The sequence below is a fragment of the Heterocephalus glaber genome, unplaced genomic scaffold (genome assembly GCF_053883595.1).
Source record: "Heterocephalus glaber isolate CG9 unplaced genomic scaffold, H.glaber_assembly_v1.0 deba00000122, whole genome shotgun sequence".
NCBI lineage: Eukaryota > Metazoa > Chordata > Mammalia > Rodentia > Bathyergidae > Heterocephalus > Heterocephalus glaber.
Genome location: NW_028258138.1, coordinates 62,467,345 through 62,611,523, shown reverse-complemented (window position 1 = coordinate 62,611,523; position 144,179 = coordinate 62,467,345). Strand labels below are relative to the sequence as shown.

The following is a 144,179-nucleotide window of genomic DNA, read 5'->3' as shown; positions in this document are numbered from 1 at the left end:
TCGATATAGTTCTGGAAACATTAGCCACAGCAATTAGACAAGAGAAAGAAATAAAAGGATTAAGATAGGAAAGAAAGAGTTAACTTATTATTATTTGCAGATGACATTCTACTCTATATAGAAAACACCAAGAACTCCACCAAAAGTCTTCTAGACTTAATAAACAAATTCAGTAGAGTAGCTGGATACAAGGTCAACACTCAAAAATCAATAGCCTTCCAGTACACGAAACAGACTCATTGAGTGATGAACTGGAGAAACAACTCCTTTCATAGTGGCCTCCAAAAACATGAAACACCTAGGAATCAATCTAATAAAAGAAGCAAAAGACTTCTATTCTGAAAACTACAGCACTCTGAAAAAGAGATCAAAGAAGATATCAGAAAATGGAAAGACATCACTTGTTCTTGGGAAGAAAAAACCAATATAATGAAAATGGCCATACTTCCAAAACTGCTAAATAGATTCTATGCGATACCAATTGAAATTCCAACAATATATTTCACAGAAGTCGAGAACATTGTCCAAAAATTCATTTGGAGCTAGAAGAGACCCAGAATAGCAAAAGCAATTCTAGGCAGCAAAGACAAGGCAGGGATTATCACAATTCCCAACTTGAAACTATACTACAAAGATACTGTGATAAAAAGAGCATGGTACAGGTAAAGAAATAAACTCGAGGATCAATGGAATAGATTAGAAGACAGGGAAACAACTCAGGACATAATAAGCCACTTCACCTTTGACAAAGGAGCCAAACACCCTCTCTGGAGGAAGGATAACCTCTTTAAAAAATGGTGCTGGAAAAACTGGGTTTCAACTTGCCAAAGATTAAAACTAGACCCATATCTTTCTCCATGCAGTAAACTAAAATTGAAATGGATCAAAGATCTGAATATCAAAATAGAAACACTAAACTTGCTGGAAGATATGTTAGGTAGAACTCTTGATGATACTGGCATAGGAGAAGATGATGAACAAAACCTCAGTTGCACGTGACCTAACACAAAGAATGAACAACTGGGATCTCATCTTAATAAAAAGCTTCTGCACAGCAAGAGAAACCACCAACAGAGTGAAGAGAAAACTCATAATATGGGAAAAAATCTTTTACCAGCTCAGACAAAGGTCTACTATCTAGAATATATAAAGAACATTTAAAAAATTAGACCTCCCAAATTAAAAGACCCAATCCAAAATGGGCATCTGAAATGAACAGACATTTCTCAGACAAAGAAGTAGAAACAGCAAATAAACATAGGAAAAAATGTTCAACATCACTGGTTATTTGAGACATGCAAATGAAAACAATGGTGAGATTTTTACCTCAGCCCAGAAAGAATGGCTGTTATCAAGAAATCAACCAGTAACAAGTGCTGGCGGGGTTGTGGGGAGAAAGGAAACCTTCTCCATTGTTGGTGGGAGTGTAGACTGGTGCAACCACTGTGGAAATCAGTGTGGAGATTCCTCAGAGATCTAGGATTAGAGGTCCCATTTAACCCAACTGTTCCTCTGCTAGGTATCTTCCAAAGGAATTAAAAGCATCATACCACAGTAATATATGCGCACCCTTGTTTATAGTGGCACTGTTTGTAATAGCCAAATCTTGAAAACAGCCCAAATGCACATCAACTGGTGACTGGATAAATATGTAATTTTTCTATAAAATGAAGTACTAATATAAAGAATGATAAACTACACATATTTATAGCTAAATGGTTGCACATTGAGGCCATACTCTTACGTGAAAAAATTGGACATGTGTAAATACGGAATAGTTTCTCTGATGTGAGAAACTGAAAGTGTAAATGAGGACCAAAATGCATAATAGATAATGTAAAATAGGAAGAAAAGAACCAAAGGCAAGGGGAATAAAAGGAGTGCTGGTGGAAAGGAAAGAGGGGAAAGAAAAATCTATGAGAAAAGGAGAAAAAAAAGGGAAATAACATTTTTTAAAAATAGGGAGGGGTGGAGGGGTGGAAGTGAGGGAAGAAGAATGGGGAAAAAAACAAGAACCAATATATATCATGTACAGGTTCAAACTCCAATGTTGACTGTGATCATAATGTATACCTAAAATGTACCAATAAACTTAATTGGAAAAAAAAAGAAAACTATGGTGAAAGTTTAGGTTAAAAAAAAATTCAAAAACCTATTTCTGGAAAATATGTTGCCAAAGAATGATGAGATAACTGTCTTCATAGTGAAGGGGATTGATTAGTGGCAATGTGTCTTTTACTATAATAATTGTTTAAAATTTTAAACATATTTTTCAATCACACCTCCTATATTACATGACAAAAGAACTCAAGCACATTTAAGTAATGATAACAATTAGATACTAAATATTAAATTTTCACTTTTGCATGCCTGCATTAACCAATCACAAAACTTCAAGCCCACTGATTTAACCAGCAAACACAATGTGAAAACAGATTTTTCTGTGAAAGAACACTCAGAAAAATAAAAGCTTTTCCTTTTGACATTAGGTATGAAGAGTACTATTAAATCAGAAAAAAAAATCTTTGTCCAAATTTCACATAAAGAGAAAGCAAAAGATTTGAACAAGTCAATGATATATTAAATTTTTCATTTGAATTTTAATGGATATTAAAACAAATCATAAAGCAGGAATGTCTTCATTTCAAAAAACTGAGGTGATAATAATACCTACCTTGTCAGGTTATTATAAAAATAAAGTCCTGGCTTGATGAGATTGCTCAGTAGATCTGTTTCCTGTCTTCAAAGAGAATCATCAAAATGTAACTATGAATATTCTTCTGGATCAATGAGAATAAAACAAATTGAGATATGCATTTAATTAGTATTTATTTATATCAAAACAGTTCTTTCTTTTAGAGGAAAACAGTAACTACAGTAAAAGTAGAGAAATCTTTCAAAAGTGACTCTCCCTTGTAAGAGTGGCCTCGTCTCCCCTCACGTTACATGGACCTTGGAATTGGCAATATCACCTAACATCCTAAGCACTATTCTGTAACTCTGGTGTCTCTAATGTACAGAGAAAAATACATAAATTGAGTTAAAATAACTCTTAAAAATTTACTTATTACGGAATCATAATGATTAAAAACAGAAATAGCAGCAACAAAAGAAAAAGTCACTCGTAGGAGACTGAAAGTGTGAAAGAAAACACAAGCTTTCTGTAATTGTGAGATTTGGGTTTCCATTCCACCTATACACAGGACCACTGTTCACCTTGGAGGCTACATTTCCTTCACTGTAAAACTGAAAAGGTACCTGCTGTGAGACTCAAGTAGTCCATACTGTACAATCAGCCATTGCCAGGCTCATTCATTTATTTGACAGATATTTAATGAGTTTTCACATAATATATGGCAATGTGCTAGACACTGGAAACAAAACAATGAAAACATAGACATAATTCCTGCTTTCACAGAACTTAAAAACATGGCAGAAAAGGCAGATGTTAATAATGACACAATAATAGTTTAATAAATAAGCAAAAGTCAGTTCTTTTTCTCTTCTCCTTATTTGTAATGAAGAGAACATCTGTTGTTTCTACTTCCATTTATGAATAGTAAGCGAAATAATGAATGTGAATGCACTTAATAAATCCAAAGTTCTCTACAAATAATTATTGTTACATTTGTAACAAAAAAAATCATCAGCACATTCTGTTTGCAAGGCCCTAGGGAAAGTAGAAAAATTGACTAAGACAAGGCCTGCCTGCTACTATTGCAAGAAGGTAGGCCAACTGAGCACTGTGAGAAAACACTAATGGGAGCTTTGGGAGGAGGATGGGAAACATGACTGGCTATTTGGAAGAAACAAACATTGTCTCAGTTGGGAGGGTTCAGGGAAAACTTTAAGGAGAAGATGTATTTGAACTGGGTCCAAACAATCAGGGCCATTTGTGTTTCAGATCAGGGAACAGAATAAGCAAAAGCAAAGCAGTGGGAGAACAAGGAGCAATAAAGAACAGTACAGTATGTGGTAAATTTTTGTTGGAGTGAAGAAAACATTAATCACAATTGTTGGCAATGAGTCTAGACAAGTAGTTTGGGATCACACTGTGGAGGACCTTGTATGCTGAGCTGCAGTGTGAGCTGTGTTCCTGATAGCTGTAAGCCTTTATAGCAAATTTAGCAATACAATAACACAACTGAAACTGTGAGTCAGGAAGAGTGATCTACGACTGTGTGTAGGATGCATCACTAATGACTAATTTTGCTAAAGAGTTTTGGAAGAGAGAGAATTTTTAGCTTTGCACTTTTACCTTCTTGAAATCCAGGGTAGAGAAACTGTGACAGTTTGTCTAAAGAACTCAAAGTCTTCTTCTGTTTGGTAACACTGAGATATGTAGGAAATAAAATCCTTCTTATGGTGAAAATCAGGCATTCTTGATAACTACATTTGCCTCAGGACAGGTCACATTATTTATAATCTCATATCATGGAAATAGGGAAGAAAGATGCCAGTAGATAAAAAACTAAAAGGTACATACTGGACCTCTGTCTACTTCACACCCACTCAGGGCTGTGCCTTTCACATTCAGTAATGGCTGATCAGAGCAGCTTCATGAAATATCCCTGCTCCTAGAACTCCCTTGGGCTGTGTTTATAGAACAATCTGACCCTGATTCTCTTCCCACCCATGAGTCTCTTCGAGCCAAAACAGTTGTGAGAGATGAGTGGCAGCTGGTCAGCCAATGAACAAGCAGCTGACAGGTGACAGCCTTCATCTCTGACTCAACAGACACAGTGGAGAAAGCCAAGTTGCCCTGCCCAGCTGTGTTCAGTACTTCTTGATTAAAAGAGAATAACAGATGTTCATTTGCTACAAAACCAACTGCAAACCCAAAACATCATTTTACTTCACAAATACATGACAGTGAATATTTAGAGAATAAGAACACTTTTTGCCAGCCCTCACAGGGCATCTGGATGACAAACACAGAGAGAAAGGGCTACATATTTCCAATCTCCATGACATTTCCATGAGGCAATCCAGGGAGTATGAGACACTGTGTTGGTATGTGCCACAGGGCCACTCTCAGAACTGGATCTGTGTTTGTTGATAACCAGGGGTAAATATGGGAATGGCTATCCCCAAGGAAAGGAGAACTGATTAAGTACGAGCAAGCGAGGTAGCTGAAGACTTTGTCCTGTTGTCTCATATAAAAATTACCACATTAAATAAAAACATCTGGCATAAATTTGCCAACACAGAGGAAAATTTTACTAAGCCATCCAGATAAGCTTTAGAAAAAAAATTAAAGTACAAGATTTAAAATTCTCATCCAAATAAGCAACCAGCTCCTTAGGGATAAATGGATTTTGTAATAATGAGAGACAGCCAGAGGTTAAGCCCCCTCTCCCAGTGGTGAGCAAGTAAGCAACGAAACTCCATACAGGTACCTCAGGGCTTGTTCATCAAAAGTTTCACCTTGCTGTCAGTGTGTTTATAGCCAATGTCTGAGGTCATGAATCCTATAAAAGGCAAGGAAGTTGCAGGAACGGCTTTGAAGGACTGTTTGGTATCTGCAGGTCTGGTCTTTGGACTCCAATCTGTATCTGTGGTTCTTTTCAAAACTGCCTCCAAAGTCTATTGAGCTCAATTATGAGAAGACCTAAATGTCCAACCACCTCAGTTCCAGGATCTCCAGACCACTCAGCTCTAACAGGTCACCAACAGATACGGTCCATGGCCTGGGGGCTGGGGATCCCCACTCTAGATGACAATTGTGATAACAGGTATTTCATGTAGATTTTTTTTCTCAGAAGGAAGCCAGGGCAATTACTGCATCAATTCATTCATAGTAAATAAAGTAACTATAGAATCCCAGAATCCTCAAGGTTAACCATTCACCTTGGTTAGCCACTCACCTAACGCTTAAATTCTCTGCTAGGCAACCCATAGTTTATCACCTGGAGCAGGGAGCTTTCTGCATTTCCAGGCAACTCTCCCATCTGTGAACAGTTCTGTGGTTTGTAACATTTTAATTATAGAAAGATGAAATTGTCTCTAGAATTTGCTCATGGATTGAAAGGATAATGGAAAACACAGTGAGAAAAGAAGTGGAAGGAAAAAAATCAAATGTTATTTTTTCAGTGAAGTATATTAAATTTGAATAGTAGGGTGAACATTTAACTGACTATATTAGCTCTTTCAGGTACCAGATTGTCAAGTTCTGAATATAGATATTCAAATAGCTTCAAATATCTCTCCAACTACTTGCTTTGTGTCAATAAATGATGGATAGTATTCATTTATACCCAATAAAAATTTTAAAAATTACCTCTGGAATTAATTGTTATTTATTTGTTTATATATGGTTATATTGAGACAAGGTCTGGCTATGTTCTCCAAGTTGACCTTGAACTTGAGATCCTCCTGCTTCAGCCTCCTGAGTATCTGGGATTATAGGCATGCATCACTATACTTGGCAAAGCTCTGGATCTCAAAGATTATTTTATGCTATATTTCCATTGTAATCACTTTCACAGAAATGTTGATAATTCAGATACGCCACATAGTTCACTATGAATAGGTGGTCACGTGTCATATCTTAATGGACATCTATTTTGAGACATAATCAATTAAAAGTAAAGATCTCTTCAAAATAAAATAAGCTATTTTGTCCCTAAAATAAAAATTTAAACCACAATCATTTTTTCTGCCTAAAAAAATGCTTTACTTATACCCAGGTTAATTTAGGCATAAAAACAAATTCTTTCCATCTTATTCAAAGTTTGGACACAAACTTTTTTTTTTCATAACTAGGTTGTTAAAACCCTTAATTGATGGAGTTGCTGCTCCTCAATTTCCAAACCATGCTATCGGGCTGCTCTTTAACTGAAAGCAGAAGCCCTGCGGCTACACTTTCCCTTCAAATATGAGAATGGTTCTTGCTCTATTTGCCCTGGAAGGTGTGTCTAGTATATTCTAGCAACGCATGATTCCAGTGACTTTGGTGCAGCCCTCTCTAAAACCATTTTCTCCTGAGCACTATGTGCTCCTCTCAGGCCCCTTGATGGCATTTGTGCAGCACACATATCACATGGTTAGAGCTAAAAACTTCTTTGTAGGAGGAGATGTCAGGATACCAAGCTGCACCCAGGAACTACATTACAGGCATCTCATTACACCCACCAGCTTGATCGGGCTTTACCTCATTGTTATTTTCTATCTACTTTGGGGCCAGGGGAGCCATGAGCCTCTTTGAAGCTCTTTGTTCACTAGAGGAAGCAAGATCTTGTTTACCTGAATTCATACTGGGTTCTAATCAAAAAGTCCCCACACACCTTCTCTGGCATCCTGGCCTGCTTCTCAGAGCCTGAACAGACTGCACTGGTCACACCCAGTCAGTTTTCTCCAGCTGATCTCTTCAGGCAGGTGGCATGTAGGATGAATATATGTCCTGGTTTTCCTGGAAACACTGTGGTTTATACTTGGTGTTCCATCCCTGTTTCGCTCTCCAATGCATCCTGGCTGGGATAACAATTAAGTTAGCCCTAATTGATGTCTTCCTTGCAACCCAGCAATTGTGTCACCTCTAGTACTTTTTTTAAAACTCGTCTTTTTCATTCTTACTTACTTTTTTTAATGTGTGACCTTCTCAGTACATAAATCAAGGACTTTATGTTATCAATTGCTACATAACAAATTATCTCCAGACTTAAAACAACAGACATTTGTTATCTCACAAGAACAGTTTCTGCAGTTCAGGAATTTGGAGCAGCTTAAGGAGTGGTTCTGGTTTTGGGGGTGTCACTCCAGAGGTTATGTTCAGATGTTGATCAGGACTGCAGTTCCCCTGAAGCCCGGAATGGAAGCTGGAGAATGTGCTTTGAAAGTGGCCCTTTCACCAGGAAAACCAGTCAGTCCTGGCCATTAACAGGATGTGTCAATTCCGCACATGAGGAGCTCTCCACAGGGCTACTCAAGCTTTCCCACAGGATGGCATTTGGCTTCTCTCAGAGCTACTTATCAAAGAAAAAGAAAAGCTGCAGCTGCAATGTCTCTCACGAAAGAGCCACATAAATTGATTATATCATTTCACAATATCTAATTGGCCACATAGTATGTCAGTGGAGAGGGCTACAGAGTAAAAGCGTGTCTCATTATATATGCTGAAAAGGAAAACTCTTCCTTGTGAGTATGAGAAATTATGAACCCTAAGTGTGAACCTTACAGGTACTTACAATTTATATGTGTATATGTATGTGCAATATATATATGTATATGTATATACTGTATTTTGAATATGGGGCTACATAAATATAAATATATTTTAATATTGCTAATATTTAGGTGAGTATAAAGAAATACAAAGACCTTGTTTTCATTTCCCGACTAAAGTAGAAAACAATTCTGATATGCTGCTTTGACTAAAAAGCCTATGTATTTTCATGTATTTGTTATATTACTAATTCTTTTTTTTTTGGTACCAGGGATCGAATTTGGGACCTTCTGCTTGCAAGGCAGGTGATGACACCCCTGAGCTAAATCCCTGGCCCTGCTAATTCTTTCATTCAATAGATTATAGTAGATAGTTTACTGTCTGTTAATCACTGTGCTATATCCTAATGATTCAGTCTTTACTTTCAAATTTGAAGTCTGTAGGGGAACAGACTGAAAATGGTGCACTTTGAAAATTGGAACCTATGGGTTTTTATAGAAGTGCAGAGAAAGATACCAATTCTAGTCTTTTGTGGGGAAGGATACTAAAATTCTTCCAAGTATTATGAAATGACATTTGAATACTTTCCTGAAGAGTGACTAAGAATTAGGCAACCAGACCCATAGTGAGGAAGTGAGGCCTTCCAGACAGAAGGAATGTTGTAACCATTGATGTCAAGATGTGAGAAAGGAAAATATCATGTCCTAGGAATGGTGAGAAAGCTGGTTTGCAAAGTAGGCATGCAAGGCATGGGGAAGCCAGCACAGTGCATGTGGAATAATCCATAAATGTCTGCATGAGCCTCAGTAAGAAGCTAAAATTTAACTTGAGGGCAGTGAGGAAACTGTTGAGGAATTTGCCACAAGAATGAAACGATGAGGTTTTAGGAAAATTATAGCATGACCATTTGGAAGGTAGATCGGAGAGGATGAGTCTGGTGGCTCAAAGAACAATTGGAAGACTATTATATCCATAGAAGTGAGAGCCAGCTGGAGATCAAAGTGTATACTCTGCTCTAGCTCTGATTTCATCAAAAATTGGTACAGCCATACTTAATAGGAGAGTCAAATTTTTAGTCTACTCTCTTTGTGTTTAGTCCTTAGCACCTTTGTTTGACACCCAAATCCCCTTCTATGTTGTTCTGCTGGCTTTTTGCCACAGGATGGAAGTGTATGGCTGCTCATGTGAGATACTTCTCTACCAAGAGCTGAGTTTTAGCTTTGTGGTAGGCATATTTCACATATTAAAAATAGTAGAATAGTCATTAGTTGGGGCTACAGAAAGGGGGAGACCACAAGTTATTGTTTAGGGGGTACAGAGTTTCAGTTTGGGTTAATGAGAAAGTTCTCAGATGGACAGTGGTAGCAGCTGCACGACAATGCAAATACACAGTGCCACTGAACTGTATGCTTAACAAAGGTTAAAACGGTGAATTGTATGTTATATATTTTTACCAAAATAGCAATAAAATCATGAGAACTGTGAGAACAAATCAACCCAGAAGCTTATCCTATTTGGGAACATTTTGGTTTGGTGAGCTGACAAATTCTTTATTGTTTACTCCAGTTAGATGTAAGTTTTCTGTTATTTGAATCATGGAGTATTCCAATAAAGTCATCTTTAGAAAAAATGTAGCTATTTTTATGTAAAAAATAATCACTCACATTTTTATATATTAAGAAACTTGGGTCCTGAGACACGCGGAGGACGCCGAATCACCCCACTGCAGACAGGCAGGTCTGTGCACACCCTACCAAGGTCCCCAGTCGTGCAGAATACGCCGAATCAGCCCACTGCAGACAGGCAGGTCTGTGCATGGCCTACCGAGGTCCCAAGTTGTGAAGAAGACACTGAATCACACCACTGCAGACAGGCAGCCACCAGGTTCCACACTACAAAGATGCAAAGGACACCAGACCACCAGACCAAGGTACTGAGTCCCACTGCTCCTGGCCCAGAGGTATGGGCTTCTGAGCCACCGTCGCACTGCTCCTGGTCCAGAGGAAAGGGCTTCCCAGTCACCATCCCTCCCGCTGCTCCCAGCCCACAGGAAAGGGCTTTTGGGCCACCTTCTGTCCCGCTGCTCCTGGCCCAGAGGAAGGGGCTTCCAGGCCACCATCCCTCCCACTGCTCCTGGCCCAGAGGGAGGGGCTTCTGAGCCACCATCCCACTGCTCCTGGTCCAGAGGAAGGGGCTTCCCGGCCACCATCCCTCCCGCTGCTCCCAGCCCAAAGGAAAGGGCTTTTGGGTCACCATCCCTACCACTGCTCACAGCCCCTGTCCCACCCCACCCAGCTCAGAGGAGGTAATCCGTGCAGGTGCTAACAGCCCCCCGCCCCAGTTGAAATGAGAAAACACATAAATAAGTCTCAAAACCAGACTTCCAGATCACCTACAGCAACCTCAAAGGGAAATGAGATGGAACACTCTGGTACTCAACCACCTGGACCCACTGAACTGGCAACAAAAGGGGATCTGGAAAAAATGAAATCAGAAAAAATTTCTCAGATAACAGGAGAAATTGTGCTCCTAGTGCAAGACATGATTAATAAATCTAGAGAGGAGCTCAGGAACATGATGGAATCCCAACATAAGAAACAAATGGAATCCATAAAACAGATGCAAATAGATTTTCAGGACATGAAAAACTCCACTGAAAGTCTACACAGCAGAATGAGCCAATATGAGGACAGAATTTCGACATAGAAGATAAGATTGCAATTAGTGACCAGGAAAAGAAAAATTGCTTCAAAATTATAAGGGAACATGAGAAATCAATCCAGCAGCTGCTAGATGATGCAAAGAAGAATAACATAAGACTGATTGGGCTCAATGAAGAATCAGGAGAGAGTGGAGATGACATAAAAAAATCTCTTCACAGAAATAATGGCAGAAAACTTCCCAAGCAGGGGAAAAGAGCTTGGCATACAGATAAGTGAGGCATATAGGACTCCAAATAGCCTTGATCAAAAAAAATCTACACATAGGCATATAATTGTTAAGATTCCAGAAACACAACAGAAGAACAAAGTTCTCCAAGCAGTCAGAGAAAAGAAACAAATCACATACAAAGGAAAGCCCATCAGAATCACAGCAGACTTCTCAACACAAACCATCAAGGCAAGAAGAGCTTGGAGTGACATATTCCAAGCCCTAAAAGAAAACAGCCTCCAACCCACATTGATGTACCCTGCAAAACTATCTTTTAAAATGGATGGAGAAATAAGATACTTTCATGACAAAGAGCCTTAGGAACTTCGTGAAAACCAAACCAGCACTCCAAAGAATTTTACACAATATCCTAGGAATAGACATTTAGGATCACATCCCCAGGAAGCAAAGCACAATGAACCCATCTGGCATGACAAGAAATTAAATGTAAAGGGGGAGAATCCAACAAAAAGAAAAAGTCATGATAATGACAAGTCAACACATTTCAGTTATAACCATCAATGTTAATGGTCTCAATTCACCAATCAAAAGAAATAGACTGGCAGAATGGGTCGAGAAGCAAAATCCAACAATATGCTGCATACAAGAAACACACTTAATTCAAAAGGAAACTCATACACTGAAAGTTAAAGGGTGGAAAACAATATTCCATGTGACAGGAACCTGAAAAAAAGCAGGAGTAGCTATCCTCTTTGCAGATCAAGTAGATTTCAAACCAACACTGATTAAGAGAGATGAAGAAGGACACTACATCCTTGTAAAGGGAACAATCCAAAAGGAAGAGATGACAATCATAAATATCTATGCACCAAACACTAGTGCACCCAACTATATAAAACAAATACTAACGGACATGAAAAGTCATACATGCACTAATACAATTGTAGTGGGGGACCTCAACACCCCACTGTCACAAATAGATAGATCAGCTAGACTAAAAATAAGTAATGAAATACTAGAACTCAATCGAACTCTTGAACAAATGAACTTAACAGATGTTTACAGAGTCTTCCACCCCACAATATCAGAATACACATTCTTCTCAGCTGCACATGGGTCATCTCCAAAATAGACCACATACTCACACATAGAACATGTTTAAGTAAGTGCAAAGGAATTGAAGTTAGCCCCTGTATATTATCAGACCATGAAATTGGAGATCCATAGCAAAAGAAACTCAAAAAATTTCATAAACATGTGGAAATTGAATAACACACTTCTGAATAACCAATGGGTCACAGAGGAAATTAAAGAAGTAATCAGACAGTTCCTTCAATTAAATGACAATGACAATACAACATATCGGAATCTATGGGACACAATGAAAGCTGTCTTATGAGGGAAATTCATAGCAGTGAATAGGCATATTAGGGAAACAGAATGAGCCCAATTAAACAACTTGATGCTGAACCTCAAGCTTCTAGAAAAAGAAGAGCAGGACAAACCCAAAGCTCATACAAGGAAGGAAATTATAAAGATCAGGGGAGAAATCAATGCAATGGAGACTAAGGGAACGATACAAAAAATCAATGAAGTCAAGAGTTGATTCTTCAAAAGAATCAACAAAATTGAAAAACCTTTAGCCAACCTTGTCAGAAAAAGGAAAGAAAAGGCCCAAATCCATGCAATTAGGAATGAAAAGGGTAAAATTACAACAGACCCAGCAGAAATCCAGAGGATCTTCAATACCTACTTCCAGAACCTATACGCCAATAAGATGGACAACACAGAAGAAATGGACAGATTCCTAGATACATATGAATTACCAAAGTTGAATGAAGAAGACCTAAAAATTCTGAACAACCCAATATCAAGCAATGAAATTGAAAATGTAATTAAAAACTTATCAACTAAGAAAAGCCCGGGCCCTGATGGCTTCACTGCTGAATTCTACAAGACATTTAGAGAGGAACTGCTGCCACTACTGTTTTAACTCTTCAATGAAATTGAAAGGGAAGCAATACTCCCAAATTCCTTCCTGGAAGCAAGCATCACCTTGATCCCCAAAGCAGAGAAAGACCCAACTGAAAAAGAGAACTATAGGCCAATCTCACTCATGAACATAGATGCAAAAATCCTTAATAAGATACTGGCAAACAGAATGCAGAAGATCATCAAGAAGATCATACACCCTGATCAAGTGGGATTCATCCCAGGGATGCAGGGATGCTTCAATATACGCAAATCAATCAATGTAATACACTATATCAATAGAGGCAAGGGCAAAAACCATATGATTATCTCCATAGACGCAGAAAAAGCATTTGACAAAATACAACATTCAGTTATGATAAAAACCCTACAAAAACTTGGAATAGATGGTCTCTACCTCAAACTGATAGAAGCCATCTATGAAAAACCAACAGCCAATGTCATACTAAATGGTCAAAAACTGAAATCCTTCACACCAAAATCAGGAACAAGACAAGGATGTCCACTATCACCACTCTTGTTCAATATAGTTCTAGAAACATTAGCCACAGCAATTAGAGAAGAGAAAGAAATAAAAGAAATAAAGATAGGAAATGAAGAAGTCAAATTGTCATTATTTGCAGATGACATGATACTCTATATAGAAGACCCCAAGAACTCCACCAAAAGTCTTCTAGACTTAATAACCAAATTCAGTCAAGTAGCTGGTTACAAGGTCAACACACAAAAATCAATAGCTTTCCTCTACACCAATGACAGACTCACTGAGAGAGAAATAAGGCAAATAATTCCTTTCACAATAGCATCCATAAAACTGAAATACCTAGGAATCAATCTAATGAAAGAAATCAAAGACCTCTTCTCTGAAAACTATGACACTCTGAAAAGAGAGATTGAAGATGATATCAGAAAATGGGAAGACATCCCCTGCTCCTGGGTAGGAAGGATTAATAGAGTGAAAATGGCCATACCTCCAAAACTGCTATATAGATTTAATGCAATTCCAATTGAGATCCCAGAAGCATACTTCACAGACCTTGAGAAAACAATCCAAAAATTCATTTGGAACAAGAAGAGACCCAGAATAGCAAAAGCAATTCTAGGTAACAGAGACATGGCAAGGGGTATCACAATCCCCAACCTGCAACTATACCACAAAGCTACCGTGATAAAAACAGCATGGTACTGGCAAAGAAACAGACTTGAGGACCAGTGGAACAGATTAGAAGATGCAGAAACAACACCAGACACAGTCAGCCATCTCATCTTTGATAAAGGAGCCAAACACCCTCACTGGAGGAAAGATAGCCTCTTTTATAAATGGTGCTGGAAAAATTGGGCTTCAACTTGCCAAAGATTAAAACTAGACCTATATCTCTCACTGCACACTAAACTAAAATCAAAATGGATTAAAGATCTAAATATTAAAATAGAAACTCTGAACCAGTTGGAACAGAGTTTAGGTAGAACCCTTGAAGACATCGGTGTAGCAAAAGCTTTTATGAACAAAACCTCAGTTGCCCATGAACTAGCACAAACAATCAACAAGTGGGATGTCTTCTTATTAAAAGGATTCTGCACAGCAAGAGAAACCACCAGCAGTGTGAAGAGACATCCCACAATGTGGGAAAAAATCTTCACCTGCTCTTCCTCAGACAAAGGTCTACTATCTCGAATCTATAAAGAACTTAAAAAGATCAGACCTCCCAAATTTAAAGACCCAATCCAAAAATGGGCATCTGAAATGAACAGACATTTCTCAGTCAAAGAAGTAGAAATAGCAACTAAATACATGAAAAAGTGTTCAACATCACTGGTCATTCGAGAGATGCAAATGAAAACAACACTGAGATTCTACTTCACTCCAGAAAGAATGGCTGCTATCATGAAATCAACCAATAACCAATGCTGGTGGGGCTGTGGGGAAAGAGGAACCCTGCTCCACTGCTGGTGGGAGTGTAGACTGGTGCAACCACTGTGTAAATCAGTATGGAGATACCTCAAAGAACTAGGACTGGGAGTCCCATTTGACCCCGTTATTCCACTGCTGGGGATCTTCCCCAAAGAATTAAAAGAATCATACCACAGTGATATATATGCACCCATGTTCACAGCAGCATAGTTTGTAATAGCTAAAATTTGGAAACAGCCCAAATGCCCATCAACTGGAGACTGGATAAAGAAAATGTGGGTTTTTTAGAAAATGGAGTGCTACTCAGCCATAAAAAATGAGAAGAAATTAGAGACATTTATAGCTAAGTGGATGCACATTGAGGTGATACTCTTAAGTGAAATAAATAGGACACACATGTATAAATACTGAATAGTTTCTCTGGTGTGAGAAACTGAAAGTGTAAATAAGGACTAAAACGTATAATAGGTAATGTGAAATAGGAAGAAAAGGGGCAAAGGGAAAGGAAGTGGGAGGGGTGGGGAAAGGAAAGAAGGGAATGGAATTAATATGAGAAAATGGAAAAATAGGAACAAAATCTTTGTAAATAGGGAGGAATGGAGGGTTAAAGGAGGGCTGGGCAAGGGTGAAAAATAAGAACCAAGAGTGATTACGTCAAGGTGCAAATTTCCAATGATGAATGCCATTATATTTTATACCTAAAATGTATCAATGATTAGAATGAATAATTGAAAATGCAAAATAAGAAGAAAAGGTCCAAAGGGGTAGGGGTAGTGGGAGGGGCAGAGGAAAGGAAAGAAGGGAAAGGAAAAATGCTGAGAAATGGAAAAAATGGAAATAAAGTCTTTGTATATAGTGAAGGGTGGAGGGGGTGAAGGGAGAGCTAGGAATGGGGAAAAAATAAGAACCAAGATGCATCATGTAAAGGTACAAGTTCCCAAAGAGAAATGTAAACGTGCTGTATACCTAAAATGTACCATTAAAAGAATTTAAGAAAAAAATTAAAAAAAAGAAACTTGAAGTGCAAGAAGGTTGACAGTTTATGTTTGCTTCAGCAGCACATGTACTAAAATTGGAACAATTAAGAAGGTTGACAGTTTGTCCAAATCACATTGGTGAGCAGCAAACCTGAGATTCCAATCTAAGGTCTGTTTGGGTGAAAATTTTGTGCTGCCTTGTCATAGGCAAAAGCACTCTCATCTAATAAATAAACTGGATCTCCAAATATGGGCACTGTTCTCTAATCAAGAATTATATTTTCTAGTTGAAGCTGTTTCTCTTGACAGTTATTTACTAACATTTACTTGTGCTGACTCTGAGTTTTCTCAATAATGACGGCCTTTTGCCAAAGTTTACTATCATAAGTTGTTTATAAAGAAATGACATGCTGTTATTTTTCATACTTTACTTTTTTTCCCTAAAATTCCTTTATTGCTACATTTTAGGTATACAATACATTTACATTTATCATTGGGTGTTTGTACCTGTACATGATGCATCTTGGTTCTTACTTTTTCCCCATTACCTGTGAGCCCTTCAGCCCCCCTCCACCCTTCCCTATTTACATAGACTTCATTCCATTTTTTTCTTTTCTCATAATTTTTCCTTTCCCTTCTTTCCTTTCACCTTCCCCTCCCACCACCCCTACCTCTTTGGACCTTTTCTTCCTATTTCAAATTATCAATTATTTGTTTTAATCATTTTAATCCTTATTTACACTTTCAGTTTCTCACACTAGAGAAACTATTTGATATTTATACATGTGTGTCCTATTTATTTCACTTAAGAGTATGGCCTCAATATGCATCCATTTAGCTATAAATGTCTCTAGTTTCTCATTCTTTATGGCTGAGTAGTACTCCATTTTATAAAAAAAAACCACATCTTCTTTATCCAGTTTCCAGTTGATGGAGATTATACTTAACTTTTAAATAAAAATAATATTTGCAGCTTTGGAATATCACCTGCTTTATTCAAAATGAATTCTGCCTTAAACTTTCTTTTAAAAAACCATATTGTATTTATTTTTATTCTGAATTTTTGCAATAGACTTTGCTCGAAAGTATTTAAGTTATAGTTTAATGTAGCTTTTAAACAGAACTTTATATGATGATAAATGAATGTGACTATTTTTCAAATTAATATCATTAACTAACTTCAAAACAGTTGTCTTTGGAGACTCAATAGTAATGTGCAAATTATTCATTTATTGACTCATATATTTAGTTTCATTTACTAAAATATTCTATGTCGGAGATTCAACAAAGTTTTGAAAATTTTCTTTTACATAATGCTCCAATGCCAGTTAATAAGCCATGTGGTAAATTTATTACTTTATAGTCATCTATTATTTTTAACCCAGCCAGAATTAAACTATTTGATCATCTACCTCAATCAATAGAGTTGACTTCTGGAGACTTTAGACTATGAATAAAATTCAACTCCAGTTTCAAAGGTTGAATAATTGACAAACAGGAAGATATGATGAAAAGATTCTCCTTTTCATGCAAGATGTAACTATTAACAAGACAGCCTCTGATGATATCTGATAGCCCATTTCAGATGTCAGCTTTCTTCCTCAAATTGCTATCACCTTTCCTTGAATTACAATTGCTTTTCTTCATAGTGCTTATAACTACCTGGCATCTATGCATCTCTCTTACTAGTAGAATGTGATTCCCTCCAGAGTAGATGCTTGAGGCGTTTTGTCTTCTGTGTGTTCCCAACCCTAGAATAATGTCCAGCACATAAGAAGTGACCCATAAATAGTTTTTTAATGAATGAGTAAAAGAAGATTTATGGTATTTTCCCTATAGTGTTTTGTGTCAATTTTATAACTTCATCACTTGATGCAAATGCAAGGTTTAATTTTGATGTCTAGCAGTGTCATGTCTTCTATTTTTACTATTATTGTCTTTATATAGAGAGCTAAAGAGACCCTCTGACTCGACTGCAGTGTAGTTTTTTTTTTTATTCTGTTCTTTCTTCTATTAGAGTGATAATTCATAGTTGGGTTTCTTTATGGGCTTTTGCCATTTCTCCTTTTTTTTTTAAAGAGACAAATTGTTTATTTGGTACCAAGGAGCAAAAAAACATTCTTAATCCCTCTTCTCTCTTCTGGTAGCTGAACTGATCTGTGGTGGTCAAATGGAGGACTGCACACAAGAATTCCTCCAAGACTTGACCTTTTTGCAGAAATGCAGATGCCTGAGGTATATGAGTTGGAATTACTTTCTAGACAGAAGTGCCAACCACTGTGATTTCCATTGTGTCAGTGCTTGCTTTGGTCTCTTTCTTGTCTTCTGGCTTCATGGCAGGAAACAGGAGTACTTTCTTGACGTTCTTGGAGTCTGTGAGGAACATGATGATGTGGTCAATGCCCATGTCCCAGCCGGCCATGGGAGGCGGCCCATACTCCAGGGCAGTGCAGAATTTTTCATCTATGAACATGCCCTCATTGTCACTGGCAGCCTTGGCCTTGGCCTGTTCTTCAAACAGCTGCCTCTGCCACATGGACTCATTCACCTCAGTGTAGGCATTGCATACCTCCTTCTTCATGACAAAGAGCTCAAAGCACTCAGTCAGACCCCCTTTAGAGCAGTGCCATTTAGCTAACCAGCTCATAATCTGTGGGTGATCGCAGACAAATGTAGGATTGATGGATGTGTCTTCCAGGAACTCCCCAAAAAGCTTATCAAGGAGCCTGGCAGTGATCTGAGGTGGAGGGCATTCAACAGCTTTTGCTACACAGATATCATCAAGAATTTTTCAAGCTTCTTCAATTTTGAAGAGGTTGGTTTCAGGCAGCTTCAGCCCCAGGGCTTTCTCTAGCTCTTCTAGCATGTTGATTCTCCAGAAGGGTCTCATAGGGTTGGCCCTCTGGACCATCTGGGTGATAGGTGACCTTGTAACTGCCTATAATGTTCTTCACCATTCCTGAAACCAACTTCTCTGTGATTTCCATAAGATCATGATAGTCTACATAGGCCATGTAGAATGCACAGGTGGTGAACTCAGGATTGTGAGTCAAATCATGCACTCCACTGCCTCTTGACCTGAGTACCAGAGTGTCTACATGAATTTCAAACACATTTGTTTTCCTCTGCCCTAAACTCAGTTCCATCTTTTAAATAAACATGGGTAACAAACTGCAGAAAACAAAGCCTCAGATAAGGAGAGACTACCATATTTGTTTTTGTTTTTACTTTCTGCCACCACTACTATGTATGCTCTCTGGGGCCAGGAGATGTTCACTGATGCATCCCTAGTGACTAAAATGGTGGCTGGCATTGAGGAAATCTTGGTGAATGAATGACTTGTTATCTTGTTTGCTTCACACATTTTGATGTAAGATGATATTCTGAATTCCTGTGATCAAAACATAAACTGTCTGGTCAATATAGCGAAGCAACTGAAGAAACAGAGTGAGCCTGTCTAGAAAGACAGGTACAGGAGGCAGAGCCAAAGAAGGAACTGGAAAAATGAGGATGAATGGTTAGTCAGGCAGTCCAACACATCTTGCCAGACAGAATATCTGGGACTCTCATGAACTCTACAGACAACAGAACATGCCAAGCAAGATCACCAAGGTGACACAGAGTTACTGCCATAGGGATTCTGTGTACAGCCTGCTCGAGGAATCAAAGAGGCTTCTCCAACAGAAGCGGACTCTACAATTGGCTGCAGCCATTGTTGGGATTGAATTTTTACATGAAGAAAAAGCTGGCAGTGGTGCACAGTGAGGAAAATATCTGCTGATCTTCTATGAGCTGTGAGTATTCATGACTTCTATGGAAGGATTACTGGATTTTCTATCATTCCTAGAATAAAGTCTGCACTTTGGAATAAGAAAAAAGCAGAAAGGAATCAAATAGTCTCCATCTTCTTGACTACACAAAAGAGCACGGAGAAAGGTACAGCCAGAGTGCTCCCTTCAAACGGGACTGATGTAAATCTTCGTATGTATTAATGTGCCAATGGTTCAGGCTCTGAAACTACCCTCCCTAGCCTCAGCATAAATCCCCAAGCAGCAAATTCATATGCTCACAAGGTTATGCCTCTCTTAAAGAACAGCAACCAATAAAAATCGAAACTTTAAACCACTAATCTTAGAGATTTAAAATGAGCCATTAGGTCATTCACAATAGTTCTTCATTTCTATGAGGGCAATATCCTTTAATTTTCTCTGGTTATAAGTTCAATGTTTTTTTAATTAAACAACCTTCCACCTGGGAATAAGTGCCCTCTAGTTTTCTCCAAAAAACCTTATAGTAATTATGTGAATTTAAAAAAAAACGCCCATAACTGTTCTTCTCAATAGTTTTGGCCATTCTATTGGTAACTTTTATTTTTTGAAAAGTACACATATTTTTCCACTTTGGAGTAATTAAACATGTGACTTTGTTGACATTTCAGGTCCAGTATCAAGTATTTCTTTGGAGGGGGAAATTTTTTCTCATAACTCCCTGAGCAGCCACAACATCCCGGGTTAGTAGCACAGGGGGTCTACCTGTCACTTTGTTGTTTTTTTTAGTTGGTCCTACTCAGTGAACACTGAGGAGGGAGAGAGTTTATTTGTATTATTCTCAAGGACTGAATGTGGCTAAGACTGAACATTGGATTAATGTCTGCAAATGGAGGAAAAGCACAGAGCAATGACCTTAGAGTGAACACTCTTTGTGTCTGCCACAAATGTGATAAAATGGTCTTGCTAAGGAGCAGAGTATCACAGAGCAAGAGGCGGTTTCTCTCCACCAGAAGACTGAAGAGCTTAGTGGTTTATCTTCTTCTTCCCACTCCTCTTCCTACTCTTCTTCTTCTTCCTCTTTCTCCTCCTCCCCCTCTTCCTCCTCCTCTTCCTCTTCTTCTTCTTCTTTTCTCAATTCCTCTTAAGCAATGATTTTTTTTTCAGGCAATACAGCAATATTTAGAATTCAGTAACATCCACTGAAGTGTTACTTTGTGCCACACAACCAAGTGCATGTGACAGAAACCCTGCTCTCTCTGGTGTGGCTCTCGCAGCATGTTTCCCTGTACCTGGTTCCCAGGTCCCCGAAGCCTTAGGTCAGTGTGGGTCTGACCAGTTAGTGCATTGCTTTCTGGGAGTCTCCCTACATTCACTCCAACTCTGATCTAATAAGGACCCCCACCCCCCACCCCCCGCCCAGCCTTGTTTCTCTATGCATTCTTTCTTTCTCTCCCTGGAAATTACTGCGCATCCGATGTCAAGTAGTTTCCTGTCCGTGAATTCTGGAATTACCATTTCTAAAATGTATTTTAAAATTTAATTTTTTTTTACCTTTATCTGAATCAACTCTGTCTCCAAATCTTGCCCCAGGTCAGTCTTAACTGATTGTTTCTTTCTTGGGTTACCAAAAATGTAAAAATCTAAATGGAAGATTTTTTAAAAACACAGAACTCTTAAATCATGAATTAGAAATTGAGAATCTTTGCAAGCCATAAATCATTACAGGCTTCTCCAGAAAGACGTTGTGAATTTGCTCCATGATTGTTCTTGTTAAGCTTGTGCTTCCCAGAATTCTGGGCGAGGCTTTTCTGAGTACTCACGTAAGGATTTAGGCACTGAGGGGGAAAAATTCTTAATAAGCGAGAGAAACCTTGCTTTGCCATTGTGTCTGGGCGTGGGGAAAGGAGGCAGAACGGGGGATGAGTGAGCTCTGGAGGGCGGCTGAGAACTCTTTTAGGTCCTCTCCTGCATGTGTTTAGCGCGCCACCTAGTGACTGAAGCTCATCTAGTGACAGAAGGGAAGAAAGCCTGAGCTCCAAGGAAGACAGACTGCACTGTCTCAGGGTTGGAGTGGTTTCTCTTCTAGGTCAACTTCAGATTGCTAAATAGCTATGATTCAGCTTTAGCAGTGCACAGGTTACGAATGTTATGCACATTGTTAAGATGTTTGTGGAAATATGAGATATTCAGGAGAAAGGATGAAAGAGTTGGAGACTTGAGAAAGACAAAAGTACAGCTACACAATTACTCAGAAAATAGGACTCTAAAAGTACGTTGGTTGAACAAATAATGAGACTCTTCTATGAACATGTGAAACAAAAAAAAGAATTAAAGGAACAAAAACGCAAGAATGAGGGTAGAAAAATGAAAGGAAGCAGGGTAACATTTTGTTTTGTAGACAGTGCTGAACCTAGGCTCACACTTCAGAGCTACTATTTACCTTTTGCGTGACAATAGGCTATTTATTTAAACTCACCCAGCCTTAGTTTGTTCATCTATTTAGTGAGGATCATTCCACCATCTCCTTGGGATGCTTTAGGGGTTAAATATAAGAATATACAGAAGTGCAAAACCCAGAGCTTCAGATGAAAGTGCTCACTAAATGGTAGTTGTTGGTAGGGAGAAGAGAAAAGGAAAAGGAAAAAGGAAAGGAGGGAAAAATAAAGGAAGAGTCCCAGTGAGAGATAATGTAGAACACATTAAGAGATAACGGAAGTGGAAATTACATCTAGAATGTCCAGCTGAGCACAGGACATTGGTTCTATTTAATGGGTAAATCTTGTTCCTGTATTCCCAAGGTTCTGAGCAATTAGTGCAAGAGAGCTTTCCTTCTCACTACCCCCTTGGACTTCTCAACCTTCCTACAGGACTTCCTCCATTCCACACTCAGAGCTGAAGTGAAAGAAAGGCAAATGTAACTTGGGGAGATGGGGAGGAAGAAGGGAAGCAACTTAAGTGAGGTCTGTCTTATGAGAGAAGCCATTAGCCTGGCCAAGCTTGTAAGGAGGCTTTGGAGAACCCTGGCTGCCCCTGTCAGTGCCGGTCAATCCTGACTTGGGGAGGCTGGGAGAAAGGTCTGTATAATATGATGCATCTTCCCTCCCACACTACAAGCTGAATCCTAATGGCAGGCCCAGGAAAGAGAAGCCCAAATTGCCTCAGTCTCTCCTTTAGAGCCTGAAATGACTATTTCTAAGGATTGTCCAAAGCCACCAAAAGCTACTGGAATACACACACACACACACACACACACACACACACACACGGGCCCACGCCCTCTAAAGAAGCCTTTTGTCTACCATCAGTGGCAATCAGAATGCTCATTCACTGATATACTGTAATAGCAACCACAATCTCCAGGGAAGGCAGCCTGCATTTCTAACCTTTTACCAGCTTCCTCCATGCCAAGGAGAAACTAGGATCAAGAGCACAGTAATATGATCCCCAATTAACATAATATAAAAACAATCTAGTCATGTTTTCCATGGGCTTTTCCAACCTCAAATAAGCATAAAGCAGGGAGAAAAAGATAAAAAAATATATGTGTGGAACTATAAATAGACATATACTGTCTGGTATGCACAGCCAAGCACCTGACCCAAATGAGTGTCTGCCTTGAAAAAATAACCAAGCAGACAGAAGCAGAAATCTGAGAATTTCCTCCTCCCAAAGTGCACCGTGAGAAGAGACAGGCAGAGAAAATACCCTGATGCCTTGGCATGGAAGGGGTTAAGTCCTCAGTCATCCTATTCTAAAGTGATTTAAGATTATGCGTAGAGTTTCAAAACTTTCCCCCAGCTTGGAGTAGAGCCCTCCCTTCTCACCAAGCCTACCCTGGATGTGCTAAAATGGGAAAGAGGTGTGTTTTGCTGATTTGTTAAATTCTTAGTGAAATTTCCTTGATTTCTAGTGGCTGATGTTGTTTGAGTTTGGTTTGGAGCAAAACTGAGGTAGTCCTGACATTTCTGGGACTGCATCCAAACAAGAGGAAGAAGAAAAAGAAGGAGGAGGAAAAGAGAAGGAAAAGAAGGTGGGGAGAAATAAAGGGAGGAGAGAAGTGTAGGGAAAAGGGAAAATCCTTTTTCAACATCACATTCCTGTGTTTTCCCTGAGTCTGGAAAACATATTAATCCCAGTGCTTTTACTCCCGGAAACAAAGGGACTCAGCCAAACTGTGGGAGAAAGGGTGATAAGGAGCCTGGAACTCTGAAGAGGGAAAGAGTGAGATTCAGAAATCTCTAGGACTCCACTTTAAGGAAAGTTCTGTGTCACCACAAGGGACGGGCACACACAGACACAGGCGACCAAGGAGAAACTGCAGACAAATGGAGACACAAAGACTGACAAGGACAGCACCTTTCACCTCTTCCCACTCGTCCAGAAAGTAAAAAACACAGCCAGAAAGAAGAGGAGTCAGCCCTGCTCTCAGACCAGGACAGGCTGCGATCTGTGTTGCTACTTTGCAAACTGGAGCTGCAGCCCACCCCCTTTGTATTGCTCACCCTCAGCCAGGAGACAGAGGGTTGGGAAGAAAAGTATTTCATCTAGGAAACTGCTCTGGGGACCAAACTTCAGATTTCTCTTGGAATCCTCTGCATTCTGTCTCAATGAGCCACCATGTAAGTGTGTGATCCTTTCTGTCTTTGGTGTGTTTGTTTCCTTGTTGTTTATTTGAAGAAATGAAATGTGAATGTTCTTATAATTCATATGCTCAATTTGTATTTTCACGGGAGCATCCAGGAAGCTAGTGAAACAGTGTGAGCACCCTGCCTGGATTTCCTGCTTAGTGTTACCCTCTTTGCTAAGAACTGACAAATTACAGGGGCTTAAAAGAAACAGGATCTCATCCTATTTTCCATTTTCTGACCTCCCTCCTTTTTCTTCTCTAACCATCCCTTCCCCCTTCCCTTGGCTAAGATAGAGAAAAAGATAATGACCAGGTCTGTTTGCAGTTAAATGACTTTCTTTCTTTTTCCTCCTCTCCTCTTTCTCTTATGACCTCTCAGAACCCCAAAGCAAATTACACAATGACGTGGAGAATGGGACCTGGTTTCGCCATGCTGTTGGCAGTGTGGCTGGTGTGTGGATCAGAACCCCACCCCCCTGTCACCAATAGAGCCAGCCACAGAGGGCAGAAAGTCCGTTTGGTCTCCCCAGCAAGCAGCCGGCCAGCTCGGTTTCTGAGGCACACAGGGAGGGCTCATGGAATTGACAAAGCTACTCTGGAAGAACTAAACCCTCGGCCTCTCCAAAGAAGGAGGGGTGTGCCAGTGTTGAGACTAGGTCTCCCCACTGCGCTGCCAGCCCCCTTGGGCATCAACAGGGCTCCCGTGAGACCTGAGCTGAGATCCACAGCCGGAAGCTCCCTGCGTGACATGGTCCGAGATGAGGGGTCCTCTGCTCGGTCAAGAGTGTTGCGATTCCCCTCTGGGTCCAGCTCTCCCAACATCCTTGCCAGCTTTGCAGGGAAGAATAGGGTGTGGGTCATCTCGGCTCCTCATGCCTCAGAAGGCTACTACCGCCTCATGATGAGCCTCCTGAAGGATGATGTGTACTGTGAGCTGGCAGAAAGGCACATCCAGCAGATTGTGCTGTTCCACCAGGCAGGCGAGGAAGGGGGCAAGGTGCGAAGGATCACCAGTGAGGGGCAGATCCTGGAGCAGCCCCTAGACCCCAGCCTCATCCCAAAGCTGATGAGCTTCCTGAAGCTGGAGAAGGGCAAGTTTGGCATGGTGCTGCTGAAGAAGACCATGCAGGTTGAGGAGCGCTACCCTTACCCAGTCAGGCTGGAGGCCATGTACGAGGTGATCGATCAAGGCCCCATCCGCAGGATAGAGAAGATCAGGCAGAAGGGCTTTGTCCAAAAGTGTAAGGCTGCTGGTATAGAGGGCCAGGTGGTGGAGGAGGGGAACAATGGTGGCGGAGGAACAGGAAGGCCAAGCCTGGGCAGTGAGAAAATGAAAGAGAACTCAAGGAGAGCACAAGTGCCCCCAACCAGAGAGACTAGGGTAAAGGTGATGAGAAAACTGGCCACCACCACAGTGGCTCCTCCCTCACCTCCCCCAACCCCAAGGGCTACCACCCTTCCTCCTGCTCCAGCCACAACAACCACTCGGGGCACTGCCAGGGTGGCAACAGTAGCTGCAAGACCTACAACCACCACAGCCTTTCCAGCCACCCAGAGGCCCTGGACCCCCTGGATACCCCCCTCTCCAGCCTCCCACAGGCCCCCTGCAACAACAGCTGAGGTGACCACCGCCAGGGGGCCCTCAGTTTCAGAGAGTCTTTATCCTCCACACAGAAAGGACCAGCAGAAGGAGAGGTCACAGACCACCAGGAGGCCCAGCAAGTCCACCAGCTTTGACAGCTTCACAGCTGGCCCTCCTACCACCATCTCCGAGACCAGCACAAGGGCTGCTGGCCCAGGCCGTTTCCGGGACAACCGCACAGACAGGCGGGAACATGGTCATCAAGACCCAAATGTGGTGCCAGGTCCTCACAAGCCAGCAAAGGGGAAACTTCCCAAAAAGAAGACCCAGGACAAAATTCTAAGCAATGAGTATGAGGATAAATATGACCTTAGCCGGCCTACTGCCTCTCAGCTGGAGGAGGAGCTGCAGGTGGGGAACATTCCCTCCCAAAATGCAAAGGAATCTAAAAATCAGGAGAAGCTTGAGAAACCTGAGAAGGAGAAGAAAAAAAAGACAAAAAATGAGAAACCAGGCAAGTTACTCAAGAGTGAAAAGCAATTAAAGAAGGCTGAGAAAAAAAGCAAGCAGGAGAAAGAGAAGAGTAAGAAGAAAAAAGCAGGTAAAACGGAGCAGGATGGATATCAGAAACCCATCGGGAAACAGCTCCCTCAGAGTCCCAAGAAGTCTGTGACTGACCTACTGGGGTCCTTTGAAGGCAAACGAAGGCTCCTCGTAAGTATTCTTTTTTGACATTGTTCTATGGGCAGAGGCAGGCCATAGTTGTGTTTGTCTTGTGAGTTTTGTAGATGCCAGACCGTGGCTGAGCCAGAAGCTTAGAAAGTTTGGCAAGAAAGGATAGCTCAGGAGCTCCCTTTGGTTTCAGTGCTCTGGAAACCTCTATCTAACTCATGGCTGTACAGTACCAAGTCTATGGCTGAGGGTCCCTAGTGTGAAACCAAAGAAACATCTGTAGTCAGCTTCTTCCAGGTCTGACAGGACCCGTTTGCATCCTTACTTCTCTCTTCCAAAGTTTGTGTTGAGACCTAGTTTCCTTTTACCAAGTTCAAATAATAAAAGAAGAATGGAGTGCACAATTTAAGATAAACACCTGTCTCTGCTAGAACTTAGAAACTAGAAGCATGAGTATGGGGAACATGGCAGAGTTTCTTTTCTCTTCTAATTAGATGTTTATCAATATCGGGAGCCTCAAAAGGGAAAGTAAGGCAGGTTGAGTGAGAGTGGGTTTGACTGAAAGTAAAGAAGATCCTTGTGGGTGTGACTTTTGTGAACACTTTTAAAAGCAGTTGGCAGAAATCTTCTCCACATAAAGACTGCCTCCTCCATCACTGCCTGCCTGCCAGTAAGAGCCTGTGGGATAGGATGCAGGGAACTGGGTCAATGCTTCAACATCTAGTAGTCTAGAAATATATCTGGACTTAGAGTTCAGATGTTAGTTTCTCTTGAGGCTCTATAAATTGAATGTGCGTGTGCGCACACATATGTGTGGGAAGGACACAAGTATTCCCTACTTTACCTGTTGTCCTGAGTGCCACTAATGTTGAGCAAGTCACAGATTCATCTTAGAATCCTCTTTTTTGACCATGGCTGTCACTGTCTTTAGAATGATGGCACAATCTAGTTAAATGTAAGGCGGGCTTTGGGCAGGAATAAGCCCATCTTAAATTTCAGAACAATTCTTAGCAGTGACACAAAAATGACTTCTTTTCTTCTTCCTGTCTCCTGTCTCACTCTTTTAGGGGTCCTCCCCTGGCTTCTTAAAGCCATCATTTTACTTAAGGGTGTCAAGGAGGAAAGGGATATATTACAATTAACTCAGAGTAAAAAGTTAATAAATTAATGCTGAGTGATATAAGTCAGGAATGATTTTTGTCACACATCGAGATGAGGGAGGCGTCTCATACCACTGAGACAGCACCCATCCTCCTGAATACACAAGCTAGCCCTATGCCCTGCATTCACTCTGCAAAAGGGAGAGGAGCTCTTCTCTAAAGTCATTCATTTCTGAGAGGGCCTTTTAGTTTTTCCAATCTGGCCTAAATTTGGATTAACAATCTGGGCAGAGGGACTCTGGTAACCATTTATCTTTGGTGGTTTCAGAAATGTACATTTGAAATGTCAGTTGGAACAAAGGTCTTCATAGTGTTTATCCCGGGAGGAGCGTGTCCCAAATTCCCTTACCTGTTTCCATCAATAGTGAAACTATAGATTAGAACAATCTCTGGTTAAGTGTGTGTGTGTATGTGTGTGTGTGTGTGTGTGTGTGTGTGCATTATGTGCTTTTTGTATGTTTTTGGAATTTTTAATCAAAACCTTAAAGTACTTATACAGACTTAGGTTATTAGATAACAGGCTAAGTAGTTTAACAGTTGTTTGGATATTCCCAGGCTCCATAAGCTTAAATGCGAACATTACAGTTAGAATCACAAGAATCACTTATGAATCAGAGTAGAACTCTATCTGGTAATTGAGTGTTTGTTAGGGGACCTGTGGAGACAAATAGCTCTCTTTGGGCCATGGGAAAGCATTAATGGTGTGTTCCATTGCTTTCCCCCTGGGTACCTGGAACTTTGTCCAGCCCACTGAAGCACATCACCCAACTCTATCCATTTAGCTGATAAGGCGGGCAAAGTGTCCCCATGGTCAGTTTTTAAGCAGGGGAAAAATAATCATGGATAATATGTCAGGATTGTAATTATGCACCCATCTAGCAAATACTTCCATTACCTCTAGTTTATGAGTTAAAAGAAAGGAGTTTTTATACTGAAGCTTTGATCTTAGTCATGCTTTTGATTGTTCTCTCTTTCTCTCCTCTCCCTTAATTAGGGATCTGAAAGCCCAGCTGGGTCTTTTCTGCTTTTAACACTCTCCCTGGTCATAAATTCTGAGCAAATGAAACTCAAAGGACAGCTTCTGCTTATGTCATGTGAGGCAAAACAGAAAGCAGCTGGAATTGCTCCTGGCAGTTTTGACTTTGAAACTAGCAAGAGAATCAGGTTTGTTATTAGAAAGAAAATACTAACAGGAGGCATTTTAGTCTTTCGATCCTCCATGTGCCCAGTTGGTGATCATATCAGAAATGTGTTTTCTGAAGAGCTAATGATATATGAAGTAAGAGTAGATTAGAAAAGACCAGATAAAATAACATGATACAAAAACAAAAGATGGAAAGAAAAGAGTTTCACCAGACAGGGAGGCAGCAACCAGTATTACAGGGTGAAAGACATTATTGCTGTCATTAATCCTTTTTCCACTGATTTTTTTCCATCAAACTCTGCTGATGCTATCCATGAAACTCAGTGATTCAACTAATATGTATTAAGGCTTAGCACTGTCAAGTTACTCAGGTATGGCTGAGAACATATATGTCCAACTGGCTTCAACTAATCTAGCATGCTCAAAGTGAGAGCAGGTTCACATTTCAAGAAATAGTGCAGGCCTCTCAGCTCATCTCCCCAGTTTTTCAGTAGCCTCATGCCTCAACTGTAATTTATTGTAAACCCCTGTGGCTTTACATTTATTTACATTATTCTTCAGATGTGAAAACATCACAAAACTGCTACATTAGCTGATTACTTATGTAAACAAGCCTTGGCAATAGTGGCATAGGTTGAGGTTGCGCAAATGGCATCCCGGAAGACTTCAAAAGCATTTTAGGTGGAGCCAGCAGTCCTATTTCTAGGCCAGAGTTCAATTCGTCAGCCCCACTCCCTCTCAGCTTGTCTACAGAGTAGGCCATACCTCGCAAGAGGTTTTGCTGAGAACTTGTGGTTAAATTCTCACAACAATCCCATTAGAAATGATTTCTTAAGCCTACTTTGTAGACGAGAAAACAAAAGTTTAGAGAAGTTGGGAAGGTATGTAGGGTATATAGCTAACATGGGACAAAGCCAGAATTAGAATTCAAAGCTCAAGTTCAAGTTGAAGCCAGGCTCCTATTTTCTTCCTGGGGATGTGAGCTTCCCATGGCATAGGCCATAAATTGAGGGGAAAACTAAATAATTGTCCTATTAGCTAATAAATATGTACATTTTAAATTCATTTTGAACTGTCAGTTACCCAAATAAGTGGTACAATATAAAAATCAACATTTTGTGCTAAGCACAAATGTAAAGTTTCTACTTTTAATACCTAGCTAATTAATTGTCTGCACCTGATCTCTCTGGTTTTCCAGCAGTCAAGAATAATAGATTGAATCCCAGTTGACGTAATCTTTCAGATTGCTTGTTGTCAGTTTAGGATTAGTGACACCAAGAATGCAGGCAAGCTATCACTAAAATATTGGGCTACATGATATATAGTTGACAAGCCATCATTTGGTACTCTGAGATCTGCCTACTTGTCAGGTAACAAGGGACCTCAGTATGCTAAATCATGTAAGTTCAAGTGCAAGTTTAAGTTTTCTTTGGCAAGTGAATCTCCCGTGGGTTAATATTTTCAGTCTTCAGAGACCTGAATATTGGAGACAGCAACCTACTTATTTGGTTTAAATTTAGAAAAGGATTTAAAAGCTCTGCTTTACAAGGCAGATTACTAGCTTGAAAGTTATTTTTCAGAATCCTATAAAAATCTAGTTTTTTGAGCCTAACATGCTATTTAAAGTAATCCAAGCCTTGAAATATCTTCTCCTTAGTATCTTCCCACTCCTATTTGCTCCTTTTACTTATACAAACAGGTTTTCTCCTCTTCCTGGGACTCATTGAGCCAACACACAAGTTGAAACCACAACACGATTTTAAATTCATGATGCGTGTCTTGATTTATTGCCACAAAACTGGAAAGAGTACAAGTGACAGACAATAATGTTTACTGAGGCATTCTAGGATGCTCTTTTTTAGAAAGAAGAGAGTAGAAATGGTCTCCATTGTAAGTGTTGCTTAAAATGCTGCCAAACTGGAAAATGGATGTGATGGAAATGTCAATACATAGGGAAAGAGTCTCTGAAAAGTGTCAGATGATCAGCCTGCTCTCTTTCCCATGCACCAAATGGAGGAGCAGATTGAAACATAAGGGAAAAAATCTTTCCAACTGATTTGTGGGCTGCATCTATTCATCTATAACTAGGGACCCCTGTGTTTCTAACTCTCTCCCCTCTTTTCTGGTGGGAATGATCTCTGTAGCCCAAGGAATGTGAGCCAGCACTGAGGCAGTCCCACCATCTGCAGGACAGTTGCAGGGTCTGAGCCTTCAGTGCCTTGAGTAACTTGACATCAACATAAAAGATAATTCTGCATAAAGGAAATACATATGTTCCAAGTGAGCTGTGAAGACAACCAGTACAGTTACTAAGAGGAGGAAGTGGCTGAAGTAAGGTAGTGGAAGAGGGCCTCTGAAGTGGGAGGGATGACATGAATGCACATAGAAGAAAAAGGAATATACAGGAACTTTCTAGAGCAACAGATAAGCCAGGCATGGTGGCTCCTACCCATAATCCCAGCATTCCGGAGGCTGAGGCAGGATCACCATGAGTTCAAGGCCAGCCTGGGCTATATAGTGAGTTCAAGTCCAGCCTGAACTACATAGCAAGACTTTGTCTCAAAAACAAAAACAAAAATAGAGCAACAGATATGTATGCGCCCAGGTGTACACAGCCTATCTCTCAACCTTCACAACTTTATGAGATTAGCACCGAAGCTGTTTCTTTGTAAAGATGACAAAGCTGAGGTTCATAAGATTAAGTGAACTTGTTAAGGGTACAGCTTATGAGAGGGTTGAACTAGGACAAAAGTACTAGTCCTCTAGCTTTGGCTGTAGTCACCCTTTTTCTGTGCCATTGTGCCCAAGGTTCCTTTCATTTTATAATTTAGACTGATCTGGCTTTTGGTGGTGAAGAGGTCATTTAAGGGAGGAATAGGAGGAACCTTAAAGGCAAGAGAGAGAGGCTGGAGCCAGATCCTGGAGGGTCAGAAGCCAGGAAATGAGTCATGTGAAATGAATGGCTCCTCACTGGTGGGTTAAGGCATCCTTGGTCAAAGGCTCAAGGAGAATATAACACTCAGAGATTTTTATTTATTTGAGATTGCCACTGGATATTCGCAGCCTAACATTACTGTGAGCAGAGCTGTGTGGGAGAAAGAGCTTCTCTATGATTATATATTGTCTGAAATTTCTAATTGTGTACACCCACACAGAGGAGACTAGAAGAGGCTTTGAGAACTCTTAAAATCCATCCATGCAATAGTCTGTGGATTATAAGGGTCCATAGCAAAGTATGAGAGGAATGAAATGAAGTCTCTGTATGGATTTGAAGTTACAGAGGCAGGTAATTATCAGTCACCTAGGCCAGCTGTGTGTAGACACCACTCTAATTATATTCTGGGTACAGGCTTATCCCAAATTAAGGTTAAGGAATCCAAAATCATTAACAGTAAATCTCTTTCTGTTACCTTTCCTTTCACAATTTTATGTTTTCACTTAAACATTCATTTTGTGTGTTTCAAAAATGTTTCTGAGCAAAAAATCAGAAAAAAACTAACATATGTCAAATTAAAATAAAACTCCAAGATTCAAGCTATTATCCCAAATCCTGCATACCTAATTAAAACAAACTAACAAACTAAATATATCACCATCATATCTTTTTAGTGATGCCTTTATAAAGTGTGAGTCAATGAATAAATTTGGAGAATTTTATTACTTTTTTCCTTGGGAAATTACACTTCTCAAACATTTCCTAGCCACCCAGTCCAACTGAACAAACATATAAGCATAAATAGAAAATGAACTGGAGTATGTCTGTTTAAAATATGAGTAAATAATGATCTGGGAAAGAAAAAAATTTAAAAGCTTTATTTCTGACAAGCTTTTTAAATGTTTCACTCAAAAAGGCTTCTGAACACCTTTTAATTTTCATGAGAGAGAGTGTTTTGTCATGCACAGTGAATTTGTAGCAGGGAAAGGCTGCAAATGTCAATAAACACATCTGACAGAGGAAAAGCAACAACAAGGTCAAGGTAGAACCAAATTTCTCCACCATTTTTGATAAACTATTTAGAACAGGTTAACACCATGTTGATTTCCCCTGTGAAAAATGCCGTGTAAATAGCCACAAACTTCAGAAACAGTTTGTAATCCTGGGTGGGTAAATAGAAAAGTGGATGACAGATGTTTGAATATGGTCAAATGCAAGAAATCATTTACAAAAATATTTTTATAGAGGCTGTCTCCTAGCTCAGTGTTGTGTCAACTGTGAATAAACGGGGTTCATTGCAGACACCAGCCTGGTGAGTTATTTGGGGTCAAGGAGATCAACAAGGACCTGATTACCATCAGAATAAAATTTTACATCCTTGCACTTCCAGAATGAACAGGTTGATGCCAGCCTGTTTGTGGAGTGTGGCAAACAGTTCCAATGTCTGATTAGCCAATTTGAATAATAAAGATCAAAATGAGAGAAGGCAGAAACGTACTAAACTATGGTCACATGTCAGATCATCATGATACTCCAAATAGCCTTGCAAAATAAGCATTCCTCTACAGAGTTCACAAATAAGAAAACTAAGACCCGAGGGGTAATGAAGGTCAATTATCGAAGTGAGTAGAAACATCTAAGATGTCTGGATTCATTTAAAACAAAAGAGGCCTGTACAAATGGCCCTTCTTGGCCTTAATTATGCTAATTGTCTAAGAATCTGTAGTTTAGGTTTCAGTCACTACCTGCCCTCCCTTCCAAATAATGTCTTTGGATTTTGCCCAGTGAATCTAATACTGTGAAGTAATATTTACTTGTTCTCGCTCACCTCCAGCTGATCACTACTCCCAAGGTTGAGAACAGCATGTATGTGCAGCAGCGTGATGAGTATCTGGAGAGTTTCTGCAAGATGGCCACCCGAAAAATGTCCGTGATCACTATCTTCGGCCCTGTCAGTAACAGCTCCATGAAAATCGACCACTTCCAGCTAGGTTCTCTTAAGAATTTTAATTGTATTTTGTTTTTCTCATATATAAGGTGGGACAAATGTTATAGGAGGGGCTTTTGAGGGACCAAAAGGAAAATTCTGATATCTGGAGGTCTCTTTGTTCGTGACAATACAGGTCAGCTGGCCTACTTACTTACATCACCATTCTAGGCAGGTTCTGGCTTATGTTCTCAGCACTTTAAAGTGAAAAATATGCAAGCACTTTATTCTTGTCTGAAAGTCAGTGAGGTAGAGGAAAATGAGAAAGGTAACTCAGTGTGGGGAGAATCCAGCCCCTTTCTTCCATCCTGCTGCCTGATCTGCCTGCAGCCTTCAAGCTGCAGGTGACTCATCACGATGGGAACCTGCCAGACCCCTGGAAGTGCTTGACTTTGGCAAGCCTGAGAAAGGAAGTAACCAGAGTTGAGCGAGGCTGTTAAGCTAAATGAAAAGTCACCAAAACTATGGACTGAACTGCTGCCGAGTCTTTTTGGAAAGCAGAAGAATTTGGCTGAGTTTAGAATTTTCACAATTTTTATATTAATGGTGCATGTGAGATTCATGAGGCACACAGCTCAGCATGGGAGGCTCAGATCTAACTCATTGCTGTTCTCACGGCAATGTGGAAGACTTCTGTGATTAGTTAAGCCTCACAGTTAGAAGGCCAAAATCTGACCAGTCCCATTTCTTTTATCATTATTATATCTCTGAAAATTTATTGTTTTGAAACTTTTTTTGAAGTCATTCTCAACTGCTTTCTTTAGCTATAATGAAAATCCTTCAGAGTAATCCTTCATATTTCATCACTTATATATCTTGCATTTTATTCATAAAATGTTTTATGTGAAAACATCTGCAATAATATAAACATATTTTTCCTGAACCGGATATGGTGGGGCATGCTTGTAATCCCAGAACTCAGGAGGGTAAGGCAGGAAGATCACTGCAAGTTCAAGACCAGCCTGAACTACATAGTGAGGGCCTGTCTCATAAAACAAAACAAAGCTCTCTCTCTCTCTCTCTCTCTCTCTCTCCCCTCCTTATCTCTTCCCCTCTCTCCTTCTCTCTCTCTCCATATATATATTATATATATATATACACATCCTATTAATATTTAAATTCAATACATATGATATTATCTCAGATTTTTTTCTGATATACAATCTTGGGAAAAATAAACATAACACCCATAATTATATCATGGTAATGTCAACTTGATTTGAATGTATTTAGCTTTCTTTATTATACTATTTCTTTATTTTTTTATTGTAGTAAAAACACTTAACATGAGATCATCTTCCTATTTTTTAATTTCAAAACATAGTGTTGTTAACCATGGGCACGGTGTTATACAGCAGATCTCTAGAATTTATGCAGATATTAGTTTTCAGTTATATATTCTCTATTTTTTAACTTACTTTCCCATGAAATGACTATGAAGGAAAACTAAATAGCTTGTTTTCCCATGCCCCATCATAAATCATTGTGGATTAGTGACTGACTTGTGCATGTTTGAGAAGAAAAAGAAATAAATATTTTCTTTAATCAAAACCACAACAAAAATCATAGAAACAAAAGATACAAAAGAAGTAGGCAAACAGATTCAAACCCAGATTCAAAACCATATTTGTTGTGTGACCTTGGCAAGTTACCTCTTAAGTCTTATCTTAGAAGAGAAAAACATCTATTTCACAGGCTATGGCTATGGTGAGGATAAGTAAGAAATGTCTACAAAAACCCATCTAATTGTAGGCACTGTTATTGTGGAGTGATTATCACCACCATTAGATCTGGCAGGCATCTGGAGGATTAGTGAGCAGTTAAAATTGTGACCAATGCACTTGCAATTGCAAAATAATTATGGCTGTTTATGCTAATTTCAAAATGATGACACATGAAGCCTCACAAATGCTCTTCCAGGTCAGACTGCATCACTGCTTTTCATAATAAAAAGTGAAGCCCAAGAGACTAATACTGTAAAGCCACGTATTTAGTGGTTAACAGGGATTCAACCATTTGTTTCCTGGTGTTCCAAATAGCAGCATAAGCCAGTGGGCTTAATTTTATTCCAGCTGTCTAGAGAGGAAGTTGGTATTCAAACCTGAAGAGAGATTGGTGCTGGCTGGTGATGAAAGTCTCCCTCGGCCAGGTGTTCCCAGTGTCAAATGTGCTACCCACCAACTCTTCCACAAAGTGTTTCCATTCCTTACTTCACAGAAGTTTGGAAACGTCATTATACCTTCCACCTCAACCTCTATATGGTTCTATTGTAAGCAACTCTTGCTGCTTTGGCAAATTTTTAGCATAGCACTGCTGTTTTCTAGACATCTGGATTGAATATGAATTGTAGGGTGGTTGAGTTTTTCTTTTCTGCATTACTGGAACTCAGGTATTGTGATTTGGGTGTTTGCCTCATTGAATGGTAGCCGGGAACTGATGCAGAGTGGGCTTGGACTTTACTGTGTTCCTTGTCTAATTCCTGGAAGGCCTTTCTCTCCTCATGTTGTGTCCCAGATTACCCTTCTGGGAAGGGCTGTAGCACTCACAGCCAGGACTGGGAGTCAGCCATGGGAAAATAATAATTGGCATGAACTGTGTTCTCAGTGAACCAAACCCAAACCTTGTCTGATTTTCAGCTGGAAATCTATCTGATGGCCTTACTTTTCCTCAAAAATAAATCAAGCACTCCCTACTTTTCCAGTTTTTTTTAATGGATCTTAAGAATAGATGCCTATATCCAACAGCAATGTGAGCAATACTCATCAGGTGGTCCATCTCACTATAAGTATTTGGGTCATCAATGATGAACCTACAAATACCAGGAAACATACCTTGACATTTCAGGAATCAGTCTAGATAAAGTTATTCATGCTTAAGCAAATTCCAGCACACATCTTGTTTTCTCAGAATGGAGCATATTACATGCAGGAGTTTAAAATGGCATAATATATATTCACTATTGTTAATAAAATTTAAAATATCAGCCTAGGATAAGATTATTGGCATGTGTGTTGAGTGGATAGATCATAAAGTTGCCAGATAGGAATAAGATGCTGGCTAACAGCACTTTGTTGAAGAATTAAAGTGAAGAAGACATAAGCAAGCTTTTTTTCTCATAAAATATAGAAATGAGAAATAGTTTGACACTGGTATTTGATCAAATTTTAAGGGCTGTAACACACAAGTTATTTTATAGGGTAAAAGAAATTCTTTGATAATTTCTTTGACGGAAGCAAAGTTTGAGAGTAATTGAAAACAAAAGAGGGAGAAAAGTTGACGGAGATGGAGTTGATGGAAGTAGAACAGAATAATAAGAAGGGACAAAGTATTGATTTCTTATATGTAAGGAATTCATAGGTGAATTAAAAATAAATGTAAATATAAATGGTAGCGTCCATTCCAGACTAAAACATTATGTCTTTGATGCTTTTGAAGAAAATTATTCTATGTAGAGAAGCTTTACAATCAGCAGGATCCATGCAATCCAAAAATGTTGCTTTCCCTCTGAGGCAGTACTGAAAATTTGACCCTTTTCCCCCAGCTCTTTTCTTCAGTTGTGACAGTGCCTGGAAGTTGCCTTCTCCAGCTCCTGCCTCTTTGAGCTGGCAGGAGAGGTTGTGTGAGTGCTCAGATCTCTGGGAAGTGGCGCAGTGTCCACCCTTGTGTTTATTCAGCCTTTGACTATCAGTCATTCTGTGCCCTAGAGGTCAGAGAGCCTGTCTCCTACTTTTTCAGTCGCCCTGTCCCACCGCCCTTGCTGCCTGTGACAGCAAGCATATCAGTGTCAAGATCAACTTTGACAGTCAAAGAGCAAAATGTGCCAAAGTCAAATGTACAAATCAAGTATTTGAAGAATGTGATAAAGGGATAAGTTCTTCTGATTGTTGTCATCAAAGAAGATACTGTAAAAAATTTTGAACAGTGGGTTAATAGAGAAGCCTTGAAAACTGAGTAGCTTTTTTGAGGGCAGGTGACAACATACCACCCTATTTTTTTTTTTAATTTAACATTCTAAAGAGATGATACCTGTTCTGGATTCTAAAGTCAAAGATGTATGCAGGTATTTTATCCTGTGAGACAGTAACTCTCTGTCTTTAGGGTGCATAATAATCATCTAGGAAACTCATGAAATGCAGATTCCTAGGCCTTCTACCAGTGCTTCCCATTCAATTGGTCAGGATGCAAGGACTGTAATTTTAACCAGTATTCCAGATGATTATGATGAAGGTAGACTGTGAATTGTATTTTGATAAGGAGTTTCTGAAACAATGGGAAAGGCTGGAGTGTTCTAGGCATTGACAGAATGGCTTGAACCTAGAAGATAGGTTATAAGGAAAGGAGAAAAACAACATAGGGTTACAGAGACGTAGCAGCTGTGGATGGAGTCACTGAACTAAATGCCTGGCACACAGTTGACTAATATCTTATAACTGGAGCTAAATTTTTCTTCAGTGTCATTGCTGTCTGAGATCAGGTATGGAAAAACAAATACATGGAGAAATTTACTACCACTTGAATTTGGGCACTGATATTTGAGTTTGGGTTCTTAAAGGTCGAGGATCTAGTCAACATCTTATTTCAGGGGTAGTCCTTGCCAGTACAGGACAGAGTTTACTCTCTTATCCTTATCTTCTATTTCCTCAGTAAAGTTAGATGCAAATATAATAAAATGTTTGGATCTGTGAATCATTTTAGCTGGGTTAGGACCATGTGCACAATTTATAGGATGTTTCCTAAAGAATTTTTGCTTCTAATTCCTGTAACAGTTGCTAAGGACTAGAATTGGATAAATTTAAGAAGCTACCTACTCCATGTTGCCTTCCCAGACTGGAGAGAACCACTTGTTTATGCAGCACTGAGTTATACAGAATGCAGAGCATACCAGAAACCTGTGACCAAAGAAGGCAGCTGAAGACAGGAGCTGGCCTCACATGTACCATCCACAGAATTTGGCCTGTAGTGGATTCTCTCCTTTTGTGGAGTTGTCCCATCCTAGTTGGGTCCAGTATAAGACAGAGCTTTCATTGTTGTTGTTGTTGTTAGATTTTCCCATTCAGTGCAAACATAGATATTTAAGTAGTGCGGGAATGCAGATTATTTTTTTTTCTAATGTTTGATTGAAATATTTCAGAAAACATTTTTGTTGAAAAAAGAAGCTAGACTGTGAAATCAGCTTCTTGACATAAACTAGCAAAACAAAGTTGGTGTGAAACTTGGTTCTGGACCTTCTCTATCCTCTAGTTTGAGGCATTTTTATACAGGAGAAAGAATACTGGGCAGGAATGAATTATGCTGAGTGCTAACTTTCACTATATTATTAATTACCAATATGCCTTGAGCAAGTCACTGCTCTTCTCAGAGTCTGTGATGAAAGGCTCTCTCAGAAACAGATCCTGTATCTCTGAGTTTTGCATGTAGGAGGTTAGTGGGGTATAGTCTTACTATCCATGAGAGGAAAGGGATTCAAGATTAGATAGAGGTTGACTTTGAAGTTCAACATACTTGGTCCTTTAGGGCTGTCCACTTTGAGGCAAGGGAGACAAGTTTTATATCTCCCCCTTTCCTCCACTGCACTAACCATCAAATAGAATTGTGTCCTGGTAGGGCTGTGACTTGGGGAAAGGCAGTTTTCTTTTCTTTTTTTTTAAGAGTAGGAGATATTATTGAGAGAAAGATAGTTTCTGTCTAAGAGAGACAGAAGGGGGACCAGAAAGTGGGTTGCCTCCCACCCCACTTCTCAAGGTTTTTTATTGAGCAAAGACACAAGGTGAGGTGGTACCAGTTTTGTTTTAAGAAGAGCAAACTTCAGAAAGGGATCCAGATACTAATATTCACAGAAAACTCATTTCTGAAGGTAGGAGGGTCTGAATAGTATAGTACAGTAACCTAGTTGGACAGAATAAGTAAATATGGATGCTCTTCAATTTATGATGGGATAACATTCTGGTGAACCCATTGCAAATTTGAAATATTCTGATTAAAGATGGACTTAATAAACCTACCTCACCCATAAACTAAGCTACAGTGCATCAATTGTTTATCCTTGGGATTACATGACTGATTGAGAGCTGTGGATTACTGCTGCTGCCTCACATCATGAATGAGTATTGGGGAAAGACCAAAAATTCAGAATTTAAAGTGTAGTTTCTACTGAGTGTGTATCACATTCTCACTATCATGAAGTTGAAAAATTGTTGAGTCTAACCATTATAAGTTGGGGATGGTCTTTGATAAAGCTATCTTGTCCTTGGAAATGTTAATGTTCTTTCCAAATGTACAAGTTGCTATATAACGCTGGTACTTTGATTTTCATTTCCTATTACTCAGTGACACCTTCAGGAATCATGCTGAATTATACAGGTATCTTTCTGGGGTTTGATGATTGAGAAAACACATAATGGTTTAAAAATTCCGTAAATTCAGTCGCATTTTGTTTAAAATCATAAGAATTTTTAAAAATTGTATTATGAATAGCATGACTCTTTCTGTAGCCAAAAGGAACCTGTAACTATATTTGAACATAGACATTGTTTTCTCTATAGCCATGATGTGTTCACTGAATTCCAGGATTAATTATACACTAAAAGAGAGGCACAGATACAGATTTCAGACTCATTTATGTTTAGAGGAAGTAAAACTTAATAGCAGTATCTGGGTCTAGGGAGTCATGGTGAAGACCCATTCCTTAACAGCACTGGCTGCCTTCTTCTTAGTTCAGCAGCCTTCCCTTTCACTTTTTCCTATCTCATTCACTGTGACAAGGTGGGCAGAGACGGAGCCTTTCATCATCACCGGAAGAGTGACATTCAAAAGTAGTTTATTCGTTTGCTTCAATATTTTAATTCCCTCTGGAACTTTTATTTATACACAGTGTGAGTTGAACATATAACACTAATCCAGGCTGGTCTGATTAAGGGCAAATAGAGGCCCAGAGCCCCCACTCATTTACTTCCATGCTGATACTTTCTCACATTTTATTTGCCTTAAGATAATGAGAAACCTATGCACGTGGTAGATGATGAAGACTTGATAGACCAGTATCTCATCAGTGAGCTACGGAAAGAGTACGGAATGACCTACAATGACTTTTTCATGGTGCTGACAGACATTGATCTGAGAGTCAAGGTACAGGTTCTTGTGATGGATGATGCAATGCAATCCCTTAGAATAGCAACTATGAATTTTGTTTTTGTCAATGAGTCCATTAGATGTACGAGTGAGCACAAGTTACGTTATGAATGGGAAGAGTTTTGAAATGGCCCAAAAAGTTCAAATTGTCTTATGGATTTGCATTTAGAACTGTTCTCTCCAGAAAAAAAAAATGGCTTGGACTGACCTGCAATGGCCCAGCTATTTTAGTCAGATTAAATTCTTCTCTAAAAGCAATGTTGTGCATTCATCAGACAATTGTTGAATAGCCATGGTGTTCCAAGCCCTGGGGATAAAAGGTGAAAATGGTTTCTGTCTTCAAGAAACCCGTATTTAACAGAGGTTTTTTTGTTTTTGTTTGTTTGTTTGTGTTTTTTTTGGAAGGATCTGGAAGTTTACCTTCTGAGCCAAAATGGACAAGACTGTAGTATTTCACATCTATTTTCTTCCTGTGCTTAACGACATAGTTTCTGAACCATGAAAATCTATGATACATAGACATATGAATAACAAAAACGGCTAACTTCATCAAGCATTTTCCCCAACACTTTGAGATCCTTGTCTCACACTTCCAAGATAAACAATAGCATTATTTTTGTTTCACAAGTCCAGAATGGATAAGTAACTTGCCCAAGATTACCCAGTTAATGCTGGACTTCATAACCATTTAGGCTGGCTCCAGAGTCTGCTATAATTTCAGTATATTAACATTACACATGCTTACATAAGAATCTTTAGGGGGAAAAAAAGGCTTTCTGGGTCGTCAGACTACCTGACTTAAATTGTGGATGGATTTTTCGGGATCTGGGGAGAGATTGCTTTATTAATTCTTTCCACACATGTGTTACCCTATCGCTAATGTGACACATTGGACTACCTGATCTCTAACATGAATTTCCACTGGGCATACCACTCCAAGCCACATCCAGACTGTTTTCTAACATATGCTGATTATGTTCATCAAGCCCCCAACTCTGTCTCAGGTTGCTTTTGTAAGCCCAGGCAACTATGACTCAGGAAACTGTCATTATCTATAAGTTAGAGCCCAATTTGTTTCTGAAAATATGTAAGCAAACATGATATTAAGTGCTGCCCACTCAATGAAATAATCTTTGCATCTAGAGAACAGGCCTTGGTGTAAAATTACTATAACATGCCATTTCATTTGGTTTCCTGTGTGGAATATGACATTTTTCTCCTTTTGATGGTGAATAGGAATCAGCTTAGTGTTGGAAGTAGGGAAGTGAACCTAGGATCCGTATGATGAGGAAAGTATGGACTTTTCCAATAAAAAAAAATGCAGTTAAGAATTCTTTGTTAACAGCATTAGTTGTTTCATGGATTCTGAACCTGAAAACATCGGCAGAGAGTACTATTTCAGGAGAGCATTTGTAAGTCAGTGAGCCCACCAGACTGTGTTTTAAAATACTTCCCCAGATGTCCCCTGAATTCTCCGAACAGAGAGAAGAAATGTACTTACATAACATATGTTTCTATGCTTTCTTAAACAGCAATACTATGAGGTGCCAATTGCAATGAAGTCTGTGTTTGATCTGATTGATACATTCCAGTCCAGAATCAAAGATATGGAGAGGCAGAAAAAGGAGGGCATTGTATGCAAAGAAGACAAGAAGCAGTCGCTGGAGAACTTCCTATCCAGGTACATCACCTTTCCAGTCTTGAAAGAGGCAAGCCCAAGTTTGTCAGAGTGAGCTAATGAAAATGCCAAAGAGACAGAGAACCAGAGAAGGAACCTGCCTGGAGAAAAGCTTGTCAGTTTCTGGGCACTCTGGCCACAGGCTTGTCTTGTTCTGTCGGAAGTGACTGCTTGCAAGGCTGAGTTCAGCTTCAGGAGTAAATGTGGACTTGGTGGTTTTGGATAGATCTTTTTGCTCCTTTCTGCTCCTTTTTTGGTACAGATGATAGAATTTTGAACTTCTTGAGGACTGATTCATTCAGTCGGTGAATTTAGAATGTTCTGGATACAACAATTTTGTTTCAAATATTTATTTATTAGACTCCTAGTTCCAAACAGGATTTGGCATACTGTGCTTGATTTTCTGCTTCCCTGAAACTGTGCAGAAAACAACAAAAGCCCCACTGTGTCTTCAGAAGGAGAAACCCTCTTAACTCAGCTCCCTAATTCTCTGGGGAGTTTCGTTTATTGAAAGCCATTTCACAGCAACATAAGTCCAGTGGGGGGAGGAGTGAACCCAAACAACATTGCATAAAAAAAATATCCAATTTTCTCCCTTCTACTTTTCTTCTCTGATGTTAAAAAAAAAAATTCTACAGGGGCTTTGGGGCCTTAGGAAGTGCAAAATTGTAAAGAAACCCACAAAATAAACACCACCCCAACTGTACTTATTGCATGGCTGAGGTGCACCAGAATTGGAGCATTTGCCTGGAGGCTCCAAGTTAAATGTGTATCGCTTAGGCTGAATCTTTACTCATGTCTGTGAAAGCACATTCTCTACATGTGAGTCAGTGTATCAAGAACTGCATAGTTAGTAAGTGGATAATCTGAATCCTTCCAGATTCAGAAGGCTTGAGTCTCTTAGGACATAACATTATGGTGTCTAATGAACAGAGAACTTACTATCCTTTGAGTTTGGGGTCTACAACTTACTAGCTGTGTTGGCTCTACACTTCTCAATTAACTTGCCTTAAATGTCTCTCAGCCATAAGATGAAGAGAATGGCAGGAGGTGTCTCTTCTTCCAGCCCAGTCATGCTGCAATCTCTTTCTGTGTGCTCATCTCTGTGCTGAGCATTTCCCCTTCATTCACTTAGTGTAATCCTCTGCACAACCCTGTAATCTGAATACTTAACTATAGGGGTGTTGCAGGAGACAACTGAGGCTAACGGGAATTAAGCAGCTTTCTCTCATCACTAGGCTAGTGTTGGTTCCAGAAGACAATGGCCTAACTGACTTCCAAGTCCACCATCTTATCTTATGCTCCTTTTGAAAATAAAATATGAATTATTTTTAGTTCTGGACCCAGAGGCCTAGAGTTTGAAGTAAAAAAAGACACTTCAAAAATTACAGGATTTCAGAACCAAAAGGAAACTGAAACTCTGTCTTCATCCAGAGTCTCCATGCACTGCAAGTATCCAAAGCAGAAATAGAAGATGGTCTTAAGGACTTAAATCCAACTAGGCCTTCAGGCCACTCAGCCAAGAAAAGGGTCTGGATTCCACCAAGAAAATGACTCTAACTATTCCCATGGACACTAAAACACCGACTTATTTTTGTTGTTATTTTGTTTGTTTTATGCAGTACTTAGGACTGAACACAAGGCCTTCACACTCAGCTACATTCCCCAGCCCTTTTCTATTTTGGGACAGAGTCTCACTAAGTTGCTAAATTCCCCAGGCTGTGCTCAAACTTGCAGTCCTCTTGCCTCAGCTTCCCAGGATGCTGGGATTAGAGGTGTGCACCACCACAATTAGCTTTAGAACACCAACTTCTGATCCAAGGGCATTCCTCTGGATGAAAATGACACAGAAGACTGATAAGAGTTTTTCATTTCCCTTGAGATATATGTTAATTATTTTTTAAGGTAGAAAAAATTCTTTAGAAGTTTGTTTTTGATTCTAACAGTTAGTGTTAAATATATTCAAGTCATAAATTTAAGACTTCTCTCTTCAACTTTTAAATAAGGTTTATGGATTTTACTTTTCTATTTATAACTTAGCATATATTAGCTACCACTTTTAAGAGAGCTTTGAAGAATTTTTTGATCTTGCTTACAAACTGTTGAGCAAATCATTTCACATAATCATTATATGTTTAATATACTTTTTTCAGTTATTTGAAACAATCAAAACCTGAGTACTTAAATGATCTCTAAGTTTAATAAACTAATATTATAAATAGATTTAATGTAAAGTTCTCTCAGGTGTTTCAAAAAACTGCATGCACTTAATAATACTGCAATTTAAACCATATTTTTAAGCCAATTACTCAGCTACACATTCTGATTTGGAATTTGAAAGTTGTTATTTTATTAGGCCAAATTCAAGTATCATAAAAATATAAATTGTTCTTTTCATTTATTAAGTTTATTGGGATATTTTAGATATACATAATGATCACATTCATCATAGGGAATTTGTACCTGTACATAATATATCTTGATTCTTTTTTTCCCCATTCCCTTACCCTCCTTTCAACCCCTCTTCCCTAGTTTACATAAGTTTTGTTTCCATTTTTGCCCCTTCTTTTCTCCTTTAATTTCTTTTCCTTTTCTTTTATTTATTTATTTATTTATATTCCCCATTAACTCTATTGGTACATTGTAGGTATAAAATACAGTTACATTCATCATTGGGATCTTGTACTATTACATGAATCTCTTGGTTCTTATTCTTTTTCCCCTTCCCTTGCCCTCCCTTCACCCCTCCACCCTTCCCTATTTGCAAAGACTTTGTTTCCATTTCTTTCCTCTTCTCATATTTTTCCTTTCCCTTTTTTTCCCTTCCCCTACCCCTCCCAATTCCCCTGCTGTTTTAGACCTCTTCTTCCTGTTACACAATATCAGTTATACATTTTTTAAATTACAATATTAAAATCTAGGAGACATTACCACAGATTTTACCGCATTTAAAAGGATATGGAAAGCATATTACAAAAATATTTTTTGAAATAAATTTGACAACCTCCAAGAAGTACCTTGAAAGACAAACTAATGAAACTAACTCTGGAGGAAATATAAAATTTGAATAGCACCTATTAAAGAAAGTATATTCCTAGCTTGAAAACCTATCTATATGACAACAGCAGGCTCATAAACATTTTAACTGATAAATTATATCAAACAATTAAAGCAGAAAAAAGAAGGAACACTTCTCCCCTCATTTTAGGAACTCAACATTGTGCTAATCCTAAAACTGGATTAAGGGCTGGGGATTTAGCTCAGTGGTTCCGGCGCCTGCCTCGAAAGCGCAAGGTCCCGAGTTTGATCCCCGGTCCCCCCCCCCCAAAAAAATACAATACTAAAACTGGATAAAGATAATAGAAGAAAAAAGTATGACCACAGATAGAAATTTTTTTAACAAAACAAACTCTTAGAACTCAGATCTGGCAGGATGTAGAAAGTGATTTTGTTATAGGGATGGCAGTGTTGGTTCAGCTTTGGAAGATCCACCCCCAAAAGTCATCATTTTAACAGAGGAAAGGAAAAAGTCATATGATCCTGTCACTAGTTGGAGAAAGAGTATTGGACTAAATTCTACAGCTGTTCATGGTAAAAGCTATCAGGAGAATAGAAGTAGAACAGAACCTTCTCAACAGATTAAAGACGTGTACTCCATACTTCCAGGGAGAACGCCTTATATGAATGGAGAAGATACAATACTCTCTCCTTAGGGTGAGGAACAAGGGCAGATATGCTTACTTTTTATCTGTCCGTTAAACTTTGAAACCTAGGCCCCACCAAAATAGTCTGGCAATAAAATGACACAACTAGGATAGGATTGGCACGGCAGAAGCAAAATCTTTATATGTAGATGAAATGATCATCTACAGAGAAAATACTAAGAAATCTCTGGGAGCCCCTAGAACTTGTACTTGAATTTAGCAGGATTAGAAAACACAAGGTATATATATATAAAAATTCAGGTCTGTGTATACTTGCTAGAAATGAAGAATTGGATATTGAAATTTAAAAGTTATGTAGGAGTACAAAGGACCTAGAAAAGTTAAAAACAAAAAAAAACCAGTGTTGGAAGATGTTTAGTACCTAATTTTAAGACTTCTTCTAAAGCTACAGTAATCAAGGCAGTGTTGGTGTAAGGAAAGACATATAGATCATTTGAATAAAACAGAGAATTTAGAAATAGAACCACACATATATGATCCACTGAGTTTTGAAAGATTATTTAACATTAGCATTTTATAGACTATAAAGTCAATTCAAGAGCCGAGGAGGAGATAGTGTTTTCAGCAAACAGCACTAGAACACCTGCTATCTGTATATAAAAAATTAACCTCAACTCTTTATTTCCATACATGAAAATAACTTGAAGGGATCTATGAACCTAAATAAGAAAGCCTAAAAGTATAAAACTTTAAGAAGAAATTATAAGGGAAAATATTTATGAATTCAGTGTAGGCAAGAACTACCTAGGATACAAAAAACATGATGTACAAAAGAAAAAAAAATGATAAATGAGATTCCATCAAAATTTAGAACTTTAAATGACATCATTGAAATGAAAAGTAGTCCTTAAACAGACCGTATTTACAATGCATATAACCTATGACCAGAATATATAAAGAACTCTTACAGCTCAATAAGAGACAACCCAATTAAAATGTAGACATAAGAAGATGATAAATAGCCAGTATAGCACAAGGAATGGTGTGCAATTCTAGAATCAGAAAAATACTAATCAGTACAATAATAAGATTGAATTATACACTCATTAGGGAGATGAAGTCAAAAGTTTTAAAAGCCTTGTCATGACTTTGTCTTTTTGTTGGATTCTCCCCCTTTGCGTTTAATTTGTCACACCCAATGGATTCATTCTGCTGGGTTTCCTGGGGTTGTGATCCTCATTATCTTTTCCTAGGGTATTGTCTAAAGTTTTTTGAAGTGCCAGTTTGGTATTCATGAAGTTCCTGCGGTGCTCTTTATCATAAAAGTATCTTATTTCTCCATCAGTTTTGAAAGATAGTTTTGCAGGGTCCATCAGTCTGGGTTGGAGGCTGTTTTCCTTTAGGGCTTGAAATACATCACTCCAAGCTCTTCTTGCCTTGAGGGTTTGCATTGAGAAGTCTGCTGTGATTCTGATGGGCTTTACTTTGTATGTGATTTGTTTCTTTTCTCTCACTGCTTGTAGAATTTTGTTCTTCTGTTGGATTTCTGGAATCCTAACTATTATATGCCTATGTGTAGATTTCTTTTGATTAAGCCTAGCTGGAGTCCTCTATGCCTCACTTATCTGTATGTCAAGTTCTTTTCCCCTCCTTGGGAAGTTTTCTGCCATCACTTCTGTGAACAGTTTTTTTATGTCATCTGCACTCTCTCCTCTTTCTTCATTGACTCCAATCAGTCTTATGTTATTCTTCTTTGCATTGTCTAGCAGCTGCTGGATTGATTTCTCATGTTCCCTTACAATTTTAAAGCAATTTTTCTTTTCCTGGTTACTAATTGCAATCTTATCTTCTATATCCGAAATTCTTTCCTCACATTGGTTCATTCTGCTATGCAGACTTGCGATGGAGTTTTTAATCTCTTGGAAATCTGTTTGTATCTGTTTTATGGGTTCCATTTGTTTCCTATGTTGGGATTCCATCATGTTCCTCAGATCCTCTATTTTTTTATCTGTGTCCTCTCTAGATTTATTAATCATGTCTTGCACCATGAGCAAAATCTTTGCTGTTATCTGAGTAATTATTTCTGATTTCATTTTTCCCAGATCCTCTTTTGTTGCCAGTTCAGAGAGTCCAGGTGCTTGAGTATCAGAGTGTTCCATCTCGTTTCCCTTTGGGGTTGCTGTAGGTGATCTGGAAATCTGTTTTTGAGGCTTGTTTATGTGTCTTCTCATTTCCACGGGGTGGGGGGGGTGTGCTTCTGACACCCACACAGCTCACCTTCTCTGCCCTAGGAGCTTTGGATGGCAGTGGGGGAGCTTCCTTCTGGGTGCTGGAAGAGGCTCAGCTTCTCTGCCCTAGGAGCCTGGGATTGCAGTGGGGGAGCTCCCTTCCAGGTGCTGGGACCGGCTGAGCTTCTCTCTCTTTTCCTTTGCTTACTTCCCCCTCCCCTGCCCTAGTTCTCTTTCCCATTTGAACAGGTTCTTCCTATTTCAAAATATCTATTGTATATTTTGGTCCTTATTTACACTTTTGGTTTCTCATAGCAGAGGAACAATATAATATTTACACATGTATATCTGATATATTTCACTTAAGAGTATGGTCTCAAGATGCATCCATTTACCTAGAAATGTCTCAAGATTATCCTTCTTAATCGCTGAGCAGTACTCCATTGTATATAAAATCCACATCTTCTTTATCCATTCACCAGTTAATGGGAATTTGGGGTGTTTCCAAGATTTAGCTGTTACAAACTGTACTGCTATAAACATCTATTACTGTGGTATGATGCTTCTAATTCCTTCAGGTAGATACTAAGAAAGGGAACAGCTAGGTCAAATGGAACTTCTAGTTTTCATTTTGTTGAGGAATTTTCATAGTAGTTGCACCAGTCTATGCTCCCACCAACAGTGGAGAAATATTCTTTTTTTCTTACAGCCCTGCCAGCATTTGGTATTGGTTGATTTCTCGATAATAGCCATGCTTTCTGGAGTGAGATGGAATCTCAGGATTGTTTTAATTTGCATCTCTTGAATGACCAGTAATGTTGAACATTTTTTTCATATATTTATTTGCTATTTGTACTTTTTCATCTGAGAAGTGTCCATTAATTTCTGATGCCCATTTTTGGACTGGGTCTTTAAATTTGGAAGTTCTGAATTTTTGAGTTCTTTATACATTCTACATAGTAGTTCTTTGTCTGAGAAATAGCAGGAAAAACCTTTTTCCCACACTGTGGGTTGCCTCTTCACTTTGCTAATGGTTTCTCTTGCTGTACAAAAGCTTTTTAATAAAATGAGATCCCCATTGTTGATTCTTTTTGATATTTCCTGTGTAGTTAGGGTTTTGTTCATAAAGTCTGCCTACACCAATGTCTTCAAGAGTTCTACCTATTTTATTTTCCAGTAGATTTAGTGTTCTGTTTTAATATTAGGTCTTTGGTCCATTTTGATTTTAGTTTAATGCATAGTGAAAGATATGGGTCTAGAAGGGCTGGGGATTTAGCTCAGTGGTTCTGCTGCCTGCTTCACAAGCACAAGGTCCTGAATTCGATCCCTGATACAAAAAAAAGAGAGAGAGAGAGATAGGTCTAGTTTTAATTCTCAGCATGTGGAAACCCAGTTTTTCTACCACCATTTATTCCAGTGAAGGTGTTTGGCACCTTTGTCAAAGATAAGGTGGCTGAGTATGTCTGGAGTTGTTTCTGCATCTCCTAATCTGTTCCATTGATCCTCAGATCTGGTGTTTGTTTGTTTTTTTTGCCAATACCATGCTGTTTTTATTACAGTAGCTTTGTAGTATAATTTCAAGTCAGGGATTGTGATACCCCTGCCTTGCCTTTGTTGTCCAGAATTTCTTTAGCTATTCTAGTCTCTTCTGGTTCTAAATGAATTTTAGGATTGTTTTCTCTAATTTTTTGAGATATGGTATTGGAATTTTGATCAGGACTGCATTAAATCTGTATAAAAATTTTGGAGGTATGGCCATTTTCACTATATTGTTTCTTCTTACTCAAGAATAAGGGATAAATTGTTCTTATATAAAGAAAACTACAGTTCTTTTAAAAAATATATAGTGATATTATGGCTACATTTTCTTCTTTTTAATTTATTTTTTATTAGTACATGTTTGCAATACATGCAGTTTACAATCATCTTAGGGAATGGGTACATGTATTGTTACAGATTGTTTCTTTTTTTAATCCCCTTCTCCTTCCTCCCTTCTTTAATTCCCCATTTCTCATTTTCATTCTTGTTGATATTAATCTTAGCTCATGTTCACGGCACAGAATTTTTATATTCATTGAGGTTATTAGGTTCCTGTACATGGCACACCTTTATTTATGTATTTTCCTTTTTACTTCCTCCCCCAAACTCCTTGCCTTAGCATCTCTCCCCATTTGCAACACAACATTTTCTTCTTAATTCTAATATTCTAAGAAAAAAAACCTTTCTAAACCATCCCAGTAAATTCAGGTCACTCACCCTCTAAAGCAGACAGCATTCAATTCATGGATGCTACTTAAAACCAGAGATCTGGGCCAGCTGTGAGACCTACAGCTGCAGACGTCCTGTGGGCTTCTCACCATCCCCAGGGAGGGTGTCTTTTTTAAACATTTTTATTTTTATTAGTACATGTTTGTAGTACATCATGCTTACATTCATTGTGAAGAGTTGATACATGTACATAGCATATATTAATTCTTTTTACCCCCCTTTCCTCTCCCCCTTCACCCCCTCATCCCCCTCCCTCCATCTCTTGGTCTTCTTCTCATTTGCAAAAGATTTATCTCCATGTTTCCTATTGTCTATCTGCTACAAAGAATGATAAATTGAGACCATTATGTTAATCAAAGTAGATCAGACACATAGCTTAAATAGTGTATGGTTTCTCTTACAGAAGAAACTCAAAGGGTAAAATTAAAGAGCAAAATAAAAGAATATCTTTTTATAATCACTATGTCATAGATTTCAAAATTTGAAGGGAAAAGCTGACATCTCAATTTTGTTTCCTCACAAATGCTGCATCCAGTTTGATTATTGGTTTGAATCTGGCATTCTTTTGATTCTTAAGAAATGTACAAATATTTTGCATATGAAGTCTGTTGAACTAGATAGGGTTGTGAGGTATTTAAATGCATTTTTAAAAATCTAATGTAAAAGCCTTATGGGCTCTGATATTTTTCTTTCAGGAACATATGTCTGTTTTGGATATTCCAAGTGTTTTATAATTTAGTGGTCTACAATGATTATAATTTAGATGTCCATGGCTGTGCCTGGCTTGTGGTCACAACTCATGAAATCATTCTGCTTATAATTATCATTGATCTGAAAAATTAAAATTTAATAATTTATTACTTAAAGGTGTGAGCAAGACAGCCCTGAGTTTGAATCCTGTTTTTCCACTCATTGACTCTATGACATAGGGCTAAGTACTTTTCTCCAGAAATCAGTTTTCTCACTTGAAAAATGGTATATAAGTGTATTTCTTTTTGCAATTATTGTGAAGGGTAAATTTAATACTAAAGGTAATGATAGCTCAGGACATAGGACAAAATAAGTAATCGATAAGAGCTGGCTATTGAAGAAGAGGTGAGATTCATTTGTTAAACACTTCAGAATTGAAACTCAGGCAAAGAGACGTGGAAAATAAAAACAGTTCTATGACTAAACCAGTATCCAAAAAGGAATTTTCCCTCAAATTTGCTGAGTTATTGCTGGGTCTGCAGAGCCTGGTTTCCGCTGAACAGACCCCCAAATTGCTGGCCTTTAGCAATTTGGTTCAGGCTATAATTACCTTTCCCTGAAACAGAAGCACCAAAGAGTACAAAAATGTATGCTAATTTAGTAATGCCAGTTAAGGAAGAAAACACATGCATAACGTGATATTTTTATTTACTGAGAAGCTAAAGTGACACAAAAACTATTTGTCCAAAGAAAGGGTCTGGGTCAAGTTCATGTCTTTGGTTTCATGTGTTAGAAATTATTTTCTTTATTATTGCAAGCTAAGTCCTTGTATCTTAGTGTGAAGGTCTGTGGGAAGATGAATCAGTGCCTAGGGCAAATGACCTTCTCTCAGTTATGTCTATGACCAGGAGTCTCAGATCCCATCCTCCCCAATCAGGACTCAGTGGTGCACACAGGTAAACAAGCCACAGAATAGCTCGTCCAGGACACCCTACAGTTCTGTGCGACAGGCAGGCTGGCCTGGTTGGGATCCTGGCTGGGACCTGTGCTGGTCTGGCACACATTCTAAGGAAGCAGAGAGTACAGGAGAACATGTTTGTGACAAGACTGCCATCATGCTCCCTTTCCCAGGGAACTCTGGACAGTCTTAGATGCTCCTTTCCCCTCCTCAGGGCCAAACATATTCATCTCCTTATCCTCAGTGGGGATTTTAGTTTTTCTTTCCCTTTGAAGAAAAACAAGCAGAGGAAGTGAAGGTAATGTCACAGCAAGCAATTCTTGGCAAGCCTTACAACAGACATCCCTTCAGAGGTTGTATTTCATCATACTATCATTTTATCTCATTCACCCAAACCACTATTCTCCAAGAGGCCGTTTCCTTTGGGTTGGAGACTCTCATGTTCACTCTGAAGCTACAAGGAGCACAGGAGAAGCCATGAATAAAATTAGCTGACTGCTGTCATGTGGATAACTCACATGGATGGGTTCTAGAGCTGAATCCTTATAACATCCCTTCAAAGTGGACATGCTGCTTTCTCTTCTGGAGATAAGGACTGAAACTGGTTAATTGAGTGACATACTCAAGGAGGCCCCAAAATGAGTAGTGACAAAACTTGAATTCAGGTTTCTCAGCAACAAAAGGTATAAGAGCAGAAACCAAGTCTATTATATTTTCTAAAATTCTATGGCTCAAGCTTAGCAAATTTCCACTTCATAGGCAAGCTCTGTGTTGCCTCTTATTAGAATTTTAGAACTTACATTTATCTCTGGAATATACAACTGGTTACTGAGGGAGGAACACAGTATTTTATTTTTCCCAAAACCCTCTGTGACCCTTTAAACCACTTTCCCACTTTCCTGTCAGTCATCTACTTAAAATTCGGTCGTGTTTTTTCCCCCTCTATTTCTTGTCTGTATATTCATTTCTTAATCCCTCTCCAAACCATGGAAGAAACTATTTTAGGACTTGAGTTTTCTTCTAAGCTTATTTCTGATGCTACAGTATAGTGTACAATTTTGGCTAGTCTTCATTTCATCTGAGAGCATTGCCTCTCCTTAAGTGACCTTATCAGACATGATGACCACAGACTCATACCTGATACATCATGCAAACACCAAAATAGGCTGTGGAAGTAACAATAGAAAAAGTACAAAAGTGTGGAAATGCTGCTTCATGGCTTTGAGGAGCTATGGGACAGTCCCACAGGTCAATACATTTTTATTCTTGGCATTGGAAAGATGGTAGCTAAAGTGACTCTGCTTTCTGACACTGAACCCTATTGTTTGGAGCAGTAGTAGTGACCTTCTGCTTCTTTTCCAGGTTCCGATGGAGGAGGAGGTTGTTGGTGATCTCTGCTCCTAATGATGAAGACTGGGCCTATTCACAACAGCTCTCTGCCCTTAGTGGTCAGGCATGCAATTTTGGTGAGTGGGAACTCGCCTCACTTCTGCTTTCCCATACCACTTTCTTCCTGGGAAATTCTAAAATGAAACACAGAAGCTTAGGTCAAACAACTATTCCCTGGTCCAGACTGCAGATTCCCAGACACATCTTTTATAATGAATATAAAGTTGCTTTCAGACTAGTTTTAGTTAATTACAGATGCTTTCTTTTATCTTATACCCTATAATGTTCTGCACTGAAGTGTTTGAAAACATGTACAGCTTTACTTTCAATGATCTGCGTTATTTGTCTTCTGGTTGGTTTAAAAAAAATAACTTGTCTCAAGATGATAAAACTTAGGTATTATCATTTACTTAGGTCATACTTAGGCATTTACATGGGAACCATCAAAGGATGCTTCTCCATAGATTAAATGCTTTATAATATAGAAATGGCTTTGGAAAATAATGTATGGATTGAAAGACTGTACCATATTATACCTTCTCTTAAAATGGATTTTGATCTATTCTGGATGCCAAAAAGACTGGGTACAAGATCTGTGTGAATAAGAATTTGTTTTTTTGTTTTGTTTTTTTTAAATTTTTTTTTTTTTAGAAATTTGTTTTTAACATGCTCCTTCTGGCTTGAACCACGAGTGGTACATGCACGACTGTCCCATGGGGTGGCAGCAGGAATGTAACACATTCAAATCAGAGCTTCCTGGCAGCAAGACATATAAATTATGGCCCTGTAGTGAATGTGTTTTAAGCCAAACTGGTCAAAGAGGAAAAGGTTTATTATTATTTTTGTAGTGAATTGCTCAGTATTTTGAAAACTAACATATGTGTTAGTTATTAAACATTATTCTACTGGGCTGGAAGAGCTAGTATCATTTTGAACATGTATGCAGTAAAAATTCACAGTACGTGGGGCTTACCATATCCAATGGTGAACCAAGAAGATGATGAACCAAGAAGTCACTACTGAAATCTCCAATGAGCTACGTATTTGCAGAGGGAGAATTTTGAGTCCTTAGTGGCATGGAGGGATGGGGAAGTAGCTAAGGGCCACAGACTTTAAAAGTCATTGTTATAAAATAGATGAATCAGCATTACTTTGGTAATTCAGCTAGGGAGAAGAATCATCTATTAGTTATAAAACTGTACCTGATTTAAAAAAATAAAAAGGTGTGATTTGATAAGTATGATCAATACCTAGTTCCTTGGTATGAATCAGTACCTATAAATTATAAATACATCTTAATTTTAAGATTTGCAGTAAATGAAAAGAAGACAGAAAACAAGCTTGAGATGGTAATGAATTACATGAATTTTTACTTCTTTAAAATTAATGATTTAAAACTTTATAGCAACATATAGATTTGATTTTACCAATATTCTTAGACACATTTTAAATTATTTTTTGCCATTAATGGTTCAGAGTAAGAGAGAAGTTCTTAGAGCAGTTATTACCTATCACAATAAGGATATAATCATGGTTTGTAAATTTTCTAAAGAAACGTTTGCAGCAGCTATTACGTGGTTTTTTATTTTTAATCTCAGCATACAAAGTCTGTATCACAACAGTGTAAGCAAACCCTTTTGTAATACACAGAAAATGTGAACAAGTCATCTTTGCCAGGAACAAATTCATGATCTTTTCATTTGAAAATATGACTCACCAATATTTAGAACAGAATACTTCACTTCTCTGGGAAAAATGTAAAAAAAAATTCTAGGAAATAGCATTTTGCCTTGAGTTTTGCTTCTTTTTAAAAGAGCCATCCCATGGCAGCTTTAAATCCCCCTCAGACAACAAATACTATCAGAAATATTTTTATTTCCAGGTTATTATTCTGACTGGGCTGGGGTCTTGTCTAAAACCATGAAATTTTTGTTATAATTTTAAATTTATTTTTTAAAGCTAGACATTTAAAATTACAATTACTAGCACTCATTAGGTGAACAAAATGTGTTTCTTTGTGACATTTTTATAAATGTATAAACCATGATATCTTTTAAAAAAAACCTTTAATAAAGATAACAATAATAGTAGATGCTGATTTTGACAGTACCTTTCCATAACTCAAAATAAAAGGAATGTATTTCTTGAAATTAGGTGATTTTGATAATTACTAACCTTTAATCAGTCCCTTAAGAAATGGGCATCTGATCATCTAATACATAAGCTGTTCTTTCCTTACTAAATTTTTCAGACCACTCACGAGTAGGTTGTAGATAAAGATTTGGTTTATGAGACTGATAATCTAAGTACACTGTATTACTTGTTTTTTTGGGAACAGCTTTCTCAATCTGGGTTCCTTCATGCCATTCATTAAAAGAGGTGATAGAAATTAAACCTGGGTGGGTCTGAAGTGTAGCACCCAGACCGACTTCGTAATACTTTCCATTGATTTGGTTCCGCATGTTTTGAGTGTTCCAAGGCTGGATGCTGGTGTCTATGTATCCCGGACCCACACTTGGGATAAACATTAAGTTGTACTTATCATGAAAGAGTTTTAGATTAGCCCAGTTCTGATGTGAGAAGCCATAAGTAAAGCCATTTGTGGCAAAATACATGTAAATACCATCAAAACCACTTTGAAGAATATCATTTTTATGTTTTTCTTCTACTAGAAGTGCAATAAATAATCCATCAGAAGGGGAATTTCGAACACTGTGAGACCCTGAGGTGGTTAACAGATTGGCCCATTTTTCAGGCTTTGTGATATAGGAATTGTATACATAAAACACAGGAAGAGATTTCCCAGTTCTTGTCTTGTACCTGTAAAAGCTGGATGATTTCCTATCTGTCTATAGTGTATTTGACATTTTGATACATGTTTTGATCATCTCAATTGCTATAGGGTTCTATGTGAAAAGAGACCTTTAGATTATATTTATGGGCCTTATCCAAAATAGTTGGTACGAAGTTATCGGTAGCTTCTCCATTCTCATCGTCTGAATCAGGTAGGTACCAAGATAGTGCAAGTACAACAAAAGAAGCCGAATGCATTTGTCTCATGTGAGTTTCTGTGACAGAAGGATCCTGAGAGCTGTAACTTCCCAACTCGCGATAAAAGCTGGAGCCAATGTTATCTAGGGGGTTGTGTCTTCCTTGTGGATAATTCTTGGCTATTCTAGGGCCCCAGTGTTCTAAGACTGGATGGTTCCAATGCATATATTTGCCATCAAATTCTGGATTTCCATACCAACTGTAATAAAATACACGCAAGAAGCAATTCAGAGGAGGCAGTTCTTCAAGGCTAACTTCAGAGGCTTTGGAAGGTTTCATAGTGATTTCAACACTTTTTAAATTCTTGGTATTTGTTTCACTCTTGATTCTGTCACTCTTTTGTAAGTCAAATTTTTTCCCCAAATGAACAGTGTGTTGATGAAGTTCTGGAAGAAGGTCAAGTTCAAAAGGAGCTCCAAGAGTAGCTGCATTTGGTCTCAGCATTTTAAAACTCATCATCACAGAGAAAATAAATAGAACAAAAAGTGACAATATGATGCAAGTCCTTCTCCGAAATTTTGCCATGATGACATCCTTTAAATTCCCAAAGAGTGTATGTTTTGCAGGCTTGGGGAGTTGGACATCAGCAGGGACTCGGCTGGCCAAGTGGCAGTGACCTGGAATACAGAGAAAGCCAAGAGGTGCTCTCTGAGCCCAAACAGCCCCGCTTGTCAAACACTCACTTCAGCCTTTTCGGGAGCCTTGAGGAGAGGGGCCGGTGGGGCGGGGTTGAAATCTTAATATGATGACAGCCTCTTTGTCTCCCTATTTCTTTTTCCTGAATCTTTCATCTAAATACTTCATCTTTAAAAGAATTCCAACAAGCTACTAAGTCATGACCTTCCCTCTTTTCCTGAAACTTTTGCTGAGGATGTGAAAGCAAGCTTTGCTTGCCTGTGTTTTCCCTTTGGATCCTCTAAATAAATGATAAGAAACTGCTGGTTAAGCCAACAGATTATTGTGCAAGAAACAGAAATAGTTCTTTAGCTGCCACCACAGCAATGTTTTCTGAGTTAAAGCTGTTAAAACTTCAGGCTTGACATTTTCAGAACTCCAATTAGCTTCTCAGCTATTTTATTGTTCCAGTGGTGACTTCTCCTTCGTCTTTATCTTTGTTTTCATCTTTGTCTTTTTTTGTCAGTTAATAGTGAGAATGACAGTTTAAGAACAAATTTATCTATATCAATCTATCCCCCCAATCCCATTTTTGTTAGTCTTAAAATCTGCAGTTGGTCTTTTTCAAGGTGTTAAAAGTGTTTTATCTTTTTATGGAAAAATTTAAAGATAGATTATTCTACTTAGGTTATGTTTTCACATATTTTTTAATTTAAGAGATTTTCAATTATTACTTGAAAGTAAAAGATGTCTTAGAGTCCTCTCTTCTCTGGCTTTTTTTCCCTCAGGTCTGCGTCACATAACTATCCTAAAGCTTCTGGGCGTCGGAGAAGAAGTTGGGGGAGTTTTAGAACTGTTCCCGATTAATGGTAATATGTTATTATTTTAAAACAGTAGAATTAGCGTTAATTTCAGTTGAAATTACATTAAGCAATGAGTATACCTCAAAGGTGAAGAAAGGTCACTGACTGCTTTTGTCACCATGTATGTGTCCCAGCATGTGTATAGGGTGGGGTGAAAGGACTGAAAGTTTTTAATACAAAATCATTCAAAGTAACAGTAAAATATCTGTTTTCTCTACTAAAATAAGGCATTTTTTGTCTGTAGAGGGATTTCTGGTTTACAAAGCATTTTCTCCTATCTCATTTAGCTCTCACAGTAGTTTTACCAGGCACATAGGTCATATTGCAATGATTCTCTTTCAACAAATAAGGAAATACAGTAAAAGGATAAGCAAAGCTGCAATTAAGTAACTGATTGAAGCTTTCAGAAACCAAATCCAAGTCTTCTTTCCAAAACTGAGGTCTTTAAATAAGATGATGTGTATAAAGTACCTGGCACAGTGCAAGGCAGAGAAGACTTCCTCAGAAAATATCAGCTCCTTTTCTCTTCTTCTTTTCACTTGTCACAATAGTTTCAATACATTCATCCAGATCTTAACATAATTGGTATTTTTTCACGTTTGACAATGAAATAAGCTTTTTGTTTGGAAGACAAGTGTCAAAAGGGAAACTATAATTGCAAAGAAGTAACGAAGCTAGTTGGAAATAAAGTTAGGAATATAAACAATTATCCTTGTTACTGGCAAATTTTAAAGGAGTAGATCTTTCCAGGGCTAAATTAAAGGACTGGTTTTATATTTTGTAACATTCCTATAAGAAATTTCATGTGACTCTAAGTTTTACACTAACAGTGTTGTAGAAGAGCAGGGATATTTAATTTCTAGTGGAAAACCAAACCAAAAATCAACAACAAATCCCCAGTGAACTTCTTTAATTGGATTTTGAGGTAAATAGAAGTTTCACAGGGCCATTACTATCCTCACAGTGGTTTCTTTTGACTTTTTATGAATTCTGCCTCTTTAACCCACTAACAATTATTTCAATTCTATTCTAGGGAGCTCTGTTGTAGAGAGAGAAGACATACCAGCCCATTTGGCGAAAGATATACGTAACTATTTTCAAGTGAGCCCAGAGTACTTCTCCATGCTTCTGGTTGGGAAAGATGGAAATGTCAAGTCCTGGTATCCTTCTCCAATGTGGTCCATGGTGATTGTGTATGATTTGATTGATTCGATGCAACTTCGGAGACAGGAAATGGCCATTCAGCAGTCACTGGGAATGCGCTGCCCGGAAGATGAGTATGCAGGCTACGGTTACCATAATTACCACCAAGGATACCAGGATGGTTACCAGGATGACTACCGTCATCATGAGAGTTACCACCATGGGTACCCTTACTGAACAGAAATATGAAACCTTAGCCCTAGCCAGTTTTTCCTGCAGCTGCTAAAGCCACAAGTCGCCAGCTACACAGGGGAGTTCTTCCACACTTTCTACATTTCCTGCCTTTTTTTTTCAGAGTTCTTTCAAGATTAAATAAATAGCAAATTTTTGCCTATTCATGAGTTGTTATTGAAACTTTAAATCATAAAGACATTTGTTTCTTTAACTGGAAACAATCTGGTGCTAAACAATGGTACTGAAAATGAAAGTTATTTCCCTTTTCTTATACGAGGGACATTATTTTTCATGTAAAATTCTATAAGTATTTATAGATCTTTTTCATATTTTTGTATTAATTGGTAAGTGAAAACAATGATTGCTAATGAAAATTTAAGATCACAGCATGTGTTCAGGAAACATCTCAACAGACTATAGATAATTTAGCACTTTTTGAAATGTCAACCTAAAAATATTTTAGATCTGCTTTGTAGGAGTTTCTTTCATGAAGCTTGATACCAAATGCCAGAAAAAGTACCAAACATTCTTTTGTTGTAATAGCCACTTCCTGCTCTGCTTCTGTTATTTTCAGTGCCTTTTCAGAGATAGATTAGGGGGCTGGGAAATCTTCACCAGACCCCGGGACTGTAGCCAGATGTGATCTTCAAGAATTCTGGCAGGCTGCTATTGAATTCTGGGTATGACTTTCTAGACCCTTCACACTTGACAACTGTATTTAACTTACTAAGGGGCCCATTACTGTATTGGTATCTTATTTTAAAAAAATACAACAAATGATATTATATTCAGGGTTTTTTTTATTTTCAAAGGCAAATGTTACCCAGTTAGAGCTGATAAAAGTGCAGCTGGATTACAAGATGGTTAATTCTTGTCTTTGAGAAAGAACATTTGTGTTCATATGTAGCTTACCAAAGTAAACTCTCTTCCTCCCTTTCTCCCTCCTTTCCTTGCTTCTTTTCTACTTTTTTCCAGTAACTATTTACTAAGTAATATTATTCAGTAGTGTTTATGAGCGTGTCCTCAGACAGGAATTTAGCATCCCGAAGACACTATCCTCTATCAATAACGGGGATACTTATTTTTTGGCACTGCTCTAATAACTAATTCTCCAAATCATCTTGGCATTGGTTGACTAATAAGCTCATATATTAATAGATGCACTCAAGCCATATGTGAATATTTGCTCTTAGTATATCTGTGCCTATTGCATGCACAAATCTATCTTTACATCATCTAAACTTTGTTATAAATGATAATAAAACTGGAATTTGTAACTCAATGAATGTGAGAAATCACTTATCCTACTTCTTATTCCCCATAAAGACCATTCATTCTTGTTTTATAGGCAATTGAGGCATGGAAAGTTCAAGTGACTTTAGAACACAATTCTTTAATGTATAAATTATGCTCTCCCCTTACTCCACTCCCATGGTGGAGAGGCATCCTCTTACCTCTTGGATAAGTCTGTACCAGCTGCTTGAGATGCATAGGGGAAGAGAGCTGGGTGGGTATGTATTGTTCTTAATATTTTTCCAAGGTGAACCATAACTAAAAATGTCAATAAAAATGGATTTTCTTACCATTCCTTCTGAAATTGTGCACAAACTAAGGGGCCTAAGTAATGTCAATTTTGGAGAGAAAGAGGAAAGGGAGATAAGGGAAGGAGAAGAGGAAAGGGGAGAGAGAGCTCTTGAAGGGGCCTAGACAAGATATATCTTTCCAGGTCACAACCCCAGTGTCCCACTTCTTCTAACTAGGCCCCACCTTTTACAGTTTCCACCACCTCACAATGTCATCAAAGGATTAATTAACTCACAGATAAGGCCAGAGCCTTCATGATCCAATCACCTTGCCAAAGCCCCACTCTGAACGCTGCTACATTGAGGACCAAGCCTTGAACCTATGAGCCTTTCAGGGGATATTCCAGATCGAAACTACAGCAGAACAATTTATCATTCCCCTCACAGCCAAGACTGGAGCTTCTACAGGCACCCAGGTTGCAAGGACTGTGAACATCTTGAATATTGGAGCCCCTCTAATGAGGCATACACTTATTTTTCAACACTGTTTCCCGATTTCTGATATCCTAAAACTTACAAACTGGGCAGCCCCTGAGCAGACTGCAGAGGCCTTAAATATTAGTACTTTCTTCTATAAAGCAAAAGAAAGATACCCTATTCCCCAATCCATGGACCACTGGAGCAGCATGAAGAATTTGGCTGATTTTTTATTTATTTATTTATTTATTTTCTTAAATTCTTTTATTGGTACATTTTAGGTATACAATACATTTTGATTTATCTTTGGGTGCTTGTACCTGTACATGATGTATCTTGGTTCTTATTTTTTCCCCATTACCTGTGCGCCCTTCACCCCTACAGCTGATTTTAAATAGCTAAAACTGACTCTGGATAAAAATGTTCTTTGGTTTTTCTTTTATAAGCTTCCTTTCCTCTCTTCTGGCTCCTCCCCTTTCCTCCCAGGTCCCTTTCCCACTATCCATTCTGACTCTCAGATGGCTACCGTTGATTAGATGCATGAGATGTATGTATTAAATGATATACTTTATATGTAATTTTACATATAATCTAAAACATATTTAGGTTTTATGTAATTTTATGTAAAATTTTACTTATAAATCCAAAGTAGTATATGTGAAATGTAAATACATAATATAGAATATATAAGTATAAAATATTAAAAATTTTAATAGCCAGTTTTTCAGTTATAAGGGAAGTGTATGTGTTGCTTTCAAGACACTTCATTTTAACCTGAATTTTCACCAAAGCAGAGGGCTTAATCCAAAACAAGGGAACAGAGTAAAACTCAAGTGCTATCCCTTTCCTCATATACAGTAGATGGTATTATCCCTATCTTTATGGAACTGGCCCTTAAAGCAGGACTTTCAATCAATATAGAGGGAAAGCACACAGGCACTCAGTTCCCTCATTGTACATTTCTGCGTCTCTGCTTCCCTTCCATCTTCTTGAAGCAACTTCTAGCCCTTTAGCATAAGCTCAAAGATGACCTTCAGTGTCCAGGCAAAGAGAGATTGGTAAGGGAGATTCTACTTACATTATTTTGTGGTAAATTTACAGGCCTGATTGGAAAGTTAAAGCTCTAAGATGAGTATACAGGAAGTTTAAGAACCTACACAAAAGGCATTCAAGTATTCAGGCTTAAAATATAGCTTACCTACAGAGGAAAAAAATGTATATACACACACAAATTCATATATACATTTATACTATAGGGTATACACACATATCATTCATATATGTTTGTCTTTATGTCTGTCTCTCTACATATATATAGATTTTTCTTTTTTCAGCAAGGATATCAGCCAAATACTCTGTCAGAAAAGTAAAATCTATTTTAAGACAGTTTCCTGTTGAGATGAATTAGCATTAAAAAGTTATCAATGGCCGGCCTAGAGGAAAGGGCTTTTGGGCCGCCTTCTGTCCCGCCACTCCCGGCCCACAGGAAGGGGCTTCCAGCCCACTATCCATCCCACCTCTCCCGGCCCAGAGGTAGGAGCTTCTGTGCCGCTGTCCCACTGCTCGCAGCCCAGAGGAAGGGGCTTCTGGGCCACCATTCCTACCGCCACTCCGGGTTCCTGTCCCACCTCTCCCAGCTCAGAGGAGGTGAGCCACATGGGTGCCAATAGCACTCCCCCTACCCCCCCAGTCGAAATGAGAAAACACATAAATAAGTCTCAAAACCAGACTTCCAGATCACCTACAGCAACCCTAAAGGGAAATGAGATGGAACACTCTGATACTCAACCACCTGGACCCACTGAACTGGCAACAAAAGGGGATCTGGAAAAAATGAAATCAGAAATAATTTCTCAGATAACAGGAGAAATTGTGCTCCTAGTGCAAGACATGATTAATAAATCTAGAGAGGAGCTGAGGAACATGATGGAATCCCCACATAGGAAACAAATGGAATCCATAAAACAGATGCAAATAGATTTCCAGGAGATGAAAAACTCCATTGAAAGTTTACACAGCAGAATGAGTCAATGTGAGGACAGAATTTCAGATATAGAAGATAAGATTGCAATTAATGACCAGGAAAAGAAAAATTGCTTCAAAATTATAAGGGAACACAAGAAATCAACCCAGCAGCTGCTAGATGATGCAAAGAAGAATAACATAAGACTGATTGGAGTCAATGAAGAAACAGGAGGGAGTGCAGATGACATAAAAAAACTCTTCACAGAAGCAATGGCAGAAAACTTCCCAAGCAGGGGAAAAGAATTTAACATACAGATAAGTGAGGCATATAGGACTCCAATGAGCCTTGATCAAAAAAATCTACACATAGGCATATAATTGTTGAAATTCCAGAAACTCAACAGAAGAACAAAGTTCTACAAGCAGTCAGAGAAAAGAAACAAATCACATACAAAAGAAAGCCCATCAGAATCACAGCAGATTTCTCAACACAAACCATCAAGGCAAGAAGAGCTTGGAGTGACATATTCCAAGCCCTAAAGGAAAGCAACCTCCAACCCAGATTGATGCACCCTGTAAAACTATCTTTCAAAATTGATGGAGAAATAAGATACTTTCATGACAAAGAGCACCTTAGGAACTTCATGAATACCAAACCAGCACTCCAAAAAATTTTACACAATATCCTAGGAACAGACATTGAGGATCACAAGCCCAGGAAGCAAAGCAGAATGAACCTATCTGGCATGAAAAGAAATTAAATGTAAAGGGGGAGAACCCAACAAAAAGAAAAAGTCATGGAAATGACAAGTCAATACGTTTCAGTTAACACCATCAACATTGATGGTCTCAATTCACCAATCAAAAGAAATAGACTGGCAGAATGGGTCAAGAAGCAAAATCCAACAATATGCTGCATACAAGAAACACACTTAATTCAAAATGAAACTCATAGACTGAGAGTTAAAGGGTGGAAAACAATACTCCATGTGACAGGAACCCGAAAAAAAGAAGGAGTAGCTATCCTCTTTGCAGATCAAGTGGATTTCAATACAACACTGATTAAGAGAGACAAAGAAGGACACTACATCCTTGTAAAGGGAACAATCCAAGAGGAAGAGATGACAATCACTAATATATATGCACCAAACACTAGTGCCCACAACTATATACAACAAATAATAATGGACATGAAAAATTCATATATGCTCTAATACAATTGTAGTGGGGGACCTCAACACCCCACTGTCACAAATAGATAGATCAACTAGACTAAAAATAAGTAATGAAATACTAGAACTCAATCGAACTCTTGAACAAATGAACTTAACAGATGTTTACAGAGTCTTCCACCCCACAAAATCAGAAGACACATTCTTCTCAGCTGTGCATGGGTCATTCTCAAAAATAGACCACATACTCACACATAGAACATGTTTAAGTAAGTGCAAAGGAATTGAAGTTAGCCCCTGTATATTATCAGACCATAGTGCGATGAAATTGGAGATCCATAGCAAAAGAAACTCAAAAAATTTCATAAACATGTGGAAATTGAACAACACACTTCTGAATAACCAATGGGTCACAGAGGAAATTAAAGAAGAAATCAGACAGTTCCTTCAATTAAATGACAATGACAATACAACATATCGGAATCTATGGGACACAATGAAAGCAGTCTTATGAGGGAAATTCATAGCAGTGAATATGCATATTAGGAAAACAGAATGAGCCCAATTAAACAATCTGATGCTGAACCTCAAGCTTCTAGAAAAAGAAGAGCAGCATAACCCCAAAGCTCATACAAGGGAGGAAATTATAAAGATCAGAGGAGAAATCAATGCAATGGAGACTAAGAAAATGATACAAAAGATCAATGAAGCCAAGAGTCAGTTCTTCGAAAGAATCAACAAAATTGACAAACCCTTAGCAAACCTTATCAGAAAAAGGAAAGAAAAGGCCCAAATCCATGCAATTAGGAATGAAAAGGGTGAAATTACAACAGACCCAGCACAAATCCACAGGATCATCAACACCTACTTCCAGAACCTATATGCCAATAAGATGGACAACACAGAAGAAATGGACAGATTCCTAGATACATATGAATTACCAAAGTTGAATGAAAAAGACCTAAAAATTCTGAACAACCCAATATCAACCAATGAAATTGAAAATGTAATTAAAAACTTATCAACTAAGAAAAGCCCGGGCCCTGATGGCTTCACTGCTCAATTCTACAAGACATTTAGAGAGGAACTACTGCCACTACTGTTTAAACTCTTCAATGAAATTGAAAGGGAAGCAATACTCCCAAATTCATTCCTGGAAGCAAGCCTCACCTTGATCCCCAAAGCAGAGAAAGACCCAACCAAAAAGGAGAACTATAGGCCAATCTCACTAATGAACATAGATGCAAAAACCCTTAATAAGATACTGGCAAATAGAATGCAGAAGATCATCAAGAAGATCATACACCCTGATCAAGTGGGATTCATCCCAGGGATGCAGGGATGGTTCAATATATGAAAATCAATCAATGTAATACACTATATCAATAGAGCCAAGGACAAAAACCATATGATTATCTCCATAGACACAGAAAAAGCATTTGACAAAATCCAACATGCATTTATGATAAAACCCTACAAAAAATTGGAATAGATGGTCTCTACCTCAAATTGATAAAAGCCATCTATGAAAAACCAACAGCCAATATCATACTAAATGGTCAAAAACGGAAATCCTACACACCAAAATCAGGAACAAGACAAGGATGTCCACTATCACCACTCTTGTTCAATATAGTTCTGGAAACATTAGCCACGGCAATTAAACAAGAGAAAGAAATAAAAGGAATGAAGATAGGAAATGAAGAAGTCAAATTGTCATTATTTGCAGATGACATGATACTCTATATAGAAGACCCCAAGAACTCCACCAAAAGTCTTCCAGACTTAATAACTAAATTCAGTCAAGTAGCTGGTTACAAGGTCAACACACAAAAATCAATAGCTTTCCTGTACATGAATGACAGACTCACTGAGAGAGAAATAGGGCAAATAATTCCTTTCACAATAGCATCCAAAAATACCTAGGAATCCACCTAATGAAAGAAATCAAAGACCTCTTCTCGCCGGGGATTTAGCTCAGTGGTTCCGGCGCCTGCCTCACAAGTGCAAGGTCCCGAGTTCGATCCCTGGCACCAAGAAAAAAAAAAAAAAAAAAAAAAAAAGACCTCTTCTCTGAAAACTATAGCACTCTGAAAAGAGAAATTAAAGATGATATCAAAAAATGGACAGACATCCCCTGCTCCTGGGTAGGAAGGATTAATATAGTGAAAATGGCCATACTTCCAAAAATGCTATATAGATTCAGTGCAATTCCAATTGAGATCCCAGCAGCATACTTCACGGATCTCAAGAAAACAATCCACAAATTCATTTGGAAGAAGAGACCCAGAATGGCAAAAACAATTCTAGGTAACAGAGCCATGGCAGGGGGTATCACAATCCCCAACCTGAAACTATACTACTAATCTACTGTGATAAAAACAGCAAGGTACTGGCAAAGCAACAGACCTGAGGACCAGTGGAACAGATTAGAAGATGCAGAAACAATGCTAGGCACACTCAGCCACTTCATCTTCGATAAAGGAGCCAAACACCCTCACTGGAGGAAAAATAGCCTCTTGAATAAATGGTGCTGGAAAAATTGGGTTTCAACTTGCCAAAGATTAAAACTAAACCTGTTTCTCTCACCATGCACTAAACTAAAATCAAAATGGATTAAAGTTCGAAATATTAAAATAGAAACGCTGAACTAGTTAGAACAGAGGTTAGGTAGAACTCTTGAAGACATCGGTGTAAGAAAAGATTTTATGAACAAAACCTCAGTTGCCCGTGAACTAGCACAAACAATCAACAAGTGGGTCTCTTCTTATTAAAAAGCTTCTGCCCAGCAAGAGAAACCACCAGCAGTGTGAAGAGACAACCCACAATGTGGAAAAAAATCTTCACCCGCTCTTCCTCAGACAGAGGTCTACTATCTCGAATCTATAAAGAACTTAAAACAATCAGACCTCCCAAATTTAAAGACCCAATCCAAAAATGGGCATCTGAAATGAACAGACATTTCTCAGACAAAGAAGTAGAAATAGCAAATAAATACATGAAAAAGTGTTCAACATCACTGGTCATTCAAGAGATGCAAATGAAAACAATGCTGTGATTCCACTTCACTCCAGAAAGAATGGCTGCTATCACGAAATCAACCAACAACAAATGCTGGCAGGGCTGTGGGGGAAAGAGGAACCGTGCTCCACTGCTGGTGGGAGTGTAGACTGGTGCAAGCACTGTGGAAATCAGTATGGAGATACCTCAAAGAACTAGGACTGGAAGTCCCATTTGACCCCGCTATTCCACTGCTGGGGATCTTCCCGAAAGAATTAAAAGAATCATACCACAGTGATATATGTGCACCCATGTTCATAGCAGCACAGTTTGTGATAGCTAAAACTTGGAAACAGCCCAAATGCCCATCAACTGAAGACTGATAAAGACTGGATAAAGAAAATATGGTTTTTTAATAAAATGAAGTACTACTCAGCCATAAAAAATGAGAAATTAGAGACATTTATAGTTAAGCGGATGCACATTGAGGGAATACTCTTAAGTGAAATAAATAGGACACACATGTATAAATACCGAATAGTTTCTCTGGTGTGAGAAACTGAAAGTGTAAATAAGGACTAAAATGTATAATAGGTGATGTGAAATAGGAAGAAAAGGGGCAAAGGGGAAGGAAGTGGGAGGGCTAGGGGAAAGGATAGAAGGGAATGGGATTCATATGAGAAAATGGAAAAATAGGAACAAAATCTTTGTAAATAGGGAGGAATGGAGGAGTTGAAGGGAGGGCTGGGCAAGGGTGAAAAATAAGAACCAAGAGAGACTATGTAAAGGTGCAAATTTCCAATGATGAATGTCATCATATTGTGTACCTAAAATGTACCAATGATTAGAATGAATAATCGATAATGCAAAATAGGAAGAAAAGGTCCAAAGGGGTAGGGGTAGTGGGAGCGGCAGGGGAAAGGAGAGAAGGGAACGGAAAAATGCTGAGAAATGGAAAAAATGGAAATAAAGTCTTTGTAAATAGTGAAGGGTGGAGGGGGTGAAGGGAGGGCTAGGAATGGGGAAAAAATAAGAACCAAGATGCATCATGTAAAGGTACAAGTTCGCAATGAGAAATGTAATTGTGTTGTATACCTACAATGTACCAATAAAAGAATTTAATACAAAAAAAAGTTATCAATGAAGAGGTCATGTGTATTAGGTAAGGTTCACTGGAGGGACAGATTCAATGTGAAATATATATACATATATGCAGTTATACAAAGGAATTACTAGGTAGACTTTCAAGACTGTAAGCAGAAAAGTGCCAATGGCCTTTTGCCAGATCAGTGGTGGAAGAATGCAAAATGATCTTCTGTGAGTTGGAGGGCAGGAGGAGCCAGTCAAACCAAGGTCAAAGGTCACAGTGCAAGCTTGTTTCTGCTTTGGAAGGCTGAAGAGTTTGCACTGGAAGCCTAAAGGAACTACAGAGGAAGGTCCAAAGGCAATGGAGAAAACCAGTGCTCTTCCAGGAAAAAAAAGGGATGACTTCCTCCTTCTTTCTCTTTTTATTCCATTCAGGCTATAAGCCTACTGATTGGTGTCACACATCTAGGGTGGGTCTTTCCTCCTCAGTTTGCGGCCTACATATCAATCATTCACAGACACAGCTTTACTAATCTGCTAAGGAACGCTTACTCAAGCTGACATATCACAATTAATAACAACATCATGTCATGAAAAAATTATAATAATTGGGATTACAAATTAAAAGGCAAATAAACTATTCTTTAAATAAAATTAAAAAAAATTTAAATCCAAGTTTCACCAAATTTATGAAAACATCAATCCTAAGAGGCACTATTTTATGCTCTAAGTACACTGCCAATTAAACATAATGCCTTTTTATCACTTAAAAACATAATGCCTTTTTATCACTTTTTATCACTTATCTAGTGTTTCTACATGTTTATCATATATTGCTCTTTAAAAGGAAAATTGTAAGTTAAACAAATTAAGCTATTCCTAAAACTTCTTCTCATTTCAAGCCCAAATATTTTGAATCATTTTTAGTATTAGCAGTAGATGTGTCAGATCTCCCCACATAGTTCTTTGTCTTTGACAGAAATGATGATGCATGGTGTCTTAGGAGAGATTCTCTGCTTTTTCCAGGATTTTGTTCCAAACTACTGACACCCATCCAGTAAAATCTAAAGCTAGCTTGTTCTTGATTGTACCAGGAGGCATCAATGGAAACATTTTGACAACAGCCAGGCCATTCTCTCCTTAAATGGTCCTTAAATGATCTGCTGATCAAAATATCAAGAAGTGTCACCATGGAATCATGCCAGACATGATGTCTGCATGTGCAGGCAAAGACATCTGTACCATTACTGCCACTAGGCTGCAGCTATTTTAATGTACCAACATTTAAAACTTCAAATTTCAGAGATGACAAGGTAAAAACACATGAACTTTCAAATAGATTAAATATACTATAACAGATCTGGGTAAAAAATACCACTCGTAAGAAAAAGTGGCAGTTAGGAGGAAACACACTGTCCTTTCACCTTCACTGAAAGGAATCAATGATTATTTTTTAATTCCTTAAAGTTGATAAATTTATAATGTTCTAAAATTTCTTCTTAAAATGTAAAAAGTCACTATGAATAAAAGAGTAGAAATGTAATAAATTTCAAATATTTTAAGAATCTTTCAGACTGGTTCAAAATATTAAGCCAATACCAACTTTCTCAAAAGAAGTTTATTGTATGCTAAAGAACAAGGCAAATGACAATAATTCAATCAAGGCAGCATGCAAATATGTACTAACATGAAAATGTTATCAACATTAACCTTACTACAATTATAAGTTATATGATTAGTATATTTCATATATTTTAAAACATACAAATAATATTATCAGTAATATGTACACATAGAATTAAAAAGCATTAAATAAGAAAAATGGTGACTTTTCAATTAAGGGCATATGTAAATCAGTTAAGCTGTAAATGGCATGTACCTTTCTCCACAAAAAACACAAAAATGAATGATATACAATAAAAATTGCCAGGTGTGATGGTGGATACCTGTAATCTCAGTTATTTGGGAGGCTGAGGCAGGAGGATTGTCAAGTTCCAGGCCATCCTGGGCAACTCAGTGAGCCTGTCTCAAAGTAGAAAGGGCTGTGGATGTAGCTCAGTAATAAACCGCTGCTGAGTTTAAATTCCTACCACAATAAATAAATAAACAAATAAATAATTGTCAAAAATACAAAGGGAGACACTCTGTAGTTCATATTGTACTAAGAGTGTACCTTTGTTTAAATGCTCTTGAAACATGCATGAAAGGTCATAAAGCAAATATTCAAAAATTTTACTAGAAAATATAGATCTCATTTTCCAACCAAATGTGTGAAAACCATAAATTAACAAAATATGAGTAAAAACTTTGATCACACTACCTTTGATTCAGAATAGAATTAGAAAACAATGATAATGATAACACTATATTTGAAAGTCTCTGTGAATTGATTGAAGGTGTATGTACTCCAAGAGATGTTTATTCAGCTATTAACATATTCAGTAATAAACCAAAGAGGAAATAAATGTTTTTCAACTAGGTAAGATGGAAAAAGAACAAAAATCAAACCTAAGAAAAACTGAACATACAATATATCTTAATAAAGTAAAAATTAACTAGAAGATTTTGGTGAAACTGTGGAATAGGGAGCACCAAGAATCTGTCTCCTCACCTAGACAACAGTTGCAGGGGCAGAATCTCTGTCTCTTGCAACTATTTTTGAACTCTGGAGTGCAGTGAAGGCTTACAATTTCCAGAGTAAGGTCTGAACTGTAAACTGCTGTTTATTTTGGTCAACTTCTGCTCTTAGCACAGTAGCAAATACCTACCCTAGACCTCTCATACCTGTGGCAGGTACCTGTGCTCATATTCTTGGGGCATACTGCATAGACCTGGACCCAGGGTGAGCAAAAAGACCCAGTTCTTTAAATACCGAGGAACTGTGCTCTGATCACCAATGGTTGCTTCTGATCACAAAACAGGTGGTAGCCAATGTTGTTGTATTTTATTCCTTTGTTGCAAAGTCCTCCCTTTGTGATGGTTAATTTTAGGACTAATGAATACCTAGAGAACTGGTAAAGCACTGTTTCTGGGTTGTCTGAAAGGGTTTTTTAAAGGAGACTGTCATGTAAATGGGTGAACTAAGTGAGAGCATCTACCCTAGGCATGTTCACACATGGGCCACAGTCCAACGAACTGCAGGGGGTACACAGAATAAAATAGGCAAAAGAAAGGAGATTTCCTCTCTCTGTTCTGAGGCCTATCCTTTTGTCTGTGTCAACTCCAGGCTCTCTGGCCTTTGTACTCCAGGACTCACACCATTAGATTCTAGGTTCTAGCTTCTTAAGCTTTTGGTCTCAGAGTTATACTCTCGGCTTCCATGGCTCTGAAGCCTTTGGACTTGTATTGAGAAATGCCACGAGCATCCTACAAACTTAACCCAGGATACTCAGAGTGTGATGACTCTAGTAAATATACCTCTATGGTAACTATAAAGAAAATAACTAAAGAATATACACAAAAGGGAATGAAAAGGAAAATTAAACATTTTATTATAAAAATCAACTCAATATAAAGGATGACAGTAATGCAAGAAATGGGATAATAAAGCTATAAGGTATATAAAAAACAGCAAAAAGGACAAAAAGGAGTCTCTCCTATCAGAAATTAATTTATATATAAATTGATTAAGCTCTCTGGGTTAGCCAGCTTTTCATAGTGTCCAATTAATTACCTGAGAAAAACAAGTTAGAGGAGGAAAATGTGTTTTGATTCATGGTTTCAGTCCATGGTCAGCTGGCACATTTGCCTTATGCTGGTGGCAAGGCAGAAACATCATGGCAGAAGCACATGGCAGAAGAAAGCTGCTCACCTCATGGCAGCCCAGCCAGGAAGCAGGGAGAAAGGATAAGAGCTAGACAGGAAGGGGCCAGGGAACAAACATAGTCATCAAATTCATGGCCCATGACTCACTTCAACCAGGCTCTTCCTCCTGAGTTTCTAATACTGCCTAGTAATGCCATCAAATTATGATCTCTTCAATGGATTACTGCACTGATGAAATTAAAGCCCTTGTGATTCAAAACCCCCACCTCTGAACACAAGGCCTTTGGGGGCCATTTTAAATCTAAATCATAACTCATTTAATCAAAAGACAGTGGCTGGTAGGATTTTTAAAATGCACAATCCAAATACTGTACATGGTATCTTTGAGAGACTCATTTTAGATCTAAGGATACAAATAAGTTTAAAATGAAAAGATAAAAAAGGTACTTTATGTAAAACAAAAAACATATTCAATTGTGAAGACCAAAAAGTCTTCTAAGATCAGAAATAAAGCGAGGATGTCCACCTTAACTACTTCTATTCAATGTAATTCTGAAATTTGTAGCCAGAATTTGGAAATAAATTTGTGGTCAGAAAAAGAAATAAAAGGCATCCAAATAATGGAAAGTTAAAATTACGTCTGCTAGTAAGTAATATATCGTATATGGAAAATCCTAACACCTCCCCCAATATAAAACATTATTGCTAATAAATTCAACAAAATAGTAGGATAAAAAGTCACTGCACAAAAATTAGCTGCATTTCTGTACTGAAAATCACAAATCTAAAATGGAAATTGTAATAGCAAAAATAAAAGTCTTAGAAATTTTTGTAACCAATTAGGTAAAAAATTGTAAAATGAAAACTACAATATATTTCTGAAAGAAATTAAAGACGTAAAAAAACTGAAAGACATCTCATGCTCATGAATTGGACTTAATGTCAATTCTACCCAAAGCAATCTACAGATTTAATGTCATTCCTATAAAATGAGTGACTTCTGGAGACATTAGAAACCCACAATAAAATTCACATGGACTGTCAAGGGACCCTTAATAGTCAAAGCAGTCCTGAGAAAAAGAACAAGCTGGAGGACTCACACTTTCAGACTTCAAAATTTATTACCAAATTATAGCAATCAAACAGTGTGGCTCTAGTATAAAGGCAGACATACAGATCACTGGAACGAAGTGGCAATTTTTAAATTAAACCCTCAAATATTTGGTCAAATGATTTTCAACAAAAGTGCCAAGACCATTTGTGGAAAAGATACTATACATCCCATTTGTTGAAGGGCAGTATTTTCAACAAATGGTGCTGGGAAAACTGGATGTTCACATGCAAAAGAATGAGGCTGGACTTCTACCTAACACTATGTATAAAAAATAACTCAGAATGGGTCCATAACTTAAAATGTAAGACCTAAAACTATAAAAATCTTAGAGTTGGCAATGATTTCTTGGATATGATACCAAAAGTAGAGGCAATTAAAGAAAAAAAAGTAGATAAAGCTGACTGCATAAAAGATATTTGAACATTGTGTGTCAAAAGATACGTGTGGGCTCGGGATTTAGCTCAGGGGCACTGAGCCTGCTTTGCAAATGCAAGGTCCTGAGTTCCATCCCCGGTACCAAAAAAAAAAAAAAAGATATTGTGCATCAGAAGATACTGTCAAGAGTGTAAAAAGGATTGGAAGAAAATATTGTGTATCTGACAGGGAATATCCAGAATGTATACAGAACTCCCAACACTCAATGACAATTACAAAACAATCTCTTTCAAAAATGGAAATTGAACTGTAAGGAAATATCATCTCACACTCACTGAGGGGGTAAACTATCAAAGCATAAGAAAACAAAAAACAAGTGTCAGTAAGGATGTAGAAAAACTGGATCCCTTGTATGCTATGTGGGAATGAAATGGTACAGCCCATGGGGAAAATAATATGGCAGTTCCTCAAAGTATCAAAAATAGAATTATCATATGATGTACCAATTCTAAGTATAAACTAAAAAGAATTGAAAGTAGAGTCTTAAAGAGACATTTGTATACTTATATTCATAGCTGCATTACAACAGCTAAACCACAGAAGCAACCAAGTATCCATCAATGGATGAATGGATAAGAAACATGCCGTATGTTCAGATATAATGGAATATTATACAGCCTCAAGAAACAAGAAAATTTTGATATGTTACAACACAAAAGAGCCTTGAGGACATTAAACTGAGTTAAATGAGCCAGTTATAAAAAACAAATACTGTAGGATTCTAATTATATGAAGTACTAAAGAGTAATCAAAATCAGAAAGAGAAACTAGAATAATGGTTGGCAGGGGCTAAGGGGAAAAGGAAATAAAGAGCTATTGTTTGATGAATACAAAGTTTTAATCTTATAAAAAGAAAAGTTCTACAGATGGATGGTGACTATACAAAATGAGTAACGTACTTAGCACTCCTGAACTATACACTTAAAAGTGGTTAGGAGAGTAAAATTTTTATATGAATTTTGTCACAATCAAAATCTGTAAAACAATTTCCTAGAAGTAGCTAACCTATTTTTTAAAAAAATAGAGAAACTATTCATATAAAAAATTAAGAATGAGGAAGAAAATAGAATTATAGTAACATGAAATTAAAAGAATTAGGGAATGACTAAAAAATTCCTATGGAAATAATTTTAAAAATATGGTTAATTTCACAAAATGCAAATGATTAAAAGTCCTCAGAGGAAGAGCAAGAGGAGGTTGTGGGGAGAAAAAGTACTCAAAAAAAAAAAAAAAAAGCAAACTTAGGAGTCAACTTTACTAGTGAGCTCTTTGAGAGTTTGAGGGGACATGTAAAGCTAATGTTTAAGAATTTTTCCAGGGCACCAAAGCCAGTGGGAATTGGCAGTCTGACCCAGGCCAAATCTGTGTGGGACTGTTAAGAGACAGGATGATAAATCCCTGCAGGCTTAAATTTATTACCAGCAGTATCAGCAGGTTTCAGTTATCTTGGCAGACACATGATGGTACTTGAAGCAACTAAAACAGCAAGTGAGGACAGAAGGGATGTTAAGAGGTCTACCACAAATCAATCTGACCAAAACAGCACTTGTTTATTAAATTCATATTTGAATTTAAAACTTACTGGTTTTATAGCTGTATGTTTTACTTTGTAAATTTGTCTTAGTTTTTCATACAAGAAGTTTATATTTCATATTATGTTTGTGTGCATTTAAATTACAGTACAGCAGTGAGACAGGCCTGGTAGTACATGCCTGCCAGTAATCCCAGCATTTGGGAGGCCAGGGCCAGCCTGGGTTACACAACAATACGGAGTCTCAACCAAACCAAACCAAACCAAACCAAACCAAACAAGCAAACAGCAAACAACCCCCCCCCCCCCAAGTAAAGTAGAATAAAGGTCCATGTTGAGATTTGTGAGAAATTTTTGTTGAAGAGGAAATGTGTATTATTTAATTTTAGAAACCCTGCTCTAGGTTTTAGAATGGGAAAGCACTCTCCTTTGATTGAATTTGTTTTCTGCTTCTTCTCCCCATTGGAATATCAGAGTTCATGAATAAAATCAGGACATAGTCCAACGTCTATACCAGTGAAGGAATCTTGTCTAAAACATCCTGATGATAGACTCTAAAAACCTCTGTGAAAATTTACTACTACTCTCTACTCTTCAGGAAGACCTTTCTACTCTTGAAAGTATATTTATTAGAAAAAAAGTTTTGTAATGAAAAATAACAATAATCCTATGACTATCAATGTAGTTTACTTCTCCAGAATAGAAAAGATGTCTTCTTTCTCCACATGACAATTATTCTTCTCCCCAGGTCATAGGATCTCTTGATTCTAAGAGCTCTCAGCATATGGTTTCTAGACCTAGCACTTTCAAATTACTCTCCTTCTTAAAACAATGACGCTATAAAGTACTCCAGGATATCCACTTCAGAACTTCACATTTTAGTTCCAGCTTTCTTTCTTTCCCTTTCTCTCACTAAATGGTGAGTTAATGTAAGTAAACCTTACTTTGGGCAACAAATGTTTTCCAAAAAGGAAACTGGAAAAAAAAGTAATCGTAAATAAGAAAAATCAATCTCCATACACTACTGAAATCTACAATTTAAATGCATTCTCTAGGCAATACTTCTGTAGGAGTATTTTTGTAATTTCATCTGTTCTGCAAGATAAAAATGTTTTTGTATGCCAATTTTCCTAAAGTGAGGTCTTCTTATACTTTATATTCCTGACCTTTAAAATGAATTGCTATAATAGATAAAATCTGTTTCATATAAATGGTAAGAACACCTACAGTAAGACAAACAGTTTGCTGTACTTAGATGTTAAGACTGACTTGCTAGGTGTGTTGGTGTAGGCCTATGATCCCAGCAGTCAGGAAGGTGGAGGATCATAAATTTGAGCCCAGCCCAGGAAACTTAGCAAGACCTTGTCTCAAAATTAAAAAACAAAAAAGGCTGAGGATGAGGGCTCAATCCCCAATAGCAAAAATAATAACGTAAATAAATAAATAAACCGACTCAAAGAGAAAATTTTAAGTTTTTTTTTTTGCCTCATTCCACTTTTTGAAATTAAAAGTACTCCACATCTCACCTCACATGACAGATACGTTTAATAATTATTTTAATTACAAATTTCTACCAATACTTGAGTCACAGTATTCTATATACCACAGGTGAATTATATAACATTATATATTCTATTTTATATATCACAGGTGGATTACATAACATTATTACCTGCATGAGAATTACAGGAAAAAAGATAACATATATGTAGGCTGCATGAAACCTTGTAATTGACACAGCATAGGACTTTGTAAACATATAGGCTTGTCAGCTAAAGCCTGCTCTTCTATCACTATCTGGCTGCCTGTGTTTTCTCATTTTAAATGATCTGTCACCTGACTGTGCTACTTAACAGTCATTGGTTGCATTCAAAAATACCTTAAAAAATACATGGACTTATAAGTGTTAACTATTAATGTAAAGTGACTTATTGACTACTGGCCTTTGTACTATTACAGTAATACTATTCATATAAAAGTCAGCATTTATTTGCAAAAGGATCCTTTTAAAAGTAACTCTTAAGCATTAGTTTCACTAACAATCTCGTATGACTGTGACACCAGTGCTCTGACTTTGGGAACAGTATATAATTCAGATATATTACTGTCACCAGCTTTAACTAATAACTAATCAAATAAAGTGCCTTGTTATTATTTTTCCAAAATATAATAATCCAGTATTTTGTGATACACAAACTAAAGAGGAAAAAAACCCATACCAGCTAAAGTGATTTAAAATACAAGTGGTAACTATGGTCATTTTCATCTACATGAAGTTTATTTGTATATAAGACATCAAAAGATAACAACTAAACATAAAATTTCCCATGAATTTTGAAATTTTGTTTCTGAAAAATTCCTTCCTCCACAAAACATTTAACATAGACTATATTACCCTAAATCTATGGCATACGCAGACATTTTGGTCCTTCAGTCAAAATTTTTGGAGTTTTATTGTCCTGTAATTGCAAAATGACAATCTCTAGGACCTTAACATTTGATGAACAATCTAGATAATATTCATAATGATAAAAAGGGAAGATTGTGGCATGAAGCCTAGAACCACATAATTATGAATAGCTTGCAAATGAATCTCTATTTATATAATTATAAGGCCTAACTAACATGATTACTGCAAGTCTTTTGGAACCAATGAGGACAAGGACAATAATCTGCAAATTATCTTGTTGACTTCTCAAGTACTGAGCTATTAATAATCTCTATGTTATCTCTGTGTCAATTCCTTAGAAATTTGTCACCCTTTGTGTACTCTAAACCTTGAATGGAACCATTTAGGGAGTGGTCAGATATATGTAGAGTATTATGCTTTAGAAGAAACATCCTTGGTTTACCAATGTGAAAGGATAAATATTAGAAATGTTTTACAGTATTATGCTTTAAAACATCCTTGGTTTATCAAAGTGAAAAGATAAATATTACAAATGTTGGTTTATGAGAGCTGCCAACTATTTTGGCACCAGTTTAAAAAGTGTCTTCATCTGACTCATCACTCTTGGGTTTGGTAAGTCTTTCCAGTTCCTCTCCATCCTAAAAGAAAACATATGAAATAAGTAATTAATTTAAAAATTAGAAAAGCCACATTTTAACTGTTAACTAAGGGGCAGGCTTATGAAATGCATGTATTCATTAAATCATGGGTTTCATTTCATTAAATTGTAAGTGTAATCTAGCCAAATTAAATAAATACTTGGTAGGCTAATTTTAGAAGTATAATAAGATGATTAAAAAATGAAACAATCCAGGCTTTATTCAAAGCTAACATGAGCAAAGTAAACAACACCATCTGCTGGTCTTGAAGGGAAATGATTACAGGCTGGAGAAATGAACTTAAACCAGGCTTGTGTACATAATTTGACTTTATTTTACTTAAAAATTGGAGCAATTTTCAGCCCATCAGAAAAGAATAGAGGAATTCTGGATATACACTATGGCTAAATCACCAGGTTTCACCAAAGAGTGAAATAGGTTCATTGTGTGAAATTATTCATATTTTGTGTACTCATAAAAATTGTAACTCTAATGCCAACTAGAAAATCTCATTCTACTTTTCATTTAAATGTATTTAACTTCTTAAGTGAATCTCCAAGAGATATTTTATTTTACTTTTGAGTTTAGTTTAGTAGTACTGGGGACTGAATTCAGGGCCTTCAAGGCACTGAGCTATATCCCCAGGCCTTTTTTTTTTTTTGGTACTGGGGATCGAACTCAGAACCTTGCGCTTGCTTGTGAGGCAGGTGCTGGAACCACTGAGCTAAAACCTCGGCCCTGCAGGCCTTTTTTTTTTTTAAGAGAGGGTCCTGCCAAGTTGCCCAGACCAGGCTTAAATTTTAATCTTCCTATCTCAGCTTTCCAAAGTGCTGTGGTACAGGCATTCAACCCCACACTCAGCTCAGCTACCAAGACATTTTTTAATTTATTTATGACATGATTGAAAGATGCTTCTTAAACAACTATAAGCAACTGACATATGTTCAGATTAACTGCATAAAGCTTTATTCTAGAAAATATTTTTCTCCTACTTGCAAAGATCCTTTTGAAAACTACCTTCTTACTGAAGTAAACTCTGCCCTTCTGCCATCTTGTGGTTCATAAATAACTATGGGGAGACGGACCACTCCCAACACAGACAAAGGGGCCTCCTGGCCGCTGTTCCACAGCTCCCAGCGCAGAGGAAGGGAATTCTGGGCCACCCTTCCACTGCTCCCAGCCCAGAGGAAGGGGCCTCCAGGCCGCCTCTCCACCGCTCTGCTCCCGGCCCAGAAGAGGTGAGCCACGCGGGGGCGCCAACAGCAACCACCCCACCCCTCCCCCGTCAAAATGAGAAAACATGGAAATAAGTCTCGAAACCAGACTTCCACATCACCTATAGCAACCCGAAAGGGAAATGAGATGGAACAATCTGATGCTGAGCCACCTGGACTCCCTGAACTGGCAATAACAGAGGATCTGGAAAAAATGAAATCAGAAATAATTTCACAGATAAAATCAGAGACTGTGCTCATAGTGCAAAAAAATGATTGATAAATCTAGAGAAGAGCTGAGGAACATGATGGAATCCCAAGATAGGAAACAAATGGAATCCATAAAACAGATGCAAACAGATTTCCAGGAGATAAAAAACTCCATGGAAAGTCTACACAGAAGAATGAGCCAATGTGAGGACAGAATTTCAGATATAGAAGATAAGATTGCAATTAGTAACAAGGAAAAGACAAATTACTTGAAAATTGTAAGGGACCATGAGAAATCAATCCAGCATGTGGAAGACAAGGCAAAGAAGAATAACATAAGACTGATAGGAGTCAACGAAGAAAAAGGAGAGTGCAGATGACATAAAAAAAACTGTTCACAGAAGTAATGGCAGAAAACTTCCCAAGCAGGGGAAAAGAACTTGACATACAGATAAGTGAGGCATATCGGGCTCCAACTAGCCATGAGCACAAAAAATTTACACATAGGCATATAATTGTTAAGATTCCAGAAACCCAACAGAAGAACAAAGTTCTACAAGCAGTTAGAGAAAAGAAACAAATCACATACAAAGGAAAGCCCATCAGAATCACAGCAGACTTCTCAATGCAAACCCTCAAGGCAAGAAGAGCTCAGAGTGACATATTCCAAACCCTAAACGAAAACAGCCTCCAACCCAGACTGATGTAAGCTGAAAAACTATCTTTCAAAATTGATAGAGAAATAACATACTTTCATGACAAAGAGCACCTTAGGAACTTCATGAATACCAACCAGCACTCCAAAAAATTTTACATAATATCCTAGGAACAAACAATGAGGATTACAACCCCAGGAAGCACAGAAGAATGAATCCATCGGGCGTGACAAGAAATTAAATGTAAAGGGGAAGAATCCAACAAAAAGAAAGTCATGATAATGATGTCAATACATATAAGCTATAACCATAAATGTTAATGGTCTCAACTCACCAATCAAAAGAAATAGACTGGCAAAATGGGTCTAGAAGCAAGAGCCAACAAGATGCTGCTACAAGAAACACAATTAAAAAGGAAACTCATAGACTGAAAGTTAAAGGGTGGAAAACAATACTCCATGTGATGGAAACCCAAAACAAAAGCAGGAGTAGCTATCCTCTTTGCAGATCAAGTGGATTTCAAACCAACACTGATGAGGAGAGACAAAGAAGGACACTACATCCTTGTAAAGGGAACAATCCAACAGGGAGAGATGACAATCCTAAATATATATGCACCAAACACTCGTGCGCCCAACTATATAAAACAAATACTAACGGACATGAAAAGTTGTATATGCACTAATACAATAGTAGTGTGGGACCTCAATACCCCACTGTCACAAATAGATAGATCAACTAGACAAAAAATTAGTAATGAAATACTAGAACTCAATAGAACTCTTGAACAAATGAACTTAACAGATGTTTACAGAGTGTTCCACCCCGCAAAATCAGAATACACATTCTTTTCAGCTGCACAGGGGTTGTTCTCCAAAACAGACATCATACTCACTCATGGAACATGTTTAAGTAAATGCAAAGGAAATGAAGTTATCCCTTGTATATTATACCATAGTGTGATGAAACTGGAGATCAAAAACAAAATAAACCACAAGAATTTCACAAATACATGGAAATTGAACAGCACACTTCTGAAAAACCAATGGGTCACAGAGGAAATTAAAGAAGAAATCAGACAGTTCTTTCAGTTAAATGACAATGACAATATAACATCGGAATCTATGGGACACAATGAAAGCAGTCTTACGAGGGAAATTCATAGCAGTGAATAATCATATTAGGAAAACAGAGTGAGGCCAATTAAACAATCTCATGCTGAACCTCAAGCTTCCAGAAAAAAAAGAGCAGGACAAACCCAAAGAGCATACAAGAGAGGAAATTTTAAAGATCAGAGAAGAAATCAATTCAATGGAGACAGAACAATACAAAAAAAAAAAAAATCAATGAAGCCAAGAGTTGGTTCTTCGAAAGAATCAACAAAATTGACAAACCCTTAGCCAACCTTATCAGAATAAGCAAAGAAAAGGCTCAAATCCATGCAATTGGGAATGAAAAGAAGAAATTACAATGGAGCCAGCAGAAATCCAGAGGATCATCAATACCTACTGCGAGAACCTATACATCAATAAGATGGAAAATGCAGAAGAAATGGACAGATTCCTAGATAAGTATGAATTACCAAAGTTGAACAAAGAAGACCTAAAAATTCTAAATGACCCAATATCAATCAATGAAACTGAAAAGTAATTAAAAACTTACCAACTAAGAAAAGCTCAGGTCCTGATGGCTTCGCTGCTTAATTCTACAAGACATTTAGAGAGGACCTACTGCCACTACCGTTTAAACTCTTCAATGAAATGGAAAGGCAAGGAATACTCCTGAATTCATTCCTAGAAGCAAGCATCGCCTTGATCCCCAAAGTAGATCCAAAAAAGACCCCAAAACAGAGAACTATAGGCCAATCTCATTAATGAACATAGATGCAAAAATCCATAAGATACTGGCAAGTAGAATGTAGAAGATCATCAAGAAGATCATACACCCTGGCTAAGTGAGATTCATCCCAGGGATGCAGGGATGGTTCAATATACACAAATCAATGTAATAAACTGTATCAATAGAGTCACGGATAAAAACCATATGATCATCTCAATAGATGCAGAAAAAAGGATTTGACAAAATCCAACATGCATTTATGATAAAAATCCTATAAAAAATTGGAATAGATGGTCTCTACCCCAATCTGATAAAAGTCATCTATGAAAAGCCAACAGCCAATATCATACTAAATGGTCAAAAAGTGCTTCACACTAAAATCAAGAACAAGACAAGGATGTCCACTATCACCACTCATGTTCAATACAGATTTGGAAACATAAGCCACGACAATTAGACAAGAGAAACAAATAAAAGAAATGAAGATAGGAAATGAAGAAGTCAAACTGTCATTATTTGCAGATGACATGATACTCTACATAGAAGACCCCAAGAACTCCACCAAAAGTCTTCTAGACTTAACAACCAAATTCAGTCAAGTAGCTGGTTACAAGGTCAACACACAAAAATCAATAGCTTTCCTTTACTCGATCAACAGACTCACTGAGAGAGAAATATGGGAAACAATTCCTTTCACAATAGCATCCAAAAAACTGAAATATTTAGGAATCAACCTAACGAAAGAAATCAAAGAACTCTTCTCTGAAAACTATAGCACTCTGAAAAGAGAGATTGAAGATGATATCAGAAAATGGGAAGATATCCCCTACTCCTGGGTAGGAAGGATCAACATAGTGAAAATGGCCATACTTCCATAAATGCTGTATAGATTCAATGCAATCCCAATTGAAATCCCAGCACCATACTTCACGGACTTTGAGAAAACAATCCAAAAATTCATTTGGAACAAGAAGAGACCCAGAGTAGCAAAAGCAATTCTAGGTAACAGAGACATGGCAGGGGGTATCACAATCCCCAACTTGAAACTATACTACAAAGCTAGTGTGATAAAAACAGCATAGTACTGGCAAAGAAACAGTGGAACAGATTAGAAGATGGCGAATCAACTCCAGACACACTCAGCCATCTCAACTTTGATAAAGGAGCCGAACACCCTCACTGGAGGAAAGATAGCCTCTTTAATAAATGGCGCTGGAAAAATTGGGTTTCAAATTGCCAAAGATTAAAACTAGATCTATATCTCTAACCATCCACTCAACTAAAATAGAAATGGATTAAAGATCTAAATATTAAAATAGAAACTCTGAATTGGCTGGAACAGAAGTTAGGTAGAAGTCTTGAAGACATCGGTGTAGGAAAAGATTTTATGAACAAAATCCTAGTTGCCTATGAACTAGCACAAACAATCAACAAGTGGGATCTCTTTTTATTAAAAAGCTTCTGCACAGCAAGAGAAACCACCAACAGTCTGAAGAGACAACACACAACGTGGGAAAAAAATCTTCACCTGCTGTTCCTCAGACAAGGTCTACTATCTGGAATCTATAAAGAACTTAAAACAACCAGACCTCCCAAACTTAAAGACCCAATCCGAAAATGGGCATCTGAAATGAACAGACATTTCTCAGACAAAGAAGTAGAAATAGCAAAAGAAACACATGAAAAAATGTTCAACAGCACTGGTCATTCGAGAGCTCCAAATGCAAACAACACTGAGATTCCACCTCACCCCAGAAAGAATGGCTGCTATCATGAAATCAACCAGTAACAAATGCTGGCAGGGCTGTGGGGAAAGAGGAACCCTACTCCACTGCTGGTGGGAGTGTAGACTGGTGCAACCACTGTGGAAATCAGTATGGAGATACCTCAAAGAACTAGGACTGGAAGTCCCATTTGACCCCGCTATTCCCTTGCTGGGTATCTTTCCCAAAGAATTAAAAGAATCATACCACAGTGATATATATGCACCCATGTTCACAGCAGCACAATTCGTAATAGCTAAAACTTGGAAGCAGCCCAAATGCCCATCAACTGGAGACTGGATAAAGAAAATGTGTTTTTTTTTTCATAAAATGGAGTACTACTCGGCCATAAAAATTGAGAAATTCAGAGACATTTATAGCTAAATGGAAGTACATTGAGGCAGTACTCTTAAGTGAAATAAATAGGACACACATGTGTAAATACCAAATAATTTCTCTAGGGTGAGAAACGGGAAGTGTAAGTAAGGACTAAAAGGTATAATAGATAATGTGAAATAGGAAAAGGGGCAAAGGGGAAGGGGAAGTGGGCATAGTAGGGAAATGGAAAGGTTATGGAATCAATATGAGAAAATGAAAAAATGGAAACAAAGTCTTTGCAAATAGGGAGGGATGGAGGGGTTGAAAGGAGGGCAGGGGAAGGGGAAAAAAAAGAAAATAACTAACTAACTATGGGGAGAATTCACAGGCCAAGTTTTCCATTTAACAAGACTTACCAATGTGAAATATCAACTTCTTTTACAAATGAGACTTACTTTTCCAACTATTGTGTAGTGAAAAGATCAGGGGACTAGAGACAAATATCATGAGTCTAGTATCAGTTCTTTTACTTAGTGCCTGTGTGCTATCCCGTTTCTTTAGTCACAAAATTTGGGGGACTGACAAAATAATCTGAGTTGTCTTCTCGGTCTGTCATTCTGTAATAGTCTATGATACAATTAATGCATAAAATTCTTGAGGGGCTGTGACTTAAACTTTTTCTCTACCCTGGACAGCATTTATCATGTCCATTGAGTATCTTCTGATAGATTTTTAAAAGCCAAAGAGATCTAGCACATTCTTTGATAAATCAATGCTAATCTTTTTTTCCTTGCTTGGAATTTGGGAATAACAAACCTCTCACAATTCTCACAAACTTACCCCACTCGAACGCTCCCAAAGATTTCCACTTAGATCTCGGATCCGTTCTTGCCTATGTGCACATTCCAGACTCTGAGGTTTGCTGGCATTATAAATAAATATGGCAAGGAGGACTGAAGGGGCTTCCAAGAAAAACTCCAAGGAGGGCCTGAAGTCAAAGACCAGGACAGACACTGCAGTGATGATGACAGTGGTAACCTGGGCCATTAAGACATGGAACATATTATCCAGGAACTTCAGAATGAAAGCCACTGAAAGGCCCTGAAATGCAGTTACAAAAATAAGGGCTACTGAAAACACATTGTGACCATAAAAAAATCCACAGTTCTTAATCTGATTACGGTTACTGTTCTGAAGGCCCAGTGTCAGCCCATTAAAAAGAATGCCAAAGAAATAGAGTTTGCTGTTCTGTATGAAGATGCTTTCAGTGAGATGATTCCTTTCCTTCAGTATCTTTTCATTATAGATATTGGCCATTGAAGAAATAAAACACTGTACTATAATCAGTATATGGCCCAAGCCAAGACGGATGTGAGTAAAAACTCTGGCTGTGGTATTATTCCATTTATCTTCAGGAAAAGTCCACTCCTTTGCTGTGCAATTTTTTCCAGGACATTCACTTCTGAAATGAAGGCAGGAATTGGATGGGCTGAAGAAAGCATCATGATGAAAACCATGTCCTGCCAGGTTATGCTGTGAAGTTTTAGTCCCAGCAGTTAGGGCCACAATAGAAAAAAATAGAATCAGAAGGGAAGACCACTGTATCCAGTTTAGATGCTGCCTGTCCAAAGACAAAAATACAAGATTTTATTCTTTTTCCTCCCCGTATCAACTCATTTTACTGAAAATTCTGAAATTTGAGTACTTGGTAGAATAAACCACACCCAGTTTTTGTTAGCCTTCCCCACAATTCAAGTTCACAGGAAAGTTGGTGGTACCTCTGTGTCCCAAACTTGCCATTTTATTCATTTTTATAACTGTCTTTTAAAGTCATTCCATCATTTCTCCTCTCTTTAGGTTTTCTTTCAACCTGTAGATTTAAACTTCTTCCCTATTTCTACAGCTATCTTGGACCTGCTGGTACAATTATTTATTGTGCTACAATGTGTTACAGCAGTGATTCTCAGGCTGGTTTCCAAGAACCAGAAAGAATGTAGATGAGCTTCAAAAATCTTCTATATAGTTTAATTTCCTCCTACAGAAAAAAATCAAAGCTTCACAGGTTTGCCCGACAAATTTTTGAGGAAGCTAGCTCCTGGATCAAAGGCCTAATCATAAAGCAGCATACCATAAACTGCTGACTGATAAGGCAAGAAAAAATGGTATTTTGGATACTTTTTCAGATTTCAATGCTCTAACAGTAGCTTATGTATTTACTTATTTTGCTTAACAATACAGTTGTGAGATACAGAGGATATATATTATTCCATTTTGCTGATTCATTCAGTTCAACAGAAATTAGTAAGTAGCTTCTGTGTGCTGGCAAATGGGGACATAAAGAAGACTCAATTTTCCTCTTGAGAGAATTTATATACTTTAATAAGGAGAGAGCTACGAAATTATGACAGAATGTGTGAGAAGTGCTACATGGAACAACTGGAGTACACTAAGGAAAGAACATTTTAATGAAGTCAGGTACTGTTTCAAAGAGGAAACAGCATGAATTGAAAGATGAAAAATAAATTGAAGTTTCCTATGTAAAAAGGCAGCTCGTCATATAGCCGGGCAGTAAGTGTCTATGTAAAAGTAAAAAGAATGTACAATATTCAGAAGAGAGGAGTATCTCTTTCAGGTTGGGGCAGTCTGGGAGGTCTCTGGAAAGAAAAAAATTTGGACATTTAAAGATCAATCAGGGAGTCCCACAGAACACGCTGGCCGAATCAGCCCGCTGCAGACAGGCAGGTCTGTGCACGCCCTGCCGAGGTCCTGAGTCGAGTGGAAGATGCTGAATCACACCGCTACAGACAGGCAGCCACCTGGTTCCACACTACAAAGACACAGAGGACACCAGACCACCAGACCAAGGTACTGAGTCCCACTGTTCCCGGCCCAGAGGTAGGGGCTTCTGAGCCATTGTCCCACTGCTCCTGGTCCAGAGGAAGGGGCTTCCCGGTCACCATCCTTCCCGCTGCTCCCAGCCCAGAGGAAAGGGCTTTTGGGCCACCTTCTGTCCCGCTGCTCCTGCCCCAGAGGAAGGGGATTCCGGGCCACCATCCCTCCCACTGCTTCCGGCCCAGAGGTAGGAGCTTCTGAGTCGCCATCCCACTGCTCCTGGTCCAGACGAAGGGGCTTACCCGCCACCATCCCTCCCGCTGCTCCCATACCCACAGGAAAGAGCTTTTGGGTCACCATCCCTACCGCTGCTCACAGCCCCTGTCCCACCTCACCCAGCTCAGAGGAGGTAATCCGTGCAGGCGCTAACAGCCCCCCGCCACAGTCGAAATGAGAAAACACGTAAATAAGTCTCAAAACCAGACTTCCAGATCACCTACAGCAACCCCAAAGGGAAATGACATGGAACACTGTGATACTCAACCACCTGGACCCACTGAACTGGCAACAAATGGGGATCCGGAAAAAATGAAATCAGAAATAATTTCTCAGATAACAGGAGAAATTGTGCCCCTAGTGCAAGACATGATTAATAAATCTAGAGAGGAGCTCAGGAACATGATGGAATACCAACATAAGAAACAAATGGAATCCATAAAACAGATGCAAATAGATTTTCAGGACATGAAAAACTCCACTGAAAGTCTACACAGCAGAATGAGCCAATGTGAGGACAGAATTTCAGATACAGAAGATAAGATTGCAATTAGTGACCAGGAAAAGAAAAATTGCTTCAAAATTATAAGGAAACATGAGAAATCAACCCAGCAGCTGCTAGATGATGCAAAGAAGAATAACATAAGACTGATTGGGCTCAATGAAGAATCAGGAGAGAGTGGAGATGACATAAAAAATCTCTTCACAGAAATAATGGCAGAAAACTTCCCAAGCAGGGGAAAAGAGCTTGACATACAGATAAGTGAGGCATATAGGACTCCAAATAGCCTTGATCAAAGAAAATCTACACATAGGCATATAATTGTTAAGATTCCAGAAACACAACGGAAGAACAAAGTTCTCCAAGCAGTCAGAGAAAAGAAACAAATCACATACAAAGGAAAGCCCATCAGAATCACAGCAGACTTCTCAACACAAACCATCAAGGCAAGAAGAGCTTGGAGTGACATATTCCAAGCCCTAAAAGAAAACAGCCTCCAAGCCCTAAAAGAAAACAGCCTCCAACCCAGATTGATGTACCCTGCAAAACTATCTTTCAAAATGGATGGAGAAATAAGATACTTTCATGACAAAGAGTACCTTAGGAACTTCGTGAATACCAAAACAGCACTCCAAAGAATTTTACACAATATCCTAGGAACATATATTGAGGATCACAACCCCAGGAAGCAAAGCAGAATGAACCCATCTGGCATGACAAGAAATTAAATGTAAAGGGGGAGAACCCAACAAAGAGAAAAAGTCATGGCAATGACAAGTCAAAACGTTTCAGTTATAACCATCAATGTTAATGGTCTCAATTCACCAATCAAAAGAAATAGACTGGCAGAATGGGTCAAGAAGCAAAATCCAACAATATGCTGCATACAAGAAACACACTTAATTCAAAAGGAAACTCAGAGACTGAAAGTTAAAGGGTGGAAAACAATATTCCATATGATAGGAAACTGAAAAAAAGCAGGAGTAGCTATCAGCTTTGCAGATCAAGTAGATTTCAAACCAACACTGATTAAGAGAGACAAAGAAGGACACTACATCCTTGTAAAGGGAACAATCCAAAAGGAAGAGATGACAATCATAAATATATATGCACCAAACACTCGTGCACCCAACTATATAAAACAAATACTAACAGACATGAAAAGTCACATATGCATTAATACAATTGTAGTGGGGGACCTCAACACCCCACTGTCACAAATAGATAGATCAACTAGACTAAAAATAAGTAATGAAATACTAGAACTCAATCGAACTCTTGAACAAATGAACTTAACAGATGTTTACAGAGTCTTCCACCCCACAAAATCAGAAGACACATTCTTCTCAGCTGCACATGGGTCATTCTCAAAAATAGACCACATACTCACACATAGAACATGTTTAAGTAAGTGCAAAGGAATTGAAGTTAGCCCCTGTATATTATCAGACCATAGTGCGATGAAATTGGAGATCCATAGCAAAAGAAACTCAAAAAATTTCATAAACATGTGGAAATTGAACAACACACTTCTGAATAACCAATGGGTCACAGAGGAAATTAAAGAAGAAATCAGGCAGTTCCTTCAATTAAATGACAATGACAATACAACATATCGGAATCTATGGGACACAATGAAAGCAGTCTTATGAGGGAAATTCATAGAAGTGAATACGCAATTAGGAAAACAGAATGAGCCCAATTAAACAACCTGATGCTGAACCTCAAGCTTCTAGAAAAAGAAGAGTAGGACAACCCCAAAGCTCATACAAGGGAGGAAATTGTAAAGATCAGAGGAGAAATCAATGCAATGGAGACTAAGAGAACGATACAAAAAAATCAATGAAGCCAAGAGTTGGTTCTTCGAAAGAATCAACAAAATTGACAAGCTTTTAGCCAACCTTGTCAGAAAAAGGAAAGAAAAGGCCCAAATCCATGCAATTAGGAATGAAAAGGGTGAAATTACAACAGATCCAGCACAAATCCACAGGATCATCAATACCTACTTGCAGAACCTATACGCCAATAAGATGGACAACACAGAAGAAATGGACAGATTCCTAGATACATATGAATTACCAAAGTTGAACAAAGAAGACCTAAAAATTCTGAACAACCCAATATCAACCAATGAAATTGAAAAAGTAATTAAAAACTTATCAACTAAGAAAAGCCCAGGCCCTGATGGCTTCACTGCTGAATTCTACAAGACATTTAGAGAGGAACTACTGCCACTACTGTTTAAACTCTTCAATGAAATTGAAAGGGAAGCAATACTCCCAAATTCATTCCTGGAAGCAAGCCTCACCTTGATCCCCAAAGCAGAGAAAGACCCAACCGAAAAAGAGAACTATAGGCCAATCTCACTAATGAACATAGATGCAAAAACCCTTAATAAGATACTGGCAAACAGAATGCAGAAGATCATCAAGAAGATCATACACCCTGATCAAGTGGGATTCATCCCAGGGATGCAGGGATGGTTCAATATACGCAAATCAATCAATGTAATACACTATATCAATAGAGCCAAAGACAAAAACCGTATGATTATCTCCATAGACGCAGAAAAAGCATTTGACAAAATCCAACATTCAGTTATGATAAAAACCCTACAAAAACTTGGAATAGATGGTCTCTACCTCAAACTGATAGAAGCCATCTATGAAAAACCAACAGCCAATATCATACTAAATGGTCAAAAACTGAAATCCTTCACACTAAAATCAGGAACAAGACAAGGATGTCCACTATCACCACTCTTGTTCAATACAGTTCTGGAAACATTAGCCATGGCAATTACACAAGAGAAAGAAATAAAAGGAATAAAGATAGGAAATGAAGAAGTCAAATTGTCATTATTTGCAGATGACATGATACTCTATATAGAAGACCCCAAGAATTCCACCAAAAGTCTTCTAGACTTAATAACCAAATTCAGTCAAGTAGCTGGTTACAAGGTCAACACACAAAAATCAATAGCTTTCCTCTACTCGATCAACAGACTCACTGAGAGAGAAATATGGGAAACAATTCCTTTCACAATAGCATCCAAAAAACTGAAATACCTAGGAATCATCCTAACGAAAGAAATCAAAGACCTCTTCTCTGAAAACTATGGCACTCTGAAAAGAGAGATTGAAGATGATATCAGAAAATGGGAAGATATCCCCTGCTCCTGGGTAGGAAGGATTAATATAGTGAAAATGGCCATACCTCCAAAACTGCTATATAGATTTAATGCAATTCCAATTGAGATCCCAGAAGCATACTTCACAGACCTTGAGAAAACAATCCAAAAATTCATTTGGAACAAGAAGAGACCCAGAATAGCAAAAGCAATTCTAGGTAACAGAGACATGGCAAGGGGTATCACAATCCCCAACCTGCAACTATACCACAAAGCTACCGTGATAAAAACAGCATGGTACTGGCAAAGAAACAGACTTGAGGACCAGTGGAACAGATCAGAAGATGCAGAAACAACGCCAGACACCGTCAGCCATCTCATCTTTGATAAAGGAGCCAAACACCCTCACTGGAGGAAAGATAGCCTCTTTTATAAATGGTGCTGGAAAAATTGGGCTTCAACTTGCCAAAGATTCAAACTAGACCTATATCTCTCACTGCGCACTAAACTAAAATCAAAATGGATTAAAGATCTAAATATTAAAATAGAAACTCTGAACCAGTTGGAACAGAGGTTAGGTAGAACCCTTGAAGACATCAGTGTAGGAAAAGATTTTATGAACAAAACCTCAGTTGCCCGTGAACTAGCACAAACAATCAACAAGTGGGATCTCTTCTTATTAAAAGGATTCTGCACAGCAAGAGAAACCACCAGCAGTGTGAAGAGACAACCCACAATGTGGGAAAAAATCTTCATCTGCTCTTCCTCAGACAAAGGTCTAGTATCTCAAATCTATAAAGAACTTAAAAAGATCTGACCTCCCAAATTTAAAGACCCAATCCAAAAATGGGCATCTGAAATGAACAGACATTTCTCAGGCAAAAAAGTAGAAATAGCAAATAAATACATGAAAAAATGTTCAACATCACTCATCATTCAAGAGATGCAAATGAAAACAACTCTGAGATTCCACTTCACTCCAGAAACAATGGCTGCTATCATGAAATCAACCAATAAGCAATGCTGGTGGGGCTGTGGGGAAAGAGGAACACTGCTCCACTGCTGGTGGGAGTGTAGACTGGTGCAATCACTGTGGTAACCAGTATGGAGATACCTCAAAGAACTAGGACTGGAAGTCCCATTTGACCCTGCTATTCCACTGCTGGGGATCTTCCCCAAAGAATTAAAAGAATCATACCACAGTGATATATGTGCGCCCATGTTCATAGCAGCGTAGTTTGTAATAGCTAAAACTTGGAAACAGCCCAAATGCCCATCAACGGGACACTGGATAAAGAAAATGTGGTTTTTTTATAAAATGGAGTACTACTCAGCCATAAAAAATGAGAAATTAGAGACATTTATAGCTAAGTGGATGCACATTGAGGTGATACTCTTAAGTGAAATAAATAGGACACACATTAATAAATTCCGAATAGTTTCTCTGATGTGAGAAACTGAAAGGATAAATAAGGACTGAATGTATAATAGGTAATGTGAAACAGGAAGAAAAGGGGCAAAGGGGAAGGAAATGGGAGGGCTAAGGGAAAGGATAGAAGGGAATGGGATTAATATGAGAAAATGGAAAACTAGGAACAAAATCTTTGTAAATAGGGAGGACTGGAGGGGTTAAAGGGAGGGCTGGGCAAGGGTGAAAAATAAGAACCAAGAGAGACTATGTAAAGGTGCAAATTTCCAATGATGAATGTCATTATATTGTATACCTAAAATGTACCAATGATTAGAATGAATAATCGAAAATGTAAAATAGGAAGAAAAGGTCCAAAGGGGTAGGGGTAGTGGGAGGGGCAGGGGAAAGGAAAGAAGGGAAAGGAAAAATGCTGAGAAATGGAAAAAATGGAAACAAAGTCTTTGTAAACAGGGAAGGGTGGAGGGCATGAAGGGAGGGCTAGGAATGGGGAAAAAATAAGAACCAAGATGCAGTATGTAAAGGTACAATTCCCAATGAGAAATGTAATTGTGTTGTATACCTACAATGTACCAATAAAAGAATTTAATAAAGTGCAAAAAAAATTTTAAATAAAGATCAATCAGGCGAGTGAAAATGGGAGAAGCCAATAAAAGTGAATACATGAGGTAGGGTGAGCAGTTAAGTAGAAGGGAAAGATAGGGACTCAATAACAGGAAAACAGGGCAGAATAAGTCAATATCTATCACCAATAACTCTCAATGTGAATGATCTCAATTCCCCAACCAAAAGACACGGACTGGCAGAATGGATCAAGAAACAAAATCTAACGCGATGCTGTATACAAGAAGCACAACTAACACCAAAAGAAACTCACAGACTAAAGATCAAAGGATAGAAAACAATATTCCATGCAAAAGGAACCCCTCCTCCAACTCCAAAAAAAGAAGACAGATGAAGCTATCCTATTTTCAGACAAAGCAGACTTCAAGTGAAAACTGATCAAATGAGGCAAAGAGGAAAAAAATTCAACAGAAAGAGATAACAATTATTAACATAGGCAGTGAACAATGAATGGCATACCCAATTTCATAAAACAAGTACTACAGGACATAAAAGGTCAGATAAACATAAACACAATTATAGTGGGGAACCTCAATACCCCACTATCACAAATTGACCAATGAGACAAAATAACATCTACAAAGAAATGTCATAATTGAACAAAATCTGTGAACAAATGGACATAAGATAATCTGCAAAGTGTTCTATCCAACAACAACAGAATACACATTCTATTCAGCAGCACACAGAACTTTCTTGAAAACAGACCAGATATTAGCAAAAGCAAGCTTAAGTAAATGTAAAATAATATAAATTAAACCAGGCATATTATCAGAGCAATGCACAATGAAGTTAGAAATAAAGAGCAAAGGAAAACACAGAAATTATGCAAATGCATAGAAACTAAACAGTACACTCTTAATTAAACAACGGAGTACAGAAATCAAAGAAGTAAGACAGTTTCTAGAAGTAAATGATAATGCCAGAACAACATTCCAGAATTTATGGGACACTATGAAAGCAGTCCTAAGAGGGAATAGCTGTAAATGCCCATATCACAAAAACAAAGCAAGGCCAAGTAACCTAATGATACACCTCAAGGTCCTAGAAAAACAAGAACAATCCAAACTCAAAGCTAGCACACGGAAGCAAATTATAAGATCAGAACAGAAATCAATGAAATTGAGACCCAAAAGAAACAAAAAACAAAACCAAAGAATTAATGAATGAAGAGTTGGTTCTTCTAAGGAATAAACAAAAAACAAACCCTTAGCCAACCTAACAAAAAAACCAAAGACCCCAATCCATGCAATTAGAAATAAAAAAAGGGAAAAATCACAACAGTCACAGCTGAAATAAACAACATCATTAACAGCTATTTTGCAAACCTGTATGCCAATAAACCGAACAATTCAGAAGAAATGGATACATTCCCAGATACGTATGAATTGCCAAAACTGAACCAAGAAGATTTAAAAACCTTGAATAATCCAGTCGCAGGCAAATGAAGTAGTAATAAATAAGCTACCAAATGAGAAGAAAAGCTCAGGCCCAGATGGGATCACTGCTGAATTCCACAAAAATTTCAGGGAAATTCTAACACTAATATCCTCAAGTTTTTTAAATGATTTTGAAAGAGAAGGAGTACTCCTAAAGTCATTCCTAGAAGCTACCATTACTGATCCCAAAACCAGACAAGGTTCCAACCAAAAAAGAGTATATTATAGGCCAATCTCTTTAATGAATATAAATACACAAATCCTCAACAAGATATTACCAAATGGAAGGCAATGAATCATTAAAAAGATCATACATGATGACCAAGTAAGTTTCATTTTACGTATGCAAGAATGGTTCGACATACACGTATCAATAGATGTCATACATCTCATAAAGAGAAGGATGAAAATCACATGATCATCCCCATAGACACAGAAAAAGCCTTTCACAAAATCTAACATGATTTCATGATAAAAATACTGAAGAAAACAGGTACAGAAGAACCTCATCTCAATCTGATAAAATCCATATATGACAAACTGACTGTCCATATCATACTAAATGGGGAAAAACTGAAAGCTTTCCCTCTAAAATCAGGAACAAGACAAAGATATCCACTATCACCACTCCTGTTCAACATAGTACTTGAAACATTAGCAAGAGCAATTAGGCAAGAGAAAGATATAAAGGAGATATGTACAGGAAAGGAAGAAGTCAAATTATCATTATTTGCAGATGACATGATCCTCTATATAGAACCCCCCCCCAATCCACAATATCGCTCAGAACTAATAACCAAATTCAGGAATATAGCAGGATACAAAATCAACACATAAAAACCAAAAGTATTTCTGTATGCTAATAATGAACCCACTGAGAAAGAAACTAGGAAAAAATACATTCACAACAGCACCAAGAGTAATTAAATACTTCAGAATTAACCAAGGAAGTGAAAGACCTCTACAATGAAAACTACAGTATTCCAAAAAAGAAAATCAAAGAGGAGTCAGAAAATTAAAAAAAAAAAATCCCTTGTTCCTGGATAGGCAGAACCAAATAGTAAAAAATACCAATATAGTACATAGTAAAAATATAGTAAACCAGTATTGATATACAGATTTACTGCAATTCCAATCAAAATTCCAACAGCATTCTTCACAGAACTGGAGAAAATAATCCTCAAATTCATATGGAACCAGATGAGACCCAGAACAGCAAAAAATATCCTGGGTTAAAGAGAGCAAAGTGGGAGACATCTCAATCCCAGACCTAAAGTTACACGTATTACAAAGCTACTATGATAAAAACAATAATGGTACTAGCACAAAAACAGACATGAGGATCAATGGGAAAGAATAGAGGATGCAGGAACAATTCCAACCACATTTGATCTTTGACAAAGGGGCCAAAAACAAACACTGAAGGAAAAAAAGCCTCTTTAATAAATGGTGCTGGGAAAACAGGCTATCCACAAGCACAAGATTGAATATTGACACACATCTCTCACCACGAAGTAAACTAAATGTTAAAACAGAACCTACTGGAAGATAAAGTAGGTAAAACTTGAAGTCATAGCTGTAGTTAAGGACTTTCTGCAAAGGATACCAGTTGCACAGAAAACAGTACTGAGAATCAACAAACGGAATCATATAAAATAAAAAAGCATAGCAAAAAAACCCCAAAACTTCAAAATAAAAACAACAACAAAAAAAAACCAGAGTGAAAAGACAACGTACAGAATGGAAAGAAAATTTTGCTAGCCCTTCCTCAGACATTGGAATATATATCTAGAATATATAAAGAAATAAAAAATTAGGCCCACCTCAAAATAAAAGACCCAATCAAAAAATGGGTAAGTAAATATGAATAGACACTTCATGGAAGAAATGCAAATGGCCAATAAATACATGAAGGAAAGCTCAATATCAAGAGCCATTAGAGAAATGCAACTTAAAACAACACTGAGATTCTACTTTACCCAAGAAGGAATGGCCATATCAATAAATCAAATAATAGCAAATGCTGGAGAACACGAGAAAATGGAACCCTTCTACATTGTTGGAAGGAATGTAAACTACTACAACCACTATGGAAATCTGTGTGGTGATTCCTCAAAAAATTACAACCAGAAATTCCATTTGACTCAGCTAGGTATCTTTCTAAAAGTATTAAAGATATCATATTACAGTGATACAAGCACATCCCTGTTTCATAATAGCTAAATTTTGGAAGTTGTCTGTCCATCAACAGATAAATGGATAAAGAAAATGTGGTATTTACACACAACGGAGTAGTACTCTGCAATACAGAAAGAAAAACTGGAGTCATTTGCACCTTGAAACCATAATGTTAAGTAAAATAATGTTAACACAAGCTTAAATATCATATGATTTCTCTTACATGAGAAACCCAAAGTATAAATACCTATAAAGAGAAGACTAAAAGAAAATAGGAAGTAGGGAGACAGATCTTTCTCAAAAGGGAAAGGGATCAAAAGATGGAGGGAAAGGGAGAAAGGGGAAAGGAAAGGGAATGAAAAAAGGAATGAAGATATAGTATCTACATGTATCAACACCTCACAAGGAATGTAAACACTATGAACTACAAACATGTACTAATAAAAAAGCATTCTTATGAAAGACAATATTAGATTTACTAGTACCTTATTTTAGCTTTATAATTCAGACACTTCAATGCTGATTTCTTAATCAGTTAAAACTTAGAAACTCTAGAAACAAGTATATAATTACAAAAATAATAAAAATGGAGTTTTTGTTCTTCAGTATAATAATTTTCAAGGATTCATTAGATGTTAACAATATAACAAACAAGAATCAAATTGCTCTGAAATAAGAGGAAAAGTATCTGAAAAAAATTTAAACTTTAGATCATATATTTATTATTATTAAAATTGGTAAAATATAACTCACAATTAGCAAAAGCAAAACTAAACATTTAAAATTTATAGTATATATAGATTTGCATTTGGTTATACTAAGAACTAAGTTTTTAATAATTCATTAAATGTTTAAAATTTAACTGGATTTACTATAATGCACAGCTGAAACTATTAACCAATTTTAACTCAGGTAATGTATACATCACATTTCCACTCTGGTAAAGTCAGTTTTAATTTAATGTAATTTTGCAGTAATACTTATGAATTATTTCATAGAAAAAAACCTGACTATATTATAAGAGTTTTATTTCTTTAATAAATAATTGTGTTGTCTTGAAACCAACTTTGTCTCTTCATGGATCTGCATCTCTAATTTTATAATAGGAATCAACATAAAAACATTATTTCTTACATGCTTTATAGGAAAAAAACTGACTACAAAGAAATGTAAGTTTCCTTTAATCCCACAAAGTTGTAAGAAAACACCTGAGAACAACCTATTTGCTGATCAACATCATTCTACTGCAGCAATTAGAGAGAAGAAAACATGTAATTCTCTTTTTTTCAGTCTGCTATCAAAACTCCTCATGACAGACATCAAAGCAGTGATCAATAATATCAAAGCTGTATTCAAACAGAACTTCTTTGAATTGTCTCACTACCACTTACTAAATTATCAAGACCAAGTTATTTAATCTTTCTATATCCAACTTTCAGAATGTACTAAGTGATATTTTGGTGCAGATTAAGCAAGATAATATAAACACCTGGCAGATAATAAGAGCTCAGTAAGTGAAAGAAGAGAACAGCAATGTTAAATACACAGAAAGTGTTGAGCAAGAAATCAGGGAATGCCTTTTAATTTGGAAACTTCCCTGGAGAAAACAGCTGACCTGGAAAACTAAACTAGGATTTTTCTTCACCTAATTAAGTGGTTATCAATACTGACTTCAGAATAGAATCATTTGGAAGTTCTTAAAAACTACCAATTCCCAAGCTCCACACAGAACCAATAAATATAAATATCTAGCTAAACTAGATGTGAAGATGTGGTAAAAAAAAAAAGCTACACTAGTCAGACTGTTTGCAAGCTGCTTCTAAAGATTCAGATATAATTTATTTATTTTTTAAAATATATATATTTATTGGTACATTTTAGGTACAAAATACATTTGCATTCATCATTGGGTGTTTGTACCAGAACATGATGCATCTTGGTTTTTATTTTTACTCCCATTACCTGTGCACCCTTCACCCACTCCGTGAGAAATTGAAAGTGTAAATAAGGATGAAAATGACTAAAATGCATAATTGATAATTTGAAATAAGAAAAGGTCCAAGGGTTTGGGGATGGTGGAGGGGAAAGGGAAGAAGGGAAAGAAAAAAATTATGAGAAAAAAATGGAATCAAACTCTGTGTAGACAAAGATTCAGATATAATTTAAACTTTAGGAATTCCAATATAACTGGGTTTCCTCTACCAGGAACACCTGAAATTCACAAACCTTGACTAGTTTACAGGTGAACTCATGATACATCTCATACAATAAAAAAATTCCAGAAAACAAACAAAAAAAAGAAATGTAAGTTTCATGTTGATTTGAAACGGTTCAAAATATTTTTGGAATAGCACTCTTTAACTTGCTAGTTACAGAATTATTTTTATACTTCACAACTAAAATGAAGAACATGCTGTATAAAGAAAATTCCAATGTAATCTTAATATTTAAAGACAGAGCTGGCTAAAAGCCCCAACAGTACCCATGTCATCACCTGAACATAAGACTGCCTTGAAATTTACCCTGCCAGATTAATTAGTCCACTGCTCTTAATCTCAGGCACCCTCAAAGCCTCAAACCAGGAGCCAAATATAGATCAATTACCTTCCAGAGCATAGCACACATGGCCTAGCATCCAACTGCCAATGAAGTCCCTGTTCCCAAATCAAACTTCCTGAGCCTGGTCTTTTCTATCTGCTTTTTTTATCAGCATCCTGGTTTTCTGAGCCCTGTCTAGAATTTCCCATCAAGCTCTACTTATAGCATTCTAGGGCTGCTTCTCTAGTTAGCATCTTCTAAACTTACCAAATCCCTCCTGCAAACCAGTTCCCAAGGCTTCTACAAGGTCAGGTAGTGGCACAGCAATGACCTCACTTCTGGTACCAAAATCTGTCTTGGTTACTTTCCTCGTTGCTCAGACACAATACCTGACAACCACTAAAGGAGGAAAGGTTTATTTTGGCTCACAGTTTATAGATGTCTCAGTACATAGTTGGCTTGCTCCAAGACAAGGGCAGACAGGGCATGGCAGAGGAGGCTTGCTCATGGCTTGGCAGTCAGGAAGCAAAGGGAAATAAAGGGAGAAGGGAGGGAGACAGACCCTTCCAGGTCATGGCCCCAGTGACCCACCTTCCTTCCTCAACTTCAACATCACATTTAGCTATAAACTCATCAGTGAACTAATCCATTGTTGAGTATCATGGCCCCAAGATTCAATTACTTCCCAAAAGCCCCACCTGTGAGCACATGAGGTTTGGGGCAGACATCTAGATATAAACCATAATAACTTGTCTCATAGCACATTGAGGAATAAGGAATTAAAAGAGATAATATATAATTTAAAACAACTGCAACAAATATAAGTTAATTTTATTTTTAATCACTATTACTGAGTAACAAATTAAACTGGGATTAAGTACCTTGATCTTTGTATCATATTCTTCCTGCCTTTGCATTATATTCCTTCTAAAAGGTGCAGTATAGCCTATTTGCTGAAAAACATTTATACTGTTCAATGGTCCTTGGAGCTAGTAAAGATTGGATGACAGGATTTTTAAAGTTTAAAAATGTTAATCTTATTAATTTTGATTAGAATCCTCATGTAAATTATCTTCCAGTTAGAGCTTAAAGCATGTACTTACCTCAAGTAGTTTAATAAAGAATTTGCCACACCTTATCTTTTTCAAACTCCAAAATAGGAATTAAACATCTTAGGAAACTCTTGGTTCCTACTAGTACACAGATATTGCGGATAAACAGCTCATGAATTTTGTGTACAAAGTCTGACCCTAAAAATTAAAATAACAATTATAACAGCCAATAAATTATCTTATTTTTGGTTTGCTCAGGACATTTCATACATCTGATCCCAGAGGATTTAGAGAGGATAGTTCTGGAACTGCTCTTTGGGTGGGTTAAATGATATATGCAACACACAAAGCAAGTCAGGATCAAAATCCTGGCCTTAGGATTCTGAGGGTTCAGTGTTTGGTAAAAACAGGCTGTGCAATTTTTATGAATGATATATGCATCCATGAGGAGGCCCGCTGGGCCACCCGACCATGTTGTGGGTTGCACCTATAGGGCAGAGGTGCCAGGGGCCATAAAGGCCACTGTTACGAGTTCAAGAAGGTAGAGGAGAGGCGAACAGCAGAGAGCCTGAGACTTGATGAAAACTGAAGCCCAATGGGAGAGAGAAGAAAGTCTGTGGACCACAGCAGTTGGTGAGTTGGTAGGTTCAGCACTCCCTACAGGAATCCGGACTCATTTCAGGGAAAGGGCAGCTTGAACCTGTGTAAAATCTTGGGAGTTCAAACCCCTAGGAGGTCAGAGAGCTCAGCTCGGGCCTTGCAGACAGAAACCAGCTTGAATCTCTGTGGACTAAGGCTGGCTTGCTGAGACTAATCGAATTTGATCTGCATGCTGCTGCCCATGTTGTGTACCAGTGACAGCAGAGACACGCCCTGAAAGCGGCCCCCCTTTTCCTTCTTTCTTCTCTCTTCTTTCCTCCTCCTCCTCCTCTCTCCTTTCTTCTTCCTGTTTCTGCCCTATTTTGGGTTTTTTGTTTCCTTTTTTTATTTCCTTTTCTCAATCATTCTTATTTTTATAGGAGAGTGAATAATTTCTAGTTTTCCTGTTGCTGTTATGTTGCTCTGTTCTTGTTTTTATTCCTTCCTTCTCTTTTCCTCCTGTCTTTACCAGTTTCCTGAAGTTTGCATGATCTTCCTGTGTCCTCTAAGCCACATTTCTAACCTTTCCCTCTTTTTCTATCTCTCTTTCCCTTCTCACAGCTCCTTCTAAGTCTTCATCCCAGAGGGTAAATTCGATATATTGAAAGGTTTATTTACTGCAAACATATTTCTGCTTGATCCTTGATTTTAATCTAGTTCATGTGGTTAAAGGTGACAGATTAATAGTTACAACAGCTTATTATTTTCTAAGCTGTGTTTGATGCTATGGTTGATGCTGCTTGTATTACTTGGATCAAGGTGATGTGATTATTCTAATCAGTTGTCCTTCCTGGTATACCAAAACTGGGATTGCCTAAGGGTCATTACAGGCTCAAAACCTAAAGACCAAGTATTAATGGATATGAAAAGCCAAATAAGCACTAAAACAATAGTACTGGGGGAACCTCAATACCCCACTGTCACAAATACATAGATCAACTAGACAAAAAATCAAAAACAAAATACTAGAATTGAACCAAATTTTAGAACAAATGGATATAATAGATGTCTACAATGTGTTCCACCCCATAAAATCAGAATACACATTCTTCTCAGATGCACACGGGTAACTCTCCAAAACAGGCCACATACTAGCTCACAGAACATGCTTAAGTAAATGCAAAGGATTGAAGTTATTCCCTGTATAGTCAGACCACAGTGCAAGGAAATTGGAGATCAGTAGCATAAGAAACCGCAAAACCCCCACAAACACATGGAAATTGAATAACACTCCAGAACAACCAATGGGTCACAGAGGAAATTAGAGAAGAAATTAGACAGTTTCTACAATTAAATGTTAATGCTAATACAACATACTGGAATTTATGGGACACAATGAAAGCAGTCTTACGAGGGAAATTCACAGCAGTGAATACTCTTATTAGGAAAACAGAGCAAGCTCAAATAACCTAATGCTGAACCTCAAGCTTCCAGAAAAAGAAGAGCAAGACAGCTTTAGAGCTTGTACAAGGGAGGAAATTACAAAGATCAGACCAGAAATCAATGCAATGGAGACTAAGAGAATGAAACAAAAAAATCAATGAAGAGTTGGTTCTTCAAAAAAGTAAAATTGACGAACCCTTAGCCAACTTTATCAAAAAAAGAAAGAAAAGGCTCAAATCCATGCAATTATGAAGGAAAAGGTTGAAATTACAACAGATCCAGCAGAAATCCAGAGGATCATCAATACTTACTTTGAGAACCTGTAACCAGTAAGACGGAAAATATAGAAGAAATGGACAGATTCCTAGATACATATGAATTACCAAAGCTGAACCAAGAAAATATAAAAATTCTAAACAACTCAATATCAATCAATGAAATTGAAAATGTAATTAAAAACTTAGCAACAAAGAAAAGCCCAGATCCTGATGGCTTTACTGCTGAATTCTACAAGAAATTTAGGGAAGAGCTAATCCCAATACTCCTCAAACTCTTTAAAAATTCAAAAGGAAGTAATACGCTCAAATTCATTCCTGAAAGCAAGCATTATCTTGATTTTTGAAAGCAGAGAAAGATCTAACAGAAAAAGAGAACTGTAGGCCAATTTCCCTAATGAACACAGATGCAAAACTCCTCAATAAGATACTAGCAAACAGAATACAAAGGATCATCAAGAAGATCATACTCCCTGACCAAGTTGGATTCGTCCCAGGGATACAAGGACGGTTCAACATATGTAAATCAATAAATGTAATACACTACATTAACAGAGTTAAGGACAAAAACCACATGAGCATCTTGATAGATGCAGAAAAAGCATTTGACAAAATCCAGCAAAAATTCATGATAAAAAAACATACAGAAAATTGGAATAGGGGGACTTTATCTCAACCTGATAAAAGCCATCTATAAAAAACCAACAGCCAACATCATATTAAAAGGTTAAAAACTGAAATTTTTCACACTAAAATCAGAAACAAGACAAGGATGTCCACTATCACTACTTCTATTCAATGTAGTTCTGGATACATTAGCCACAGCAAGTAGACAAGATAAAGGAATAAAATGAATAAAGACAGGAAATGAAGAAGTTAAACTGTCATTATTTGCTGACAATATGATACTTTCTATACAAGAACCCCAAAACTCTGCCAAAAGACTTCTTGATTTAATAACCAGATTCAGTAGAGTAACTGGATACAAGGTCAACACTCTAAAATCAATAGCCTTCTTGTACATGAACAACAGACTCATTGAAAGAGAAACTGGGGAAATAATTTCTTTCACAGTAGCATCCAAAAAAATGAAATGTCTAGAAATCAATCTAACAAAGAAAGTAAAAGACCTGTACTTTGAAAACTACAATATTCTGAAAAAAGAGATTGAAGAGGATATTAGAAAAAGGAAAGACATCCTTTGTTCCTGGGTAGGAAGAACCAATACAATGAAAATGGCCATGCTTCCAAAACTGCTATATAGATTCAATGCAATCCCGATTGAAATTCCAACAGCGTAATTCACAGAACTTGAGAAAAAATCCAAAAATTCATTTGGAACAAGAAGATACCTAGAATAGCAAAAGCAATCCTAGGCAACAGAGACATAGCAGGGGATATCACAACCCCCAACTTGAAACAATACTACAAAGCCACTGTGATAAAAACAGCATGGTACTGGCAAAGAAACAGACCTGAAGATCAATGGAACAGAATAGAAGATGCAGAAACAACTCCAGACATACTCCACTACCTCATCTTCGACAAAGGAGGGAGCCAAACACCCTCATTGGAAGAAAGATAGCCTCTTTAATAAATGGTGCTGGAAAAACTGGGTTTCATCTTGCCAAAGATTAAAATTAGACCCATATCTTTCACCATGTACTAAACTAAAATCAAAATGGATTAAATATCTAAATATTAAAACAGAAACACTAAACTTGCTGGAAGAGAGATTAGGTAGAACTCTTGAAGATAATGGTGTAGGAAAATATTTTATGAACAAAATCTCAGTCACATATGAACTAGCACAAAGAATCCATATATGGGATCTCATTTTATTAAAAAGTTTCTTCAAAGAAAAAGAAAGAACCAATAGAGTGAAGAGACAACCTACAATGTGGAAAAAAATTTTTACCAGCTGTTCCTCAGACAGAGGTCTACTATCTTGAATATACAAAGAATTTAAAAAAATCAATCTCCCGAAATTTAAAGACCCAATCCAAAATGGGCTTCTGAAATAAACAGATATTTCTCAGACAAAGAAGTAGAAACAGCAAATAAACATAGGAAAAAATGTTCAACATCACTGGTCATTTGAGAGATACAAATGAAAACAACATTGCGATTCCATCTCACTCCAGAAAGAAGGGCTGCTGTCAAGGAATCAACCAACAATAAAAGTTAGCGGGGCCATGGGGAAAAAGGAGACCTTCTCCACTGTTGGTGGGCATGTAGATTGGTGCAACCACTATGGAAATCAGTGTGGAGATTCCTGAAAGAACTAAGATTAGAGGTCCCATTTGACCCAGGTATTCCCCTGCTGAGTATCTTAGCAAAAGAATTAAAAGCATCATAGCACAGTGCTATATGCACACATGTGTATAAGCGGCACAGTTTATAATAGCTAAATCGTGGAAACAGCCCAAATGTCCATCAGCTGGTGACTGGATAAAGAAGATGTGATTTTTTAAAATAAAATGGAGAACTACTCAGCCATAAAGAATGAGAAACTAGAGACATTTATAGCTAAATGGATGGACCTGGAGGCCATACTCTTAAATGAAAAAAATAGGACACACGTGTAAATACTGTGTAGTTTCTCTGGTGTGAGAGGGTGAAAGTAAATCAATAATGTATAATAGATAATGTAAAATAGGAAGAAAAGGTCCAAAAGGGAAGGGGAAGTAGGGAGGAGAGGGGGAAGAAAGAAGGGAAGGAAAAAATATGAGAAAGGAAGGAAAAATTGGAAACAAAAGTTTTTGTAAATTGGGAGGTGTACAGGGGTGGAGGGGTAGGAAGGGGGATGGAGAAAAAACAAGAACCAAGCTATATATCATGTACAGGTACAAATTCCCAATGATGAATTTGATCATAATGTATACCTAAAAGTTACCAATAAACTTAATGGAAAAAAAAAAGATATATGCTTTCATATCAAGTTACTTACTTCAGTACTATCCTGAATAGAAGAGCTGTTGTTATAATGCTAAAATTTGAGAAGATAACAGCCATGGCCTAGAAAGAAAGAGAAGACAAAGTTACAATTCAAACAATGTACTGACTTCAGAAATCTCCCAGCCTGCTAGTTCATCCAACAGAAAAGCTTTTTAGTCAAAACCAGAGGGGTTATTAGGGCAGCTATTTCACAAGAGTATCAAATTCCATTTTTTATTGCTTGTTAAATTTATACAGATATGATCATATAATTGTGCAGGGTTTGCAACTATGCTCTTAAATTCGAGCATCACCTGTATAAATACACTTTATGTTTAAATGTGGAAATACTTATAAATTCTAAAGGTTGAGATCTAGAAATAACAGTTACTGAGCTTATAAAGCAACTTTTCAAGCTCTGAAACTCTTTCACAGACATTTAATACTACTTTTATGGCAAACAAGGGCAGTATTGTTTTGTATCAGAAGAAAACTTAGGCAGATTTTTAAGCATATTTACTGTCCTAAAAGTTGAATCAATTTTCCCCTTGAAATGACATAACTCAAAACTAAAATTATATTTGACAGGTCTTTGGGTTGATTCAATTTATTCTAAACCCTTAGAATTGTGCTAGCCATATTTTACAGTGTTTTATTTTTGTGAATTTAGTTGTATTTCATTAATCCGAACATGTGCACATTTTTCTCAGAAAGTATAAAATTTTATCACTGCTCCCCATAATTGGACCTGGCAATATAAATAATTCTTAGCATAAATTCTTCCTACCTCCTTGCTAATGCTTCAAGTTGATTAAACTCCAAAGAGTATTAAGTCTTATAACAGCAAACATGGCTAATTTGTAAAGAAAAGTACCATAAAAACTAACAATATTTCCAATAATGTAAAATTGTTGCTTCTCTATTGAAATTTTTATAAATTGAAAATTTTTAATTGACATGATTGTACATTGTTACAGGATATAAAGTGTAATAATTTGATAGATATGTAGTGTATAATCAGTTCAAAGTAATTAGCATTTCTATTTTCTTAAATATTCATCATTTCTTCATTTTGAGAGACTCTGAATTGTTTTCTTTCTTTCTTTTTTTTGGGTATGGTATGGAACTTAGGACCTTGCACTTGCAAGGCAGGTGCGGCGCCACTGAGCTAAATCCCTGGCCCTTTCAATTGTTTTCTGTGTACTTCTCTGCAAGACCAATGCATGTAAAAACCCAGTTAAGAGACGAGTAGGAAAAAATTGAGGAAAGTGGCTAATGAGAGTAGGGAAGTAGTGACTCGGAATAACATTAAGGGCAGTGCAAATACACCTAGCCTGGCTAGCTTGATGAATTCCTTTTTTTCCTTTTTTCCTTAAATTCTTCTATTGGTACATTTTAGGTAAACAATACATTTACATTTATCATTGGGTGCCTGTACCTGTACATGATGTATCTTGGTTCTTATTTTTTCCCCATTACCTGTGCGCCCTCCACTCCCTCCACCCTTGCCTATTTACATAGATTTTGTTTCCATTTTCTTTCTTTTCTCATAATTTTTCCTTTCCCTCCTTTACTTTCCCTTTCGCCTCCCACCACCCCTACCCCTTTGGACCTCTTCTTCCTATTTCAAATTATCAATTATTTGTTTTATTCATTTTAATTCTTATTTACACTTTCAGTTTCTCACACTAGAGAAACTATTAGGTATTTACACATGTGTGTCCTATTTATTTCACTTAAGAGTAGGGCCTCAATATGCATCCATTTAGCTATAAATCTCTAGTTTCTCATTCTTTATGGCTGAGTAGTACTCTGTTGTACTAAAAAACCCACATCTTCTTTATCCAGTTTCCAGGTGATGGGCACTTGGGCTGTTTCCAAGCTTTAGCGTGCTGCTATAAACATGGGTGCACATATATTGCTGTGGTATGATTAATTCTTTTGGGAAGATCTCCAGCAGGGGAATAGCTGGGTCAAATGGGACCTAGTTCTTTGAGGTATCTCCATATTGATTTCCACAGTGGTTGCACCGGTCTACACTCCCACCAACAATGGAGAATAGTTCTTCTCCCCAGACCCCCACCAGCATTTGTTATTGGTTGATTTCTTGATAGCAGGCACTCTTTCTGGGGTGAGGTGGAATCTCAGTGTTGTTTACATCTGCATCTCTCAAATGACCAGTGATGTTGAACATTTTTCATATATTTGCTGCTTTTAATTATTTGTCTGAGAAATGTCTGTTCATTTCAGATGTCCATTTTTGAATTGGGTCTTTGAATTTGGAGGTCTGATTTTTTTCAGTTCTTTATATATTCCAGATAGTAGTCCTTTGTCTAAGGTACAGCTGCTAAAATTTTTTTCCCACATTGTATGTTGTCTCTTAGGTCTATTGGTGGTTTCTCTTGCAGTGCAGAAGCTTTTTAATAAGATGAGATCCCAGTTGTTGATTCTTTGTGTGAATTCCCATGCTACTGAGGTTTTGTTCATAAAGTCTTTTCTTATGTCAATGTCTTCAAGAGTTCTAACTAACTTATCTTCCAGCAAGTTTAGTGTTTCTGTCTTAATATTAAGATCTTTAACCCACTTTGATCTTAGTTTAGTGCATGGTGATAGGTATGGGTCTAGTTTTGATCTTTGGCAGGTTGAAATCCAGTTTTTCCAACACCATTTATTAAAGAGGCTATCTTTCCTCCAATGAGGGTGGTTGGCTCCTTTGTCAAAGACAACGTGGCTGAGTATGTCTGGAGTTGTTTCTGCATCTTCTAATCTATTCCACTGATCCTCAGGTCTGTTTCTTTGCCAGTACCATGCTGTTTTTATCACAGTAGTTTTGTAGTATAGTTTCAAGTTGGGGATTGTGATACCCCCAGCCATGTCTCTGTTGCCTAGAACTGCTTTTGCTATTCTAGGTCTCATCTGAGTCCAAATAAATTTTTGGATTGTTTTCTCTAGTTCTGTGAAGTATATTGCTGGAATTTCAATCGGCATCACATTACATCTATATAGTAGTTTTGGAAGTATGGCCATTTTCACTATATTGGTTCTTCCTACCCAGGTACAAGAGATGTCTTTCCATTTTCTTATATCCTCCTCGATCTCCTTTTTTAGAGTGCTGTAGTTTTCAGTGTAGAGGTCTTTTGCTTCCTTGAGATTGATTCCTAGATATTTCATTTTTTGGATGCTATTATAAAAGGAATTGTTTCCCTAATTTCTCTTTCATTGAGTCTGTTATTTGTGTATAAGAAGGCTATTGTTTTTTGAGTGTTGACCTTATTTCCAGCTACTCTACTAAACTGTTAATTAAGTCTAGAAGTCTTTTGCCAGAGTTGTTTGGGTCTTCTATGTAAAGTATCATATCATCTAGCTTGATGAATTCTGCAAACTCTTTCCATGTAACATTATGAATAAATCAAACATCCAAGCTCTTTGTCCCCAAATTACCATGCATCTCTAATTCTTTAAATGGACTAAAAATAGAAGTATATAGAACCTGCCACGTATTTTGTAGCATCTGTGGTTATACAGAATCAGGAAGGAAGAGCTAAGCAATAAATACAAAAGAAAAACAAGGAAACTGCAATTCTGTTTTGGTACTGGGGTTGTGGGAAAGGGGTATAAATATAAAGGTAATCTGCTGGATACAAAAAAATACAACAGAAGATACGCCATGTACAAGGTCCTAATAACCTCAATGAGTGTGAACGTTGTATGTCATAAACATGAACTAAGATTAACAATATCAACAAGAAGAGGGGGAAAGGGGAACTAGAAGAGGGAGGGAGAGGGAGGGAATAAAAAAAGGAACAAGCTGTATTATGTACATCTACCAACTCCTCAAGATGACTGCAAAATGCACATACTTCAAAGATGTCTTAATAAAATTTAAAAATTCAACATTTACTTTTTAAATATGAATAACTATGTTCAATGGATATGAAAATTTTCAAGTTTAAAAAACAAAGTGGAAACAAGAATTTAAGAGAGGACACACTCTAAATGGGCTAAGCACTTAACTGGCAATGTGGATCATATGGCTAGAAGGAACTTCAGGTGATCAAGAGGTCCAAGTCCTGACTTGCACCTATATTATTATTATTGTTATTGTTATTATTATTATTCAGATAGGGTATCTGAAACTTACATCAGTTGGAATCGGTCTAGTTACAAAGGTTCTAAATTGTGGAAAAGTGTCAAACTCCTGTTTCCTATAGTAGCCCCTTTATCTTCTTCTAAAAGTGATTTGGTTATACTTAAGGAGTTTCACATAGAGGATTGGTCACAATGAAAATCCTTTTTATAATCAAAATGCTTAATTTTACCTTTTAAAGAAACTTAGAATGCATTCTGGTAATAAAGATACTAAAAATCTTCATTTTATAAAATATAAGGAAATATTCATGTGACCCAAACTGAGTAATAGTGAAAAAAGAACTCCAATTCTGATTACTAATGCTTCCCAAACTGACTCAAAAGATTTAGAGACAGATAAGATTATCAGTGATAGATGACTTTTATAATTGGGAGGATGCAATCCTACTCTCAAAGAAATTGCTGGTTAAATGGTAAGATTAAAAGAAAACCATACAAATAAAAAGCATAAACTACATTAACAGTTGTAAGAAAGAGGTATACTCAATGGATAATTTTTTGAGTTAATCATAGAAGTCTGCTTGGGGCCTTAACTGCTGAGATTGCGTAGAGGTTGGTCATAGGATGACTCAGAAAACAGGAAACCTGATTGAGGTTACACACAGAGGGTTGGCTTCAGATTCCTCACCCAGAGGGCAACTCCCACACAGCAGAGTGTACTACCAGTAAATTTTAACATTGAGAGGATCTAGCAAGTGGATCAGTAATTCAGAAATTCAGGTAATTCTGGGAAAATTTTAGCAAGGCCAGTGAGGGCAAAAAAAAAAAATAAAGCCCAGAAAAATAATAAAAAAGACCGGAGCTTTTTTCTGGGACTCATTTCTCTGTATCTTTTCAGTGGCATTTCTGGCATATTTACTTACAGGCTGAAGGTAGGATAGGACATAGAAGACAATCAAGTTATCCAGGAAATAAAGGAAGGCAGGAATGGACCACTTCATGAAATTAGACAATTCCTTCCAGGAAGCACATCTCAAATTTCTACTTTGATGATCTTCTAAAGAAAGACATTTAGGAATGAATAAATAATCTTGATGAGAATGCTTATATTTTTAGAGAAAATATATTACATTTGATTACAGATAACAATCCTTTAAAAGATGTTTTATAAATTTGCCTTCCAGCCTAAAACAACAGAAGATTATTATTCTGTCTCTAAACCACTTTTGTGTCCTATCACTAACAATCAGCAACATCCTTACGAATACTGATCATCCTAATGCCTGTTAATTTAAGGCAGTAGAAGTATCATTTAAGGTGACTCAGGATATACATGCAGTTTCTCCTATTACTCTTGAGAGCATCAGAGCCGAGGGAGATCAATATGTTAGAATAAATAGAAAAAAATATTAAGTCTTTATGCTGCTGTTCCCTCCCAAAAACATCAGCAAAGGAAATAATGAATGGAAATGTGTATATATGGAACTAGAGACAATAAACTCTTACTAATCCTAGCATAAGTTATTATCTCAGCTCTAGATTTTTAAAGGCTTAGAAAGGCATATTGTAATAAAGAGAATATAAAATGAAAGCATACCAAAGACAGGTTAAGTTTAAGCCCTGCAAGTAATGCAAGTTTCATGAAATTAAGAAATGTATTCCTTACCTAGAAACTCTACACAGATTGAAATCTATTCCATTAACAGAAACTCTGCACAGATTGTGATACTCTGTTGAGTATGAAAACACGTTTTTTTAGGTAAGCACCTTAATGCTTTAAATTCTATGCTTACCTCATATGATAAGACAAAGAGGTAGTGAGCTAAGGGCTCATAATGAGGAACTGAGGTGGAGAAGTAATAATCATATGGGCCTATATGTTCCATAAAAAAGCTAGTACTGTATATCTGAGGAAGGGATTAGTATCCCTATTTAATAGTTCTCCCTCAGAACACAATCTCTTTGACTATAGTACAGTATACTGCATTCCATGTGGGAAATGGGAATTGTTTTCCATTTCAAATCAAACAGCAAAGTTATTTAGAAAATCGTAAATTTGAATTAAAATTAACTTGCTGTGTGAAACCATTACAGAAAATAAGTGATGAGGCAGAATGAAGAGCAGGACATTGGGAAACATGGGATGATTTCCTAGCTTCATCCCTTCCAACACAGCTCTATATATCAATTTCTCTGAGCCTGTTTCTTCGCCTTTTAAAACATACTTATGCCTGTATCTTAGGTTCTTCATTTATAAAATTAATCAACTAGACTAAATGAAGTAAAATGTTCCTCGCATTTCTCATGTTTTCGGATTCTGTAATCTTTAGTAGGTATATGGTACCATTTCGAGACTTACCTTTCTTTATAACACAGAATGACACAAGCACACACAAAATGAGCTTCACCAGTTCTGAGCATATATTCACAGTAGTCGGAAGATAATCATATTTGTTCTCTGAAATGTAAGAGAAATGTCGTTTTAACTTTTTCATTCTGTATGATCACAATATGGCTAATAATTTATAATCGTTTTGAACCTTAAAAGTTGGGTATGATGGTGCATGCCTGTAAACCCAGCACTCTAGGATGCCGAGGCAGGAATATGCAAGTTTAAGCCCAGCATGGGCAACTTAATAATCTGGTGAAACTCTGTTTCAAAATAAAAAACTGAGAAAAGGTGTAGGGATGTAGCTCAGTGTGAAGGCCTTGGATTTAATCTACAGTACCTCATCACACACACACACACACACACACACACACACACACACACACACACACACCCCATGCTGGATTTATCTCAGCACTCAGGAGGCTGTGTAGGAAGATTGTGAGTTCAAGGCCAACCTGGTACAGTCAGACACTGTCTCAAAAAAAAAAAAAATTAAAAAAAGGTTATATTAAATTTCTTCCAGTTGGCTTTGCTCTTTTGAATTTCTGAATCATTTCATCTAATGTATTCCATTTAGTTTTTTATTAACCTTGAGTTTGGTAAACATGCCTCGTTTTCAACCATGTTACTAATAAATCTGTTGAAGACCAAGGTCAAAGAAGGTCTGCAGCAAGGCATTAGAGATTGTCTTCTAAACTGACCATTAATCAACATTCAGCTTTGAGTCATCAAACAGTTATGAATATTATCTGAATTATTACTTTATGATTCTTCTGAAATGTATGCCTTGCTAAAATCAAGGTACACTTTATAATATTTCCTTAATTCACAATTTTCAAATTTATTTCATGTCATGATACACACAGAAACATTAATAGTTTTTGATTCTCTGCGATAAAACAGTATGTTGCAGTAAAAGAAGAAAGCCATGTGAAGCATAGGCAACTGGCAACTGGCACAGGGTTTCACCACTTCTAGGGCTTGGAAAAATACTCTGAGCCATCTAAACCCACTGATGAGCTGGGAAGCTGTCCTAACTAGAAAGTGAAATGAATTAAGAAAGGAGGTTTGGTTACCCATCTTTTCTCAATGCTTATAAACAACTGCTTTATAATTCCGTCAAAGACAAATATGAACTTTATTGGGTCCTACTTTCAGTGCATTTCCTTCCTTTTCAAAACATTTGCTCTCTTGGTTATATTAAAACCCATATTAGCCAAGCACAAGGCAACTTGACACTCCTTCTCCAGAATACTTTTTCTTCCTCTTTTCTGGAATTTCCTTTGACCTTCTCAATCTACAGAATCCTTAATTTATCTCATTCCATCACACTATCTATAAACCTCTACAATAATACTTTCCACATTGTACTATAATTACTTTTTATGTAAATAAAATATCTTACCCTTTGAATGTAAGTTCTGTATAAAAAAGGGACCATGTTGGTTTCCTAAGTTCTATGTGAGAAAAGGACTGTGTTGGTTATCTTCACACATCTGTACCTTAGTGTCCTACACTTACTACTTAATAAATGTACACTTGATTTTAAATACTTGCTTGCTCAACTTTTCCCATTATTCAAGCCTAGTTAAAACATCTCTTCCCTTTCCTGAGCACAAAGGTAGACTTAAGTTACATTCTGTCATCCTCAAACAGTACTTTTCATGATTTTATCATGATACACACATGAACAAACATGCACAAGGATCAGGGCTTTGGATTACAACTTCCAAACTCCTCTCAATCTTCTTTCTGGTAGTCTTCTCACAGCTAATCCCAAACTGTGTGAGCGTGTGTGTCTTTGGTCCACTCATCTAACCACATACCTTATCTACATTTCATCCAACCTTATTGGTTTCCCTTCAGTTCTAGAAAAAGGGACCATGGTCCTACTATTACCCATTCTCCCCTTTAAAACGCTCCCTTCTCAGGGACCACAATAAACATTCCCTTTGACTTCGGTGTACCTCCTGTAGCTTCCTCTCAACATTTTTAAACTTCTATCTAATAACGAAATTTAAGATATCACCCCGCTATTGCACCTTCTTCTCTCCATAAGGCCTTAGCCTCAAGCAATCTTGTTTCTTATTCTACCACTCTACTCAAAATATCTACTGAGATTACTGATTCGAAAGGAAATGTTTTAATCCTCATCATGATGTTGCAATTCTTTGTCTCCAAATTGTCCTTTCTTTCTGAGTCATATACATTTAGTTCTCTCATCTAACAATTTCTTCTTTATCTTCTAAGCATTGGCATGGCACTTAAATGTTGTCATTCCTTAGAATTTGTCACTTTCTCTATTATCTCATTCCCCATGAGCCCTCAGATCCTAGGGTTTTAAATACCGATTTAATATTAATGTATACAAACCTATATTCTGGAACATTTAAACTACTGTTTACTAAATATATCCATATAACTATCTTGTATTTACTCATTTGATCAGTATTTCCTTAAGTGCATGATGTGCTAGACACTGTAGGAAATTCCAGTGAATGAAGACACAGTTCATGGCCAAATAGAAGGTTCCTAGCTAAAACTATAATTTCTCTAAAATTGGTCCAACTTGCTTTTCCTCCTAATAGTTCCCATCTCAACTGAAAGCATTATCAATACACTTATAACTCAAACCAGAAACTTTCAGCTAGCCAATATTTTATTTTCTTTAATCCTTACATTCAATATTTGTCCAAATCACATCTTTTCTATGTCCTGATATTTTTTGACTCTTTCCTTTCCATTCCTATAGTACTAAACTAGTCTTCATCATCTGGGGTTTGAGTTTGCAATAACCCCTTAACTGGCTAAACCTGCTTCCAGTCTTTTCCTTTACCAATCAGCTACTAGTACAGTTTCCTATTTATCCTCCTGTTTACAATATTCAAGTTTCCTTATCCTCCAGACTCTTAAGGCCCAGATAATAAAGCATGGAAAATGAAGTCCTTAACAATCTGACCATTACTTCCCTCTCTGGTCAAGTACTGCTTCTCTCTGTTACAGGTCCTTAAACTTTTTCTCAGTAATTAACTACAAGTTCACACAACATATCCTGCTTTTTCATACCCTGTTCTGCATCTTCAACGTACTTCTATTGTTGCACTTATTATAATGTATTTTTATGATGTATTTAGAGGTATGTCTCTCCTATTTCTTAAGAATAAAGTCTATGTCTTATGCATTTTGAACTCTACTACTACTTCACCTAGGGCCTGACAGGTACATGTTAACTGAAGTTGAGACATACGTATATATCATGTTACTTTCTAAGCAGACCATTAGGCCAGGGATTTAGCTCAGTGGTTTTGCCGCCTGCTGCACAAGCATAAGGACCGGAGTTCGATCCTCGGTACCAAAAAAAAAAAAAAACCCTCTAAGCAGACCATTAAGAATCAGGACTTCGTGATTTTTTTCACTAATTTCTTTTTTTTTCTTTGGGGTGCTGGAGATTGAACCCAGGGCCTCTGCATGGCAGGCAAGTGCTCTACCACTGAGCCACACTTTGAGCTCGATATCATGATTTTAATGTGCTGCAAACAGTACTAGTGAGAGGTACTCAATACAGTTTTGTGGAATTGAAGTATTTCCTTGAATCCTTACATTAAAAAAAAAGCTGAGTACTTTGTAAAGCCTTCTAATCTGTACTGTCCTGACACACAAATTACAACAGTACCTCACAAACACCAAGTGACCAAACAAATATATCCTATTTCAAATTAAGCAGTAATTATACATTTTGCTACAGACTCAGAAACACCTGTTGAATGAAGCAATCAGATATTACGATATGTTCTGTACAAAGGGTTTGATTTCGAACTTGACTAACCCAAATTTCATCCAGTCTCAAAATAGTTCTTGCAGAAGAAAGTTTAAATAAAACTTTAACATGCTTTATCATTCACATGATGGAAAGTGATTCATAAGGTATTATTATCTCCCCATTTTATAACCAAGGAAAACAAACACAGGAAATATAATGTCCAATTAAGTGTTCCATATGTATTGTGCACCTCAACTTACCTTCATTGGCAGAATATTTTACTAGTAAGATTCGACTTGAGCTTAAAGCAATGAATACAGCACCCAGTAGGAATGTATACATTGTTGAGGACCACAGACCAGGACGCCTACAGCATTTTTTTTCCATTCCACAGTTTTTTAATTGCCTTAAAAGAAGAGCACTTTCATAAGCAACTCTTGATGGCAGACCTGATGATTAAGCAAAATGTAAATACTATTGACTATACATAACAGAAAAAGAATTTTTTAGATACTTGGCTGTGATTGCATGACCAGTACAGTTCAGGAGTACAGGAGAAACCATGGAAAGAAGATGAAAAAGTCAAACATAGGACAGGGTACTTTTGAGACAGAAAAGATAGGATCAGATCAGAAATGATGACAAAGGTAGCAATTCAGGAACAGACACATGGGGACTGCAGTAAAACAACTGTGCATTCTTATTAGCAAGAAAAGGATTTTGAAATTGTATTTTTCCTCCTCTGTAGCAGTTCTGAGCTTGTCGGGAAAGACTGCATTATGAGGACGAAAATGGAAATATTTGAAACCCTGCTGTTAAATTTTACTGAAATTAAACAAAAGAACTGAATCTTGGGGCTCAATGAGTCTAAAACCCTATTATGACAGAGGACACGAAATCTCACGCAGGGCTTACCCTGCCCCAAACCTCCCAGTATACTCGTAGGAATGACCCAGAGTCCGTGGGAATTGCCAAGAGTTGCTAAATACACAGCCAAGCCAAGCGCCCGTAAACAGAGCACCAGAGAGAGAGACAACGCCCCTTCTAGAAGAGGCCGGGTTTCCCTCCGGGGCAGGGGAAACCCTCTCGGCACACATGCGCAGTAGGCATCTCATCCGTGCGCGCCTACCTCCAAGGCACAAGCAATACTTTCCCGCCAGACAGTTACCACGCTCCTTTGGAAATCTTCTAGTGGAAGAAGGCACATCATAGAGCCGATACTATCTAGCTCCGCAGTATCAGCAGTAGCTTTTTAGGCCCCATTGGCGGGGAAGCTGTGAGAGGGGAAACAAAGGCAAAAACCGCTCTACACTCAGGTCTCCTGTTCCGGAACCAAAAGCAAGGCAAGCTCCCCAGTGAGGAGAGCGTGATCGGCGGCCATTGCGCAGGCGCGTTCAGTGTTATGCTTCCGGGGGGAGGGGCGAAGAGGCCGATCCCGCCCAGCGCGGGCCTTCTGGCGTCACGTGAGGGGAGTCAGGTGTCACGTGAGGCCCAGGTGGAGGCGGAACTACGGCAAGTGAGAGGAGGAAGGGGACCCGGAAGGGGTGCTAGTGAAGCAAGAGGGAAGACAGCTCCCGAGAGGGCGAGGGCTGCGTGTGCACCCGCTAGTTCTCCCAGATCTCCCCTGGGCCCGGCCACCGTCCCTCGCGTCCCGGTGACAGCTGGGCCCGGCCCGCCGTGAGCTGCCTGGGGCGGGACGATCGCGCGGTGCCCCTCCCCCCCGTCCCGTCGCGTCGCGTCGCGTCCCATCTCGAGCCGTTCCTCCGTGTGCCGCCCGGCGGGCACCGCTGCGAATCGTCCCCATCGGGGACGCTTCTTGACACCCGTTCCCTCTCCGCTGCCCTCCCCACAGTATCGCGGGGCCGGCCGCTGCTCCGGCCCCAGGATGCAGAATGTGATTAACACAGTGAAGGGAAAGGCACTGGAAGTGGCTGAGTACCTGACCCCAGTCCTGAAGGTAAGCCGGGCCGGGCTTGCCAGGGGCTGTCGAGTACACACACTTTCTGCTCTGCAAGGACTGAGTGCGAGAGGGACCCCTGTTCCAGGCGAGGAAAGGCGCAGGGAATGGGCAGCCCCCGCCTCTGGTCTTCCTTGGCTGTTCTTTAGGGCTTCTTGCCTCCTCGGACATAGTGAGTTGGATCCCCCCTCAGTGCGTGCCCGTTTCCATCAGTCATTGCTCTCTCCCTGGCTGGGTAGGTTGAGTTGAAAGGTGGTCCACAACTAAGATTTAAGAACGTTAAATCTTAACATCGGAATTTTTAAACGAGCATTTTTTACTTATTTTTAAAAATGAAGTCAATTTTGATAGCAGAATGACATATGTCCCTTTTTTCTTCCAAGTTTTATGGAAAAATCCTCAAGTATCAAATAGGTATACTGTAACTTAGGTCCCAACTAGTTCAGATTTCAAAGGGACCAAGTGAAATTGATGACACTAGCTCAGTAACGTTGAGCCCAGCTAAGTAGCAAAACTTTCTTCTCAAGCTTATAAAATAGCTGTAACTGGTTATTTATCTTGGACTTCAGTGGTAATGAGGAGCAGCTTGACCCTCCTGAGTATATAATTTTTGATATACTGTATTGACATCAGTACAAAAGTTTTAAAGTAGAAGCTGTGGTATAGTAGCTGTTGCAGTAGTGACTCAGTTGTTTATTTTCAGAGATTAATTTCTACAATTGCAAGTGTTTTCTTTCATCACTTTTATAACAAACATTGTAACTTTACTTTTGCTTTCTAAAAAGTGAGCAGTGATAGTAAATGGCAAGTTCTTACTTTGTTTCATTTTGTTGGTTCTTTTATAAGCTTTCAATTAGAATTTTACTGATCTTAGTGTAGGAATGAAATGAAATATTCTGATACACTAAGAGAAATAATGGATAATTTTCTTTGCTCCCTTTCATTGACAAAGAGGAATGTTAGGTCTGTACTTTTTAAATGGGTGCTTATTTCTAAAGTTCGTTTAAAGATAATACTTTGTTGGACCAAGTAAGAAAAAAAAAAAGAACAATTATTCATGACAATCCTCTCTTGCTTTCCTTATGTTTGTTTGCTGTGAAAGTCAATCTATTTAAAAATTATCCAAGTATTTAAAATTTGAAAATAGTTTCAACATTTGCACCATATGCTTTTTTTCTTCTTTTCTTTCTTTTTGGTGTATGTTGCTTTTTCAGAACAGTCCCTGAAGATAGGTCAGGCACTGGCCTCCTACCTGGTCTCCTGGAATCCTCTCGTCATGATTTTAATAATGTATAGCAGTTACAACATTTTAGTTTTGAGGTGAAATAACCAAAAGACCTCTTAAATATACTATTTATAATGAAATTAATATAAATTAAACATACTATAAATTAAATATGGCTATTTAATATGCCAGTTGCATTTTATTAAACGTATGACATAGAATTGTCTTGAGAAATCATTTTAATTTTTCACCAAGCTGAAAAGAAAGTGTTAGCATGTCAGAATGTATTACCTTTATTTTTAGTATAAAGGAAATCAGAATTAATGATCATCTCGTCACTTCTTTGCTGAATCCTTACAGTTTTCCTGCTAGATGAGGGAAGGCAAAGAGAAGAAAAAAAATCCTTAAGAAAGAACTAGGGGTCTTTTTCTAGCAGTAAAAGTTAAGAAAAGTTATGTTTTATTTTGAAGACATACATACAGTAAAAGCCAAAGTCCTCATAATGATCTTCAAGGCTTCTTGATCTGTAGAGGTCCCCCTCTCTTCTGCTACTGTGTTCCCGGAACACTCCTGTGTAAGAGCCAGCCTGGCCACTTTGGGACTCCATCAAGCAGTCTTACATCTGAGTAAGAAGAACATGTGCTCATCTCTTAGCCTGAATATTTTTTCTCCTGTAGAGAGACTTATGGCTTGTTCATTTGCTTAGGTGTTCAAGTCATCTACTATTGAAGTCTTTATTCTCTTATTCTATTTTTATTGGCCATCTCTCCCCCACCACCCAACAGTTTCCCTTTCTGCTTCATTTTTCTTCTTGGTATGGTGCACATTTCTTCAAGTAGAATGTAAGCTTCTTTTGATGGCAAAGATGAGTTTGGTTTATTTTATTTACACCTATATCCCATTGTCTCAAACTGCCTAGTACTTAATAGTAAATATTTGTTGAGATAATAACATTATTCACTAAATGAATCTTTGCAATAGTGTAGACTACCACGAAATTTATAAATTTAGAAAAATTTAGGAACGCATCATTTAGAGCAAAGTATTTTACTATCTTGGTGGAAATAAGAATTATGGGACATATTAAGCAATTTCTACTTTTGGTTTCTAATGTTACTTGATTTAAATTAGACATTGGCTGAATTGTAAGATATTTACATTACTTTTAAGACATTTTTACGCTGCTGTGAAATAAAGATGTATGTTCATTTTACAAAATCACTGTAAGACTTCATGTTTGTTGAAACCTTTGAATGTTTTTTCTTAGAGCTCTTTATTATAGCTCTGATCGAATTGTAATTATTTTCATGTCAGTTTCTTATATTAGACTTGTATGTCATTGTAGTGAAATACCAGTAATACACACATACAATTTATACATTGTTGTATAATTGTCAAGTACCAGTGATAAGTATATACAGTTGCTTAGGAGGGTTCAAGGCAAATAGTTGCCCCCAAAGCATTTTTAGTTTAAAGTAAAAGATGTTGTAATACTGTTACTATTTTCATTTTCTTTAGGAATCAAAATTTAAGGAAACAGGTGTAATCACCCCAGAAGAGGTGAGTGTTGAAGATACCCTGAAGCTTTTATATTTTATGGTGTATTAAACTGGTTGTCTCCACTGCTTTAAGAAAACATCTTGAACTTTCTAACTTGAGTAAAATTTGATTTTGCTGGTTATATACTGATTATAAGTATTTGTACTTCCTGGAGAAGAGAAGATGTAACTTCCTTTTCAGTTTGCCACTTCTCTTATTTCTCTGAAGTTCTTTATTTAGAAATGAAGGTGGCAGAGAGGATGGAAAAGATTGCTATGGTCACTTATACTTTACTCGCATTTTTATTGTATTGAGACATGCAGTGGGCTCTGTAGTATTTGCTGTGTTTTGGATCTGCTACACTAAATGAATTTTTATGATTTTCCATTTGTAAATTTTGTTCATTGCTTGGTTATTAAATTCTCTCTTAATATGATATTCAGTGTACATATTGTATTTGTTAGATTCTTGCCGCAAATTTTTTTTAACTTTTTCAACTGAACAAGTAATGTTGAAATTGGTTAATATTTCATGGGCCAGTTGTATTTTATTGAGTTTTTTTGGGGGGGACAGTATTGGGGATTCAACCCAGTGTGTTCACACTGAGAAATGTCCCCATCTCTTTTTATGCTGTGATAGGCTCTCCCTAAGTTACCCAGGTAGGACTTGAATTTGGGATCCTCTTGCCTCAACCTCTCTCAGTCCTGGAATTACAGGCATGTGCCACCATGCCTTGTGTATTGAACTTCTACAGCAGAATTATTTTTTGAGGAAACATTTCACTTGTTTGCCAAATTTGTATTATGAAAGTGTTCTCCTTCATTGAGGTACTTTATTCCTAGGAAAGTAAATACTATGCTAAAAATCCTTTTGAACTCCAATTTTGCAAATAGTTGTAGTTGGATCAGATTTGTCCTTAACAAAAGGCAAAAAGTTTATTTAAGCTTGATTTTTAACTCACTGAAAACAATATTCATTGGAAGTTGAACTGTATTGTTTTGAAAGAAATGTTTTAAGATCAGCCATTTTGTATAATGAGGCCCAGAATAATTGATCTTTCAATTTTTACTGGATGGAATATTTTTAGTTTTAAGAATACTTTGTTGAGCTGATCTTTTATCTGAAACTATTTTTAATGAAGATCTATGGTAGTAGGAAAAGAACTCAAGAGATTTGCTTTCCTTTTTTTGTTGTTGCTTTTTTTGTTTGTTTGTTTTTTGTTTTTTTGAGACAGGATCTCACCAGGTGGTTCAGGTGAGACTTGAACTCACTATGTATCTCAGGCTGTCCTTGAACTTGTGGCAATCCCTTTGCCTTAGCCTTCCAAGTGCTGGGATTACAGGTGTGTGCCACACCCCTGGCCCTGGAGTTGCTTTCAAGACCCATTTCTCTAATACTTAGGCATATAAGTTAAGCTGTCTAGGAAGAGCCTTATGTGTTTTCATACCTAAGATGAAGGGTTCAGACTAGACATTCTCTGAATGTCCTATTCTGCTTCAGACTTCATGAGTATAATACCTTGAATGCTAAATAAAAGGAAATTTTGATCTTAAGAGTATCATCATTCTAGCTAAATGAAAGTATAATTTAGACATGACTCTATAGTACCGTCTGAAATAAGAGTGTAGATGAAGGTAAGCTTTATCTCCACTGTGTGATGATGACTGATTGTTAGACAGTTGAAGTTAGAGATGCAGCTCTGTGGTTGTTGGCTATAATTAAGCTGTTTTAAAACAGAAATCCTAAAATGAACTATTAAACTGAAGAAAGAAACTATTAAACTGAATTTTCCTTTTAAAAAAATCCAAGGCAAAATTAACACAGCTGGGTACTGAGCATATAATGCTAGGTTGAAGTACAGTACCATTATGAGATTGAATGAGATTAGAATGAGCCTGGAAGAGGAAAATGGGAAGGCAGCATTTGCTCTGGATAAACTATATACTGAGTTGATTTGTTCATTTGTTTTGTTTTACTGTTTCTGAATCAAGCTTTCAAAATTCTGCCTGGGGGCCAGCTATGTTTTTGAGAGGTGTCAAAGACTTTGTGTTTAAAAAGAGGGGCAGCGGTATTTAATATTGCATTGTCTGAAGAAAATACCACTGGATGTGTTTTTTGAGTTGTATTAATAGAGATTAGATTGAGGAATAAAGTTGCTTACCAGATGTAAAGACTGATTCTATCTTATTGGAGGTATTTATTGATAAATCTCAAGAGAGTAAACACCAAGAGAAAGCTCTACTACAAGCAATATTGATGATTTGAAAGCTGACTATGTTACAAGTTATTTGAATATACAAAGCAAATAATAATGGCAGTTGCTAATAAGGGCAAATGCACACGTGTGCTAATTACAGCTGCAATTGTGTTTTTAAAATGATTTTTCTTTTTAGGTTTTTGTTGTTGTTGTTTATTAATAGATACTACCAGACTGACTGCAGGATAAAATTAATCTTGTGACTTCAAGGAAATGTACTGTAATTAAAGAATTTTTAGAGTTGTTTGGTTTGCATTTTGTTATTACTTTTTTTTTTTTTTTTTTTTTTTTGGTAAACTCAAATCTTGTGCCTGCCTGGCAGGCGCAGTGCCACTGAGCTAAATCCCTGGCCCTGTTATTACTTTTGATGGTGATAAATTAGTTCCCAATAACCACAAAGCTAAAAGTAGTTTGGTTCCAGTGACCCCCAAAATACTTAAAACTTGAAGTAGAAATTACTGTTTTCATTTCTTTTTTTTGTCTTAATAAGTTTAAATAATAAAGATATTTTAAAAATGAAAGAACAGAAACATTTCTGTATTTTCTGTTGGGAATACAGTTGCTGTATCTTTGATGATGTACGATCTTAAAAGAGGCTATCCTCAGAATTCTTATTTGATAAAATTTTATTTTCTCAAAGTATAGTATTTTATGTGAGCATACTTTCTCAGACATTAAAAGACTAAATGAATTGTACTTCTTTCGCTGTGTAATTAACCCCAATACAATACAAGATTTTAAGGTAGAGCTGTTGTGAAATAGAGGCAATTGGGAAGGTATGTGCACATCTTGCTTCAGTTGGAACACTCATTATGCTTAACAGACTTTCACTTTCTCTTCTTAAAAATGAGGAGGAATTCTGTCCTTCAGTAAGATCATGTTATGTCCATGTAAGCTAGAAATTTTCAAAAGATTAAACTGCTTCTCAATGAGTCTTTTTATTGCTAAAGAAATCCAAAAGCTTGTATAACTTTCAGTCTGCCCAGAAAGCCCAAGGTGGTTAGAAGAATCAATTTCTTAATTTCGTCAGTCCCAAAGTTCTTTTTCCTGTTGTTGGGTACTACATTTGTCTTATTAATGATTCCTTTAAGAGTGTGATAAAGCTTTCAAAACTGGCCATTACTTAAATGAAACAAATAAAATACAACACTGGGTATGTAACTCAATGGTAGAGTGCTTTCCTAGCGTGCAACAAGGTCCTGGGTTCAGTCCCCAGCACTGGGGAAAAAAAAACCCTTATACTGATGTGATGTGATAGAGATTTACGTCATAGACTAGTATCTATTACTAATATTTTCAAAGACTTTAGTTGAGTTTTCATTTGCTAGCACAATTCTCTGTATATTTTATTTATCCATAAAATGGATCTTGACATCTTAGATTCTGTAGCCTTACCCTTATTATTTTAATGATATTGTATGTTTTGGACATTATGTAGTCAGATGATAAAGTTGAATTAAAAATAGCACTCTGCTTTTTCTTTCGAAATGAATTTCACTTTTCATAAATGTTTAAAACTCTTACAGTTTAATGATAATCAAAAATAGATCTTCAGGTTGATAGAGCAGGTTTGGTTTGCATTTTAATTATTAGGTATAAAGGTTACCCAAGGCAATCAGTTTGACATTTTGCCAGCCTGCATTCGGTATTGTTTAATTTTTCTTTTCCCTCTTTTTATTCTATCCAAATCCTAAAGTTTGTGGCAGCTGGAGATCACTTAGTCCACCACTGCCCAACATGGCAATGGTAAGTAAGCCTAAATAAAAGGTAAAAAAGCTTTAAAATTATGGTAATTTGCATATAGGTTATTGCATGAAAATTATAACGACAAATTTTTTTGTTTGTTTTGTGTTTTTGAGACAGTGTCTCACTATGCAGTTTAGGCTGGCCTTGAACTCACTGTGTAGTCCAGGCTAGCTTTGAACTCACAGTGATCCTCCAGCCTCAGCCTCTCGAGTGCTGGTATTACAGGTGTGCACCACCATGCCGGGCATTACAGTAATAAATTCAGTGAACTTTCTTTGGTAGATTTTTCTATTAAATACTACCCCAGTGATACTTAAAGGGAAAAAAAGTGGGCATTATGTCTAACTTTATTCTTATTAGCACTAAAGATGTACATGTTTGAGATAAATTCTTTTTTTTTCTTTGCTAGCATCTCCTTAGTAGTCTCTAGGTCTAATCTTGTAGTTCCTTAAAAAAATAACATTCAGAAGTTTAATGAATTTGATAACTTTCTTTTTTCAAATAAATGTTTATTAAACATTTTTAATGACAACAAATACATTTTCTGGGAAGTTTTATGTTTTCTTTAAAACCTGTAACAGACTTTTTAGATTGAAAAGTATGTTCTCTCTTTAATAATTAACTAAACTTAAATGTTCATGATACCAATTAAGGTCTTAACTATAAATTTGCTTGTAATAGACTTCAGATTTTATTTTCTACATTAATTTTTTAATTACTAAAGTAATATATATTTTAAAATATGAATAATAGCAATGTTTTGAAACAAACACATTTTTATTATTTTCAAATACTAATGTTAAAAACTTTCTGAAAAAGTAATCCTAATAGTGGCAGAACTGTTGGGAATTTATCAACTTGTTTGGCTGCTTCAACTTGATACATCTTTTTAAAGCTTTTATGTATGGTTCTGATGATTGAACCCAGGGAAGACTAAGGTACGTTCCCAGCCTTTTCTCTTTTGAGACTGGACCTTGCTAAGATGCCCAGAAACTTGCTATCGGCCTGCTGAGTAGCTGGAATTGCAGGCATGCACCATGGCAGGCAAGTTTTTTTTTCTTAATGACATTGTCATCTGTAATTAAAACGTACAGTTTGATTAGGAGCAAGGTTTCTAGCATTTAAAAAGTTTTAATTGATAATATTTTTCTTAATATCTAAAGAACTTAGTATTTTAAACCAGAACTGGAACTCTCTTTTGGGGTCTGTTTTATTCTCCATTTTTATGTCTGTTATGTACCTGAAATAGTTGTCTCTGCTTCTTATCACTTGCTCTTTATCTTATAGGACATTATTTGTCAAGAAAAGCCAAAATATGAGGTTCATTTATTTTTATCTTTTTTTCTTTTTATTTCTGTTCCAGATTTTTTTTTTTTTTTTTTGTACCAGGGATCGAACCCAGGACCTTATGCTTGTGAGGCAGGCTGCAGCACCACTGAGCTAAATCCCTGGCCCTGTTCCAGATTTTTAAAAATTAAGTTCATATCATAGAATCTCTCTGATTTAGTAAAGATGCCCAACCCCCATTCTAAATTTTCTGTTCAAACCAGGTTCTGGCCTATAATTTGTATATATTTGAAGTCAAATAGGTATAGAATTTGTTATAATAGTGGTTTTTGTGAAAAGAGCTGATTTAGGATTTTCTTCAATATGGTAGATACTCATTTTCCTTATTGAGATTTCTTTGTGGTAGCTTTTAAGCTGTCTAAAAAGTTTAAGTATATGGTTTATAGTATTGTTAGAAGAGTTTGTATATATAGGCAAGATCATCTTACAGCAAGTGTTTAGAGTTTTGTTTTATAAATCCTGATTGGTGAAAGAGTTTTTTGTAACATATTGTACTCCATTGTCCACACTTCTGCCTGAGTTGCTGGGTCCAAAGGAGTAATTAATTTTAAATCAATGCAAGAAACAGATTATTTCCATGTTAGTAACCTTTATGTAGACAAGTGCTATCATAACCTTTTTTTCATTTCTCTTAGAACTTCAGGAATTGCCATCATGTTGTTGAATTTGACACTTGAGATTTGCTAAAAGAAGCCTAGAAGGCTGTCAGATGATATTAGGGCATTCCATGGATATATGTTTTTTTGTTTTTTTTGTTTCTGGTACCAGGGATCGAACTCGGATCCTTGTGCTTGAGCAGTGGGCAGCAGAACCACTGAGCTAAATCCCCAGCCCTTCCATGGATATATTTTGTGGTACAATGTATAGTTTGAAAGTCAAACTAAAGCTTGAAAAGGCAGTAGCATTCCATCTTTATGCTCATTTGTTTGTGAAAGACACCACATCCCACCACTATTTTGGTCAAGTGTTCTAGATAGCCCACAGAAGGATGTTTGAACAGATTCTTATTGTGAGATGGTATAATAGCTTAGAAATGTTACAGTTGGTTCTCATCCACAGAGTTTAAGACCAGGATCCCTAAAACCAGATGTGGTGGCTTATCCCTATAATCCAGCTACTTAGGGGCTGAGGCAGGAAGGTTCACAAGCTAGAAGCTAGCCTGGGAGAGTTAGTGAGATCTTGTCTTAAAATAAAATTTAAAAGGTAGGGGGGATGTATATAGCCCAGCTGTGGAGTGCTTCCCTGGTGTGGTTAAGGCCCTAGGTTCAATCCTCGTTACTATACACACACACATACAGAAGAGCTCTGGGCTCACTTGGCTTGATCCTGATTCTCCTAACCTAGTTTTGTATCTGCAGGCATCCTGACCCTTTAAGCTTTAGTTTACTTACCTATAAAATGGGAATATTAATATTATCTGCCTTTTAGAAGTGATAGTAATGCATATTAGAGTTCTGCATCCTGTTGTTCATGAGCATCTGATAAAATGGTTTTGTTTTAAGCATTATCATCTTGTGAGTCAAAGGATTTTTTTAGTTCCAGTTTTAATAGTGGTAGGAATGGGGATCTTGCCAACCCCCTGCTTTGTTATGTAATGTCATATAGTTTTGGGGGTTTATTTTGCCTATCAAGATGAATACTACATTAGGATTAAAAAATCTAAGATCAGTAATACATTAGGATTAAAAATCTGAGATTAAAAAAGCTACACTAAGGAGTAGCACTTTCTTTTTCTTTAGAGGCAGACATACTAGTTGCTTAATCTATTACCCTAGGATTTTTTGTCTGGATCTCTTGAGTATATTTCACTTATATTATCTTCGTGCTTTTCTGTAATATATATATCAATAATGGCATATTCTCCAACCAATCTTAAAGCAATTTTCTTAGGATTAATATATTTTATAGTTTTGAGATTTACATGTGAAATCCCCCATATTTGACTTTTAAATATATTTGTATTTTGGTACTTTTTCCTGTTTTTAAAGGGCTACAGGGGAAGAATTAAAAGTGAAAGCATACCTACCAACAGGCAAACAATTTTTGGTAACCAAAAATGGTAAGAATTCTATTGTATATATTAGTAAATTTTGCAGTTACATTAAAAGCAACATCAAAAAACTGCTTATCCTTACTGATCGTAATTTTTGTCTGATGTTCTTAATGCTTCTCCCAGAAAGTTGGAAATTTAATGAAATTCTGTGTTTTCTATTTCTGTAGTATTCGTTTTCTTCTTTGATTTGTATCTTCTCTTCTTTAACTTTTTGTTTTGGCCAAAAAGATTCAGTTGTCAAGATATAAAAGAAGGCCCTAAGGAAAGTTAGATTTCTCCTAAAAGGTTTTTTGTGGGTTTTTTTTTGAAGTTGACTTCATAATCATTTTTTTACCTATTTGATTTTAGTCTTTCGTGCTTGCTTTGGCAGCACATGTACTGAAATTGGAACGATTTTAATCTTTCAATGTGAATTTTTTATGGAAAATGAAATTGATACTACCTTGACATCTCGATTTTATTATTCATTGTGCCATTGAAGGATTTCCTAAGGCACAAAAAATGTTTTGAAATATATATTTATGAAGTGAATTTTAAAAGAACATCAAAAGGTTGCAATAATCCTTAATTCACATAACAATACATTGATTTCTGTTCTAATTTACCTCATATAGTAAAAGGAAGATAATATGTTGAAAAATAGCAATTTTTTTCTTACAAAAAACTGTTCAAAAAAGCAGGAGATTAATAGCAACTTGACCCAACATTATATTTTTACTTTATAATTGCTCAGTTTTAGAATTATGAATAATAATATTTGTTAATTAATAGTTTTGTTTTATATAAAATTTGGCTGCAGTGGTTGTATAAGGAAATAAAATTTAGCAGTTTGTTGAATTTTAAAGTATTTTTATCCATCGTGAATAACTGAAATTTAAATATGACTTATAAAATTCATACTGAATTTATTTCAGCCTTGTATCCAGAGATCACCACTTCTCAGTATGTATGACAGGTGGTACTTCCATGTTCTGAGAGTAAAGTGGTGATTTAAGGTATTGGTTTGCTTGAATTGAATAATGTCATCTGCCGTTAGCCTGCTGTTCATCACAGACTATGGTAAAGGAATACACAGAAAACTCACACCAAAGTCTTTGTCTTCTGCCAAAGCAATTTAGGGAAAGATTAATATAGCTAAATATGTGTCTGTGGCCTGAATATAACTCTTACAAGTGAAATACAGTCATTTAACATTTTGGTAGTGTAAATATTTTATGAAATAAACTTTCTTCTGATGGATTTATGATTAGTAGATTATATACTAATAACTGAGTTTGCCATTTTTTTAATAGTGCCATGCTACAAACGTTGCAAACAGATGGAATATTCAGATGAATTGGAAGCTATCATTGAAGAAGATGATGGTGATGGGGGATGGGTAGATACATATCACAACACAGGTAAGAGGAGACTGGAATGACATATATTTAGTATAAATTGTTTTAAACTCTTTCAGTCTTTTGTAACATTCTTGATTAAAAAAAAAAAAGATAAGGCACTGTTTTGTCCCAGTAGACTTTTATCTGAAAGAAATAAGAGGACAGATTGATCAGATCTCTTATTTTTTTTTCGTACCGGACATTGAACTTGCGCTTGCGAGGCAGGCGCCAGAACCACTGAGCTAAACCCCCGGCCCTAAGAGGACAACTTGAAAAGAGCCTTTGGTGTATACTAAATTTTTATAGAACTGGCTGCTTCAATGACAATTTGAAAATAACTATATGATTGTCATTATTTCTAAAGAGAAGAAAAAGTAAAGCCAATAAAAATACTGATTGTGCATACTATACTTTAGAATCTTCCTTATATGTCATTCCATTGCTGAGTTATGAGCTCCTCTGTGACAGAAACTGTGAGATAATTTTACTTTACCCAGAAACTGGAAACTATGTGTATTTAATAATTATTTATTGAAAAATTACTGTAAGAAATTTTAAGCTATAAGCTCCATGAAAATAGAGATGTATTCTCGAATCTTCAATATCTATCATAGTGTTTGATATAGAAGTTCAATAAATATTTGTTATATGAACTAAATTTAAGGCATAAGTGTATGCCTGCATATGCTGTTTATTTTTGTTTTAGGCATGTTAGACCTATATATCAAAGTTTTAAAAGATCAATAAAATATAATTGGCATATTGAGACTAAGCATATTTTGTATTTTTTTTTTCCTGTAGTAACGTTAGCTACTTTTGTCTTGTTGAATTTTTCTTCCTTGTTAAACTGAGAACACTGACAAGATATTTTTACATGGAAATATTTTCTAGCTGACCGGTGGTGCTTCCACTTTCATAATAGTGTTTTGTTTTTTTTTTCTGGTACTGGGGCTCAAACTGAGGACTTTGCGCTTGCGCAGCGCCACTGAGCTAAATCCCCAGCCCCTGATAGTTTACTTCAGGCATGTCATTTCTATGGAATTTGTTCATTGAAGAGCAGTGGGAAATCATTGAACCAAAGGTCAGCTTATAAGGATTTTAATCTTAATTTCTTCATAACTGGATATGAAACTCAAATAGGTCATTTTCCATCTCTGGTGACTTCATTTCTACATAGGGAGAAATTATTACTCTTAACCGCTTCACAGGATAGTGTTTGGAAAGATTAAATAAGATGTGGAAACAGTAAGTAGTATGCCCCATATAAATGTGTTACTGTGTTAGTACCTTTGGATGTCTTAGATTTCTGAAGCAAATAGCATATTTACATACCAAAATCTAGTTGAGAAAATTTTGATACAGGTTTAATTAAATGAGTACCATAATGTTTGAATGTGTTTGTTTTCTTAGAATGTATTGTGCTACAAGCAAGGGATAGAAAATAGGGAATGATAGAGTAGGATAATTCATGGTAAAATATTAAGTTAGTATGTTTGTTTGAGCTTGAAGATGTACCCCTTGGGCTATCTGTTCCTCACAGTGTGCTTTTTTTTTTTTTTTTTTGGTACTGGGGATTGAACTCAGGTCCTTGCGCTTGCGCAGCAGGTGGCGAAACCACTGATCTAAATCCCCGGCCCCTGGTCTATCTGTTCCTATTGGAGTTTATTTGTAAAGGTTTTGTTAGTATTTATCTCTTTACTTCAGAGAAGTTGTGAGGATTTAGATGATTTTAAGTTGCATTATTCAAGTAAGTAGACTAATCACAGCTTAATTTTAGTTATTTTCTGTTGAATTTCTAAACAGGTATTGCAGGAATAACTGAAGCAGTTAAGGAGATTACATTGGAAAACAAGGTACTGTTTAGTTAATGTTTCTATAGTCAGTGATCTAGTTATTTGCCTGTATATATTTTAAGATAACTCATATCTTTCATATCCAAAGTCTGGTTATATATTATAAAACTCTCAAATTGTACCTCTCCTCCCACGCCTTATTTTTCCAATTGAGTGGAATTTTTCTCCTTATAAGTTTTCATTTAATACAGGCTCTCTGTATTAGCTTTCCAATTATTAGAATTAATGTAATTATCTTAATATTTTTATATAGTTGTTTGAAGTTATATGAACCAATAATACAAAATACCTTCACCTTTTTTTTTTTTTTTTAAGTACTGGAGGTCAAAGCCAGGACCTTAGGCATGCTAGAGAAGCATTCTACCACTGAGCTATATCCCCAGCACTTTTTAATTTCACTTTTACTTTGAGACATGCTATCATTAAGTTGACCAGGCTGGCCTCAAATTCCAAAACATAGAAATTCAAAAGGATGAATTCTCAAACCAATGAACTTAACCTTAATCCCAGTGTAAAACTGAAAAATAAACTTATTTTCTTATACTTTCTATTAAGCTATAGATAGAAATTCCTGAAGAGGCAATGATGAAAACACAAAGAATGTCATAAATTAGTAACTGTTGTAGGGAATGTTTCCTAATAACAACAGGGATATAATTATTCTATCCAAAGTATTTTGTTTTAATACTTATTCACACTTTCAGTTTCTCACACTAGAGAAACTATTTGGTATTTACACACATGTGTCCTATTTATTTCACTTAAAGAGTATGCCCTCAATATGCATCCATTTAGCTATAAATATCTCTCGTTTCTCATTCTTTATGGCTGAGTAGTACTCCATTTTATAAAAAAACCACATCTTCTTTATCCAGTTTCCAGTTGATGGGCACTTGGGCTGTTTCCATGCTTTAGCTGTTACAAACTGTGCCGCATAAACATGGGTGCACATCTATCTCTGTGGTATGATTCTTTTAATTCTTTTGGGAAGATCCCCAGCAGGGGAATAGCTGGGTCAAATGGGACCTCTAGCCCTAGTTCTTTGAGGTATCTCCATACGAATTTTTAATAAATACAATAATGGTTATTATGATGCCTGATATCCTACTTAACATCCTTATGTTTTACTAAAGGATGAATATTCTAATAATTTGCAACTAGGATATATCTTTTCTGTCATTTCTTATTTAATACTATGTAGAATTTATATGTTTTTAAAATTATTTAGTTCTTAGGATGCTTGCCATTTAACACCAAGTATTAGGATGCTTTCCATTAACAACCAAGTCTTGGTTGTTGATTTCTACTCTTCTGTATCAAGTGTCAATATTACCAGCATAACTAAATACTCCTTTAATGATCAGTTTGTCAGATATTAGCTCATTTAATAATTACCCGATGCTGGCAATCTTTCTTCTTTGATTTACATTGTATGGGTATTAAGGATATACTTGATTTTAGTTTCTAGTGGTAAATAAAGCCACCTCTAAGTAAATCACAACCCAAATGAAACTAAATGCCCAAATTAGTCACTTAACATATCAGTTTCAGATGATTAATTTTGTGAGAATGTGAACTGTATTTTAGGGCTGTCATTGGTTAGCATTTATTTTTATAGTAAACTTTAGTTAAATTGAATGGAAATCTTATGTGGTATAATAACTATAAAGACTGATGAGTTTTAGTTAATTCAGCGAGGCTATTTTTAACAAATTGGAATTGATAGTGTTTGATTTATGTCTTATTTTAGCTTATAAATATATTGTGATTTGTAAGTAAGCCTTTGGTTTAAATTATAAGTATACAGTGGTACCTCAGTTCATGAACTTAATTTGTTCTAAGATTTTGCAAAAGATGGCTACATTTGTGTTTGTGTGAGAAAGATGACCGTAGTTGTGTTTGTCATCCAATAAAAAGTTTGCAAACAAAAATAAGATTTTGCCAAACTCTTCTGTTTGCAAACAAAACTGTTCGTGAACTGTGTATAACTGTATAAGTTAACCTGAGTTGATTTTCTAATAGTAATTGATGAAGTAAAAATACTGTTTTATTGTAAGTTCAACTAGTAACTATTTTTAAATGGTTAGCTGAGATAACTCTTGTTCCCGTAATACCTTGAGTTTTTTCAGTGACATCACTTAGCACATTAGATGATTGAAGGGCTTTTTCATCCCCACTGTGTTTCAATTTCCTGAGGATAGGAACTGCTTTATCACTCTTATTTTCACTTTTTTTGGTTAGTACTATGTAGCACATGGGGTTTCAGTGTGTGAAGCAATATTTAATTAATTTCAAAGGACAGTATAAAACTCCAAGATTGCTCAGCACTCTGTGAAGAGGAAGAAGAGGAAGATGAAGGAGAAGCTGCAGACATGGAAGGTATTTATATTCTAAATTGGCTTTAATCTCATTAGGATGTTGATTCTGAAGTATTTGTGATCCATGAGAATTAAGAATTCTACTCTGTTGAATTTTAAATTTTAGTGTTTACCATTTTAGGAAATGTACTGTTTAGTTTTAAATTTATTAGTGCAAAACTAATTTTGATCTTGGGCTCTTGTATTACTTAGAACATATTCATGGCGGTATTATTTCTGTTGGGATAAATACTAATCATAGATCCTTTTTTTATTTTTGGGTATCGATCAAACTCGGGTCCTTGCGCTTGCGCAGCAGGCGGTGAAACCACTGAGCTAAATCCCCAGCTACTAATCGTAGATCTTTAATGTAAGATACCAATACTTTGATTATTTCAGAGCAGAACAGTTTGGTCATGTGTTTTGTATTTTCTTTCTTTGCGGTGTTTGTATCTTTCTCTGAAAAACCTTATGAATAATAATTTTTTGTTCTGTTTTAAGATAGGTTCTTGCTATGTTTCCTAGACTGGTTTTGAACTTGTGAACTCAAAGGATCTTCCTGCCTCAGCCTTCTAAGTGCTGGGACTTCAGGCATATGCCACCATGCCTGGCAAGATAGTGATTCTTAATGGGGCCTTTTGAACTACATAGCATCCCTTCATAGTTTCCTAAGATTCTGAAGTGACTCCTTCTGGGATTACCACTTAAGAATCATTGCGTTAATAAATCATTATTACAAGAGATCAAAACCCACTCTACTAGCAGAACAGATATACAGATCTATCAGTACATGATAATTCAAAATTTCCTATTTCGTTAAGATAATCTTTAATACAAGTGAAACCTCAGGTCTTTAAAAATAGATGAAGAAATTGCTATCACCAGGATTACCTCATTATTAAATCAATTCTTTACTTACCTTCTATTTATCATTTGACTCTGTTAACTATATCGTAACTATATCCTTTCTTTCTCCCACTCTCTTACATTGGATTGTCTTCTTCCTTGACTTTTTTTCTAAGTCTTTTGGGACATTTTTCTTCCTTTTTTTTTTTTTTTTAACTGTATATCCTTTTATCGGTACATTTTAGGTATACATTATAATGACATTCATCATTGGAAATTTGCACCTTTACATAATCTCTCTTGGTTCTTATTTTTTCCTCCTTCATCTGCCCTCCCTTCAACCCCTCCATCCCTCCCTATTTACAAAGACTTTGTTTCCTTTTTTTCATTTTCTCATATTAATTCCATTCCCTTCTGTCCTTTCCCCTACCCCTCCCACTTCTCCTTCACCTTTGCCCCTTTTCTTCCTATTTCACATTATCTATTATACCTTTTACTCCTTACTTACACTTTCAGTTTCTCATACTAGAGAAACTATTTGGTATTTACACATCTGTGTCCTATTTATTTCACTTAAGAGTATCCCCTCAATGTGCATCCATTTAGCAATAAATATCTCTAATTTCTCATTTTGATGGCTGAGTAGTACTCCATTTTATAAATCCAGTCTCCAGTTGATGGGCATTTGGGCTGTTTCCAAGTTTTAGCTATTACAAACTGTGATGCTGTGAACACGGGTGCACATATATCACTGTAGTATGATTCTTTTTAATTCTTTGGGGAAGATAGCCAGCAGGGGAATAGCTGGGTCAAATGGGACTTCCAGTCCTAGTTCTTTGAGGTATCTCCATACTGATTCCACAGTGGTTGCACCAGTCTTCACTCCAACCAGCAGTGGACCAGGGTTCCTCTTTCCCCACAGCCCCACCAGCATTTGTTATTGGTTGATTTCTTGATAACAGCCATTCTTTCTGGGGTGAGGTGGAATCTCAGCATTGTTTTCATTTGCATCTCTGGAATGACCAGTGAAGGTTTTTTCATATCTTTATTTGTGGGGCATTTTTCTTCTGCCTGTATATTAAATGTTACTATTTCACAGCCACCCTCTTTCTTCTGATTCCTTCCTTTCCCCAGATTTTGTCAATTCTTATGGCTTCTGTAATGGCACATGGTGGTTAGGGGTGAATATTTGCATATCAGGAGAGACCAGATTCTTAACAAGAATTTAAATATAAATATGTATGTGTGTACACATACATATATAGAAAGACAGTGTGTGTATTAGAGATGAGAAAGAGAGAGGGAAGGAAGGAAGGAAGGAATTTGAAAAAGACATAGGGCGGGCTTTGGAGTCTATGAGATAGCTGCATCCCCAAAATATATCATTTTAGGTCAAGATAGTTATGTTTTGTAGCATGCAAAAGTAGAAGTTGGTGCCAAGTAGATTTGAAGACCATAATGGCAAGTCATGATTGTAAGTACCTTTCAATTTAGTTTTCCAGATTACTTTCAAGTCTGCATGAAGTCTAGCTGTATATCTCTTCCTATGTTTTAGTGAGATTCTTGTCCTTATTTCCATGGCAAACTACCATCCCTTGAGGAAATCAGAGTGAGTCATTTGTAACCGGAGTTTCTCACAGCAGTTTCACGTACCATTTCTATGCTCAGGACTTCTATATCTAAAACTCTGCCTAGATCTCCTAAACTGCAAAACTACTTGGTCAGTTTTATTACCATCTGGATATTTCACAGTTGGTAGAAGCTGAACTCATCCTTTTTAACAATACTTTCTGGATTTGTCTGTTTCTGAATAGCATACAGTTTTGTCCAGTCTGTGATGGGGATGGGTAGAAAGAACCCCATGAGTAAAGCAATATTTTTAGAATACAAGCCGTGGAAATATCTGACAGCCTTTTAGTATGTTTGCTGCATTTTCCTTGGATAATTGAAGAATTGCTTGCTCGATGTAGAATTTTGCTTAAAAATGGTGTTTTTGATGTTTAAAAGATAATTTTCATTCATTTAACAAATATCTATTGGGCAGTACAGTATTTGTGTATCAGCAGCTTCTCAGAGCTAGAGATAAAAAGCAATAGACATGATCTCTTATGTAGATTATCATGAGAGGAGACAAACAAAAATATAGATAAACAGACTATATAATGTAGATGTTTATTGTTGGAGAGAAAAATAAGAAAAGGGGATGGGTACAGTGTTTCCATTTTTTATAAGCTGGTCAGAACAACCCCACTGAGTGCGCCATCCGAGTAGAGCCTGGAAGTGAGTAAACAAGCTGTTCAGTTATCTGGGGAAAGGGTGTAGAGACCCTCCAGTGGGAACATGTATGACTTATGTAAAATAATTGCAAGGAGACTCTTCTGTAGAGGGTGGTCAGAAAGGTAACCAAGGGCCAGATTGTGTAGGTCCTAATTCAGTGTAAGAGAAGGTGACATTGGTGAGTTTTGGTAAGTAATAGAGTAACATGCTTTAACATTTACTGAAGTGCTAAGCATATATTGAAGGGGAAGAGAGTCAATAGTTAGGAGGCTATTTTGATAACCCTAGGCAAGAAATAATAGTGACTTGGGCGAGGGCAGTGATGGTGAACCTTTTAGAGATCAGTGCCCAAATTACAACCCAAAACCCACTTACAGTGTTTATTGCAAAGTGCCAGCACAGCAATTAAACCTGCTGGGGCACCTTGGCTTGCATCCCGACAGAGGGCTCTGTGTGCCCACTGAGGCATGCCTGCTGTAGGTTTGCCGCCAGTGGGCTAAGGTAATAATATCGGTGGTGATGAGAAACAGTAAAATTCTGGATATATTGTGAGGATAACGCCAAGGGGATTTGCTGCTGTATTGAATACAGGTTGTGAAAGGCGGAGTAGTCAAGTGTGACTCTCAAGGTTTTGACCTGAGTGTTTGGAAAGAATCCATTAACTGAGATGGGGAAAATTAAGGGAGATTAGCTTTGGAAAGGGAGTCAGGAGCTCAGTTTTAGAAATCTGTCTTTAGGGAGGGAATAAATTTGAGTTTCTTCATTATTTAAAGCCGTTGAAACAAAATCACCAGTGGAGTGAGTGTGGTTAGAGAAGAGCCAAGGTCTAAGAATTGACGCCTTAGTTACCACTGAGTACTACAGTGCTCCTCTCCTCTCCTGCCTTCTCCTCTCCTCTCTTTTCTTCCTCTTTTTCTTTTCCCTCTCTCACTCACTGACTCCCTCCCTCCCCTTCCTTTCTGAGCTAGCATAAGAGATACAGAAGGAGCAGCCAATAGGGTGGGAGGAAAGCAAGGAAAATAAAATATCTTAAAAGCTAAGAAAAGGAAGTGCTCTAGGGAGGAGGGAATAAATCATGCCAGATGTTTCTGAGAGGTCAACTAAGATGGAAACTGAGAATTTACCACTCGATGGAGCAAAGTGGAAATTACTGATGACTTTCATATTTTATATTGTTACTGTCAGTAGTCCCCTCTTATATGCAGTTTTGTTTGTGATGGTGTTAGTTATTCATGGTCAGTTATAGTCTGAAAATAAGAAATGGAAAATGCTAAAAATAAGAAAAAGTCATGTTTTAAATTCCATGACAGTCTGAATAATGTGATGAAATCTCATGCTATTCCTCTCTGTTTCATATATGAGATGAGTTATTTTTTTTTCTCAGTCTACTCTTACTGTATATGATACTTGTTGGTTAGTCACTTAGCCATTCAGTTATCAGGTCAACTATCATGGTATCACAATGTTTCTCTGTTCAAGTAACCCTTATTTTCTTAACGAAGGCCCCCCTCAACACACAACAATAGTAGTGCTGACAATTCAGATATAGCAAAGACATGCAGTAAGTTTTTCCTTTAGGTAAAAAAGTGAAAAGTTTTTACTGAATAAAGAAAGAAAAAATTGCACACTGAGGTTAAGATCAGATAAGAATAAATATTTTGTCTGTAATATTGTGAAGAAGTTGTTCATGCTAGTTTTGCTGAGTGTGCCTCAAACTGCTAACGTTAAGGCTTACATTTATGATAACAGCTTAGTTAAGATGAAAAACCATTAAGTGTACAGTTCTCTACTATCTGTGGTTTCAAGCACCCAGTGAGAGTCTTGAGGTAGAATCTCCCTCAGGTAAAGAAGCGACTCTTGAATGTAAATAAACCTGTATATACTGCACAGCTGTTGAGCATTCCTTAGTGTTATTATGTCAGTAGATGTATCTAATAGACTAACGCAAACCAGGAGTAAACATGCTGACTTTCTCTGGCCTTTTGTCATGCAAATTATTTCGAAAATATAGAATTAACTCATTTGTATTTAACTGAAGATACTTAATAATATCTTAATATATATACATATATAATGCATATATATAATATATATAGTATACTTAATAATATACTTAACAGTATTTCAGTTAAAAACAAAAATAAAACCCCATATTTTGAATGATACTCTAAAGTAATACATAATTTTGTTTGGGGAATTTTCTTGAACTTGATTAATCTTTTATTTATTTTTATGACAGAATATGAAGAAAGTGGATTGTTGGAAACAGATGAGGTTTGTAAATTGAGTTATTCTAATTTTTAATTAGTGAACTTGTATTAGAGTAGTATTTTTATTAATGACATTGATCTTTCAAAAAGTTTTATATTCTTGTTTATATTGGTTAGAGCATATAAAATTTGAATTGTCTATAAAAGTATATATCATATATACAATGGTACCTTCTTGGGTCATGAATGCTTTTTTTGTGAACAACTTGGTACGCACACAGAAGCATTTGGCAAAATTTTGTTTTTTTTCTTCGCAAACTCTGCATCCAGTGACAAACACAATCATGGCCATCTTTCCTAAATCATGAAATGAATTAAGTTCATGAACCGAGGTGCCATTGTAGATGTGCATTGTATATAAAATATAAAATTGAATTGTAAGTTCATTTATTTTTAAGGGCCGGGGATTTAGCTCAGTGGTTTCGCTGCTGCTGTGCAAGCGCAAGGGCCCAAGTTCGATCCCCGGTACCAAAAAAAAAGACAACAATATAGAATAGGAAAAATAGACTTTTCTAGAATATCACATTCATACTGACTTAATGACTAAATTTTTATCCATTATGTTCCAGGCTACTCTAGATACAAGGAAAATAGTAGAAGCTTGTAAAGCTAAAACGGATGCAGGAGGTGAAGATGCTATTTTACAGACCAGAACTTACGACTTATACATCACTTATGATAAATATTACCAGACACCACGACTATGGTTGTTCGGCTATGATGAGGTAAAAATGAAAAGATGTATGTTTCAATGTAAATATTTTAAATTGTTGGATTTAATTCCTTTGTCAGAGCCATGGGTCTATGTGATGTTTTAAATCTTAGAAATCATTTGCTTTACAGTTTTATGATTAATATTGAACTTGATTCTTACTTTGAATAAATTATTCAATGAGACACAATACTAAGAATTAGATACAAGTAATCTGTGTTTACATGTTTATTCCTTTGCCTCTAAGCTTATCCCTTTAAAATGTAAAGGAAATTGAACTTGATATATTTTATTAAATTTTGTATGGGATTATATGTATTGTATGTATAAGCTTTTCCAAAATGATCATGTCACATGTGTTTTTCCCTTAAGACTTCTTTAACTTATTTGAATAATTGAAATAAGGTCAGCTTTTTAAAAAATCTGTGATTCTTATAACTATAAAAGGAAACAAATAAAGCAAAATAGGCTTAAAAGATTAGTTATTAAATTTTAAAACGTTTCAATAGCCACATACTTGTCTTTTTGTGGAATCTGTGTTAGGTGGCTGATGTCACATAGTCTAGATATGCAAACTCCTTCACCCATCTCCTCCCTGTCTTGATACGTTATAAACTTTACCCAGAATAATCTGGAAGTTCGAAATAGTCTGAAATTGTAATTTGCAACTGTGGTGAGGATAGGAGGATAAATATAAACACTGAGCTATAAGGTAAAAATTTTAAAATAGTGATTTCAAAGCATTCTTTATGATTTCAGCAACGGCAACCTTTAACAGTTGAGCACATGTATGAAGACATCAGTCAAGATCATGTGAAGAAAACAGTGACCATTGAAAATCACCCTCATCTCCCACCACCTCCCATGTGTTCTGTTCACCCATGCAGGTGTGTGTGTGTAGAGAATGTTTGTGTATATTTTATATATTTATTGTTTGGTAATCTATTTACATAGATCCTAACAGAAAATTTTACTTTATAAGCAAATAGAATTCTGTTTCATCTTCCTTGGAAATGTTTTGTGCTTAACTGTACATATGAGGAAGAAAGAAAGCCTCTTCAATTTATTTTAACTTCAATACATTAAGATTTTTTTGTTGTTGTTTTTCTTTGTGTATTTATACAATAGATCTTTGTGATCCTAATGCTCTTTTTTAACTCCAGAATAGCTTAGAATAGTTTTGAACCTAAGTATCCATCATTAGATAGATTTGCCCTATTGTGAGTGTATCTTTCTGAGCATGTGGAGGATAAAGTTAACCTTGTACTTTTCCTGGGTTATCTCCTACCTGGTTAGTTAAAGGAAATGAATGTATGAGGAGTTCCTGCACTCTTTTGTTCCACATTTATCCGTTTTCATGATTTTTTTTCCTTCCCTTGTTTTCTGCCTGCATTTATCAGAAAGCTGACTAATACTATTGTGTGTGTAGTAACTATAAAAAATTATCCTTTGCTCCAATAAAACAGTATGCATGGCTCAACAATCTGACTTGAGTAGAGGGGAAAATACAGTATGATTGTTTTATGTTAAGATCACCAAGAGCAAGGTTGGTTACTTCACAAATGAAATTGTGGTCTTCCTGTTTTGAACTAGTTGAGCTGTACTAATGAGATTTGTTCTTTGCTTTTAGGCACGCTGAAGTGATGAAGAAAATCATTGAGACAGTTGCAGAAGGAGGGGGAGAGCTTGGTGTTCACATGTATCCTTACCTGTACTTGTGCTTGATAGCAAAATGGTTCCTAGGATGTTTTGTTTGGAAAACTTAGTATAATGTTAAAGACACAGTACCTGTAACTTGTTTTGGCCTATCATATCTGGAAGTTCTGGTGGAAATCTTTATTTAGGATATGTTTTATTGGGATAGTTAGGTCACATTTAGTTGATTAGACTATGTTCCTTTGTATACCAGTTAACTTGTTACAGAGGCTGCCTGCTAATTTGGATAACATGAGTATCTTTTCCTTAAGTATATTTCCAGTTTAACATGTTAACAAAAATGTGTTTTCTCATCAGGTAAAAGTAGTTAGGTTACGTCAACCTGTGGTCTCCCAGAAACAAAGAGTTCAACTAAATCAAACAGGTTAGTTTAAAAAAAATCTACAAGAACTGCTTTAGATATTTTTAAAATATAATATTTTTATTTTTCTCCAGTGAAAAGCATCTTTATTGTATCTTTTATGGGTTTTTTCAGTTTCTCATACTCAATTCTTAGGTTGATATGAGAGATAAATTAAAGTTGATGTCCAAGTAGGTGGTTAGATGCTGAAATATATGCAACCATAGCATGGATTCATCAAAAGCATTCAAACTCAGTAAATTAGATGCTGAATAGCTTGAGTTATCTTAGTTTGTACCACTCTAATTAGATGTAGTAGACTGAAGGATCACCAGTGTTTTGAAGCTACAGATAGCTTAAGCATTCCTAATAAAGCATGTTTTTCAGAGCAACTTTGGGTTGATTTGATATGGAAACAAACCAAGAACTTTTAATCCAAACCAAATTTATTATGAAAACTTCTTATATATAATTTTCATTCATCTCTTAGGTTGGAGGCTAGGTAGCTAGTTGGAGTACTGTCTGTGTAATTAATAGTAATGAATCATTGATTTCCCCAGTGAAAATTACAGCTGTTAGTGTTTTTAGGTACAATAGAACATAAAAAAAAATTCACAGGTGTATTAATGAAGACAGTCCAATATATTAAATTCTGTGCCAAGTACATCTGTAATCTAGATTTAGTTCATTATGAAGGGTTTCATTTAATTGATTTTTTCTTTTGCTATAAGGCTCTAATACTCTTTTCCTTTATAAGTTCTAGCAAATTTAAAAGCAGTAAAGAGGCAGAGTAAATGAGTAAATTTTATATTCACTTAAAGATGGACAATCTTGTTCTTATTTTTTATATCAAAGTAATTGGGTCTTTGTGAACTTCTCATTAAGAAGTTTCAGCTAGGTGTGGTATGTACATGCCTATAATCCAGCATCCTGGGAAACTGAGGCAGGAGGATTCCAAGTTGAGCCTATCTTAGGAACTTTCCAACTTGGTTAGACCCTGTTATAAAATTTTAAAAGGCGAGGGTGGGGTATAGTTATAGCTCAGTGAGAAGACTGGGTTCAATCGCCAGTACAAAAAAACCCTTTCAAATTCAGATATTGAAATAGGTGATCAGGCAGTCTTAAACTTGTGGAGAGCCTCATGTTGAATAGACACAAATTTGTATAACTTTCATGATTAGATTTCTTTAATAGATTTGATGTAAAATTTTGTCATATGCTTTTTTTTAATGGATAATTACAATATAGGCTTAAAACATAATTATTTGCCAGTCTTATTTTCCTTAACAAAAATCCTTTAGGTATCTTCTAATTTTTTTGAAATTTGTACAAGCTGTCATTCCAACAATAGAATATGACTACACAAGACACTTCACAATGTAACAAAGAGAACGTAGAATCTATCCTAATTATTGATTCTGATTTTTGAAGAATTAACCTGTAGATGTGACCATTGACCATATTTACCAGTATGTACAATTTCTCTAATAAAGGGAGTTATATGTTTGTGCATTAAATAAAAAAAGTTCCAGTACTAGCCTTATTTGTTTAATAAAAATGAATGTGAAGAGACAGTCTTTTCTTTTTAATCAAGGTTATGGGATTTCCCCAAAATAACACTCTTTAAGTGAATATAAAGCTCATATAGAATGATGAGTGTTTTTGGTGCACGTAAGAGGACAGTTTAAATAGGTAATAGTGTTCAAGCTAGTACTAGAAAATACTGCATTCTAGATTGTGTCTTCATTTTGTTCCTTTTGTTTTTCCCTTGCTTACTCTCTCCTTAAGTCTCCTGTCTGCTAATAATTAGTATTTATGAAGCACTTACTATATGCCAGGAAATACACTAAGTACTGTTGTTTCTTGATTTATTAAGTTGGTATCATCAACATTAGTTTTTACTAAGAATTCAGGACTATTTTTCCTATCGTGATTGTCTGGTAAAATAGTGGAATTTGAAGGGGATCCCTTTGTTGTGTTAAGTTTGTAG

The 144,179-nt window shown here is 37.0% G+C and overlaps 3 protein-coding genes and 2 pseudogenes across 14 annotated transcripts; 2 read left to right on the top strand and 3 right to left on the bottom strand.

Moving 5' to 3' along the window:
• Positions 1 to 18,043: 18,043 nt before the first annotated feature.
• LOC101725316 (lysine--tRNA ligase pseudogene) lies at positions 18,044 to 19,251 on the bottom strand (annotated as a pseudogene).
• A 4,287-nt stretch (positions 19,252 to 23,538) lies between these two features.
• Positions 23,539 to 61,006, top strand: Ccdc80 (coiled-coil domain containing 80). Its single transcript, XM_004835725.3, has 8 exons — positions 23,539 to 24,326; positions 24,714 to 26,630; positions 33,662 to 33,818; positions 40,803 to 40,939; positions 42,475 to 42,623; positions 53,792 to 53,895; positions 58,273 to 58,353; positions 59,381 to 61,006. The coding sequence occupies exons 1-8, from the start codon at positions 24,315 to 24,317 to the stop codon at positions 59,725 to 59,727; spliced, it is 2,904 nt and encodes a 967-aa protein (XP_004835782.1). The 5' UTR covers positions 23,539 to 24,314; the 3' UTR covers positions 59,728 to 61,006.
• Positions 55,953 to 57,397, bottom strand: LOC101725707 (glycoprotein endo-alpha-1,2-mannosidase pseudogene; annotated as a pseudogene).
• Positions 61,007 to 77,252: 16,246 nt separating the features above from the next.
• Positions 77,253 to 117,725, bottom strand: Slc35a5 (solute carrier family 35 member A5). 6 transcript variants are annotated; one of them, XM_021263731.2, is made up of 7 exons: positions 117,484 to 117,725; positions 116,576 to 116,721; positions 112,523 to 112,621; positions 111,087 to 111,220; positions 106,088 to 106,155; positions 85,681 to 86,461; positions 77,253 to 78,840 (listed from the first exon to the last, which is right to left on the bottom strand). In XM_021263731.2, the coding sequence occupies exons 2-7, from the start codon at positions 116,700 to 116,702 to the stop codon at positions 78,775 to 78,777; spliced, it is 1,275 nt and encodes a 424-aa protein (XP_021119390.1). In that variant the 5' UTR covers positions 116,703 to 116,721; positions 117,484 to 117,725; the 3' UTR covers positions 77,253 to 78,774. The 6 variants fall into 6 exon arrangements, with proteins under 6 accessions (XP_021119390.1, XP_004835783.1, XP_004835786.1 ...); XM_004835726.3 differs by having other exon boundaries at positions 117,445 to 117,711; XM_004835729.4 differs by having other exon boundaries at positions 116,576 to 116,764; positions 117,445 to 117,694.
• Positions 117,726 to 117,775: 50 nt separating this feature from the next.
• On the top strand, positions 117,776 to 143,759 carry Atg3 (autophagy related 3). 7 transcript variants are annotated; one of them, XM_087215436.1, is made up of 14 exons: positions 117,834 to 117,992; positions 118,168 to 118,272; positions 121,016 to 121,057; positions 124,990 to 125,039; positions 125,935 to 126,083; positions 128,375 to 128,445; positions 129,732 to 129,839; positions 131,622 to 131,671; positions 133,969 to 134,050; positions 139,391 to 139,425; positions 139,991 to 140,146; positions 140,893 to 141,020; positions 141,764 to 141,832; positions 143,491 to 143,759. In XM_087215436.1, exons 5-14 carry the CDS (start codon positions 126,070 to 126,072, stop codon positions 143,570 to 143,572), a joined length of 795 nt encoding a protein of 264 aa, XP_087071562.1. In that variant the 5' UTR covers positions 117,834 to 117,992; positions 118,168 to 118,272; positions 121,016 to 121,057; positions 124,990 to 125,039; positions 125,935 to 126,069; the 3' UTR covers positions 143,573 to 143,759. The 7 variants fall into 7 exon arrangements, with proteins under 7 accessions (XP_087071555.1, XP_087071547.1, XP_021119398.1 ...); XM_087215429.1 differs by lacking the exons at positions 117,834 to 117,992; positions 125,935 to 126,083 and adding an exon at positions 117,776 to 117,827; XM_087215421.1 differs by lacking the exons at positions 117,834 to 117,992; positions 125,935 to 126,083 and adding an exon at positions 117,814 to 117,831.
• Positions 143,760 to 144,179: the final 420 nt, after the last annotated feature.

Excerpts from the sequence above, each read along its gene's own strand:
- Ccdc80 (XM_004835725.3), top strand. Across the intron at positions 40,940-42,474 it reads ACATTGATCTGAGAGTCAAG|CAATACTATGAGGTGCCAAT; the intron begins GTACAGGTTCTT and ends TTTCTTAAACAG. Across the intron at positions 58,354-59,380 it reads AGAACTGTTCCCGATTAATG|GGAGCTCTGTTGTAGAGAGA; the intron begins GTAATATGTTAT and ends ATTCTATTCTAG.
- Slc35a5 (XM_004835730.3), bottom strand. The coding sequence starts at position 117,430 with ATGAGATGCCTACTGCGCATGTGTGCCGAGAGGGTTTCCCCTGCCCCG. Across the intron at positions 112,622-116,575 it reads AAAATATTCTGCCAATGAAG|AGAACAAATATGATTATCTT; the intron begins GTAAGTTGAGGT and ends CTTACATTTCAG. Across the intron at positions 86,462-106,087 it reads CTATTCAGGATAGTACTGAA|GCAGCATCTAAACTGGATAC; the intron begins GTAAGTAACTTG and ends GTCTTTGGACAG.
- Atg3 (XM_087215429.1), top strand. The coding sequence starts at position 118,201 with ATGCAGAATGTGATTAACACAGTGAAGGGAAAGGCACTGGAAGTGGCT. Across the intron at positions 118,273-121,015 it reads ACCTGACCCCAGTCCTGAAG|GAATCAAAATTTAAGGAAAC; the intron begins GTAAGCCGGGCC and ends CATTTTCTTTAG. Across the intron at positions 139,426-139,990 it reads GATTGTTGGAAACAGATGAG|GCTACTCTAGATACAAGGAA; the intron begins GTTTGTAAATTG and ends ATTATGTTCCAG.